This window comes from Hemicordylus capensis, chromosome 3 (assembly GCF_027244095.1).
Source record: "Hemicordylus capensis ecotype Gifberg chromosome 3, rHemCap1.1.pri, whole genome shotgun sequence".
In the NCBI taxonomy this organism is placed as follows: domain Eukaryota; kingdom Metazoa; phylum Chordata; class Lepidosauria; order Squamata; family Cordylidae; genus Hemicordylus; species Hemicordylus capensis.
In genome coordinates this window covers 351145178-351262931 of record NC_069659.1, presented here as the reverse complement: position 1 = coordinate 351262931, position 117754 = coordinate 351145178, and the positions used below count along the sequence as shown (strand labels likewise).

The 117754-nt window shown below is 45.9% G+C and overlaps 2 protein-coding genes across 6 annotated transcripts; both read left to right on the top strand.

The window, feature by feature from the left end:
- The first annotated feature begins 1995 nt into the window (after positions 1-1995).
- Positions 1996-67706, top strand: DVL3 (dishevelled segment polarity protein 3). Of its 5 annotated transcripts, none has more exons than XM_053310296.1 (16): positions 1997-2622; positions 43217-43286; positions 46480-46601; positions 47610-47716; positions 48207-48342; positions 52035-52128; positions 52339-52408; positions 54161-54300; positions 56166-56242; positions 56926-56993; positions 57611-57661; positions 57776-57853; positions 59330-59461; positions 60975-61142; positions 61561-61773; positions 63241-67706. In XM_053310296.1, exons 1-16 carry the CDS (start codon positions 2456-2458, stop codon positions 63657-63659), a joined length of 2112 nt encoding a protein of 703 aa, XP_053166271.1. In that variant the 5' UTR covers positions 1997-2455; the 3' UTR covers positions 63660-67706. The 5 variants fall into 5 exon arrangements, with proteins under 5 accessions (XP_053166272.1, XP_053166271.1, XP_053166270.1 ...); XM_053310294.1 differs by having other exon boundaries at positions 2000-2622; positions 57776-57925; XM_053310297.1 differs by lacking the exon at positions 57611-57661 and having other exon boundaries at positions 1996-2622.
- A 2555-nt stretch (positions 67707-70261) lies between these two features.
- On the top strand, positions 70262-114770 carry AP2M1 (adaptor related protein complex 2 subunit mu 1). The gene is made up of 11 exons (XM_053308179.1): positions 70262-70414; positions 91478-91594; positions 99240-99505; positions 102130-102212; positions 107107-107242; positions 107366-107507; positions 109697-109816; positions 111258-111393; positions 112474-112571; positions 112717-112828; positions 113639-114770. The coding sequence occupies exons 2-11, from the start codon at positions 91521-91523 to the stop codon at positions 113771-113773; spliced, it is 1302 nt and encodes a 433-aa protein (XP_053164154.1). The 5' UTR covers positions 70262-70414; positions 91478-91520; the 3' UTR covers positions 113774-114770.
- The last annotated feature ends 2984 nt before the right edge of the window (positions 114771-117754 follow it).

Genomic DNA, 117754 nt, shown 5'->3' with positions numbered 1-117754 from the left:
GCCAAATAAGATTTTCTCTGGTAGAGATAGTCTTGTGTATCTTCTTGATCCTCTCCATGAGGATCATTTCATCATTATTTATGAAAAGGTGACTAACAGTTCAATCCTATGCATGTTTACCATTGAGTAAGTCCTACTGAATGCAGTGGGACTTACTTCCAAGTAAACTATATAAGAAAAGCCTTTCTGGGATCCTGTTTCCCTGAGGGATCAAGGAGATGCCTCCGGGAAGCTCTTGCAGGCATTGTAAATGATGTTATACAACCAAGTCTGGAGGGTTGGGGGAGAGGAGCTGGGAGAAGAGGGATATTATTTGGATACCTGTGGTTTTAAGACTAAACATTATGAATGAGGGGGAGCAGGCACTGGGCCCATCCTTATCAACCTTTTTTGAGGTGGTGTGCGATTTGTTTGTGTGCGCAGTTTAGGGAATTTTAGGGGCAACTTCTATATGTGTATATTTTGTATCACGGAAGCCCAATGAATGCAGGAATGTGGGTTAATTTTGAGGAGGACAAATGCCTTTGGGACAGAAGAAGCGAATGACAAAGTATTCCTTACAAGTGGGGGCTCTAATGATCGCTCGGAATTGGGGATACAGCTATGAAAGAGGCGGCAATACAGAGAAAATACAGCGGAATTGGGAATACAGCTATAAGAGGCAGCAATCAGGGGCGTAACTACTATTAGGCAAAGGGAGGCGGCTGCCTGGGGGGCCCCCACACCTCGAGGGGCCCCCCATGCCTCGAGGGGCCCCCCAGAGGCAAGTCACATGCCTATATATTGTGAAGTGTGTGTGTATCAGCGAGGGGCCCATTTTAAAATTTTGTCTCTGGGCCCACGCCAGCCTTGTTACACCCCTGGCGGCAATACAACATCGGGGCGAGTGGCCTCCCCTCCCCGAAAGGTGGCTAGCCCCGCACTGCCCCACTTTCTGCTTGAGAAATCTAACACGTGCAACACACAGCTCGTCCCCCCCTGCTGTGACTCCCACCCCATTTTTGTCTAGGGCTGCCACGGCTTATGGACTGAGTGCGCACCTAGGAGGAATCAGTAGGGACCAAAAGGAAGAGCCCCCTCGGGTCAGGTCCAGCAATCTGGATCGAATGCCCACCTCCAGCCAGAGGTTGGATCCGGACTGGGTGGGATGTGGTGGGGACACCCGCCCCGCCCGAAAAGGGCTCGAAGGCAACGCCCCTCCCCTGCTCGTATCCCCGGCAGCTGATCCTCGCAGGTAGTCTGCTACTGTACATGGAGGTTCCACCACTGAGGGCCCTCTTCAGCCTAGGCTCTGCCACACACACACACACTCTCTCTCTCTCTCTTTCACTCACACACACACACACACACACACACACAGCCGTGGCAACGAGGGAAGGTGGGCGTGAGGAGAGCCTGTTACCTGGGAGACCCCAGTTACCACAAACCAGACAGACAAGGATGATTGAAGGAAGCAATAGTCACCATTTATTGAACCAAAACCAGCGCTGGTGGCTCTTTCCTGTGCCTCGCGGCCTACCAGGAAAAACGCGCCAAATACCCAGTGCCTTGGGGTTTTATACCTTGGCATTGTTACACAGCTGGGCGTCCCCCATTCAGCCCGAGAGACCAATTAATTCATTACATTTACACATGTGTTTGCCTTGAGGCTGGACTTTGCCCTAAGTTTCGGTTCTTCAGCAGACAGATAAGCAAATGAAGAGAAGACACATCCACATTCCAAGAAACAGAACAGTTACAGTTGGGAATAAGCCGATCATTCGACCCCTATGCTAATGAAGTTTGCAACACCCGGACCCTCTTCCCCCACCCTGCCTGTCCTTGGCAGATAAGTAACTCAGCAAGGAATTTTCCATTCCACACTTGCAAACTCTATTAACAACTTCTTGACCAGTGCAAACCTGAGTTCTGTCTCACTCTTTTTGCAAAGACACTTTCCCATTCCATGAGAACAAAGTAATCACAAAGCAGCTTTCAGAAAAGGCATTTCCCCCTCATTCCACAAGCCCGGCCCCCTCACTCACCCCCTCTTGGGGGGGGGGGCTGTGGGGAGGAAACCCAGCGAGGGAGAAGGTGCTGAAGTGCCGGTGACCCACCGGCAGAGCAAGCGGGAGCAAGGCAGCCCTTCGCCGCCGAGGGGAGGAGCTGCAGGAGCGGCGGCAGGAGGCGCGGCGGCGGCGGCCAGAGCGTGCGTCTGAGGCGGCGCTGGGACCCGGCCGGAGAACAAGGCGCGTGAGGCCTGCCCGGCCCTCCCGAGTCGCCCCGCTCCGACAGGCCGCCAGCGAAGGGAGGCCGGGCCGGGGGCGGCGGCCACAGGGGGGCCGCTCGCTCTTCCTTTTTCTCCTCCTGCGGGCTGGGCGCCGCCGAGGCCTGGGCTCGGCCAGCTGCTGCCGGCTTCGCTCGGGGGCTCCCGGCGGTGCGGTGCGGGGCGGCGGCAGCACCAGCAGCCAGAGCCATGGCGGCGGCGGAGACCAAGATCATCTACCACCTCGACGACCAGGAGACGCCGTACCTGGTGAAGCTGCCCATCCCGGCCGAGCGGGTCACGCTGGGCGACTTCAAGGCCCTCCTCAACCGGCCCAACTACAAGTTCTACTTCAAGTCGATGGACGACGATTTCGGGTAAGGAGGAGGGTCGCTGCTTCGGGCGGCGGCGGCGGCGGCTCCCCCAGCCCCAGCCCTCTCTGCCACGCCGCCCGCAGACAATGAATGATGGCCCGCAGCGGCCCTGTTCCCCGGGGGCGCCCGTTTTCCCCTTCGCCCACCTCCCCAAACACTTTCCCCTTCCCATTGCCAGGCGCCGCCGCCGCTTCTCCCGCTGGAGCCTCGGCAGGCAACCCCTTTCCTCTCCTCTCCTCTCCCTTCGCCAGGAAAGCATCCAAGCGTCGCTCGCTTTCCTCAGAGTGTGTGTTGTGTGGTGTGTCGTGTCTGAGATGCGAAATGGACCCCCGCGCGAATCCCCTTCCCGGCGAGAAAGATCCGAGTCCGCTCCATAACCCACCGACTCTCCTTCCCCGTCTCCAACCGGCCTTGTAAGCTGCCAGGCTGCCCCCCCCCCGCCCCCCAGCAGCCGCTTCCCTTCTGCAAAGATCCTGAAGGAGATGCCTTTAAAAAAAAAAAAGTCCCCACTGTTCTCCGGAGAAAACCCACCAGAGGGACTTAAAGGGCATTTTAGGGGCAGCCAGTCAACCAGTGAGTGGGGGATCTTCGCCCCCAGGATCCCTTGCAGTGGCCCAGCAAGGGACTCAAAGTAAACACCCCACCCCAGCATCTCCCTGTCTACTCTTCTCAAATTTTGTGGTGCATTGCAAGGCCTGTTGTAAACGGTGCCCACGTTGACACCACATTCCTCTCCTCAGAAAAGAGCCGCCCCCACCCCACCCCGCAACTCTTTCAGGCCTGTGGGGCCGATGGTTTACTGAGTGTGTTGGGTTACCAACATCCTAGGGGATATAAACCGTAATTTTGTCGTGTCTATTGCTTTTAAAATTCTTCTTCCAGAGCAATTTGCTGTCTCTGAATAACGTCTAAGAAGAGACATTTCTATGTGGTGGTGGTGGTGGTGTTTTGAGAAGAGAGCTGGTCTTGTGGAAGCAAGCATGACTTGACCTCTTAGCTAAGCAGGGTCTGCCTTGGTTGCATTTGAATAGGATATCATATATGAGCACTGCACTGCAAGATATTCCCCTCAGGGGATGGAGCCGCTCTGGGAAGAGCAGAAGGTTCGAAGTTCCCTCCCTGGCAGCATCTCCAAGATAGGAGAAGATTTTTTTTTTTTTAATAGGACAAGATTTTTTTAATTGAACCAACAAACTACCAAAGCATACAGTATGTTGCCAAGATAGGGCTGAGAGAGACTCCTGCCTGCATCCTGGAAGAAGTCACTGCCAGTCTGTGAAGACAGTACTGAGCTAGATAGACCAGTGGTCTGACTCAGTATATGGCAGCTTCCTATGTTCCTAAGAGGGCTTTCTTTTTTCTTGCTCTAATTCAATTTGACTATTCCTAGGGGTCCAGCAGGAAATGACATGACTAGCAAGCCAGAGGTTGCCAGTTCGAAACCCTGCTGGTATGTTTCTATGGGAAACACCTATTTCAGGCAGCAGCAATATAGGAAGATGCTGAAAGGCATTATCTCATACTGTGCTGAAGGAGACAATGGTAAACCCCTCTTGTATTCTACCAAAGACAACCACAGGGTTCTGTGGTCGCCAGGAGTCGACACCGACTCGACGGCACACTTTACCTTTAGGGGTCTTTAGCCTTTTCTCTGGGTCTTCTCTGACATAGGTTAGTATGCTCCATCCACAATTCTCCCTTATTCTAGTTGCCTTGCGATTTTCCAGAGGAGTAACAGTGGTAATCTGTTGCAGGAAAGTCAACAGTCCTGTGGCACTTTAAAGACGAACAGATTTGTTGTAGCATAAGTTTTTGTGCAGCGGGGAAATGACTTGACTCAGCAAGCTAGAGGTTGCCAGTTCGAATCCCCGCTGATATGTTTCCCAGACTGGTATGTTTCCCAGACTGGGAAACATCTATACTGGGCAGCAGCGATCTAGGAAGATGCTGAAAGGCACCATCTCATATTGCATGGGAGGAGGCAATGGTAAACTCCTCCTGTATTCTACCAAAGATAACCACAGGGCTCTGTGGGTGCCAGGAGTCGACATTGACTTGACAGCACAACGTACCTATAGCATCCTTCATCAGATGCATAACTGATTATTCTCAGTTGGCAAGGGTGCGTGTGTGTATAAACCTATAGACACACACTGACAAGTTTCAATATCCTAAGACAAAGAGAGATTCCTAATTACGGAATTGGCTATGTATGACTTTTTGGTTGTTTTCCCCCTCCCCCCCCCATGATACCTCTTTTTGTTTCCAAGGATTTAGACAAACTCTAGTATAAAGTAATTGAACAAGTTGATCAGACTTATTATTATTACATTTTATTCTGTCCAATCCAAATGATTCAGGCTGTTGATCATACAATGATCAACATTTAAAAAATATAACAAGCTCATTAAAAACCTGTAGACACTGTTGAAGTGTTTCAGTCTAACAGAGGCATTCTTCTTGTGTCCACATGTCACCGGTCCTAGACTGTATCTTCCTTGAAACTCTTGCTATAAGAGTGGAGCTACAACTTAAACAATTCTGTGGCCAGCCCTATTGAAATTATATTGCTTTGTGTAAGTGCTTTCCCACGTTTAAAAACAAAACCAAACACCTCTACCTTTTCAAGGGTCAGAAACGTTTGATGTGTGCAGTATATCCCGTTCTGTGATTTCTCTCCTCTGCATTTTGAAGTGCTGTGGGCACTGTACAATGTGACAATGTGTGTGTTCTGAGTTTGTAGATAGGTCCAAAATAATACAAGACTTGTAGAAAGTGCAGTGAGTAAATCTGTGAGTGGTAATTTCTGTATTATCCCCGCATAATTGATATATCCTTGTGGAATGGTTTTGCTGGTATATGAAAACCTTTGCCAAGTTGGTTTCTGTATATTTTCTCTTCCTCCCTTACCTCTAGTATTTCAGCTGAGGCTTTGCTGGATGTTGCTAAACAGCTGTTGCCTTCTGGGTAGAGGGGCTGTCTTTTCCTTGGTGGAGGAAATGCTGTGGATCGATTGTTTATAAACCAGCCCATTAGGAACTTTGAAATCTTACACTGGAAATCAGTTGGTGTGGCTCCATTGCTCTGCCACGTGAACTAAAAATGCATAGCTATAAACAGAAGTATAATGTAGATGTTAATCTGTGAGTGTGGAATACAAACACAAAAAGGAGCCAAGATGGAGTAGTGTGGCTAAAGTGCCAGATTGGGTAAGGGGCACATGGATTCAATTCCCTGTTTGGCTTTGAAGACACTGTATTTTGGCCCAACTCACCTCACAGGGTTGTTGTAAGGATAAAATGAGAAGAAAAACAACAACACTAACCCCTTTGAGTTCCTTAGAACGAGGACAAAAATGCAGATGTGACACACAATTAAATTTGGGGTCAAAACCTCAACCTTATAGTAAATCAGTTCAAGGACTCTGGTCTGTTCAGCAGATTAGAAATTTAATAAACAAACTTGCACATGAAGGAGGACCTGACCATATAAATCAGGGCTACACCACTTTAGTCGTCCCGCAGATGTTGGACCGAAACCTCACATCATCCTTGACTATTGGCCACTGTCGCTGGGGACAAAGAAGAAAAGGCCTTGTTGAAGGAGATCTAGCATGGCTTATGTAAGGGAAAGTCTTGCCTCACTAACCTTTTGGAGTTCTTTGAGAGTGTCAAAGGGAATGTGCATAAAGGTGATCCGGTTGATATGGTATACTTGGACTTGTAAAAAGCTTTTGATAAAGTTCCCCACCAAAGGCTCTTGAGTAAACTTAGCAGTCGTGGAATAAGGGGACAGGTTCATGTGTGGATCAGTAACTGGTTGAAGGACAGGAAATGGAGGAGAAATAAAAGGACAGTTTTCACAATGGAGGGAGGTAGGAAGTGAGTCCCCCAGGCATTGGTAATGAGACCAGTACTCTTTAACTTGTTCGTAATGATCTGGAAGTTGGGGTGACGAGTGAAGTGGCCAGATTTGCAGACAACACTAAACTATTTAGGGTAGTGAAATCCACAGTGGATTGTGAGGGACTCCAAAAAAATCTCTCCAAACTGGGTGAGTGGGTGACAAAATGGCAAATGCGGTTCAGTGTAAGCAATTGTAAAGTGATGCACATTGGGTCAAAAAACCCCAACTTCACATATACGCTGATGGGATCTGAGTTGTCGGTGACTGATCAGGAGAGAGATCTTGGGGTCGTGGTGGACAGCTCAGTGCATGGCAGCTGTGAAAAAGGCTAATTCCATGCTAGGAATAATTAGGAAGGGGATTGAAAATAAAAATGCTAATATTATCATGCCCTTATACAAAATTATGGTGTGGCCACATCTGGAGTACTGCGCACAGGTTTGATCACCATATCTTAAGAAGGATATTGTAGAACTGGAAAAGGTGCAGAAGAGGGCAACAACCAGAATGATCAGGGGCCTGGAGCACCTTCCTTATGAGGCTAGGCTACAGCATCTGGGGCTCTTTACTTTGGAAAAGAGACGACTAAGGGGAGACATGATCAAAGTGTATAAAATTATGCATAGAGTGGAGAGGGTGGACAGAGAATTTTTTCTCCCTCTCTCACAACACTAGAACCAGGGGTCATCTCATAAAACTGAAGGTTGGGAAATTTAGGACCAACAAGAGGAAGTACTTTTTCACACAGCGCACAATTAATCTATGGAATTCCTTGCCATGGGATGTGGTGATGGCCACCAACTTGGATGGCTTTAAAAGGGGTTTAGACAGATTCATGGAAGACAGGTCTATCAATGGCTACTAGTCTGGTGACTGTGGGCCATCTCCAGCCTCAGAGGCACGATGCCTCTTAATACCAGTTGCAGGGGAGCAACAGCAGGAGAGAGGGCATGCACATACCTCTTGCCTGTGAACTCCCCAGAGGCATCTGGTGGGCCATTGTGTGAAACAGGATGCTGGATTAGATGGGCCTTGTGCCTGATCCAGCAGAGCTGTTCTTATGTTCTTATGACAAATTATAGTTCAACATCTGCAGGAGGACTAAGCTGTACAGCCCTGATAATAAAGACAGCTGTACACTTGCTCTATTTGTGCACAATACTTGGTTGTAAATAAGAGTGTTGATTTTTTTGCAAAATGCTGATGCTTCAAAAATATTTATTAAAGGAATAAGGTTGTTAGCAGTAAAAGAGTCAGTGTGTTCAGTCGGACCTGAGATCCAGATTCATGCCATATCTTTTCTAGGACGTGTTGTGTTGAACAAGTTTCCATCTCTGGATCTCTTTCCTATCTGTAAAATGGGAATAATGGCAGTGTAACTCACTGTGTTGTGAGCACAGAGCAAAAGATTCTAAACCATGATGTGGCATTTGAAACACTAGATGAAAAATAACACTGATGACTCAGTTTTCAAGGCCTGACAGAGCTTGCAAATTCATCTTAATAATGGCTACGGCTCCTTTTAATCATAGTGAATGGCTCAATAAGCATGCTATTTTAGGCAGTTTTGCTTAATGTTTAATAGGAAAAATGATTTTATAGAATGTGTAACTGCTTCTATAATGAAACAGTGTAATAGGGTTTTCAGAAAAAGAGCAAATAAATCTCCCTGTTTCTAATTCTTACAAATTTAAGAGTTTCTTTTTAATTTATACTGTAACAAAGAAACTAGCCCAGTTTGGGGCTCTAGTAGTGAAGCAAGAAGGATTTTAGCGAAATATTCAGTGTTCTTTGATAGGAAGTGAGGGGAGGGGTATGTTTAAGAGTAAATGAACTTGACTGTGTAATAGAGAATAAGGACATATATAGTAATGAAGCAAAAATTCCTTAAAAAGAAAATTAGTTTAAGGTGTGTTGTAAATGGAACATAGTGCCAAAAATCTTTTTTAAAAGTGAGTTTTATTTAATGGCGAACTTTGGGAATCTCTGATGTGAATGATTTCCACATGGTATGCTTGTTCTGAAATGTTGGGACTGGGGAAATAGCACTAGAGAAATGTAATAACTGTAATAAATAAGAATTAACTTTTGACCCACTTGAAAGATGTTGCTGAAAGGACTCTTATAGAAGTGGTTACAATGTTATTGGTAACCGCCAGAAAAAGAGTAGCGTATAAATGGTGATCCACTCTGGAAAACATTGGGGTTAATATGATTAACGACCAGTGCAATCCTGTGCATATCTCATTAGAAATAGTGAGTTTAATAGAACGTACTCTCAGGTAAATGTGTGTGGTCGTGGTGTAGTGGTTAGAGTACTGGACTAGGACCAGAGGAGACCCCAGTTCAAATCCCCATTCAGCCATGAGACTTGCTGGGTGACTCTGGGCCAGTCACTTCTCTCTCAGCCTAACCTACTTCACAGGGTTGTTGTGAAAGAGAAACTTAAGTATGTAGTACACTGCTCTGGGCTCCTTGGAAGAAGAGTGGGATATAAATGTAAATAATAATAATAATAATAATAATAACTATTTATTTAGATTATTATTATTATTATTATCTATGTAGTTGCTAAGAGTCGACACTGACTTGACGGTACTTAATCAATCAATCAATCAATCAATCAATCAATCAATCAAGTGTGTGTAGTATTGCTGCCATAGTTGGCTAGAATGAGAGAAGACGACTGAATCACTTTAATAGCACTTAATTTGTAAAGTGCTTAAAGAGAAACAAACATCTTTCTCTTGCAACAGTTCTGTGAGGTATCCATGTGGTTTTCTTGGTAAAATACAGGAGTGGTTTATCATTGCCTTCTCCCTTACAGTATGAAATTATGCCTTTGTCGTTGTCACTGAAGTGATCGTCCACCTCCAGCACCTTCCTATATTGCTGCTGCCCAATATAGGTGTCTGCTTGCTTTAGCTGGGCAGTTGGGATGACCTTCACGTTTTTGGGTGACCCTACTGGGAGTATACCTCCTGGATATTTTGCTCATCTCTCCCAATAACACCGCCCCCACCACCACCACGATAAGGCAGCATAGCAGGATTTGGGGGTTATACATTACCTTTATTCTCATTTTCCAAATAGGAGACTATAGCTCAGGCAGTAATTGGTTCAAAGTTATAGAAGGAGTGGGAGTAAGAGATGGTGTTTGAACTTGGGCTCCTCAGAGACAAGGTCAACTTTCTTAAGAATAAAGTCATATTGCAGATGTTCTCTTTTAAACTTTTGGTATATTCAGTTTCATCAGAAGAGGATTAGGTTGTTTTTGCCAATGTATGTATACCTCATGATAAGAATAATATAAAGTGCGATGAATGTAAAAGCTGCTATGTAAATAATTGGCAGTAAATTGTGGAAAGGGATCTGTGTTAGGGGAGTCTTTTGTAAATGATTTCACAGAGGAAGGTGGGTTCATCTTGCAGGTCAGAAATGGGAGAACTTGCTGATTCCAGTGAGGACAGAGAGAACTAATGCAGAGCGCTGAGGAATGGACAGTAAACCAGGCAGTCCTTTGGGGCACAAAGCAGTTAAATACAGCTGTGGAAAAAGATCACTGCACTCGCTAATCCTCTTGAGAAGGGGAATGTTTGCTGAGCAAATCAAATTTTGCAAGATGTCAATTTAATAATGGCCAGTGTATGAGTAATAATGGGCAGTTATGTAATGTGGCCCAGGCAGCCTGTGCTTAGGCCCCAAGTCCCATTCAGAGAGGAATCTGTCTCTTTGCATGACAATAGGAGCACCAGGCCTGGAATCTTGTTGTGCTCAGCCCGGGTCTCCTCTGCAGAAGAGGAGTGAAGAGATTAACAAAGAAAACAGATTTGCAAATGTGTTAATCTAGATTTTCCTCCAGGCAGAGCGTTTTCCTTCTCTCATGTATACTTCCAGCAGGTCCTTGAAGTGAGTCACCACTATTGTTGCTTTCTACATGTGGTACTGAGTCTCTGTGAAAATGTTTGCTCAGGCCTGACCTGGGATTTGCACACAGGTGGTCTACACACCAGGGACTGAAAGACTCGCCATAGTTTAGGATGAGAGTCCAGTCTTTATGTCTGGCCTTGATGTGTGGCCAGACTCAAGAGTTGTTTATGTGTAGTCCAGAATTACTGTGGGGCGGGGGCGGGGGGAGTGAAATGTGGCTTAGATGAGAGCCCATGTGGTGTGGAGGCTAGCGTGTTGAATTTGGGGAGATCTGAGTTCAGCTCACCACTCGACCATGACTTCATTGGGTGGCTCTCACAGTGTGGTGGTGAGGATAAAATGGGGTCAGCCTGCATGCCACTCAGAGATTCTTGGAGGAAAGTTAGGATATGTGACGAATGAATAGATACTGTGGACGCTCTTTGATAACAGACTGTTGTGTCAGAGGTCCTAGGGGAAGAGAGAGGTGGTTGGAATTGCATGTTAGAACACCAGGCAGTGGCCAAGAGAGAACTTTTTTTGTATTGGGTCCCAGACTTCTTGTCAGAGTTTTCCATCTGCTGCACTGGAGTCAGCCAGTTTGCTCTAGGGTCTTGTGTGCAAATATTCAATTTGTCATGCGTTGAAGCAAAATAGTGTGTGGTGTACAACTACAGTGTCCCACTTTTTTCTTGGGTATCTGCCTTTTGCTTCATGCTGTGTGGTCCTTCGTCTAAGAACAATGTGCCAGCATTAGTAGTGTGAGGAAACTTTTTTTAAAAAACCACACACAAGCACACCTCAGAAACCCCCTCCCTGTTCATTTTCTCTTTCTCTGAGATATGAATGGTGCGTTGGGATCTGGGTGTGATGAACCATTTACCTAGTACTTTAACTGTGTGATTCTGCCATGCTTTTTGGGGTACTATTGACAGGAGCTCTGGTAATCTGTGTGGTAGTAATAGTTTCAAAGTGTAGACTATGCCTTTTAACACCTCAATGCTGATGATTTCAATTTTCATGGCAGGGTGGGGCAGGAAAAGTACTAAGCAAGAGTTGCTAATCTGATATTTTCAGATAAATACAATATTTTAATTAACTCAATGACAGCATTTGGTTTTAGTATTTGCTGGGTTTTTAAAAAAGTGTAGATGTCATTACACTCTCCACTTATTTGATTATTTTTTAAAAAATTCCCCTTTCCCCAATGTAGCAGGTCTTCCACCATGTTTATGGTCAAGACAGCCTTTTAGCTTCTGGGGCAACACTGATCTTTCTATTGTGGCCATCAATCAAGATGAAAAGGGTGATTTACCAACAGGGTATGGTCCCACTGCAATACTTGTTGGCACTTGTAGTTTAAAATGTATTAAGTTGCTACTTCAATGCCAGGCATGTAGCACTTTCAGCATGGAGACAGAGGCGTAACTATAGGGGGGGCAGGGGGGGCATGTGCCCCGGGCGCCATCTTTTTTGGTCACATGGGGGGCGCCGCCATGACAAAAATAATTTTTTTAAATTTTTTTAAAAAAATTTTGTTAATACAAATGTTTCCTGCTCAGTGCAGCAGTGCTGCAGCAGTCAAGGGAGCGCGTCGGCGCCCCCTCCCCCATGAGCAGTCCCTTCCGCGCCGCCCGTGCCCCCCCCATTGCTTTGCTGGCGCCTGGCGGCTAGTCAGTGGCCTGGCTTGGCGGCGGCGGTGGGCGCTTGTGAGGAAAAACCTAAGTATAATGTAGTATGTTGGGGGCGCGGGGGGCGCCATTTCAATGCTTGCCCCGGGCGCCGTTTTCCCTAGTTACGCCTCTGCATGGAGATGTGAGACTAGTTCTTCTGTCTTCACCCATAGAGAATTGCAACAGCTCTCAATTTTTATAGCAGAAGGCTGAGTTAGTAACTTATCTCTAGGGTGATTATCAGATGGTGATGGGCTCTTGCCTGAGACTAAACTGTGGGTGTGTAGGGGGAAAAAATCTAAGCTTGTTTTTTTTTAATCTGGGAGAGATAAAAGTCTGTTTGTCTTTCTATCTGGGAAAGGTAAAACTGTCACAAATATGGTAGCTGTTTGCTGTAGCAGCAGTGAAATTGTGTCAAGAATTTGTGGGAAATGTGTCTACGGTATTGAGAGTGATGCTTCTTGACAGTGAACCTGAGCTTTTTATATTGAATGTGCACTCGAGGTGGTCATCTCTTTAGGGTTTTTTTAAAAATAGTAATAAATGTCTTGCAAAAAATAAAGAAAAATGGACAATGTTGAGTATTTATTTACATTGTATAACATTAGGTAGGGGTTGCTGGATATGTTTACACCTTCCATATTCAGTCATAGCCTCACCATACTAGGTTTGGGGGAGAGATCATCACCATTGATTGCATAAGGGCTTCCTAGGTCAAAATCTTACAACCTGTGTGTGTTGTGCCATCGAGTTGGTGTCGACTCCTGGCGACCACAGAGACCTGTGGTTTTCTTTGGTAGAATACAGGAGGGGTTGACCATTGCTTCCTCCCGTGCAGTGTGAGATGATGCCTTTCAGCATCTTCCTATATCGCTGCTGCCCGATGTAGGTGTTTCCCATAGTCTGGGAAACATACCAGCAGGGATTTGAACCGGCAACCTCTTGCTCCTTAGGCAAGTTACTTCCCCGCTGTGCCAAGTAGGTGGCTACAACCCATAAAGACTGAGAGTGCTTGGCAAGCGATGCAAGTCCTGAGTGACTATGTTGGGCTAGATTGGGTTGACAGTAGCCTGTTTGACCACTAAGAGCATGGTACCTGTCCTTTCCCTGCTATGCAGAACATATGCAGAAGAGGCTTCCTGCCCTTTTTAACTGTTTTGAGCTGGTACACAGGGAAAATATTCTGTTTACAGGATAAAGAGAGGCATCCTGCATCCAGTTTTGGAACAAAAGAGGCCTGGAACTGCTCCTCACATGAAGGGGTGAAAAGCTCAAACTCAGGTCTGTGTGGCTCGTGACCCACCAAGCTGGACAGAGCCCACCAGTTGGATATTGTGGCCTGCCAGCTGTCTGACATCCCAGGCAGGCAGCAAAGCAGGAGGTTTATCCTGACAGGCTGGAATAGATGGTGTTTAGTTTCTTGGGTCACAGGATATGCAGGCCTGCTCAAGAATAATAACTGGGTAAATTGGAGCAGAGGGCATGTTTAATAGTGAAGTTGTGACACTCTTATCCCCACCCCCGCCCAAAGGGCTCAGTGCAGGGGAACGTATTTATTATCCAGACAGCTGGTGGATGGTGCAGGGTCATGACAGCCGCAGGTTTGTGCTCAGCTGCTGCTAAGCTGGGATTCTCGCCAGCTTTTCTGCCCTGTGGAAACAAGAAGTTTTTCTGGTGTTGGGCCTCTTCCTGAAAGTCATTAAATTCCTGAACTGCCATTTTTGTAATAAGTTGCTCTGGTGATGCATCTTTGTTGTTACACCCAGAATTTTGTTATTTTAATCAGAATAATGAGCCTGGGTTGCTTTTCGTCTTAGAGAAAAATGGGGGGTCTGGGGCATACAGTGGGAAGGTGGGCAAATATTTGTGAGTGGGGAACTACAAAGACAAGGGGCATGGGCTGAGGTCAATTGGGGTGATAGTGGCTAGGGGAGGATTATTTGGGGTCAATGCAGATGGGGTGCCAAGCAGGTCAAGAGGAGTGGGGTTTCTTTTCTGTTCTTCCTTCTAGCTACAGAAAAATGGTTCTTGCTGATTCAGAGTTATGCTGGTGCAGAAGTAGGGAGGGAGGTTTGAGAGGGGTGAAATGTGGCAGGACCTTCCTCTGTTCATATCTATCTATATCTGTCTGTCTATAAACCACTTTGGAAACTTTTGTTGAAAAACAGTATATAAATATTTTTTGTTGTTGTTCCTTCATGAGTAGGGTTGCAGGTTAGTTTGCAAACTCAGGACTTGATATATGGTGAAATAAGACATCTGAAATCTCAGTGTTTTAGAAAAAACTTGACTCTAGTACCATACCTTTTAAAAAGGGGGTGGGGGACAGGCCCACTAGGACAGATATGGAATATCCCAGGAAACCAAGTATTGCTCTGCTGGCTCAGGCCAGAGGTCCGTCTAATCCAGCATTATTTTTCAGTGGTAGCCAGTCTAATTCTTCTGGGAAACTTGCGTGAATGTGATGTCGTGCCCCAGTTTGTCCACAACATCTGGTTTTCAGAGGCCTGAAATGGAACTTGCCTTTAGCTGTCCTGCCTAAGAGCTGTTGTGTTAGGTTTACTGCAGATCACATTTGGGTGACCCTGAATTCTGAGATTAGGAGAGGAAGTTAAATTTGTCTCACCACATTGTCTGTAATTTTACAAACCACCTTCAGCATCACCTTTTCAAAGCTAAACACCCAAAATAGCTTTACTTTTCCTGGTAGGGAAGGTGCTCCTGTGCTCACTCCCTGGTGATAATTCCAGTTGTCGTTTTCTAGCTCCATGTAATGCCCTTTTTAAAATGGGTGATCCAGACTTTGAAATGTGGCTACACTGTAAATTCATATAATGGTATTGCAGTCCTGGTATTTTTAATGACAATTTTTATCCTCATAATTCCTAACACTAAATTTGCCTTGTGTGTGGCCATGATGTGATGAGTTGATTAGTTGAGTTGGCTTCCACCTTGACTGCAAGGTCAGTTTTTCTCATTCTTTTACTGCATAAACCACTGTGCGAAGCTTTTGTTGAAAAGCAATATATACACCAATAATAAATACTAGCTGAACCCGCACTGATCATCGGTGCGCTAGGACTTGTTGCTCTCCTTGCCCCCCGCCACAGCCCCTGGCTGCTTTATTGCTCAGTGTCAGCCACCCAGTCTTGCCTGCCCCCTCCCCGCTGCTCACTTGCCCCCTACCTGCTCCTCTTCCCTATCTGCATATGGAATCCCCACTGCCCAATCGCCACAGTGCTTCCGTTCTCTTACATCTGACTGGTAAAGCACTGTGTAGGCGGGACTTGCCACATACAACCTTAGTGTATTATCTATATAGATTATTCCTGGGTAGTCATTCAGGCCGTATCAACATGTATGCAAAATTGGAATGTTTTGTTTTTTTACACAGTATATAGGCTGCTCTACAGTAATATGGTCAAAGTGGCATATAGTCTTTCTTCGTATCATGTGTCCCTTTACACTTGCTGTGTTGCCTGTTTATCCAGTTTAGAGAGATTGGTATTTTATTTTATTTATTTATTTTATTAATCATATTTCTATACCTCCTGATCTGTACATCTGTAGGCGATGTACAAAATTTAAAATATTTAAAAGTTACAAATTGAAATACATGACAATAAAAATAGAATAAAATAGATATTAAAACAAGGTTTTAAAATTATTAAAATTAATTCTAATTAAAAGCCTGCAAAAACAGGAGAGACTTAAGGTTCTTCCTGAAAACAAACAGAGAAAGAGATGCTCTTATTTCCATAGGGAGCATATTCCAAAGCCCTGGGGCAGCCAGAGAAAAGCCCGGTCATGGGTTGCCATCAAACAAGCTGGTGGCAACCGTAACCGGACCTGTCCAGAAGATCAGGCAGCAGGGTTTATAACAAAGAAGGCGCTCTCTTAAATAGCCTGGACCTAAGCCATTAAGTGCTTTATAGGTAAGAACCAGCACTCTGTATTTCACCTGGAAACATATCAGCAGCCAGTGCAGTTCTTTCAAAACTGGTGTTATGTGGTCCCCTTGTGTTGTCCCAGAGACCAATCTAGCAGAATAGAGGGGGGATAAAACCCAATCGTGACTAATGTGAACATGTATACAAATTATATGTAGCAAACAAACAATAAAGATATGTATTAATATACAATAGGCCACTAGGGCCGGACAATACTGAGAGGCTCTATTTAGCCTGAGGAATGAGGTATCGGTATTAATGATGTTATGGAGGATGGTGAAGCTATCTCTGCGAAATGGTTTATATCCGGAAGAGCCGTTCGACATGTGAAGCCTGCATTCTTCCACAAGGGCATGAGTGGGCTTAGTTTGTGATTGATGACACCTATATTTTATTGAGCTTGATTGTTTTTTTGTTTGTTTTTTTGCAATCTGGAACTTTCACTCCTGCACAGATGATATTAAGCCTTGCCCACTTAATCCAGCAGCCCCAATTTGCCCTGCTCAGTTATATCTCAACATGTTAAGCTTGCATTCTCCCACAAGGGCATGAATGGGCTTAGTCTGTGATTGATGACTTCCACACTCCATTGAGGCTACGCTTGCTTTGGTTTTTTGGTAATCTGGAACCTTCACTCCTGCATGGACGACATTGAGCCTTGCCTACTTTATCCAGCAAGCCCTATTTTTGCCCTGCTCAAATCTCCTCTGGAAGTCTTTGATCATCATTGTACATGTTATTATTCATGTTTCATTTTGAATGTCTTTGATTATCATTGTACATGTTATTATTCATGTTCCATTTGGAATTATGTTTGGTTTAATTATAATTGTTTATCAGTGCTAGAAATCAGAGATAACCTTACTAGTGGCCTATTGTATATTAATACATATCTTTATTGTTTGTTTGCTACATATAATTTTCATACACGTTCGCCTTAGTCACAGTTGGGTTTTATCCCCCTCTGTTTTGCTTGGTTGTATTTCCATGATCGCCCTTGCTTTTGTTTTGGCCAGAGACCAATCTGGCTACCACATTCTGTGCCAATTGTAGTTTCCGGACTATGTACAAAGGCAGCCCCGTGTAGAGTGCATTACAGTAGTCAAGCCTGGAGGTTACCAGCATATGTACCACTGTTTTAAGGTCATTCGCCTCTAGAAATGGACGTAGCTGGTGTATCAGCCGAAGCTGATAAAAAAGCACTCCTGGCCACCACCTCAGCCTGAGAAACCAGGGAGAGCTTTGGGTCCAGGAGCACTCCCAAGCTACATAACTGATCTTTCAGGGGGAGTGTAACCCATCCAGAACAGGCAGATCTAAACCATCTCTCGGGTCCTGTCCCCTCACTGTCAGTACCTCTGTCTTATTTGGATTCAACTTAAGTTTGTTATCCCTCATCCAGCCCATTACTGCCTCCAGGCAGGCATTTAAGGAAGATATGCCATTTCCTAAAGAGAGCGGCATGGGGAAGTAGATCTGGGATTGGTGTCATCATCATATTGATAACACTCAGCACCAAACTTCCTGATGATCTCTCCTAGCAGTTTCATGTAGATGTTAAAGAGCATTGGAGACAGTATGGAGCCTTGTGGAACTCCACACTTCATTTCTCGCTTAGCGGAACAAATCTCCAAGCAACACCATTTGGAATCGGCCAGAGAGGTAGGAGTGGAACCACTGTAAAACAGTGCCACCCAATTCCACCTCCCTCAGCCAATCCAGAAGGATACCATGGTCGATGGTATCAAAAGCTGCCGAGAGATCCAAAAGGATCAGCACAGTGGAGCACTGTGCGAAACAGGATGTTGGACCAAATGGGCCTTGGGCCTGATCCAGCAGGGCTGTTCTTATGTCACGCTCCCTCTGTCGATAGCCAGTTGGAGATCATCCATCAGGCCGACCAAGGCAGTCTCAACGCCATAGCCCAAATGAAAGCCAGTTTGAAATTGGTCTAATCTGCATCATCCAAAACTGCCTGGAGCTGAGAGGCCACAACCTGCTCAGTCACCTTGCCCAACCATGGAAGATTATTCCAGCGCTTCAGATAGTGGTATGTTGCAAGTGTGGCCCTCACTGGTGAGCACGTTGTCTGTGGATGCCAGAGTAGCAGTTCTCAAAGTGGTCTTCATTTGTAGTCACAAATACCGTGAGAACATGTGTCATTACAGAGGGAGGCACCCATGGCTACCACCTATCTTTCCTCTTTCTCCATTCAAGTAAAGGGAGTGCATTGGGTCCCATTTATTAATAAAGGGAAAGAGTCTGCAACTGTAGGCATCCAGGATCAGAAGAAACCAAGCGTCTCTCCCTTCACCCCATATTTGGTTGTTGCCAGAGTCTGCTCAATTGTGCTCTGCTGGGATCCTCCTCCATCTTTTTTGCCCATATTTTTGTTCTGCTCCTCTCTGTTCAGCTCGAGTCTGATGGTTGCATCAAACATCTCAAGGACTCTTGAACTTGGAAGAGGACCTCAAGATTTGAGTCTGGGACATACAGTAAATTAATGAGCCTCCTAGGACTATGGGTGCTCAGGAAGGGATATGTGCGAACTGCGGTTCCAGCACATTTTCAGAGTGGGACCCATGAGCTTTAAGAAAGGAGAACAGGTCTGTACCTGCTCTTCGACACCCCACACAGCTTCCTGCTGGGGTAGCATGCATCCCTAGAAGCCCCACGCCGCATCAGCATGCACATGGCGTCCGCTCCTTGACATTCTATCCAAGTGTCCATTGTCCGGCTCCTAAAACCAATTAAAATTTGACAAGGCCTGCTTAAGCCAATCACTGTTGGTTGGCCTAGCCTACCTCACAGGGTTATAAGACTGAAGTAACTGGTGGAAAGAAACCATGCCTGTCTTCTTGAGGTTCTTGGAGGAGAGTGGGGTAAAACATAGAATAAACAGTGGCCCATGTAACTGGCAGGCAAGATGGTAGCTAGGCCTGGCATAAACACCAGGGCCCTGGCTTTCTGCTCTTGCTTGTTCAGCAAAGCAAAACACCCTGTCTGCTGCAGTGTTCCCTCTAACAGGGATTCCCAGATGTTGTTGACTATAACTCCCAACATCCCTAGCAGCAATGGCCATTGGCTAGGGATTCTGGGAGTTGTAGTCAACAACATCTGGGAATCCCTGTTAGAGGGAACATCTGCTGCACTTTGGGCTGTGGCTTCATGTCAGGCCCCCAGTTTAACAGTGGACAGCAGAAACCTTTTGTTTGAACCACCCTCTCCCGGCATGGCTGCAGCCTAATCCTGATGAAAAGATCCCATTTGCCATATTTGAGAATTTGTGGCTGAGTGCTGAAGTTTGTTCCTCCTGCAAAGAAAATACTGTCTACAGGGCTCCAGCCCCTCCTCAAGTAAAAAGCCAAACAGTCCTCCCATTAGTGTGATACAAGCATGGCTGGGTCTCCTGATTCTTGCTTCTTCTCTTTGCAGCTGGTGTTTCCAGTTTTAAGTTCGGAGCAATTCTCTGGTCTCAGCTGGCGAGGGAATATTAGTATCCCAAGTAATTGCCAGTCTGATGAGTAATCCAGGGCTGCTTAATTATCACCCAGCTTTCACAGGATGGTTTCAAGGCTGAGCTTTGCAGGACTTGACAGAGATGGGAACAAAGAGAATGTGGCTGGAATTCCCAGTGTATTGGCCAGACGCTGCTGGTATCTGGCAGCCACCCCTTGCACATATGTGCATGGGGGAAATGTGTTGACGTATGCAGAACAGTCGGTTTGATTTATTTTTATTGTTTGTCCTGTTTGAAAGCGGTGCCAAAAGCCTCGTCCTCCTAGTGGAGACATTTTCCAAATGCAGCGTGGATCCTCCTGATTAATCAACTGTGCCACTCCTTAAACGTTACTGAGCGGCTGGCTCCCTGCCTTCCACTTTCCCTTGCCAGTTGTTTGCATCCCAAGTTAACATTTCTTTATCCTGGTGGCTGTTGACGAGAGCCTCTTGGCTCCGCCATGACCCTGGCAGATGATGGATGTTGGCGCTGGGGAGTAGCTGTTGTAGAGGGCTGGGAGATAATGTGACGACAGTGTTTGCAGACGCTGGATGTGCTGTAGGGCTTGTTTGCTTTACTAATTTCCCTTGTTGCTGGTCTGATTAAGTGGCAGGGCTGTCTTGCTTCTGAGCTCCAGGCGCTCACTTGCTGGCTCCACCCAGCTTTTGTCGTCTGACTCCCTGAAAGAGCTGGGAATGTTCTGTCCTTGAATTACTTTGCTGCTGCTTGTGCCTGCTCAGGTGCACTTGGCCTGATTTTTGTGTGATGCCACCTCTTTCTCTAGCTTTTGAAATCGTTCCCCAAATATTACTTTTTCGGTGAAGCCTTTGGATTGTTCCTTGAGTCCTCTCTCCAGTTGAAGCAAAGGTTAAGGATGTGTGACTTGCTCATACATATCCATTGTTACCTTTGCATCTCCCTTCTCTCTCTTTCTCCCCACAGTCGATATGGAATCTTGTTGGAGCAAGGGCTGCTGTTTTGCTTATGAAACGTAAAGCAACCTCTACCCTGATGGTGCCGTATTTATGTAGTGTCTCTGGAATTCTGTATAAGAGAGTTCTAATCACCATTTTTAGGGCTCCTTGGCAAACATGCTAACATCTGCTTAAACATAGGCTAACCTTGTACAGGAAATGTATATTTTAGCACTCAAGCTCTCTTCTCTAACAAAGCAAAATGGCCGCTTCCCACTTTTGTCCAGAAATCAGTTTCTGAATAACAGACATTCTGATTTAACTTGGGGAGCGCTGTGTGTTACTGTATTTTACTGACATTTTCCAGTTCTGAAAAGAATGGCATTGAATTCTGTACAGCTCAGTGGTTTTTGAGGAGACCCTCTAGACCAAAGCTGCCTAGCTGGCAGCTTCTAACCTGCAAAGGATTGCCAATAGACCCAGTGCCAGGTCAAGCGTCCTTAAACCAATGAGTCATCTTCCCCCTCTGGCTGCTCAGTGGAGAAGACTAGCATGGTTTTCTGGTTTAGCCTGAACTCGCCTGCTCTGCTTAAGCTAATGATGAAGCTATCACAACAATTGTTTGATCTGATGATGCATCTCTTAAGATTCATTTCTGATTACTTTGTTCAGATCTGGGCTGATTGCCATTTGGAACTTAAGCACCTGCTGCAAACAGAGAATATAAATGTCAACAGTATGCTTCCTGGCAGGATGCGTTGAGGCAGTTCAAACACCCCTTTCAGGGCCTCTGTTGCCCACTGCTGAGGGGACAAAGTTGCTTCATACAGCCACATTCTATCCAAGAGTTCATTTGAAGTGTAAGAGAAAAGACTCCACTCTGGGTTTGCTCATCCTGAGATTCATTCCAGATATCACACTACACCATGGCTAAGAAAGCTTAACTGCAGTTGGGTGCAGTATCTGAATGGAAAAGCCATGGTCCATGTCATCAAAGCATGTTGAAAAGCATGGTTTGAAGAGAGCTTGCAAACTGGTTTATACTGCTCTGGCTTAAGATGATAGCTGAATTGACAAACCACAATTGCAGCCATTGCTTTGCCTCCAGAGACCACTCTGCCCATAGGGTGGAGTGCTGAGCAGATGTGAAACAAAAGCTGCTCTAAACCATGGTTTGTCTATCTGCTTAGAAGGTTGAACCATGACTTGAATTATTAACAGTGGTTAATGTAGACTATGGTTTGGTGATGTGTCTGAATTAAGCTTGAGCTTTATGTAATCTGCTCCTGCTTCTTTATTCTGTCTTGGAAATATTTGGAGTCTTGAGGAATTGAAATGTGTCCAGGTCTAAATGAGTATTAAGCCAGCACTAGTTAGCTATGTTAGCTAGTTCCCTAGTTGTGACCCTTCAGCTAGTTGGGACCAATCAATTTGAGTCTCCTGGGCAGAAATTCACTAACGTGGACTGGTTTATACATGTAATGTGAGGTGATAAAACTGTTCCTGGACTATACTACTTCAGACGTGCGGCTGGGTGGGATCATTTTTGCTCATTGGAAAGCAAAAATCCTCTCTCCACGTCAGGAACTAGAAAGTCAAGGACAAAGAATCCCACCTAGCTATTCTCGCTTACATGTTGTTTATGTGGATATAGAAAACATGTGCACATTACTTATTATAAACTTATTATGAAGTCACAATGCTTATATACCTTATCTTCTAAATTAGAGTTAGAAAAGAAAACTTCTGTAAATATTGTATGTACCACTTGTGATCTTAAGTGGCAGACTTCAGGAACTGTTTTACCAGCCTCATCTGCTAAATAAATGTAGAGTCACATTGTAGACTAAGCTTGAGTTGTCCCTTTTGACTCCCTATCCTCACTTTCCAGTGGTTTCTAGACTTTATGGGATGGCTTCCCAGTATTCAGTGCTGTTAGTCACTATACGTAAAATAGAAATTCACACATGAAGACCAGGGCACAACTCATGCTGAAAAAACTTTTGTGCAAGCAGCTCCTTAGTTCCACGTTAGTGCTAGGATAGGTTCAGGGCTACTTAACAGTGCCAGCTCCAGGATTTGGAGGTGGAGTATGGGCAAGGCACTCTTAGTGGACCCTCTTAACCTGAAAGAGGCAGGCTGTTTCATGCTACTTTTGGACAACTTGAGTAGTCATTGCGAAGTGAGAGTGCTAGTTTTGGGGCCCTGGCAAATTCCTATTCTTGGTGCGTTCTGGAGGCTTTTTAGTCCAACATTCAGATGGTAACTTAGGGTCACTTTCCTCCCTGTTGTGGCTGGGGCCATGCTTTGAGCCTTTTCCTCTCTTCCCCTCTGCTGCAGTTTGGTAGCTGGCATTAAGAAGTCAAGATAAGCACAAGCACAGCTAGCTGGGTTTTGTGTTGTTTAGACTTACAGACTGTCCCCTATCTGCATTTAAAAAGCAAAAGACCAAATCCTTGGAAGGGTTCACCCCCTTCAGCAAAGCTGGTTTTCTCTGGTCTGTCTCATCTGGCTAGCTCAGCCTTGCTCTCCCAGGAATACTCCTGAATCTTGATATTCCTGTGGTCTGTCTTAGGCAAACTGCTTTGCTGACCCTATCATTGAGTTATGAAGACAAGCATTGGATTTGAAATACTGGCTCAGAAGTGTTGAAGAAGAGCCAACTTGTATTGTTCCATCATTTCAAGGAAGAATTCTGTAGAGAAATTTCTTACACTTTTCATGCAGTGCTCTTGTTGTTCCTTTGTCAGAGCTGTTGTGAGGATTTAGGTAGGATTGCTTTACTAGCTAGCAGAAATCCAGATCTTCCACAGTTCTGAATCTGTAATGGGATTCCAGGGCTGGAGGCACTGGTGGAACTAGCATTGTTGTTCAAGAGATTGAGCAATGGCTGGGGAGTTCCCTGGTTCAAAAGTTGCCTCTGCTATGAGCCACTGTCCCTCAACTCCATCCCCTTGATAATTCTGACCTACCTGAAGGGGCTCTTGAAAAGATTGCTGAGATAATCTATGTAGAGTGTGCCTGAACACTCAGAAAGTTGATACGAGTTGATAATATTATCCCCTTTTTAGGGACTAGGATGGCATTAGGTCCTTTTAAACATTAACTAAGTCAAATATTAGAGGAGAGGAGAGCTGGTCTTGTGGTAGCAAGCATGACTTGTCCCCATAGCTAAGCAGGGTCCACCCTGGTTGCATATGAATGGGAGACTTGATGTGTGAGCACTGCAAGATATTTCCCTCAGGGGATGAAGCTGCTCTGAGAAGAGCAGAAGGTTTCAAGTTCCCTCCTTGGCTTCTCCAAGATAGGACAAGATTGTATTTTATTTTTTAATTTATAGGACAAGATTTTTTTTATTGAACCAACAAACTACCAAAGCATACAGTACATTGCCAAAGCACAATTATATACAAAGTGGTTGTTTGTACATCATATATCTACAAAGATTTACACACAAGGATTTGGAAAACAACAGGGTTATAAAGTATATGCAGGCAGTACTGTAACTCGGGGATGGGGGATTACAAGGCACATCAGGTAATGGGGGGGGGGCGGTTTACGCCCAACGTCCATTTCCATAATTTGTCCCATTGCTGTTTAGAAGAGATACACTTGTCTTTTTGCACATAACCATACAAACTTTTCCAGAAGAGATTTACTGTCTCATCCGCGTGAACCTCTTGGTCACGTCTTCCCTCCCTGTTCCTATGTAGGAGCATTGCATAAATGACATACAGGTTTACAAGATAGGGCAGAGAGAGATGCCTGCCTGCAACCTTGGAGAAGCCGCTGCCAGTCTGTGAAGACAATACTGAACTAGATAGACCAATGGTCTGACTCAGTATATGGCAGTTTCCTATGTTCCTAAATATTAAAGTTTCCTGGTTGGAATAAAGCTCATGGGTCATTCTTGCTTTACCGAGAGTAAACTTGTCTCAGAGGATGCAATTGATTGTATACTTTTAATTTTCTATCAGTTGGGAAGTATTTTCTACATTACTGTTTTATCTCCTCCTATATTCAAAGTCTGTCACCTTCAGTTGACATCCTGCATGTTAATGGATCCTCTTGCACTATGGCTGGGCTATGTGACTTGGCTGCCAACTGATTAAAGGACTTTTACTTGGCTGTCTGGTTTTAAATTTGATTAATCAATTATAAGTCAATTGCATTTGCATAAGCAAGCACCTTACCAGAACTATTAACATTGTGCTATAAAAGCAATAATTTTATAAAGTGAAAACTTGTGGCTCTGATTTAGCTCTAGTCATGTTTTTCTGCATGTGATGACTGATCTGAATGGGGACATGCATCTCCATTTGCGTCCTTTAAATCTATCAAATTCAGTGGGAACTTGATGTACATAGCAGTGTGGGTTTGCACGTCCTTATGGGCTGCGCACTGAGGTCTCTTTGCTGGATTGGGGGCCTTGCTGTGTTGTCAGGCTGAGTTTCATATATGTGAACCTATTTTTCTGTTCTCTCAACCAGCTCGCATTCTGCAACCCAGATTTCCAGCACATAGTCTAAGAAGGATTGTGCCAGTGTATATGTGCGTTCAGCAGGGCAACAGATCCAGGCCATCAGAGTCCGAATCCCAGAAACTTTACTAAGGAACAATTTCAATTTTCAATTAAAACTGGGCCTGATTGATAGATTCAAGCCTGCAATGCCAACTGCAATGTTCTTGGTCTTTGAAATATTCAGTCTGTAGATGGTTGGCTTCTACCTGCTGATGTTACTTTTATTTATTTATTCAGCATATTTATATACATCCCCAAACTTGCATCTCAGTTTAAAATAAAATATCATGAATTGAAAATAACATAAATTGAAAATATAAATTGAAACAAATCATTTAAAAAATTAAAACAAGAACAGATGCTATAAATCTAATTAAAAGTCTGAGTCAATAAACGTGTCTTCACTGCCCTTTTAAAATTGGTTGGAGATGGGGTGGCTCTTACTGCTGCAGGGAGTGCATTCCAAAACCTTGGGACAGCAATAGAGAAGGCCTGCTACTGAGTAACCACCCGATGAGCTGGTGGCAACTGCAGATGGACCTCCCTGGATGATCTCAGTTACAATATAGGGTATGTATGATTTTGTGTTTAAAAAGGTAAATAATGGGTCACATAGTGACTAGTGTTACACACATGGAAGAATTGTTCATTTGCGCATAGAAGTGAGGAGCAGTTTTTGCAGATTTTTCCTTTCCTCTGCTACTCCTGAAAATTTGTCCCTTAGGGTTGGGAAACTTTCAAGTGAATTATTATTAAAGGAAAAAATGCCCTTCCCTTTCATGCACAAGTGAAACATCCTTTGCTCATGACCATACTGTGACCCATTATTAATACTTTCAATTAATGTTAGCTCCCTTGGGCATTCTCAGAGTAGAAAGATGGAATATACATTTATTAGTTTTGCATATGCAAACGCTCCTCTTATTTTTTCAAATCAGCTTCTGTATGGATTTATCTCTCTTTCTCCTCCCCCACCCCACAATAGCCTACATATCTTGCATTTTTCTTTACACCCATGCTCATTCTCCTGCTTTCTTTCAAAATGTTCCCAGTTTCTTGGAAACTCCTGGCCAAAACAAGTCCACTGGTGATGATGCTGCAGCTGGCAGAGCCTAACTGTTTTTTTTTAACTGTTTGCTTTCCTTCTGAATGGTAGGCATCCCTTGTGCTGTCTGCACAATGGACCCACTGACATAATGATGTCAGTGTCATCGACTCTTTAGGGAACAGTGACCACAGTGTGATCAAATTCAGCGTGCATGCAAGGAGAGAATCACCAAGGAAGTCTAACACTTGGGATTTCAGAATAGGACATGTCTCTAAAATGAGGAGTTTGGTGAAAAGAAAACTGAAGGGAAGATCAAGACAGTCGCATTGCTCCAGAATGTATGGACTTTATTTAAAACCACAATAATAGAAGCCCAGTTAGAATGTATACCAAAAAGAAGGAAAGGTACCACCAAGTCCAGAAGAATACCAGCATAGCTAACAAGGTCAAGGAAACTATAAAGGGAAGAAAAAAATCGTTGAGAAATTAGAAGGCCTGACCAAATGAAGAAAACAGAAAGGAACACAAATGTTCCTTTCTGGCAAAAAAGGGGAAAAAATTCTGGCAAAAAGAAATGCAAGGAGACAATAAGGAAGGCGAAAAGAGAGTTTGAGGAACATTTAGAGGAATAACAAAACATCAAGAAGAATAACAAAAACATCTTTAAATACATCAGAAGCAGGAAACCTGTCAGGGAGGCAGTTGGTCCATTAGAAGATGAGGGAATGAAAAGGATTATTAAGGAGGATATGGATATTGCAGAGAAGTTAAATGAGTTGTTTGTATCTGTTCATGGCAGAGGATACTAAATGGTATAGCTGTGCCTGGAGGATGAAGAATTGGGCCAATTTGAGGTGATGAGAGATAACGTTCTAAACCGGTGGTTTCTCAGCCACCGGTCCGTGAACCGGTGCCAGTCTGCGAGGCATTGGGTACTGGTCCGTGAGGCATCACTAATAAAAATCACACACACCCCAAATTTTTGGGGCTCGTGGGGGCCACCAGGAGCTCTCCAGGGCTCATTTCCAGGCAGCCCTCACTGCTAAATAACATTCATTTCACTTCCTTGAAATGAACATTATCCAGTGGAGAGGGCTGCTTGGAAATGAGCTCCGGAGAACTGCCCGAAATTTTTGGGAGGTGCCTGGGAGTGGGGGTGAGGGGGTGACCCCTTTACTAACTGCTGGTCCAGGAAACTGTGCATGAATTATGTGCCGGTCCTTGACTCCAAAAATGTTGAGAAAACACTGTTCTAAACTATCTGGAGAAATTAAAAATTAACAAATCACCAGGGCTAGATGGCATCCACCCAAGAGTCCTTAAAGAATTCAAAATGTGAAATTGCCGATCTCCTTGCAAAGACATGTAACTTTATCCCTACATCTGGCTCTGTACCAAAGGACTGGAAAGTAGCCAACGTAACACCAGTTTTCAAGGGGGGATCTGGGAAATGACAGGTTGGTTAGCTTAACCTCTGTGCTGGGCAAATTGATGGAAAAGATTCTCAGAGATAAAATTGTTAAGCATTTAAAACAGGCCTGCTCAACTTAGGCCTCCCCCCCAGCTGTTTTTGAACTACAGCTCCCATAATCCGCTGAGCAGCCCTGATATGAAAGAATAGGCCCTGCTGAAGGAAAACCATCATGCCCCCCCCCCCAGGTAAATCTTGCCTCACCAACCTTTTGGAGTTTTTGAGAGTGTCAACAGGTGTGTGGATAAAGGTAATCCAGTTGACATTGTATAGTTGGACTTTCAAAAAGCTTTCAACAAAGTTCCTCATCAAAGACTCTTGATAAAACTTGGCAGTCATGGGATTGATAAGGGGGACAGGTTCATGTATGGGGATTGGTAACTGGTTGAAGGACAGGAAACGGAGGGTAGGTATAAATGGACAGTTCTCCAAATGGTGGAAATAAGAAGTGTGCCCCCCCCCCCGGTATCTGTACTGGGACCAATGCTTTTTAATTTATTCATAAATGATCTAGAAGTTGGGGGTAAGCAGCGAAGTGACAACATTTGCAGATGACACCAAGCTATGTAGGGTAGTGAAATCCAAAACAGATTGTGAGGATCCAAAAGGTTCTTTCCAACCTGGGTGAGTTGGTGACAAAATGGCAGATGTAATTTAGTGTTAGCAAGTGTAAAGTGATGCATATTGGGACACCCCCCCAAAAAAAACTTCACATATATGCTGATGGGGTCTGAGCTGTCAGTAACTGACCAGGAGAGAGATTCCGGAGTCATGTTTGACAGCTTGTTGAAAGTGTCCACACAATGTGTGACAGCTGTGAAAAAGCCCAATTTCATGCTTGGAATCATTAGGAAGAGGATTGAAAATAAAACTGCTAATAACATAATGCCCTCTTACAAATCTGTGGTGTGTCCAAATTTGGAGTACTGTGTACAGTTCTGGTCACCATACCTCAGAAAGGACATTATAGAACTGGAGAAGGTTCTATGTTAGAAGAAGGCAACCAACATGACCAGGAGTCTAGAGTACCTTTGTTATGAGGCAAGGGTACAACTCCTGGGGCTTTAGAAAAAAGATGACTGAGGGGATACATGATATAAAAATATGCATGTCCTCTGTGTTTGAAATTTAGAAGATCTGTTATTGTATAGGGGTTATAGAATGACCTGGAATGTCATGCTGCCCAAGGACAATTTTGTCAAGGCCTGATTTCTGCACAGACAACTGTCTACCATCTATTTCCTGTCTCTGTCTTGAGATATTTTCTTTCATGGAAGCCTCAGGTGCTGCTACTCTAGGCGATGCCATTTGTTCATCTCCAAAGCTCTGTATGGTGCATGGGGTCATTTTAAGGAGTGTGTGGGGCAGGGCATTTCTTCCTCATTGGATCATGGCCAACTGTTCATTTCAGATGTTTTCTCTGAAACTTAGCCAGCCACTTCCCTCTGTACCCAGTATATATAGTACCCATTATATAGTTGGAGGAAGCGTTTTTCCACCATACCTGAAGCAAGTGAACAGAAACTGAGCCATGAATACCAGCAGCCAGGCAAAAGGGAGATCTAGCAGGAGCCCTATTGCTGCTACAGCAACAACAGGCAAGAATGGGGCTCCCCTTGTAGTGAATGTATCAGTTGTTAGGAAAAAGTAGGTGGCATGATGGTTAAATGAAGGAAATGAAACGGCTGCTGAGAGAGGGAAAGGGATGAGAGAGACATTTTAAGCTGCCCACATCCTTAATGGAATTTTGCAGAGGCATAATTCATATCTAGGCTAAGATGCATCTGGGAGGTGAGATGTGTGTGCCAGTTCTGTGAAAATGGTCTTACTCCTATATTTTAAGTTCCAATAGTGAAACAAAATGTTGTCTTGGTGTTAAGCCATAAGCTATTGCTAAATTGAGTCCAGATGTATGATGGAGTTATAGTAACCGTTATAAAATCCCATTTGCTATTGATGAGTAGCAACTAGGTTTGGCAACTGCAAGATCTTGGCTTAAGGCCTTAAGCCTACGTGCCAATTGCCCTGATCCCTATAAACTCTGCATCGGTGTCTGTGTAAGGGTAGTTTCTGTCATGGAATCCCAGCCCCTGCTGCAGTGGGTCACGGTTGTGTAGTGTGAATATGGCTTTAGGCAGCTCCACCCCCTTGTAAAACTTCTGTGTAGCCCCAATGGCCATTGCCCACTTTGTTTGCCTGCCCCATCTATGTTGTTCTCTGCAATGAAATCTGAGCGCCGTGTGCGTGTGGGGCCTTTGTTTGGAGTGGCAAAGCCCCAAGTGAAGTAACAGGCCAGGGCATACACGTTTGGCAAAAGAGTTCTCTCTCATAACTTGCCAGTGCAAGTGGCAGTTACTATTTTGAGGCTTCTGCAAATTCATTTCACATTGTTGATCTGGCACTCTACTGCCCTCTGAGCTAGGGAACTTCCCAAAGAGCTGCTGCTTATTGATTTTGGAGAAACATTCACTCTTTGAAAGCTGAAATGCAGCCAGTCCCTGAGAGACAGTGTCGAAGCTGAGCGCTCTTTTGTTCCCTGCAGCTTGGGATCTTAAAATGCAGAATTAGGCTTGGTTCCAGTTCCTGGCTTTTCTCAGTGTTTTGGAGCAGAGGAGGGGAACACCCTACTTATTTGTTTTGTTTCAAATGCACCTAAAAACCAAGGCAGTGTTCAAATCTGTTTCTGAAGGAAGATGTCGGGGACCCAGTGCTTTAATTAAGAATCTCGTGGTGTGAGCTTGTGAGAGATGTTGTTCAGAAGGGAAGAAAGGTGAGCGGTATCAGTCCCTGTGACTGATAGGCAATTGACTTGGCCAAAAATATTCACCAATGTATTAATTATAATTGAAGAGAATATTTTGGAGAATTATTCTTTCCATTCTATTAAATACATTGGCCAGTATTCCTTTCAGATTCTAAAATGAAGCCTTTGGTTTGGCTGGACCTAGCATCAATAAAGAGGAGTCTGAACATCTGCCCTAGCCTGGTCAACAGAGCAAGACCACCTGTGCAACAGCCTCCATTGAATCCCTCTGCAAGGCATACTTTGGGTGAAGTAGTAGCCCCTAGCCTGGTCCTAACAAGGGGCTTCTCCTTAAGAAAATACAGCATATTCAATATACTTACTTGGGAATTTTCCCAACAAACAGTAGACAGTATCTGTTGTCTTAAAGTAAAAGGTAAAGTGTGCCGTCAAGTCAATTTTGACTCCTGGTGCCCACAGAGCCCTGTGGTTGTCTTTGGTAGAATCCAGGAGGGGTTTCTAGGGGCGTATCTAGGGTAGGGCAGGCAGGGCATGTGCCCCGGGTGCCACTTGAACATGTTCGGCAGCCATTTTGTTTTTGATGGCCATTTAAAAAAATATATATATTTAAAAATGGCCACCACACATACTCAAATAGTCCCTGCGAGGCCCTAGGCCTTGCCAGGCCTCACAGAGGCCACTTGAGCATGCGTGGCAGCCTCCAAAATGGCCACCACACCGATCTTTGCAGGCCTAAACAGGCCCGAAAATCAGCTTGGGACGGGCTGCGGCGGTGAATTAAGAGGCCTGCGGGGAGAGAGGGAACCTTTGCAGACCCCCCCCCCAGCCTTTAGGAAGTCCCCCGAAGGAGCTACAGGTAAACATTTTTTTATGGTAGTTATCTGAAAGATAGGTGTCAGATGTTTGGACAGGGGGTGCAATTTCAGTGCTTGCCCTAGGCGCTGTTTTCCCTAGATTCACCTCTGGGGGTTTCCCATTGCCTCCTCCCGCGCAGTTGGAGATGATGCCTTTCAATATCTTCCTATATCGCTGCTGCCCGATATAGTGCCAGCTGGAATTCGAACTGGCAACCTTTTGCTTGTTAGTCAAGCATTTCCCTGCTGTGCCACTTAAGGTGTTGTCTTAGGACCTCTGTATTCCCTACAGGCTTTAGGAGGAGCTCTGTGGGTCACGGTGCCAGTGCAGGAGAAGTCTATTGCAGAGAGAGAAACGGCCAGAAAGCCCAGGGCAGTTCAGCGGGGGATTTGTCTCCTCAGTATTGTTCAGCTTTGCTGCTTGGAGCAGCTTACCCTGGGCTTTCAGTGGAGGCTGAGACTTAGGTGCCATTAGCAGTAACCATTTGGGGCTATAGCTTGACCTCTTTGGATCATACTTGCCACCTATTGTTGTTTCTTGCTAGTTGGCTCAGGAAATTCCCTGGGTTCTTTTTGTCCAGTGGTTTACAGTAAGCATATATAATTGGTTATCTATTCCATTCTTGCTGTGACTCCCAAGTTTTTACTCTACAGCTCTTTATTAAGAGGGAAATAACTCCTAAATTGTCAGATCACTTTATCTCCCTGCAGTTAGGATCTGCAGACATTAAATAGGCTCGAGTAAAGGAGTGGTAGTAAGAAGAATGAAAAGTACACTTGGCAGGGGGCAAAGTCTCATGGTGGGTTTTGGGCACTGGCATGTATCTACCATTGATATGCAGCTCCCTGGAAGTTTTTTAGTAGATGCCAAACAGCATAAGGCTGGGGAGCCTCATGCAAAGTGTTGACTTCAGTTGATGGAATCCCTTGCCTATAAACTGCACCACCTTCAAATGGTGTCCTGCAACTGATGACGTTGCTTGCCAGTGAAAACCTTACAGTAAGCATGCAGTTACTGAAATACCTCCACTTAGCTGCCAACTAGATTTAAGAGTCTTTATTCAACTAGCTGGCTTTAAACATGATTAATTCTTAACCAATTCTATTTGCATAAGTTAGCATATTACTCAAAGCATTACAATTCCTTTAGATAGATATAATACTGTAAATGCAGAATTGCAGCTCTGTTCTTATTTTGTGTGTGATTGTTGGCCTGGAAGGAGATTTACATTATGTCAGGCCCATAACCAGCGTAAAGGTTTAGAGTGGGCCGTTTATCTGGTCTCCATCCATCCTAAGTGCAAACAGTATTGAGTTATCTTAAAAGTATGTATGGGGGAGGGATTGGTGGAGGGAGAGAAGAATCTAGGGGCAGGCTTCCCCTAGCTCCCCACCCCTCTTACAGGTTTGCCATTTGTGTCAAGACAAATTCAACAAGTTAATTCATGTTGCGTTGTGTCTCCAGATGCCTGCATGGGTTGTACATAGAGGTCTTCCTTCCTGGGTTGAGGCACTTGTCAGTATCTGAGTTGCATATATATAGGTCTGTGATTCTGTTCTGTTGTGCCACTGTAATCAAGATGTCCAACAGATAGCTTTGGGTTGGTAGTGACCTGGCCCTGAGACAGGGATGTCTTGATCACTAGGTTTCAAAAGGGTTGTGAATTGCAGAACACGGTGCAAGGATTGTGTCATGTGGAACCCATGCTAGCGATTCTCTGAGGAGAGCACCCAACAAGAGAAGAATCTGAGGATATCATTGTGGTATGCAGTATCTATCGATTTAAAAACAAGTGTGTTGATGAAGTGGTAAAACAATCCGTTGCACTGGTCAGAGATGATGTAAACCTATAGACTTGTTCAAAGAGATCTAGCTTGAAAAGAACTAGAGTGTAAGTTTTGTGCTGGGCCTCAGAATTGTGAACCTCTGTTTCCTTCATGTTGCTTCACCAAAAAAGTACCAAGCTACAAGAATGTGGCTTTGAAGCTTGTTGCTACTAATGCTCAGTGGAGGCCTTTTTCTTTCATGTGACTCTTGGCTTTCTGGTGGTAGTAGAGGGAATGTGGAGCATCATAGGCCTACCACCCTGACCTAGCTGTTGTGTTTGGCATTCTGGATTCTGAGCAGAACTTGCTTTGCTGCGTGCGCACATACGTTCTATTTATTTGGTGAGACCTTTCTAACTACTAAATTGGCGTGTTTTATTCAGAACCAGATACTTCTGGTGGTTTTTCTCTTCCAGAATTTGCAATATTTTGGGTATTATGGGGCTGGTGGTTAGGCAACTGACGTCGTAATTTTCTTTTTCTCCTAGGTGTGGCGCTGAAGCAGCCCAATCTGTTGCTTTCTCCCTCCTCCTGGTCTTTCTTTGCTCTCTTGCTGAGCTGAGGCTTTTCCAGGAATGAGCTGTTCTGCTAGGAAAGCACATTCCACAGCTTCGGATCTTTTTGGCAGGAGCATTTGCCTGCTGTTAAATTGGAGCCAGGACTGACTTGACAACCCTCTTGCAAGAGCTGGGGTTAGAAGGGTTTGGAGTTGTGGTGTGCAGTTTCTCACTGGGCAGTTGGTTGCTTGATCCCTGGGAAGGCCTCAGTCTCTGGGGTACACGTAGCCTATCCTTTCCCAGTGCTGTATCAGAAAGCATGATACTTCATAACATATCTAAGCAGGTACAGTATTTTATTTATTTATTTTATTTTTATTTAACATATTTTCATACCGCCCAAAACACAAGTTCTCTGGACAGTTTACAAAACAATAAAAACAACCAATAAAAAGATTGACACATTTCAACAATTAAAATTTAAAAAGTTAAAACTATTAAAACACAAAACAATATCTGATTAAACGCCTGGGTGAACAAATGCGTCCAAACCTTGTACTTTGCCCGGAAATTTACCGGCAACCAGTGTAGATCTTTTAAGATGGGAGTGATATGGTCTCTATGAGATGACCCAGAGACCAACCTGGCTGCCGCATCCTGGACTAACTGCAGTTTCCGGACTACATAAAAAGGCAGCCCCACATAGAGCGCATTGCAGTAGTCAAGTCTGGAGGCGACCAGCAGATGTACTACTGTTCTGAGGTCATTTATCTCAAGAAATGGATGCAGCTGGCTATCAGCCAAAGCTGATAAAAGGCACCTCTGGCCACTGCCTCAACCTTGGACACCAGGGAGAGTTTTGTGTCCAGAAGCACCCCCAGACTGCGTACCTGTTCCTGGGGAAGTGTGACTCCATCCAGAACGGGCAGATCAAAATCATCTCCCGAGTTCCAACTCTGCACAATAAGTACCTCCATCTTATCTGGATTCAGTCTCAGTTTGTCACCTCTCATCCAGACCATCACTGCCTCCAGGCAGGCATTTAGGGAGGTTATGCCTTCTCCTGATGATGTTGACATGGAGAAATAGATTTGGGTGTCATCAGCATACTGATAACACCCTGCACCAAATCTCCTGATCATCTCTCCCAGCGGTTTCATGTAGATGTTAAACAACATTGAAGACAATAGGGAGCCCTGAGGGACAACAAACAAAAGTTCAGTTTTTGAAGAACAGTAGTCCCTGAGGGACACCATCTGGAATCTGCCCGGGAGGTAAGAGTGGAACCACTGCAAAGCAGTGCCTCCCACCCCCAACCCCCTCAGATGCTCCAGAAGGGGTCTAAATCTAAGTTGGCCTGAATACGAGAGATTTTATCCACAAAGAAATCATTAAACACGTCACAGCGGGTAATAGATGGTTCCAAATTCTGATTCAAGGGAGGAGGGGCACATACTAGCCCTCTCACAACCCTGGACAACTCCACTGGACGTAAATTTGCAGATGCAATATGGGCCAAAAAGAATTGCTTCTTTACTGCCCATATTGCCAAGAACATAGATCTTCAAATGTGCTCTATGTTGTAATCTGTTGGATTCGAGTTGAGTCTTCCTCCACTTGCGCTCCAGTCATCTACCTCGCTGCTTCAGCCCCCGTAGTTATTCCGTATACCAAGGGGCCAATTTTGAAGTGGGTTGGAGAGGACGCTTAGGTGAGATTGTGTTTACTGCCCTGGTGAGTTTTGTGTTCCAGTTCTCCACTAGGGCATCAACAGGATCACCAGCAGAGCCAACACTAAATCCCTCCAAGGATTCTTGGAACCCTGTTGGATCCAGTAACCTTCTTGGGCGGACCATTCTAATGGGCACCTCACCCCTGCGAAGGTAGGGTGTGACTGTGAGTCCAACCTTAACCAGATGGTGGTCCATCCATGACAGTGGGGAAATCACAGGAGTCCCCACCCACGGACCACCCTGATCAGAGTGAAAGACCAGATCAAGCATGTGACCTGCAATGTGCGTTGGTCCTGAGACCCTTTGTCAGAGCATTGTCCCCTCTAATCTTTTTCATCTCTGTGCGGAATGAGTTTTGTTCTGGGCGCCAGTATCAAGGCACTGTGTGCACACATGCATTCAGAATGGGGCCTTCCTGATTCAACCTGAGCGGGATCTAAAATGAACTGAGCAGACATCCAAAAACTATGCGTGCACATGTGCACACCTTAGAGGGAACAGTGTGTCAGAGGGCTTCTTGCAGCTGCAATATAATCTGTGTCTAGTCACAGCATTTAAACGATCTTAGTTGCTGCATACAGAGTTAGAAAACAAGCCACTAAGCTGCATAATTGTCACTGTAGCCTTCTATTATCCTACCAGCAGTTTCAGTTTTTAGAGAGGATGGGTGGGTGAGAGGACATAGCCACTTGTCTGCTTGCCTGTGGCACTTAAGAATCACCTCCAAGCTTCTGAGCTTTAAATAGGTGGTGGTTCAGATAACTAGAAAAAGTAGGTGTGTGTGAAGGCAGGCAAGGAAATAGGTTTGTCGGTTACTGAGTTTTATGGACTGATTGCAAGGTTGGGACTGTGGCAAACAAAACAGATTTTTCTAACTGGCAACACAACACTGAGGCAGTTTGTGTTGATAGCAGTGTAGATTTTTAAATGGAATCTGTCCTCTCATTGCATCCAAGGCTGGGGAGTGTTCAGTGAACTCAAGAGTCAGTTTGGCTTCATGTGTATCTGAACTGGGCCAGAGATACACTGGACTTTCAAGTGCCTGAAATGCTGTCTTGAACCATGGACTATGTTGACATTTGGTCACAGCAATGGTTCAATGTGATGGCACTAAAATGCAATGGTTGGTGATCTTTTGGCAAAGTCTCTTGTGTCCATGTTAGTCTCTAGCTCTCAGTGGTTGTACAGGTGGTCTGTTAACATATTTTTGGTTGTGCTTCTCACACAGTCATGTGATAATTATATTCCTGCATCATATTCTTACATGTAAATCAATGGCTACTTAATGCCACCTATAAATACCAGTTGCAGGGAAGCGGGCATGCCCTCATCTCCTGTCTGTGGGCTTCTCAGAGGCATCTGTTGGGCCACTGTGGGAAACAGGATGCTGTACTGGATGGGCCTTGAGCCTGATCAGCAGGGGCTGTTCTTAGGAAGTACGTTCTCACATGCAAATACTCTAGTTGAGCCTCAGTGATATATGTTCAACAGATTCTGAGCGTCTATAATATGATTTGAATTCATGAGGACTAGATACTTGCATTTATAAATAAGAGTAGGGGTTATTGGACTGCCAGCTTCTTCAACAAGTATTTATTTATTTATTTATTTATTTATTTGAAACATTTGCTATACCGCCCACTCCAAAGACTCTGGGTGTTGTACAAAAACATGCAAAACAAGACAGCATTAAAATTACATTCTAAATAAAACTAAAGTAACTAACAAAAAGAAAAAGGGGGGGGAAGCAAATAGATAAACTACAGGGTAAAAGCCTGGTAAAAAAGAAAAGTCTTCAATAAAGATTTAAAAATCAACAAGGAAGGAGCTAAACGAATCTGCAGGGGAAGGGAATTCAGAGAAGTGGGGCAGCAACCGAGAAGGCCCTTTCACGGGTCCTAGCACCCCAAATCTCTCGGAAATCAGGGACCGACAAAAGGGCCATCTGACCAGATGTGACCTGAGCAATACTGTCCTGACTGTGTCAATACAACACTTGCTGCTGAAAATATACTGAACAGTTTTTCTTGAAAAAACAAAACAACAACAACAAAAAAAACCCCTCCTAAAAGTAATTATAGAAGAGATTCAGTGAAACTGTTCCGTACACGCATGTGTAAGAGTAGCGTTTTATGACTGGGGAGGATAATTTGCATAGCTCCAAGTGGACTGTCTGGGCATAATATTCTTGAAGAGTTGCCTACTGATTTAGCCCTTTAACATCATGCCTTCAGGAGCTCTCAAGACCACTCCTGCCTACATCTCAGTAAGACGCTGTTGCTTGATTGGAACAGAGAGTCTGGGGAATTAAGGCACAGCAAAATGCTTCATTCAGGTTTCATGAGTGCATTTGAGCCTTCGGAGACTTGCAGGACAGCTTCCTTTGATATACCTGAACATCAGTGTAAGGACCAGGGTAGATTTGATTTAAATCAAATTGATTTAAATCACTAGTCAGTAAGACTAGATTTAAATAATAGTTTTTTACATAAAGATTCATTGTTGCTGGTATAATCTTAATATTTACAAACAGATGAAGGTTTCATTTTTAGTCGTCTTCTAGATAGAAAAATTGCCCAAAATAATCTTACAGAAACCTCTGGAAGAGCATGACGTTGTGAATGGATTAATGGAATACATTTGCCAAAAAATTGCTTACATACAGCTTCATGGTACATAATTAAAAACTAATCCTTATTTCATGATGAATAACCTTTGGGCTATAATGTATCTTAAATAGAAAACTACCTTTAGATAGATTTTTTCCTCAAAAATCATTTTATTTTTTAGAAATCCGCTTTAAATAAAATCTGATTTTTAATTTTTTTAAAAAAATCATTTATTTTTATCCACTCTGGTAAGGACAGAAGGTGCCACTGGCAGAATTAATTAGTATGGAAAACCCTATTTGTCTTTCAGAGATTTTGGAATGTGTTTTCCGCCACTGTTAAATTGGACAGGTAGAAAAATCCTGCCTCTAGTTCCACAACTAGAGGGAACAGCAGGAGTTCCTGGCTCACTCTGGGTCTCGGTCTCCATTTGGCTTGTAACCCTCCTTTCCCTACCTTTCATTTTATTAACTCTTCTATCTAAACAGGCCTTTAAAGGTTGGTTTGTGAACCAAGAGGGTTGGGTATGAAGGAGTTTACTGTTCAGGTGGACAGTATTTTTGATGCACACTGTACTTTTGTCTTGGCTTGTCTTCGAACAACTCAATTCCCTGGGTGGCTGGAATCAACCATGACTTGGTTTGTTGGGGGGTGTGTGTGTGTGTGTGTGTGTGTGAGGTCAATTTTCAGTGCATTAATTATTACATTAAAATTAATTAAAATATTGATTGAAGTGAAGGGTTAGAGGGTTGGAGTTGGGGAAAGATGAGGGGGAAATGGGATGGTGTTGGTGAGCTCTGTGTCTTGCAAAGTCTGTTCAGTCTAGGATCACAGGAACGTGCCTTTCACTCTAGGAGCATGCCTTCTGCTGTCAGGCCCTTGGTTATCTAGCTCAGTATTGCCTACACGGATGGCAGTAACTCTCCAGGGCTTCAGGCAGGGGTCTTTCCCAGTCCTACCTGGAGATGCTGCCAGGGGTTGAACCGGAAACCTTCTGCAAGCAAAGTAGGTGCTCTTCTACTGAGCGATGGCTCTCAAGCGGTCAAGTGCATTGAGCTGCTGCTGCTCATCAGCAGGAAAGACAAAGAGCTCTTCATGGCTCCTGCTGTTGCTGCTAGATATTCCTACCTGCAGGCTGGGTCTGGCTCCCAGGCCTTACATTGTGCAGGCATCTGTCCCCTGCCCTCTTGTTTCGGAACTCAAGGCCATGCAGTCAGTTTGGGTAGTTGTGTGTGTGCGTGCACATGCTGTGATTATGCAGCACAAAACCCCTACATAGGCTGTAATGCTATTCACATGCATCATAGAACAATTCTCAAAGCAGTTTGTGTAGCACAAGAAATGGCAACTGAAACCAAAACCACCGTTCCATGTCCCAGAATGGCTCATGAGGCACACAAAGGAGCCACCAGCAGCCGCTGCCACAGGAGAGGCGCTGTGCTGGGTTGAATAGGGAGAGTGACTCTCTCTGCTAAATGGGAGAACCACCGCTCAAGCTGCCTCTGTGCCCAGTTAGCAAGGGATGCATTTACTCTCACGTAACTTCCTTGCATGTAAGTGGGACTTGCTTCTGAACAATATGCTTAGAAGTGTACCATTGTGATGTTTTGCAAGGAGTTTAGTTTTCTGGGAATATCTCCTTTGGCAGTTTTTTTTTTTTTTTAAACCCAGTTTCTGGCCCTTATGGCAATGATTATGCATAACAGTGCATGAGTAGCATCTGGTAAATCCTCTAAAAGGCCAGTGTGTGTGTGTGTGTGTGTGCTGAATGAGCATCCAGTGGTTGGGGGTAAGGCTTCAGTGTTTTACTCCATGTCTCTTCCTATGACTTGCAGAAGCTAAGTCAATTATATCTTTTTTAAAAACTTCTTAAACTCCACACAGAATAAATTATGCACAGTAAAGGATGGAAATGAAAGTTAAGTGACTTCCCAGGTTTCCCAGTCCAGTCCAGAATTCTCTCCACAGGATTTCTCTGTGTTTTTAGTGTTGTTACTGTTAGATTGTTGGTGGATTGAGAGAGGATGTGCCTGATGATGGTACATGTAGGGAAGGGAAACCAAGGGTTGTCAGGCATGAGGGGAAGGGGAGAGAGCTTTGGACTGCCAACGGGTGCAGTTACTACCCTGACCCATGGAAGCCACACTCTTGCCTGCTAAAGTTTCTCTGCCTTTATTCAGTGTTCTCCATATACTTTAATAGTATTCTACACAGCAATGAGAGCTATAAACCTGTGTACCAATACTTGCCATGTTGAGTTCCTCTGGATTTTGATTAAGTGAATATATCAACTTCTGCAAAAAGTTGATTCACAGTTGTAGCCGTGCAACGTCTCAGGTCACATTTTCCCCAAAGAGCTCATGTTCCTTAAATATGTAACGGTGACTTTTGGGCATTTGAGCACCACACCCTTAAATAACACAATGTCTGAGCAAAGCCTCTTGGGCAAATCTATTGCCTTTTTAAACCCCAGCTCCCAGCCCCTCTTCCAGGCATTGACCCAAATGATTGTACTTCTTTCTTGCACGATTCCATCTGCTGAAGAGACATCAAAGCCTGTCTCTTTCTGGCCATAGCATATGGCCTTCCAGAAGAGAGGAGGATTTTGCAGTGGCGATATCCCAGCCACTTTCCAGCATGCATGCACGCACCATTGTTTTCTTTCACATAGCTCTGACTCTCCATAAATCAAGAAAGAGGCAGTTTGAGCATCCTGCAGTACTAGACGGGACACAAACGCAGTGCTTCTGTTCTTTGGATTAGATTAATGGATTAAATTAAATAAGAGTGATCTGAAGATTTTCCATCTGGACTTTCCATCTGGATGGACTTCTCCATCCACAGTGTTGAGATCAGTTGTTGGTGCTGAAGGCAGTGGAGCTAAGCCGTAGTGCAAGGGCTTGAACAAGAGCTGGAGGGCATTAGGCTCCAAAAGGTTGGCCACCTGAATTTGTACCAAGCCTGGCCAATCCAGACGCTTCATCTACCTGCCAGTCTCGGGCTGATGTTGCATACCCTTATTTCCTTTTCTCTTTCTGAAAACCCATGAAGCCTTTGGTTTGAATTCTTAGTTCTGATCCCCAGTTGAAACAAAGCCTGAAAATGTATGTCTCCATTGCCCCAGCATCTCTATCACTCCCACAGTTGAAATTTAGACTGTAAGCTCCTTGGGTTGGGATCCCCATTCAGCCATTAAAACTAGCTGGGTAACTCTGGGCCAGTCACTTCTCTCTCAGCCGAACCTGCTTCACAGGGTTGTTGTGAAAGAGAAACTCAAGTATGTAGTACACCGCTCTGGGCTCCTTGGCGGAAGAGTGGGATATAAATGTAAAAATAATAATAAAATAATAATAACTTATCTGTTTTTGCTCTTGCAAAACTCTGCAAAATGCCATGTACATTGATAGTATTATTAGTTGCACCATTAACTTGCTCCTCTGTGTCCATGGTCTCTTGTTTCTTTTAAATTATTGCACAAGTTTTTTTTTAAAAAGCCAATAGAGGAGCAGGCCAGTAAAAGCCAATAGTTTTAGTTAAAAAGCAAACTTTTTCAGTCTGTTCAGTTTTCTCTTGTTTCCTGATGTGAAAGATTAGCTGTGCTAACAGATTAGTGCAAGGCTATAGAACTTCAGCCCTCCTGCAGATGTTTGCTATTTAAAAATTCTGAGCCTAATATTTTCATTTCTGCGTGCTATGGTAGGAGGAGATCTGCTTCTGAATTGTGTTAGAAATCCATAAGAGAACACAACAAAAGTCATGAGGGAGAGACGCTATTGTGAATATAGCTGCTTGCAATATTGAGGATATTAGCTGCTAGTATTCCGCGTTTTAAACACTAATCCAGAGCAGCTCAATTTTGGCCCTCCAGCTGGTGTTGGACTACAACTCCCATCATTCCTGACTGGCCACTGTGACAAGTATTGAATTTGGTATTGGGTGTAAAATTCAGTATCCTCAATCAGTTTTTATTTGTAAAGGGGGAAAAAAAACCCCAACAAAAGTAAGGCTGGAAAGAGTTCTGAAAATGTGTGGGCAGTGCATGTGCAAATCTTGTATAATTCATTCAGGTTGCAGATGTTAAAGGGGTGCTCGTGCAAAATTGGGATTTCATCCCCAAAAGAGCAGAATATATGCAGCTCTGTCTGTAGTCTTCTGGTTGGTAATCGTTTTAACATAGTGCAGCTTAGGAAGGAGGGGAAATGGGTCTTGCACTTGCTTAGTCAGGCATTCAGCAATAGAAAAGAGCTTGATTACTCCACCTGAACAAGGCTTCTCTATGTAAATTAAGGGTCTCATATGACTGATTATTAAAGTGAAAGATTTCTCTCTCTCTCTCTCTCTCTCTTTAAGAAAAGGATACCTGATCAGATTCTTGCTTAGTCATGTACGTTCTCTGGGCGGCCTGGGCAAGTCTCTGCATCTCAGTCTCGCTTAACTTCACAGGGCTTTCTTGAGGAGAAGTGGACTGAAACCTCCCCATTCCCCTGCATATATAGAAATTGCAGAGGGCTTATGTGGGGGAGGGCTTCTGTACTTGGCACAGTCTGACTCTGACAGATCCACAAGTTGATGTGAGAATAAGATACAGCAAATAAGGAAGTTGTCTGCAGATGTATCTGGTTTGATTCTTTGATAGTGTGTGTTTTGAGGCTGCAGAATGTGGTGAGAGGAAAAGGTTCTTGTGCTGAATGTGGGACTACCCAGGGCAGGGAGTGGCCTCTACCAGTTTGCAGAACAAATTACCTGGAAACTGCCATATTGCATGCATGCATAAATAAATAAATAAATAAAGTGTATATCACAAATATATACAACTAGCTGGCAACTGTGTATGCCCCCCCCCCAAAAAAACCCACCAACAAACAAAACAAAAGAAAATCACTCCTGGGAAGAGGAATTCTCAGACTACTCTTCCTTTTGCAGAACAGCAGTCCCCAGAGTTCCTTGGCTGGGAACCATGCCAGTTTAAAGCAGTTTGAAACTGGTTTTGAGTTTGGTATGTGAACATACCAGGCTCTTGCCGTCATGTGGGTGCAACATACTATAATGAGAATGTTCAGATTCACCTGACACAAGCCCCTTATTTATCCCATCTCCTTTCCCCGTTTCTCTGCCTCTGTGTGCCTCATGTTCTCCCTAATGCTTTGCCAAAAACAAAAAAAAACACAAAAAGATCCAGCAACTAAGTTAACAGTTAAAATGCAAGCAAACTTGTATCATTTATTCCAGTTGCAGATTATTAAGAATGATTAAGAAGGATATTAAGAAATATCTTAAAAGGCAAAGAGGTTTATTTGAGTGTGGGTGAGGGTGGGAATAAACCATGTTCTTCTATTTTTGCCCTAGAACCTGGCCCAGTTCTGTTGGCTTTTCCTCATGGGTTGACCTGGACTCTGACACATCCTTTCTTCTTTTTTACAGGGTTGTGAAGGAAGAAATCTCTGATGACAATGCAAAACTTCCCTGTTTCAATGGCCGTGTGGTGTCTTGGGTAAGCAGGCGTCATGACTGGGTTTGTCTGCCTCTCTTTCTCTGCCTTCACAAATCTTGACAGTCACTGTGAAAGTTGACTCCTTTCTTCCTTAATAACGCCATTCCCTGTAAAGTGTTAGAGCCACCACTGTGAACTCATAGACCGAGATGTAGACCTTGTTTTGTTCTTCAAAATGGAATGCTGGACTTGCTGGTGGCTTGATCTGATCTAGTAGGGTTCTTTCTATGTAGGTTGGCATTAAGGTCAGGATTCTGAATACTTGCTATCTGTTTTTTCCTCTTATGACTGAGGAATCACATCAAGACCGTATCCTTCTGGTTTTAGGGAAGGCCTGTGCTACTTGTGACCAACCAAGTTGCCCACAGCCCATGAGAGGTTTTTGGTGCCTGCTGAGGAACTGGGGGGCTGTTGTGCCTCTAGCTAGCCACAGGACATGGCTTTCGGGCCATGTCAGTTTAGTGGGTCACAAGTTGTGCAGCAGGCCTAATTTAGGGAGTGGCAGCTTGCATGCCTGGCTTTCCTGGGGAAGTTTCCATCTACTTATTTTCTCTTTCTTAGGCCAATCGCAAAGTGGCTATTGCCTTGCTTCAGATAATCACTTTTCAGTTTTCCAGTGTAAACAGATGAAAGGAATAGTCCAGGAGGTGATAGCCAGCCAGTTACGTAGTCATCAGCATAGAAATGTCTCTTGAGATAAGGGAGCTGAGCCAGTTTGGAGAGGTCTGTTTCTCCCGGACCTGAACCTCAGTGACATATTTCCTGAATGGGGAATAGTCCCATCAATGGTCTAACTGATTGAATCTGGCCCCCTCCACCTCACTTTTACATCAGTAACTCATGCAATAATAATGATGTTCCTCAGAGCATAGAAAACACTGGCCACACCTTAAATATCCCACCTGTTTGTCTCTTTCTCTCCTTCTCTTCTTGCTCACCTTGCCAGTTCAGTAATGTGCTTCTTGATTGCCCTGGGCTTCCACTGTAGTGGGCCCTCCTCCCCTGGACTTGCACACTCTGGAAGCCCACAGTAAGAAGGATCCAGGTGGGGGGAAATGCATTCTACTTGGTGTACCAAGACTTGATCTAATAGGTTGGGGTTTTTTAAAATTAAAATTGACAGAGCTCCTAGCCCATGTGGTTGTGAATGGGGGTAAGGAATTGCCCTAAAAATGGCTATGTCCCTTTCCCAAGCTATTAGAGCCAGTTGGATTCTTGATAAAGATTTGAGTGGCTAGATGCAAGATTTGCACACTGTTCTCTCTGTTTTTAGACAAGTACTCCAGCATACATACACCCAGCTCTGATTTCCCTTTTGTGTATCAGAGGCCCGATCCATCCTTCCCTTCCATGGCTTTATCAAAAGAGATTCCATATTCTGTGAAGTGAAGTGTGTGTGCCCTTTCTCTCTCTTTCCAGTTAGAATGAAGGATTCCGATATATTCGGATTTCCTAACTAGCATGGTTTGTTCTAGCTGCAGAATGTTTCTAGGCATAGCCTTTTGGCCTTTTAAGTACAGAATCCTAGACGGCCCTGCCTGAGGCCATTTGTTTGCTAGCAGGACAGCTGGACCCTCCAAGTTAGGAGTGGTCTCTTCTTGTATGCATTGTGCCTGTTGCCTCCCTATCCCTTGTGACTTTGGGAATTGTGTGTTTTTCTGGGGCCAGACAGTGAGGAGCTATTTCAGGAGCCTGGCTCTAATTTTAGGAGAGGGAGGAGGGGCAGGTTGAATCATCGTCTGTCCAGATGGCTCAAGGGCCAGGGGATTAACAGGGCTGTTACTGAGATCTTCCCTCAGAGAGAAGAATCCTGGCTTTGGGCATGTTGGTGGAAAGTGGGTAGATTCCCCAGGAAGTTCCTCCAGCCTGTTGCTAATGGGAAAACTGGCCCATCTACAAATACACACCTGGCTGTCCCTGGGTTATCTTGACACTCATTTTGGCTCCCATATTGGCTCCCTTGTAGTGAGGCTGGGGCTAATGTAGTCGTATTTGGCTAATGCCATCTTTGGCTGCATTAACAGAGACATAGTGTCCAGATCACAAGAAATAATAGTTCTACTCTATTATGCATGTGTCAGACCTCACTTGGAATACTGTGTCCAGTTCTCCCCGCCCCATTTGCTAAGCAGGGTCTGCCCTGGTTTGCATTTGAATGGGAGACTACATGTGTGAGCAGCACTGTAAGATATCCCCCTTAGGGGATGGGCTCTTCTGGAAAGAGCATTTGCCTGCTTGCATGCAGAAGGTTTCAAGTTCTCTCCCTGGCAGCATCTCCAAGATAGGGCTGAGAGAGACTCCTACCTGCAACCTTAGAGAAGCCACTGCCAGCCTGTGTAGGCAATACTGAGCGAGATGGTCTAACTCAGTATAAGTTAGTTTCCTATGTTCCTGTGTTCACTTTGAGGACATTGATAAATTGGAATGGGTTCAGAGGAGGATAAACAAGATGGTGAGGGCTCTGGGAACCAAGTCCTGCAAAGAACAGTTACAGTAGCTGGATATATTTAGAAGAGAAGATGAAGGGGAGATATTATAGTCATCTTCATGCATCTGAAGAGCTGTCACACAGAAGGAGGATCGGATTGGTCCTCTGCTGCTCCTGAGGGCAGGACTAGAACCAATGCTTTGAATGTGCAAGGAAGCAAATTTAAGCTAGATACAGGAAGAACGTCCTAAATGTAATTGCTGTTCGATAGCAGAACTGTCTGCCTCTCCCCATGGTGGGCTCTCCTTCTCTGGAACTTTCCAAGCAGAGGCTGGACAAACAACTGTCAGAACTGGCTATACCAAGTTCCTGCACTGAGCAAGAAGTTGGACTAGAAGGCCTCCAAGGTTCCTTCCAGCTCTGACATTTCATGATTCTATTTTTAGCACCCAAACCAGATTTTTGGCCTAACTTCTCTGAAGACAGAACTAGTAGTTGAGTGCTGTGGATTAATTTAGTGCCAGTTGAGGCTGGCCCTTGTTGAGGTGTCACACTCTGCTGTCAAAAATGGGATTTTAGGGAACTATATTGGTTCCCAGTGATGTCCTTGTTCGTTTTGGTGTCACTAAAAAGATTCATTGGTCTAACTAGTCCTGAAATGTTTTTGCAAGCTTTTAACCCTGATCTCTTCTTTCACACTTCAAAAATGGAAAATGTTCTTGTATATCCAGGCTGGTTTACCTTGTGCATCCCTTCTCTCTCCAGCTGGTGTCTGCTGAGGGGTCTCATTCGGACGCTGGGTCAGTCTGTGCTGACAATCAGCCAGAGCTGCCACCCTCCATTGAGCGTACTGGAGGTATCGGGGACTCCAGGCCTCCGTCTTTTCAGTAAGTTAAGGGGCGGGGGGAGCAGGGAGGTGCTGAGCAGAGGAAAAGTTGATCAGGTGCTTCGAAGGCAGTAGTCTCAATATTCGAATGTTCTCCAAGTTGAGAGGAGCCAGGACTTGAGTTGATGTATAAGTGGCGAGGATGGAAGTCCACACCAGAGCGTCCTGTTGAGTGGTTAGACTAATGGTTAGGCGGCCTAACCAGAGAGCTCCCATCATTGGATCAGCAAAAGAAACTGCAAGCAGCTGTCAGACCCGTCAGCCTGTTTTCTTCTTCAGTTTCCAAGTCTGACACCAGGAGGCCTTAGAAACACTGGGCTCCAGCTGCTACCCAACTGCCATCTACACCATTTCTGGAAGGGCCTTTAGCTTAGTGGTAGAGTGCATGCTTTGCATGCAGGAAACCCCAAATTCCCTTAGAATGAGCCATGGCATCCTTGGTTAAAAATGATCTTGGTTAACAGGTCTGGGAAAGATCCTTGCCTGAAACGTTGGAGGTAGGCCTGACACTCCTGGTAGCTTCATAAGATGTGTGTGGGTGCACCTGGATGACCTCTCCCAGCATTTTGGCAGAGTTCTAAGTAACTACTGGCTTCAAGCCTGGTCACCTTAAATGTGCAAAAAGAGCGTGTTTTATAGCCGTCTTTCTGCACTGTACCGTTTTGGAGGACAGGTTTTCGTATGTAAATGCATTCCCAAATTAAAAGATCTCCCTGTAGATGGAAAGGTAGCAGGCAGAAGGACCTTGGCTTTCTCCCTTAAATGTTAGGTTTTCATGTACTGAAGGGGAAGCTATGGGTTTTTAAAGTGGGAAAGTATACAAATATGCAGTCTCCATCCTAGAGTCTGAAGTAGGGCATTTTAGGACGGTGTGCATTTGGTGTGTTTGAAGTAGCCCCTAGTCCTTCGCCTAAACCTCAGGCTGTTTTGAGCAAATTTGGATGAAAGTTGGGCATGCACATATTGTATGTGCACACAGTTTTCTCTTATGTGAGTTTTTACTTTGCAGCCCCAACACTGGTGGAAGTCGGGAGAACCTGGACAATGAGACAGAGACTGACTCAGTGGTCTCAATACAGAGAGAACGGCCACGCAGGAAGGATGGGCCTGAGCATGGTAAGTTGCCCTACCCCCACCCTCCCGAGCTGAGCTGAACGTGGTGGAACCCTTCCCCTCTGACCCCTTGCCCTATAGCCTGTGCACTGGACTCTGCTAGGACCTGATTGGTTGGCTTAGAGAAGATCCTGTCAGTCAATCCCTGGCACCTTGATTCTTGACTCCCTTTCTTATCAGGCGTGACTAGGTAATTTCTGCTCGTATACAGGGTTACTTGATTAATCTATGGCTCATTCTAAGGGATTCTCCTAAAGATTACACAAACTGCTATAAAAGGCTAAGTCAACAATAACATGGTTCTCTACTGTGCACGCAGTCTAAACCTCTGATGCCCTTGTGGCAACAGAGTGTTGATTAATCTTTTGCAGCATTGCATAGGATAGTCCAGTCTGAGTGATGTATATGAAGGTCAGATAAGTTCTATCTCTGCTGGACTCCTGGAAAGTCATTCCTGTTGGTGCCCCCTTTGACGACTGTTCTTTTATTCTAGCGCCCAGGGTGAATGGGACAGCCAAGGGGGAACGGCGGCGAGACCTAGGTGGCTATGAGAGCTCCTCTACCCTCATGAGTAGTGAACTGGAGACGACCAGCTTCTTTGATTCCGATGAGGATGATTCCACCAGCAGGTAAGGGAGGGCACGTGGCTGGGAGAAAGTGGCTCTGTGTGCATGCACACTGGCCACTTCCGGTCCGACACTGGCCAGGGCGGCAAGGAGGTATGCTGCCATCCCATGCCAGCAGTTTTGATCATTCTCCCCACACCTCAGGTAAACACACAGACACCCGCCGAACTGGCCAATCGCCGGTTTGTGCACATCCCCCTACTGGAAGTTGCTCGTATTCTCAGGCATGTATCACACCTTGGCTGTGTGTGTGTGCTGATCATCGCTAGCTCACCACAAACTCGGGCACATGCTCATCTGCTCAGTTCAGGTCCTTGATGAGATGCCTGTCTGCTGCTGCCACAAGGGCTGGCCTGGCAACAGACCAGGGGACCACATGGGTGAGCAGTACCATCTTGGGGGCTGCAGTATGCCGTAATTTGCTGCTATTGTGGTTCTAGCAGTGGGACCATTTGTGTGGGCCTGGGAGTTGGTCAGTCACTCACAGGCCCTGGTCCCTCTCCATGGCTTTTGCTTGTTGGCTGGAGGGGGACATGGGAGGCAGGTGAAAGTGTCGCATCACCTCCCTGTGAGCAAAAGGAAAAGGACAAGAAGACCAGCTAAGCGGTTGTGCTAGCAGAGTTCCTGCTTTGTGTGCAGAGGGACCCAGCTCATTCAGACCCCACTGAGCCTTTCTCATTCAGAATTTTCCAGATCCCCAAGGAAGGGTTATTTCAGTTTCCTGGCTGGGGGTTGAGAGGATGGGGCTGAGGTTGCTGGGCATTTCTGCTAAGGTGATGAACACTCTTCTTGTTGACCAGGAGGACATCTACTGACAGGGTGCTTCAGAGAACCTGGGTGTGGTTCACTTGCTTGATGCCAAACCAGGCCCCTTCCTCTCTGAGGTTCCTGTTCTGTCCTTCCAGAAATTCCTCCAGGATGTTCTGGACCCCAATCAATGTTCCCTCTAATTGTTTTCATCTACATGCAGAATAGGTTTTGTTCCAGGCTGCAGTATCAAGGCAGTGTGTGCACACGTGCATTCAGAGTGGCGCCTTCCTGAATCAACCTGAGCAGGGCCTCAGATTCACTGAATGGACATTGAAAAACACAGCCTTGTGTGTGCATGTACATATGCATGCCTTAGAGGGAACACTGGCCATAAGCCCAACAGACTAGTTGTTGCAGATGCCCCATTAGGTGCCAAATCAAATCAAATCTTTATTGTTACGGTCATTCGACCAGTAAAACACAAAGTACAAAAGCTTTACATAAAAGCGAACTTGGTCAAATAAAGTAATAAACTGTTAAAACATAAAACAGAACCAAAACACCCGAGTTCATCCATTACATAAAACTGAGGGCTCCATGCATTATAATAATCTTAAATTTAATTCAATCCAACCCCATATCTTGCTTCTCAACATTTCTTATCCTAGTCTTATTAGCCAGAAAACAATACTTCGCCACGTTATAAGATACTACATCCCAATGGTCTGTCAAAAGTAATTTCAGATAGAACTACTCAGAATAACTGGGGTATGCTGTTAAAAAAGGACTTGTATATCTCTCCCGCAAAGTTCAATAAAACTGACAATTCAAGATAACATGGGCTGTTGACTCCACTTCCCCAGAACCACAAGGGCAGACACGCTCTTTATAGAGGATCTTACCGTACCTCCCCTCCCGGACCATTAGGTGCCAACCCCCTTGTCAGTTGTTTTCTTAGAATAGCCCCCTACTTATTCCCTCCTCTTGCCCATTGCTTCTCCATGTGGCAAATAAATGTAATGTTATGAACACGACTGGGACCCTGCTCTTTGAGTTCCTCAGGATGTGTCTGTTGTCTTCCTCTCTCTCAAGACACTCTATCTGTTGGCCGTCACCTCTGCCTGCAGGGTTTCTGAATTGGCAGCACTTTCAGACAGTCTGGCACTTTGTATCTTCCTCTTGAAAATCTTTATTTCAAGAAGACTCAGTCTTTTAGGAAATCCTCATATTTGTTTTTTACTTATGGGCTCAGAGGCAGGGTGCAAGCTGCCTCCAAAGCTTTCCTCTCCAGATATCTCAAGGTATGTGTTTCAGAGGTCTACGGAGCTTCTTGTAAGCCTCCACCTGGAATTATTCTTCCTCACTCCATTAGGGGAGCTTCTATCTCCTTGGCTATTTGCTCCAAAGCTTCTGCTGAAGAGATGTACAGAGCCATGACACGATGAGACAAACAGACTTTCACACAGCCTTTTTTAAAAAAAAGCCTGTTCCTCCTCTGAAGCAGCCTTTGGTGGAAGGATACTTCAGTACTTAATTAAGCCTTATGAAATGGACAGCCCTTCTCATTCAGAGCTTAGAGGTCAATGTTGGGAAACACTCCAGAGTCAAGGACCAGTGGGGAGTGTTAAATAGGGAGAATGCTCTTACCTGTTCTCCCAACAGTGTCCCAACACCCTCCCCTAGTTAGCTGTCTGGCAGTTTCCTGATCCTTTTACTCTCTCCTATAGTGGAAGACTGCCTGGGGTTAGGAGATTGTGTCAACAGAGACTGGCCTTCATTAGGAAGTGGGAGGTGTCTCCCAGCCCACATCTGGTCAAGTCTTTCTTTGAAGAACCTGCCTCCTGGTGGCCAGACCAGAGAGCACCCAGAGTCCTCCTACACCACTGTCAGATGAACCAGTAGGAGGATAAGTCACAGATAAGGCAATTTTCAAATGTGTGGATCTGCCATCTGCTACATTTTTGGAGAAAGACTGTGTGGTCCCTTTGGAGAAAGACAGTGGTTCTTTCCCTGACCCTCTTCATCCGGTTGCATGCAAGAAGCAATAAATACAATTTGTGTAATTTTTGTAGCTGGACTTCTAATTCACAAGCAAGCCTGTGTGAATATGGCAGGTGCAGGAAACAAAGGTTCATGGAATATGTGTATTGCCCAAGTTCTCAAATCAAATTTCAGGTGCACATGAATTCATCTAAGTAACCAGTCAAGGCATCCCATGGCCTGTTCAGTTTGACCTTGTCCCTAGAGGAATGCTAGGTGAATATTTAAGCTGTCAAACACAAGATGGTACTTCCTGCAAAATTCTTAAAATAAGGTTGTAAGGAGCCTAGTTAGTGGCACCTAAACATGGTGCCAGGAGAGACCTTGAAACTGACATGTGTTCTCTACCAAACATTCCCTGTCTTTGAAATGCAAATTTCTTGTCAGTGTGCTAGCTGCAATTACTTTCAGGGCTGAAACCGGATTTTCTGCATTAGACATACTGAGTTGCAATGAACCCGATTGAGCTACCAGAATCTCTTGCTCTTAGCCTCCACAATTCCTGCAGGTTTGACTGATCACAGTGCTTAGGGAAGGAATTTCTTCATAGGGTCACACTGCCACCACAGTGTGGAGTTCCTTCTCCTGCAGCATGTGGCTTGACTTGCTCCAGATTAGCTAAACCAGTATGTTTTGCTCTGGAAGTTTTATTTTGTAATGCCTCTGTTTCTCTGCCGATAGCTCCTGTGCTCTGCACAGTAGAGCTGATCTGGGTTTGGGGAAGCTGATGGACAGGACGGGCCTGTCTTTTTTCTTCAGAGGACTAGATGAGATGGCAGCTGGTTTCTTCCACCTCTGTTCCTAGTGTCCACAGTTAACATCATTTACCGATTCCTTCTTTTTTGGCTTTCTGTGCCCTTTCTGCTAGTAAGCTTGTGAATCTCACACTTGCACCCACCTCGTAGGTTCAGCAGCTCAACCGAGCAGAGCAGCGCTTCCCGCCTGATGAGAAGGCACAAGCGGCGTCGGCGGAAACAAAAGACACCACGGATTGAGAGGGTGAGACACCCAAGGAGGGATCTTGAGGCAAGGAAGATAGTCCAAGTCTCTTTGCAAATCTTAGGGCTGGGTTAAAATAGGCTGGGGTGGTGGTCGGGGGAAGCTTTTGTAGCCATTGCTGCCCCTGCCCTCTATCCCGTGGCTGGATCCAGAGTTGTGGGTAGTATGAAGATTGCATCTTGGGTCTCATTCTATCTCTTTGTGTTGCAGTCTTCGTCCTTCAGCAGCATCACAGATTCCACCATGTCATTGAACATAATCACCGTCACTCTCAACATGGGTGAGTACAGGTAGACGTTTGAAGCATCTTGGCCATTGACTGAGGTCCCTCATGGTCAGTATGGCACCTGGATGGAAGTGAGCAAGCAAGCGTTTTGCATGGGGCCAGAAAGAGCTGACTGTGCAGATGGGTTTGGGAAAAGGACCCAAGGAAAAGGATCATCATCCTCATTTACTGCTTAAAAGAAATGTTGTTCTTGCTTGCCAATAAGCAAGATAGCACAGAATTATTATCCCAAATATTTGCAGTATCCCAAATTTATTTTGTCTGGAAATTCCATAGTAGCAATCTGAAAAATGTGGATGATGAAGCGAAACATCTGAGGGCTCTTAAGTGTTGGAGAGGGGATGGGGCCATAGCTCAGTGCCAGAGCATGTACTTTGCATGTAGGAGGCCCCAGATTCAATCCCTGGCAGAAGGTCCAGGCAGGGCCGGAAAGACTCCTGCCTGGCACTTTGGAGTAGCCACTGCCAGTCAGTGTAGACAATACTGAGCTCGATGGACGAAGGGTCTGACTCAGTATGAGGCAGGTTCCTTTAGCTTTGTGGCAGAGCAACTTGCCTGCAGAAGGTCCCTCATCCAGTCTCCCCAATTTTCATTTTAAGCATCTTGAGGGGTAGGACTAGAAAAGACCCTGCTGAATCCTTGGAGAGACACTGCCTGTTAGAATAGCTGGTATTTGATGGAGCAATAGTCTGGTGGGATAAGGCAGTTTCACAGGAGAACAAGGGCAGGGAGTGGCCCAGTGGTGGTCTGGTGGTGGACAAGGTTCTCTGGAAGTGAGCAGGGCTGTTGCTGACTCTCTACTTCCGGCAGAATTTCTAGCCCCCATTCAGCTTGATAGCCTTGCATCTCAACATGGGCAGGGGCAAATGTTTGAAGTTTGATTATGAGCTCTATTCCTCACATCTGAGACAATGAAAACATGTTGTAGAGGACAGGCTTCAGTGTGGGCTCTCTAAAATCTCACATGAGCTTAAATGGTTTCAATATCCAAGAGTACCAACCACATACTCCTTCATCCTCGGAACCCAAACAGGTGGAGAAACATTATTTGTGTTTGACAGATCCCCCAAGGGGTTTGGTTTTTTTTAAAGGCGATTTGGTCCACTTTCTCTCCCTCTACTTAGAACTCCCAGCTCCAATATTTTGTCTGTTGAACCATATATCATGCTTGGGGACACTTACTCTGTGTAAGTAAGAACACCAGTGTTGTAACCCAAACTATGTAGATGTGGCACAGGTGTTTTGAGCTAATTGCACAGAATAAGAGTGCTTTGAAGAATATAGTTATGGATTTATTCCTCCTTCACCCCACCATTTCCTGTAAGGAGCTGGACTGGGTGAAGAATGCTGGAATTCCTGCCGTGATGGAGGAGGAGAATATGGGTGCAGAATAGCAGGAACTGGGATGGGACAGAGAGTGGGGGTAAGTGCAGTCATTCAATCCTCTTGTGCACTGAATGCTCAGCCAGTCCTACTTAGTTGCCTAAGGCTGGTTATGTGCTTCAGATCTAGCTTGGCAGCTGTGAGAAATTTATGGTGAGATTCACGGGGTTTTGCAGGAGCTGCCAGTCCCAGCTGTGAAGATTCCAAACTTAAGCTGTTATTAAGCAGGGACCAGTTTCTTAACTCTGGACCCCATTTTTTAAAACGGTTGCTATTCTTTTTTGCTAATGAATGAGCTGACTAAATGACTGATGCCATTAGCTGGGTGTTGGTCTAACTGCACGCACCCCTTCTTTTCTGCAGAGAAGTACAACTTCCTTGGCATCTCCATTGTTGGGCAGAGCAACGAGCGTGGTGATGGTGGCATCTACATTGGCTCCATCATGAAGGGTGGTGCTGTGGCCGCTGATGGAAGAATTGAACCAGGAGACATGTTGCTGCAGGTAATCTTCGTTTATTCTCAGAGCTGTGACAACAAGAGAGCCAGGTATACCTGTGGCCTTGCTTTCAATGGGAAAAGCCAAGCTCTGCTCGGGGTCTGTCTACTGAGTCAGCTATCCAGGGATGACCACTGGTGCTGCCACATGTGGAATACTGTGTCTAGTCTTGGTCACCCCATCTCAAAAAGGATATTGGAGAGCTGGGGAAAATACAGAAAAGCAAACAAAATATTCTAGGGATGGGGGCAACTTCCCAGTGAAGAGAGGCTGAGTGCCTGGTGCTTTTGTGGGGGTTCGTTCTAGCCTACAACTGCGGATAATGAAACCTTATGTAAATGGGAATTGGGGGATTAGGTTCTGGGGCCTGAACCTTAAAAAAACCCAAAAAACACCAAAAATACAGGGTAAAAGCAGAAATAAAGATAGAGCACAGCACTGTACCTTAGCCACCTCTGCTCTCTTGCTCTCCAGCTTCTCCAATACTGCGTAATCATGACATTTCTTCACCCCACTGTTGAAGTCCCCCACTGTTGAAGTATATATTGCCTGACTGCAGAAATGTGAAACTGCAAAGTGCTGAAATTGTGACTCAAACCTCCCTGTAGAGGTTTATAACATCTCTGTGCTGTGAAGAAATTGGAGAGAAATTGGAGAAAATCATTTAGTGAAATTGAGCAGCAGTAGATTCAGGACAGGACAAAATAAAGTACTTCTTCACACGACACACACCTTAATTAGCTGCCAAATGATGTGCTGATGGATTGAGCTTAGATGGCGTTTAAAGGAGATTCGTGGAGGAGATGTCCGTGGATGGCTGTTGGTGATGTGGAACCTCCATCTTCATCAGCAGTGTGCCACTAAATGCCAGTTGCTGGGGAGCAGCAGCAGGAGAGGGCAGTTGCCTTCCTTGTGGGGACTCCCAAAAAGCATCTGGCAGGCCACAGTGGAAAGGGGGATGCTAGGTCAGATGGGACTTTGATGTGATGTAGCAGGTCTTCTTCTTATGTTCTCCTAATCAGCCACTGTGCTCCTATTCAAGGGATACACTGAATTGAGTTGAAAGTGTGTTGACTGCCCCTAGTGAGACAGGTATTTCACTTTTGCTGGGAATCTGGGATGAGAGAGGAGATTGATAACTTTGAGAGGTGGAGTTCACAGTCCCCTAGAGGAGCACAGTGGCCCATGCGTTGCCAAAGAGAGGCAGGATGGTTGAAAAACCTGGGAGTGTCATTTATGTAAATAGTTATCCCAAGAATACAAGAGAATAAGAACCTCTGAATTTTGATGGTTTAGACTAGGCCTTAAAGACTGGGACCTTGTTTGCTGATAAGCCAGGACCAAACAGTGCTGATCTGTAGAACTGCTAAGCTACCTAGGTACTATAGCTCAGTGGCAGAGTGCTTGTTCTGCACACAGAAGGTCTCCGTTTCAATTCCAGGCATTGCCTTTTAAAAAGGATCTTGGGAGCAAGGCTATGATGATAAATGTTTACCTACCGCTCTTCAACCCAAGTTCTCCAAGTGCTTTACATAGAAAAATAAACAATACAGAAATAAGGATGGCTCCCTGTCCCCAAAGGGCTCACAATCTAAAAAGAAACATAAGGCAGAGACCAGCAACAGCCACTGGAGGGATGCTGTGCTGGGGCTGGAGAGGGCCAGTTGCTCTCCCCCTGCTAAGTATAAGAGAATCACCACTTTGTCTCTCTGCTCAGTTAGCAGGGGTAATACCTCCCTCTACTGGGAAGCCACTGCTATTCGGCACAGTGAACGCTGTGCTGCATGGGCCAGTGATCTGACAGGGTTTTAGGCAGCTTCATGTGTGATCTGTGCACACTTGTGGGGCTCATGCACTTACTGTCCTTGCAGGTGAATGATATCAACTTTGAGAACATGAGCAATGATGATGCTGTGCGAGTACTGAGGGAGATTGTGCACAAACCAGGGTAGGTGGCCCTACTTTCCTTCCTTCCTTTTCCCCTGCACCCTCGTGCCCAGTTCCATAGTTTTTCTCTGGTACTGAACACTCCCTAAATCCCCTCGCCTCTTGGTGTGCAGACTTGACTGTGGCCTTGCTTGGTGGCATCTGGGATTGCAAGCAAGCACTTGACTTGTATGCAGCACCCTCTGCACCGAGGTCCATCATGATATGCTCAGTGTGCAAACCAAGCCCAGCACAGAGTTCCTGGAGGGTAGCTGACTGTTGCAGGTCAGGAACGCACCTCTGCAAGGAGAGAGAGCCCAAGGATCCATGTCTGCTATATCAGCAAAGGGCAGAGTCACCATCCATTCCAGCCACACCACTTGGGTTTTGTGGTTTGGGGAAGTTGCTGATGCAGAATAATAGGCCCTCTGATCCTGATTCTTTGTTTCCCCTTCCTGTGGTATTAACATGCATGTGTTTAAAATGGCCCAAAGCAAATAACATCTTCTGATTAGTTTCCCTTGTTTTGTTCTGTGAGGATATCCCATTCATGAGCTTTAGGGAGGTCTGAGTCACACGCTGCCATTTTGTGGGGAGAGGGTTGTTTGGGGGTTTCTTCTTTTTGCTCTGTGAAGTCTGGAAATGCCACTCGATGAGCCAGGCTTGCGGGACTGCTTAGTAACCACCATTTTGTTTCTGCTGCAGGCCCATCACGCTGACTGTTGCCAAGTGTTGGGATCCCAGCCCCAGGGGCTGCTTCTCGCTACCCAGGAGTAAGTGGATTATGCAGTGGCTTGGCTCTCTTCTGCTTGTATGTTTGCATAGTGGCGGGTTGTGAGGGCCAGTCTATACAGTAGCAAATGGTAGTCTTTTCCTAGGTTGTATTATTCCAGGCTGCAGGCGTGGGCTTGCATGTTTGAATGCTGCCTTTTGGTGATGGAGGTGCACCCTCCTTGTAGCGAGGAAAGTGTCATGGCACTGAGGAGATCAGGCTGAACTCTCCTCCCTGCTAATTTTCTACATGTAGGAAGATTTTGGACACGATCTCTCACTTGCAGTCTGGAGTGATGTACTACTCCTGGAGAAACTTTACTACATCATTCAGAGGAATGTGTGAAATGGCTCTGAGTGACTGAGAAGAGCTGCGTCCTGAACCCTACTCTCTGTGACTCTCTAGGCTGCTGTCTCTTTCTGCCTCTCCTCTGTCTCCTGGTGCCTGATTCATCCTTTCCTTCCTCCTCACACCTGCGATGAGCCACCCAGTCAGCAGGCCAATTCCCCGCATGGAAACACGGCACTCTCCCTCTTCAGCCCAGCCCTATCTCCCACCCACAGGGAGCTCTCCCTCTGCACCCCCTCTTGCTGACCCTTCCTCTGTTTTCTCCCCCAGTTGCTCCCCAGCGGATCTGGGCTGGGCCAGACTCTCCATGCTCCGATCCGGGTGAGTCCCGGCTGACACTGGGGGAGGACAGGGCTGCCCAGAGGTGGTGGGTTGGGTGAGGGGGATGGCTTTTGAGGAGGGGGCTTCCTCATGTGTCATGTGTGTTCCCTTTAGGTGAGCCCATCCGACCCATTGACCCAGCAGCCTGGGTTTCCCACACTGCGGCGATGACCGGCACCTACCCAGCGTACGGTATGAGCCCATCCATGAGCACAATCACTTCCACCAGCTCCTCCATCACCAGCTCCATCCCAGAAACCGAACGTAAGTCCTTGTGCCTGTGTCTCCCCACTCCTGCTTGGCTTCCAGTCACCTGCACGCTGCACCTGATACGAGCAATACACGCACAGGGACTCAACTCCAGGGTGAGGGAGAGGAGGATGATCTGACCTTCCAAAAGGAGCACTCCCCCCGCCCCCCCCCCACCGCCATCAGTAGCGTGCTGCTTGGGTAGCGGTGTTTCTGTTGCCTTTTGCAAAGTATTTGGAATGCTTTAGGAGCTGGATAAAGGGAGACTAGAGGAGGGTGAGTTGGATGGAGGCAGCAGCCAGGGAGAAGGACCTTCTTGAAAGAGAGATTCAGCTGATCCTGGGTTAATGAGCTGTTCTGGCTTGTTTACCTGGAGAATGGGTGAATTGGGAGAGTTTCAACAAAGGAAGAGAACACTCTAAAAACTTATTTTTATATATCATATTTATATCCCACCCTTTCTCCAAGGAGCCTGGAGCAGTGTACATGGTTATGTCTATCCTCACAACAACCCTGTGAGGTAGGTTAGACTGAGAGATAGACTCACCTAGTGAGTTTTATGGCCAAGTAGGAATTTGATCTCCCTGGTAAGGTCTTGAGTTAGTGTCCTTGGACAGGTCATCACATAAAGTCACATCCGGGTGATATTTTGATATTCCAAGTTGGTTGGAGTGCTTCCTAGCAAGATAGCATGAGTTGTGAGTGGTTTGAGATAACGAACTGCATGTGGGGCTGAAAGGCCCAGGAATCCCTTGTTAACCAAGTTGCTGGTTGAAGTTGATAAACCCCAAGTCACAGCCCCTGAGCAATTTCAAGTAGCTTGCATTGTTCAAACAGATGCAGTGCTAGCTTTCTGCTCTGCAAGCGGAGGAGGAAGTTGCTAGATGTGGTGTTGGGGAAGGTAGAAATTCTTTTTGATCTGGAATAGAGCTCAAGATCTTGTTGAGGGCATACTGCGAGCCGGAAGTGATGTCAGGGAGAGCTGCCAGGCTGTGCTGGCCTCGGACTGGATTTTGGCCAGAGGCGGTATATGTTTGGTCTGGTGAGAAATCTGGAAGCCTTTGATGCTGCAGCATTATTGCAGTTAAGTGGGTCTATACATCATCAGTGACTGGACAGGAGATGACCGGAAGTCCCTCGTAAGGGAGTGTTTGACATGAGAATAAATTGTATGGTGACTAAGGCCGTGACAGGACTACAGTTGACTATTCTCAGGAATCAGGCATGCAGTAGCCTGAACATTGGAACCTAGAAGAGGCATCTGGGAGCTTTCAGTTGCTTAATTTCAAGGCTCATAGGGTGTGCCTGTGATGTATTGTTCCCTGACCCCCATCCCCTCTCTGTGTGGCACCTCCATGTGTTCCTCTGCCTTTCCGTCCCCTCTCATCTCTGCCTCCCTTCCCTCCGTCCAACCCGCAGGCCTCGATGACTTTCACCTGTCCATCCACAGCGACATGGCCACTATAGTCAAAGCCATGGCCTCCCCAGAGTCGGGCCTGGAGGTGCGTGACCGCATGTGGCTGAAGATCACCATCCCCAACGCTTTCATTGGTAAGATTCCCACTGGGGGGACGCAAGGAGCTGATGAAGGGAGCGTCACTTGTTTCGGATGTCTGTCAAGAAGATACCCTCTTAGCCCGTAGTTTAGATAAATGATACCTGTCCTCCCCACAAAGTTAAGCAGCCAAGGGTAGTATCTGAAAAAAATGCTAACCCTCCTGATTAGGGAGGGAAATAAGAATAAATGATTGTACTTGGCATTTATGAAGTGTTTATTGTGCATTATTTTGGTAAACAGTCGAGTAAATTAGGCCAGATGATTATGCCCATACTATGGGTGGGACTGGGAGGTTTAGACTGAGAAAATAGTAACTAGTCTGGAGTAAGTTTAGGACTTCCTGGTTCACTCTTAGCCACTGTACTACCCTGGTTTGATAAATGAGATGTTGTTGAACGAGGCAGGGGTGGCACTTGAGTGTTGCCTGTATAAGTTGCCACTCATTCATTATTTTGGGACATCTCCCCTCACTCCAGCAGTGTATCCTTACTGTCATTTCACACCCGCCGCCCCTTTAATGTCACAGAGCTCTGATTCTGCGGATTATCAAAGATCATGTGGGTTTAGAACCAGCATGAATCATGCAAGTTGCATACGTTTAGCCCAAATAGGGCTGAGGGCGAAAGTAAGAGCTTTGCTTTGCCGTGTCCAAAGCCAAATAATGCATTCCATCCCTCTGGTGCAATGCAGAGACAGCCACTTCCACTGCCGGTCTCTGTGTAGTGCTGTGCACTTCTGGGGTGTGTGGTTGGGTGGTGGGGCTCTCTTACGGGAAGCAGAGTCCTGGGCATGGTGGGAGGTGTGCACGGAAAGCACTGGAAAGGGTAATCCTTTCCCCATATGGTGTTTAAAAGGACGATGTTTCCCAGTACTCTCTGCACACATCTTCCTGTAAATAAGCCCCACTCCACTGGAAGCATGCAATATTGCATGGAGATGCCTGCATTGAGAGCAGTTGCTCATTTCCAGTGCACATTATTTAACTGAAATGCCTGTGAAATGCCTTTCGCTTCCTATTTACAAGTTGTAAAAATGACCAGGCCATTTGGTGCAAAACGTGGTAAGGCATGGAACTGAGGGTGATATCATACAGACAGCCATGACTGTGGTTCTCCTGGTAGCTGATGGTCTCCGGCTTTCCACCCATAATGCTCTGTGAATTACATTACATCATCATGATCTGAGAGGAATTGTGGGTTTAAAAAAAAGTTGGCCACCAGTAGTGCCACAATTTTTTTTTAACCGACAGTTTGCCTCAGCAATGCAATGTGCTGAAGTGATGTCATTCAAGGCACATTGTGGGGATGGAAATAGGGCGGGGCACAGCTGCTGTGACAATAGGAGAAAAAGATGGGCGAAATGACCCAAGAGGTCGTCTTGGGCTAGCCCAGCTCCCAAGACCTCCTCTACCTCTGAGTTATCCTTCCCTCTTAGCAGAATCACCTTCTGTCTCGTCTCACCCCTGCCAATTCTCAATTTCTCCCTGTTGCTGCTGTCTCTTGACAGGATCAGATGTAGTGGATTGGCTTTACCATCATGTGGAAGGCTTCACGGACCGCCGAGAATCCCGCAAGTACGCCAGCAATCTACTGAAGGCCGGTTACATCCGACACACCGTCAACAAGATCACCTTCTCGGAGCAGTGCTACTATATTTTTGGCGACCTCTGTGGCAGTAAGGCCCCTTGGTTGTTGCTTGCTGGGGAGGGCAGGGCGGATGATGAGTAGAAAGAAAGGTCTGCAGGCCCCCTTGGTATGCAGTGGTGGTGGTGCTTGCAGGCTTTCATGTGACAGTCTGTTGTCCTGGTTGGGTAGAAGTAGGAGGACATTGCCAAGATGACTAAGGTGGTTTGCTGAACCTTGAGACTCCCTTCTGCATTGGCCTGTGGCAACCTAGCAAAGCATTTCTTCTCTGTGGAGAACTGTAATTTCCAACTCTTCTTGGCGGAGGTGGGTGGGTGGGCATCTCTTCCACCACCCTACTTTCTAGTCCCCCATTTGATTGGTAAGGGATGAGGATAAGGCAGCATTGTTTCACCTGCATATAACTATCCTTGGTCTAATCCTTTGCCCCTTCTCTCTCCCTTTTGCAGACATGGCCAACTTGTCTTTGCACGACCACGACGGGTCCAGTGGTGCCTCTGATCAGGACACGTTAGCTCCGTTACCCCACCCAGGAGCTGCCCCGTGGCCCATGGCCTTTCCGTACCAGTACCCTCCACCTCACCCATACAACCCCCATCCAGGATTTCCTGATCCAGGCTACAGCTACGGAGGGGGTAGTGCTGGCAGCCAGCACAGCGAAGGTAAATGTGTACTTGGTCGGCCGTGGACAGAACTTCTCTTGCGCTGTACAATAAACAGATTTGGCAGTCGGTTTGGCCTGTTGCATTTGAACAGTTGTGTCTTCTCCAAGGAGCACTTTTGCTTCTGCCCAATGAACTTGAGACTTTATTGTGGAGGATTTGACTTCTGAAGAGTCAGATACAAACCATAGTTAGGGTCAAAACCTAGTATGCTCGAATCCATGCTTGCTTGGTTGTGATCCTCTTCCAGCCCCTCATGATCAAGGCCTTCATTAAAGGTGAAGGTCCCTTTAATGACCCACCCCAAGATTGTGAGAACTGCTTAGAACAGGGGTTCTCAACCTTAGGTCTCCAGATGATGTTGGACTACAACTCCCATCATACTCTGCTCCGATGGCTTTTGTCAGTTGGGGCTGGGGGTGATGGGAGTTGTAGTCAAACAACATCTGGAGACCAAAGGATGAGAACCCCTGGCTTTAACCATCCCTTTGAAGGAGTATAGGACAGATAGACCTGCTGGTTGAATGGTGTAAGAATGGACTTGCTGGGTCACATCAAGACCTTCTAAATCCCATGTTCTGTTTCCTCAGTGGCCAGCCAGATGCTTCTGAGAAGTCCACAGACAGGGACTCTTCCCTATTGTTTGTCCCCAGCAACTGATAGAATACCTTGGAACATGGAGGTTCTGTTTTGCTCCCCTGCCCAGTAGCCCTGCTTATGCACAGAAGAATGTGCCTGCTCTCTTGTTTTGTTTTTGACACTCATGAACATGTGCACCTGCCTTCTGTTACCTCCAGTCTTGCATGACCTTTCCACACTCTGCTAGTGGAAGGGCCAACATATCATTCTAAGGCAGCTTTGGTCCTCTGCAGATGTTGGAGTACAGCTGCCATAATCCCTGATGGTTGGCCAGTGTGGCTGGGGAAGATGAGGATTGTAGTCCAAAAGCAGGTGAAGGGCCCAAGTTGTGCAACCCTGCTGTAGGAGAGCCCAGGATGTTCTGGCTCCCTCTGTTGTTTTCTAAACCCTTTGATCCAAGCAGCAGCCTTGGCTGCCCGGCCTGTGTACACATGCCTGTGACCTTATGTAAGGCAAATAGAAGTTAGTGGGAACTTTCCAGGGGCTGGATGAGAATGGGAAGGGCTTGATCTACACCCAGGATTTTTTTTAAAGAACAGGCAGACCCTGTCCGGTGGGTTTCTCCATGACTTTTGCCAAATGGAACCTTTGTGGGTTTGGGGGAGATGGGGGCTGTTGCCATCTTGTGTGCTTCTGGAGACGTCTGGTTGGCCACTGTTGGAAATGGAATGCCAGACAAGATGGGCTCTGACCTGATCCAGGAATGTAGTTCTTAACATTTGAGAGTCTTCATACATTCTCTAGTAGTGAGCCTAGTCCTCCCCCCCCCCCCAGGAGCTGCCCCGGAATATCCCCTAACCCTCTTCTCCATTTCTGCTCCCCGTGCAGGAAGTCGGAGCAGTGGCTCAAACCGCAGCGGCAGCGAGAGGAGGAAGGAGCGGGAGCCCAAGGCTGGGGAGTCCAAGTCGGGCGGCAGTGGCAGCGAGTCGGACCACACCAGCCGCAGCAGCATGCGGCGGGAGCGCGCCGCCAGCGAGCGTTCGGTGCCGGCCAGCCAACGCAGCCACCACTCGCTGGCCCACAGCATCCGCAGCCACCACAGCCAGCAGTCGTATGGGCCGCCAGGCCTCCCGCCTCTCTACAGCCCTCCCATGCTCCTGATGCCTCCGCCACCTTCCGCCATGGGACCCCCGGGGGCCCCCCCTGGCCGAGACCTGGCCTCTGTGCCACCTGAACTGACGGCCAGTAGACAGTCATTCCGAATGGCCATGGGCAACCCCAGTGAGTTCTTTGTGGATGTAATGTGAACCGCCGTCCCTCCCTCCGCCCTTGCCTGTCTGCTGCCCTCCGTCGGTTTGCCTCCTAGGAACGGTCCAGCCTTATTCTGTGCGGGATTTTTTTTTTTTTTTGCCTTGATAACTACGAAAAGGGAAAACCAATAAACGGAACTTAACCTTTTGATTCTAATCCCTGCCTGCGAGTGGGCCCGGCAGCCTCTCCCCACCACCCCTGGACATGACTGCAGAGGCAAGTCTCCCTGCTTGTGCCAACCCCCTAACCCTCTCTCTAACCGATTAATCTGCATCTGCCTGGGGCCTCTGCTGCTCGCCTGTGTTTTCCGTGTCCGCTCACGTCTCCTGCCCTAAACACGTGCCCTCTTTCTTCTCGCCCCTTTTTGTGTTCCTTTCTGTCGAGCAGCCAAGAATTACGGGGTGTTTGACTTCCTTTGAGCGGGCCGCCCACGGCGGGGAGAGCAGCAGCAGCGCGCTGTGGTGGTGGTCTGGCTCTCCCTGGCAGAGGAAGACGCAGAGCCCTACGGGCAGCCTCTTGGGCCCGTGTGGGGGCTGAAGATGGCTTCTTTCCCTACAGGTGGAAGATGCCCCACCTTTATCCATAACCCCCGGAGGGGAGCAGGGCTACGGTCCAGCTGTGTCCGTCTTCAGGCTGATACATGTAGCAATTCGCTGGCCACTGGTATGAGGCTGTGAGGTGAAGATGAGCCCCCACCTTTACTCTCTAGTGCAGTGCCTCTCGAACTGTGACGAGGTACAGAAAGCTGCCGGGGAGGCTCACGCTCCTCTTTGATTCTTGGCCACCCCAGATCTGGACTGGGGCCAAAAGTGAGTGCGCCAGCCCTTGTTTCTGTTGGCAGGAGGGCAGTGAGCATATGGTGCCACTTCCTGAAGGTAGCAAAGGTACAGTGGCTGTCCCCTCCTCATCCTCCTGCTCCTGGAAAGGGCTTCCTAATAATAATCTGTATTGCCCCAGGGTAAATACAAAGGATCTCCCGCTCTCCAAGGCAGAGTTTTTCTACACCACTGCTGGTAATTAATTGCCAACTTGCTGTCCCTCTTCTTTTCACATCTATGTATGTCAAAGTTTATAAACTTCTGCCTCTTTAGTTCCAGACTATAAAACCCAAGCACTATATGCATGGGTGCTTCCTCATCCCCTTCATCTTCTCGTCATAACTTTTAACTCTGAGTGAGTGAGTGAGTGAGTGAGTGAAGAACAATTATGCCCGAATTACCTAATAATGTCTGTGGCATATAGATGTTGGTGCAGTGCCTTCTTCCAGGTGGTTGAGTACCTTTTGGAAGAGTACACTGTGTTCCTTGCGTTCTGGGTTGATTCAAGGAACCTTGGAAGAGCTGCAAAGTCAGTTTCTAGGCCTCCATGGCTGTGGAGATAAGCTGGAAAGATGATTGCTTAGTGGTGGAGCCCTGCTTTCTGTGCAGAAGGTCCCAGGTGGGATGCCTGGCTTTTGCACGTAGACTGGGAAAGACTCCTGCCTGAAACTTTGGGGAGCTGTTGACAAGTCATTGCAGACAACAGTGATCTAGATGACCCAAGAACCCGAGGCAGTAGAAGGCAGCTTCAGAAGTTTCTGTGACATTAGCCCTATCCACATGTGATGTTCAGCACAGGTACAATGAGTGTACAGAGGTACAGGTCTATACACAGGTACAGTTACTCACATGTTTTGTTGAAACCAGGTACAGCAGTGCACTTCCTTTCTGTACTATGCATTTGAGCGGCCTGTGCCGGGGTTCACTTCTAAAAGAAACACAGGTACAGTAATTCACACAAAAACATGTGCAAATGTACAGGCATCTGTACACTCATACAATATGATGTCTGAATAGGGCTAGAATATAAGGACACTCAACAAAGTGTCCTTATATTATAAAGGAAGACTTTCCTGCCTTGGTTTTCATGAGGTCAGAGAGACCTCCAAAATATTCCCTACACCATGAGTAGGAGCAACAGAATAAATGAAGCAAGATAAGGGAAATCATCCAAATGGTTGGCTTAATGTACGTCCTTTGTAAGGTTGCGGAATTAACCCTCTTGCAGCACCAAGCTCCAGTGATGCCTGTTCGTTTACACAGTCCTGCTCACTACCAAGCTTGCACACAGTCAAGAGGTGTACTCCATTCCTTGTCATGCAAAATTGCCAGTTCTGTAACTTGTCGGATGTTCATTTAATGGAGGAATGGCCATCTGTTTCCTTCCCTCTCCCTCTCTCCTCCGATATCTTCTAAAGCAAGCTGTGACTCATGCAATCTTTCCCTCTTTCCTTTTGATTTGGTTGCCTGTCAGCTGAGGACAAATGGGGGAATGGCCAGGGTGGTCCTCCAGTAACTACTTCCAGGGAGCCCTGTTAAGATCAGGTTTATCCAGAAGATGTTCACATTAGGCTGGAGCCAAACTCCAGGTCAGACCAGCACACAGCATAGCAGCCATCCTGTCAAATGGCTGCTGGGTGGGTGTTCCTTAACTATGTCTTTTATGATTTGGGTTCTCACTCCTGCTGTCCCCAAACTCTTAATGAACCCCAATGTACCAAAGGGAAAGGGTGAGCAGAGTGTGTAGAGAAATTTCTGCTCAGATGCACGTGTGTGGGTTCTCGTTCTCTCTCATTCCCTCTCTCCTCTTCTGCTCTTCTCATCTGTTACTTTATTCTGGCTCCCCACATCCCCACCTTGTTTTTCTCTGTGAATGAAAGAGCAGCCAGAGTTTGGACTCTGAGATCAGCAGCTCTGGGGCAGTACTGCTCTGCTGAAAGTACTTGTTTCCATGGGGACATTGTACTTGCCTAGAATGGAGGTGGTTCTCTGGAAATCTGCATTGCTGTAATCATGCCACGGTGTGTAGACTGGCATCAAACATGAAGCCTTGTAATTTATCAGACTGCTGAGAATGTTTAGTTCTCCAAACATTTCCAGCCATTAGGCTTGCAGGGTGGGGGTGGGGATTGGCCATGCTTGCGAAGTCATTGAAAACACTTGAGGGAGGTTTCCCTGCGGGCCAGGACCATCTTCCCTCTCTCTCTCCCTCTCCCAGCCTGTGCCCTCTTTAGTCGCTCATACACATAGATAGGAAATGGTGCAATTATGCAGTATTGCAAAGCACGTATACATGCACACACGTATGATCTTGCCATCTGTGACCACATGCAGCATTACATTTCCCATACAGAAGTGACTTCATATAGGAATATCGGCTTGCGTGAGGCAGTCCCTGTTGTTGCAGCATTGGGGGGCTGTTCAGCGATGAATTTCCCACCTCTTGACTGTAGCACCCTGACCCAGTCCCAGCATGAACAACATTTGCCACATTCTTTCTCGGAATAGTTAAACATCCCAGGTTTTTGCACTCCCTGGCAAGGAGTTGGTCAGGGCCAATGGCCTCTCCCAGCTGAACAAGGGCTGTGCAGGAGATATTAGACGGTACTCTCCCTCCTGCCTTTGATCAGACTCTGTCCTGCTGCCCTGGCGTGGGCACTCTGCCATGCTGCAGTTGCTCTCTGTACCAGTGTCAGCTGCCATGTTTGGAGGCTCTTGTGCTTGTGGGTTTTGTTCTGAAGAGACTGAAGTGTATCTTCCTTCCCACTTCCAGCCCAGCATCCCACTTGCTTTCCCTGTTTGCCAGTCCTCTTATCCCAGTGGTGCTATCACTTCTCATACTCCTAAATTGCTACCCTGCCATGGTCTGCTGCCTTGTCTGCTCTCTTGAACTGTCACATCTGCCAGCTGGCCCTGCTCCTTTCTGGCATTAGCCTTTCTTTCAGGCTGCTCCTCAGAAGCTCAGTATCTCATTGTCAGTCCCTTCCACGGCCTCCTGGTGCTATTTCACCATCTTGCCTCCTCTCCTATTCTCGTGTGTCCCTTTCCTGTCCTTCCAGTGTGATGGTGGCATCTTGTTTTTCTTCCTGTTCTCCTTCCACTTTGGTGCTATCTTCTCTTATCATACATATTCTCCTCTCCCTCTCCCCACACCCTTTGAGGTTTTTATATACATTGAAACCATCCTACTTGTTTTTATTTATAAAATAGTTTTATTAGACTCCATGTTGTCTGTGTGTGCCTTATTTTCTTCATTTTCCAAAAGGTTTGATGCATCTGATTTGGGAAACTGAGTGTGAAACTGAGGGAAGAGAGCTGGTCTTGTAGCAAGCATGACTTGTTCCCTTAACTAACCAGGGTCCACCCCGGTTGCATATGAAAGGGAGACCACATGTAGCACTGCAAGGTAGAGACCACATCTAGCACTGCAAGATGCACTGGGAAGAGCATCTAGGTTCCAAGTTCCCTCCCTGGCATCTCCAAGATAGAGCTGAGAGAGAATTCTGCCTGCAACCTTGGAGAAGCTGCTGCCAGTCTGTGTAGACAATACTGAGCGAGATAGACCAGTGGTCTGACTCAGTATGGGGCCATGAGCGGGGCATGAGATGAATGGAGGGCCCTGGCGGGTTCATATGGGCAAATGCGATCTGATAGGTACCACGGCTCCAAGCCATGTAGAGACCAGCACCTTGAATCTAGCCCAGAAGTGGACCGGTAACCAAAGAAGCTGCTGCAGAATGGGTGTGACGTGCCCATGAGCATCCTTGCAGTAGCATTTTGGACCAGCTGAAGCTTTTGAACTGTCTTCAAGGACAGCCCCCTGTAGAGCACATTGCAGGAGTCTAATCAAGATGTTACCAAAGCATGAGTGACTGAGGTCAGGTCTGACTTCTCCAAGCAGGGTCACAGCTAGCGTACCAGATAAATGGCAACTCTGCACACCACCGCCACCTGTGCCTCCAAGGACAGCATTAGGTTCAGAAACACCTCCAAGCTGCAGACTTTGTCTTTCAGATGGAGTATGACCCATCCAAGACCAGATTTACCTCACTGTTTGGATGATCTTTTTTACCAACTCAGAGCACTTCTGTCCCATCTGGATTAAGTTTCAGCTTGTTTGCCCCCATCTAGTCCAGAACAGCCCCCAAGCATCAATTGCTTCCCTTGTGTCTGCCTCCCTGGTGTTCAGAGCATCCACTGCTTCTCTGATGTCTGCTGACTTAAAAGATAGATTGAGCTGGGTGTCATCAGCATATTGATGGTACCACACCCACGGATGACCTCTTCCAGAGGTTTCATGTAGATGTAAAACTGTGGGGAACAGAATAGATCCTTGTGGTACCCCAAAGGCTAAGGAGTAGAGCAGGCATTCCCTAGCACCACCTTTTGAGTCCGATCCTCCAGGTAGCTAACTGTGCCCTCAAGTCCCCACCTAGAGAGACAGCCCAGAAGGATACCATGGTTGATGATACTGAAAGCCACTGAGAGGTCCTGGAGAATCAACAGTTGCTTTCTCTCTTTCTCTTGCCATAGGTCATCCAGCAGGGCAACCAAGGCAGTTTTCACCCTGTATCCAGGTTGGAAACCAGACTGGAAAGTATCTAAATAATCACCCAGGGCTGCGTGGAGCTGCCTCCTGCACCCCCCCCCCGCACCAACACCTTGCCCAAGGAGGGGAGGTTAGATTAATAGAAACTTTAGAGCGGAAGACCATGACCCTGAGCAGGGATAGGTGGTGAATTTCACGAGTGTGCCTTGGTTAATCCTGAGCCACAGATCCAGGGGTGTGACTATAATACAGCAAGGGGAATCAGTTGTCTGCCCCCCCCCCCGCCTTGGGCCCCCCCCAGAGGCAAGTCACATGACTGACTCCCCCAGCCACCCAGGCTTCCTTCAGTTGTATTCATCCTCTGAAATTGATGTGAGTGATAAGACCTGGAACTACCAGAACAGCATGTCTTTCTCTAGTACCATTCAATGACTTGCATCGTCCACAATTTACAAAACCTTTAAAAAAATAATTTAGGATGATGTTCTATTGTGGCACACAGGTGTGTGATTTAAAAAAATATATATATACACACACACACTCTATACACTCTCTCTCTCTCTCTCAAATATACTATTGTGTGTGTGTGTATATATACACACACACACACTCTATGCTTTTTGTTACCACTATTCAGCCTCATTTAAGATTTCTTTACTTCATGAGCGGAGCTTCGGTGGGGGGCGGCATTTTACAATCTTGTTTCTGGGTCCACTCCAACTTTGCTACTCCCTGCACGGATCCACACCTGTATATGGAAATAATTCAGAGCAGCTAGCGGAAGCTTGAGCCTATGTTGGTCTACTTGGAAGTACGTTCCGTGGACACTACTCCCAGCTGCCTAGGATTGCACCGCACCAGCGTTTCCCCCCGATTACCCTAAAGATTAATAGGTAACGCTAATTTATTCCTCCTCCACGCATGCCTCAAGGTACACCCCTTGCGTGAAGCCTTTGACTTATTCCTTCCACTCCCGTATATTTCCGGGGGTAGTATTAGTTCAATCGTGGCGAACTACATGCCCCAGAATGCAACACCCCATGACTGCTCAGCCTGAGCCCGTTTCAGCCGGAGAACAACAACTACTACTACTACACGTCCCAGGGTGCATTGCTCGTCATCGCGCCTGAAGGGATGCCCCAGCTTCCGCGGTGCATTCTGGGTCCGTCCCGAACCGCAATCCCAAACTCTTGCCCATCTGTTCTCTCCATCTCGCCTATGCTGGGAAACGCATGCGTAAAGCGGGCCGGGGCGCGCCCGGCGCACGCGCTGTGACAGCGCTGCTGCAGTGATAGGGGAGGGGCGCCTTGAGGAGGGGGAGCGGCCGCCATCTTGGGAGTTGGTTCCAGAGACGGCGCTGGGAGGCGGCTGGTGGCGGGGAGAGGTGAGTGAGGGCGGTTGGCAATTCCCCACCAGGAGGCTTCCCTAGGTTTCCGCCTCCCCCCCTTGGGTGTTCTTTAAATTCTTCTCCGTCTTCGGAGGTGGGGGCCCTGCTGAGGCGGGCGGGCGGGCTTATTGTTTCCAGAGTGTGATCTCTGCTCCTCTCCCCCTCCCCGTGCTTCATTGGAGGAATTGGGGAGGGGGCTTCGCCTGAGCGCGGACGGGGCTTTTCGTCTCTGCTAGGGATGCATGAGGACCGTTCTTCGTGGAGCAGGGAGCGTCCGTCCCCCCCGCTCATCTTCCTGCTTATTAAGAATACGCTGCTAGTCCAGGCACCTCTTCAGGATCTCTGTAAGCAAGAGAAGAAGAAGTCTCTGCCCCTGGAGAGCCTACAGAGTGAAACGGGCCAGTGGGAAAGAGGAGGCCGAGCAGACGGAGCCCTGGTGTCCTCTCAACGTGGCTGTAACGGGGCGGGGGGGGGGTGTTGAGGAGCACCGGCGTGAGCCTGAGGGAGCCTCTGAGTTGGCGAGCTGGAAACCTGGCTGGGGGCGGGGGGGGGGGAGAGAAATTGGGAATTCAGCGGGTTCTGCTATTATTAATATCCTTCAGTATCTTTTTTTTAAAAATGAAGACACCTTTTTTTTAAAGAGAAGCTTTTTAATGTTTTGTTTGCTGCTTATATCTGGTAGGTTTCTTAGTTTTGGCTTTGATAATAGCTAATTGCCCTGAATGTACTGGCGGGGTGGGGTATAATTATTTTAAATAAAGCTTTGGAAATCATAACTCCTGCTAACTGGGCAAAGAGGCACCTTTTAAACATGGTGATTCTCTTTATTTAGTGGGGGAAGTAACTGGCTCTATCTTTCCCCAGCACAGTACCTCCAAGATTGTGAGTCCTTTGAAGACAGGGATCCATCTTATTTGTTTACTATTTCTCTATGTAAACTGCTTTGGAAACCTTTGTTGAAAAGCAGTATATAAATATTTGTTGATGAGGAGGAGGAGGAGATGCTGTATAAGGAGGAGTGGTTGTCTTGTGCCTCTCAAGGCAGAGCTGGGAAGAAACCCTGGAGAAATACTACCGTTTGGTCTATACTAGGTAAAAGTAAAGTGTGCTGTCAAGTTGATTTCTATTCTTGGCACCCACAGAGCCCTGTGATTTTCTTTGGTAGAATACAGGAGGGGTTTACCATTGCCTCCTCCCATGCAGTATGAGATGATGCCTTTCAGCATCTTCCTATATCACTGCTGCCTGATATGGTATCAGTGGTGAGTCAAACCAGCAACCTTCTGCTTGTTAGTCGAGCATTTCCCTGCTGTGCCAGGTATAACTCGGTATTGGTCTATACTCAATCTGAGGTTCTGTAGCTGTTGTTGGGCTATAATGCTCATAACCCCAACTTGCAATAAACTGTAGCTGGAGATCATGGGAATTCTAGTCCAGAAACAGCTGGAGAGCTTCTGGATGGCTTTGCCTGATGTAGACCACTCCTGAGCTTGAGGTAGAAATGTGTGTGAATCTAGGTCTCTTTATTTAAATAGGAAGCTTAGTTGCTCTCTGCTTCCTGGGCATCGTTTAGGCCCCAGAGTGTTAGATTATACAAATGCTTGTAATGTAAACCTCTACATGGGACATGGACGATGCAACATCTCTGAGAACGTTGGACTAAAACCACTGAGATTTGGGGTTATGTGGTAAGCTGGCTACTTCATAGGATTCTTCATTGGGTGCTGTCAGTCTGGTCAAGCTAAGATGGTGTTGCAGTGATTCTTAAGAGCATAAGAACAGCCCTGCTGGATCAGGCCCAAGGCCCATCTAGTCCAGTATTCTGTTTCGCACAGTGGCCCACCAGATGCTGCTGGAAGCCACAGGGAGGAGTTGAGGGCATGCCCTTTCTCCTGCTTCTTTGATTGCTAAGCGGGGGAACAGACTCTGAGTGCTTTTTAGCAGCTCAGAAGAGGTGGTGTGTATTACAATATTGGCTAACTTGTTCTGCTGTGCTGTGGCCTTTTTGCCTGCTTTTCCTTCCTCCCCTGTGTGTGGTGTGTCATATCCTGTCTGTGAGGATTTTGAATTAACTGTCAGTCAGGGTAGGCGTGCATTGAGTGCAAGGAAAAGAAAAACTTTTTGATTCCAAAGCGTATTCCGTTTCATTGGCTGGATGCCAGGAATAACGGGCTTCAACCAGGTGTACTGTTGACCAAGGCTACAAAAGGAAGTGCTTTTTCTAGCTTGGAGTGTGTGGAAGCATGGACTGCTGTCAGTCCTGTGTCCATAATAAGCCTTGAGCAAGTCAGTGCCAAAGGCAATCTTAGTCAATGCCCAACAGAGGGGTGTGTGTCGGGGAGGGTGACTCTTTGGTGATTAGACTGCTTGAGGTGACAAAGGTCCAGTTTAAATTCTTTAAGGTGGAAATATGCATGTTTAGCAATATATTTTGTCTTGCTGTTGTGCAGGATTGCTGGGTAGCTGCTCGACAAGAAGCTATAAAAGACTATGGATCTCAGTGATGCATAGTTATCTTCTGTGTGCATATTTCTCTTGGACACAGTTTGTGCTTTTGTTAACGCAACAAATTATTACTTCAGTTTGTGCTTTAGTATGGTTTTTGTTATCTGCTGCTGAAAGGAGACACTGCCTCAAGCATGCTTTTTGCCAACAAGGTGGAGGCTTTTTCTGCCATGTATTATGTTATCTGCCTGAAACACCTGTCATAGTAACTATGGTTGTGCATGGGTTTTATGGCTGAACAATTGCTCATTGAAATGTGCAGTAATTTAAGCAGATCTTTACAAAGCATTCACACGGTGGCCCCCTTACACCCCTGCCCCAAGAGAGGGAGCCACAATTGGAAACGGCTACTACAAACAAATATTTATATATAACTTACCAAAGTTCATGTAGGACAAGTACACCTAATGTGGAACCTACCTGCAAAGTTGGTAACCAGCTTGTCTGTGACCAGTGTTCTCTCCTATTTTTTTCATCTGTGTGCAGAATGAATTTTGTTCTGGGTAGCAGTATCAAGGCAGTGTGTTCACATGCATTCAGAGTGGGGCCTGAGCAAGATCTAAAATTAACTGAGCAGACATTTAAAAACGTGTAAGCGTGTGCACACTCAGAACTGTTCATAGCTAAGCCACTTGCTCAGCTCCTCTGTGGTGCTCAGTTGGGTCCCTTTCCTAACATTGCAACTTTAGAACGTGTACAATCTAAATTCCTGATGGCAGCACTCCGTGTGCTACAATGTGTCTAATGCCACACTGCGCCTAGAGACAGGCCTGATCAAGATTGAGGCTAGGGTGTGGGTGACCACTCTCTGTTACTGGCTCCGATTATCCTCTCGCCCAACTCGACTTGCTCCTCTAACCCTACACGATGATTATCAATCTAGTTGGATTCAGACAAGTGAGGCTAAAATGGCTATCCTGGGCCTCTCCCCCAAGTCCTTGCTCAACATGGGTTATGATCAGGCAAAAGCAACCATCAAGCAGCACATCACAGACATTGAGCATCAAACTGATCTCAGCAGTGTTCCAAAACTTTATATCAGTGGCGGGCTCAGATATTCTGCTTTTCCTGCAGCATATCTCAATCAACTGGAGGCCCCAAACCACAGAAGTCCCTTTAGTACCAATATGTATATGATATTTTATGCTGGTCTCTGACCGTAATAAAGCTTTTCCTTACCTTCCATCTCTCTATATCTCTAATGATCGAATTACCCACTACAAGGAGGCCCCCACCCCCGGAGGAGTGTCCCTTGTGCGAGAGGATATGGGCTCATCTTCCACAGGAGGGGTCCCTTCTAAAGGAGCATTTCCCTCTTCCTCAAACGAATGTCTTACTTGCCTGAGACCTTCTCCCTGAGAGCAGAGGAGCTATCAGCCCTGGGGTGCGATGTCTCAGCCATGTCCCTGAAGGTCTCGTCCGCATGCCTCTCTGTCTCTGAGCTTCTCCAGATCCGCCACCTTGGTCTCAACACTTCAGAAAATCCCTAGAACGTAAACTGAGTAGTACCCCACTGCCTTGTGGGTGTGAGGAGGGTGTAGTTGGCACATGGCAGTTGACAATTGGCACTGTCCAAAGACAGTAAAAATGAATAGAAGAAATGAAGATGTGTAACGAATACTCCTAGGGATTCATTGAGGAAAAGTTATTATACTTCAAAGAATCAAAACACTTGAAAAATAATAGTAACAACACACTTTGCTCCATAACTCCACTTCTACAAGGGCTAGAGCGTAGCTTTTTAAAAAAATGAAAGCTGGGAATCTGGGGAAATTAATAGGAGGAATCTGAATCTTGAATCGATTTGAATTGAATCTGGCACGATTCAGTTTGGACCCAAACTTAGCCAGTGGACCACAGGGGTGATTTGTTCTGTCCAAATCACCCAAATTTCTAGGTTTGTGTACAAATTGATTTGTACTTGAAAGAATTGATTTGCACATTCCTAATGGGTTTTGACCTGTAATATGTTTTCCTCTGTTGTGCCCCGAGTTTTGGAATACTGTCCCCTGGGAGGTTTGCTGATCCTTCTCTTGTTTTGATACCAGGTGAAGGCCTCTATAGGCCTTCAGGTTTCTTTAAAAGGTTAGATTTTAGTTTTAAAGGTTTATCTCCTATTGTGTTCGTGTATTTTTTCTTTTAAATCCCCTTTGAGGGTTTAAAAAAAGCCTATTGGTATTGAGCAAGCAGCTCAAACAGTGACTCCTACGTGAGCCCAAACCACCCACTCACAGGGGAAACTGCTACTAGCTGTGTCTGCATGAGGAGTAATTCTAGGATTCCTGACAAGAGATGGATTCTTGCACTAAAGCCTCTTACTGGTTTAAGTTTCTGCAACTTTTGATTTGGGCAAGTGTGCCTCAGATGTTAGAATTTGGGAAAACACCAATCATGACTCAGTTCTTGCTGCATAGATCTGGCAGTGACCTGAGCTGATTTCTGTGAACTTGAATACTTAGAATATTGACTTAGAAGAAATGCTGATACTAGCATTAACTTAATCTTAAATGCCATTGTAGTGTGGCTGTTAACTGGCCATACTAATAGGCTTTTTCAGCAAACATCTTTGCTTTTGATTGAGCTCTCTACTCAGAGCTACTTCTAGTATGATGGTTAGTAGTAGTTATCTCTCACTTTACTCTCTGCTAATGTTACCTTGGTTATGAAATGGTTCTGTATTTCAGTGAAGGACATTTGTTTGGCTATCTCAAGCAGTTGAAGTTTCTGATGGCTTATGTTGGACAGATCCACTTGCAGGAGTGGTGCTTGTTTCTTTTGGGTTAAATAGCAGTTGAGGCATCATATGAAGTGGTGGCTAAATGGAACTTGCTGTGGTCTGCCAGATAATTGGTGGTATTGCCCTGCTCCAAAACTCCATGTTCTGAATTTAAGGTTCTGTCTTTCTAACTTGCATACCACTGACCTTGGAGTCCTTGAACCACAGAACCGGGGTATTTGGATTGTGGCAGCTAAGGAAGCAGCTGCTTCATTTTCTCGGTAGAAAGGTGTCTACTACTTCACAAGTAAAAATGCTCTGAATAGATGGCAGTGGCTTCCACTGTAGTAAGCAGTTTGAGAATCAAGGGGCTGAACCATAAATAGCTGTGTGTGAGAGCAGTGAAAGAGGCTACTTTTCTGCATTACTGGTTAATGCAAAAAGTATCTAATGGTGTCTTTTCCAGTGCTTAAAACTAGGCCAATAGACATGACTCACTAGGTGCCTATACTACATCAGTATTGTAGTGATTAAATTTAAACCAGCCTCTGCAGCATTTTATAAGTGGTGTTTATCCAGTTGTTTCTGTAATTTAGCATGCAGTCTTAGGACCACAAATAACAGTCATGCTGAATTTTAAATGTCCTATCAAGATGTCTTTTAATTCATTGTTGCCAATCATTGTTTGGAACAGCGAAGTGTGTGATTCATTAAGTATTCTGAACTTGGGCTGCTCAGGCATAGTCTAGGAAAACAAGTTTAAAGGCTCTTCATTAGAATTGGGTAAAAAGGCTTAATAGGTATGGTATGCATACATGTCAATATTCATACAAGAGAAAGATGTTTGCTAACTTCCAGTTGCATTACACAAATTATGCTTGCAGTGCTTAACAGTCTTGACCGAGGAAAGCAGTCTACTGCTTGTTCTGTACTCCTAAATTCTGACCATATTTGTCACAGCATGAGGATAAGGTTATCTGTAGAGGTTGAACTTCAGAACATCCTGTAAATCAGATATTCCAAAGTAGTCTTGCAACAGGATATGTCAAGGGAAATCCTGCCATCTGTTCTCTGCTGTGATTTTTGCCTTGCTTAAATACGAATTTTGTTTGCTCTTTGTAGACAGATTCATGGTATCCACACGTTCTGTTCAAGTGACTAATATGATGGCAATGTGGCTTCATGTATCATGTGCATAATATACAACATGGCTTTTTAAATGTAGATCTGGATGAGGAGCTAGCTTCTCAGTTGTGACAAGCTCCAGGTTCTAATCAGAAAATTGGCTTACTAAGGTGACAGTTTGCAGAAGTCGGGGCTAATCTGCTGCCTCCCAACTACTTGCACATGTGGTGAACCTTGAATAGCACCTGGCACTGGCTTTCCCTCCTGAACGTGTATACTTCTAGTGAGGATTATGTTTTATGGTTTAGCATAAAAGACCTGTTAAAATAACAGCAGTGGCTGTAGGAAGTTGGTAACTGCAAATCGAAGCATTTTTCTGATTGGTGGATAAATAACATTTATGTAAGTCTGACCTTGACAAATTTTGTTTGGATGTAGGAGCTAGATAGTGGACACTGTGGTGTGAAAGGGCAAATGGGATTCTTTCTATCTCCTTTACAAGTAATATAGTTAGAACAGAAACAGAGCTGCCTGGGACAAATAATTTTCTTAAATAACTCTTGAATATTCTAGTCCAGGCAACATGGTTAAGTTGCTAGGTGCTGTGGCTCGCTCGTAACTGGGATTTGCCAACTCCTACAATATGCCTCGGTATTTTAAGTGGCACAGTGGGGAAATGCTTGACTAACAAGCAGAAGGTTGCCAGTTTGAATCCTCGCTGCTACTATATCGGGCAGCAGTGATATAGGAAGATGCTGAAAGGCTTCATCTCATACTGCATGGGAGGAGGCAATGGTAAACCCCTCTTGTATTCTACCAAAGAGAACCACAGGGTTCTGTGGGCGGCAGGAGTCGAAATCAACTTGATGGCACACTTTACTTTACAATATCCCTCAATTTGTAGATCTAGAACACTATTGTATGTTGGCTTTCATACCGCTTCCAGTGTGTGCTTTCTTACTTTGAAACAGAAGCATTCAAGACACAAAGACCTTGTTATCTAAAGGAACAGCATCATTTTGCAGAAAAGGTATTGGCTCTTGAAGAACTGCACTACAGGGGAGAATAATATAAGACTGGAGTTTTAGCTCAGAAGATGACACTCTCATCTTAGTTCATAGGTGCAGATAGTTTACCAACAGGTAACTTCTGTGGTACTTTACCTGCTTGCTTTGTCTATGGGAGGTCTGCATGATGGGCTTGGGCTTTGGGCTTGTTTGCTCCCTCTAATGGCGGCCACATCTTTCCTGTTTCCAAACTCAGGCCCATGCTGAGGGGAAGTGGAAAGATGGTGGCTACTCTTAAAGGCCTTAGCCTTAATACAGGCCCTGCCTTGTTTCTCAGTACTGGGATCCTTGGAGTGTGACCCAGTCAAAGTCTCTCCCACCTGGAATAGGTCGATGAAGGGGAAAGCCAATCAAATTAATATTAATTAAATCATACCCTACTCTTTTTAGAAGAAGGAATGCCCACCAATGAAGCCTGAAGAGAATTAGAAGCAGAGGATTTATCCTGAATAGCAATGGGGCAGGCGCCCCAGCAGATGTGTCCTGCAAGACAGGAAGGGACTGGGGGTCCAGCTCCCAGAGCTTGCTGAGCTAGACTTCCTATTACCTGAGATTCTCCTGTCTACTGGGAGCGAGTGGTGGAAATCAACCCTTTGTGGACGATGACCTTCTCCTCTGAGGGAGAAATGAGTTGCTGCAGTACAGCAAGCAACTTATGAGCCAACTGTTAAGTTACCTTGCAAAGGCAGCAGACCGCAACTGCAAAAATACTGTGTGTAGAATGCCATGTCTGACCTGTCCCCATGGCTTAGGACTGTTCAAGAAATAAAAATGTCATTGTAAAGGTGGTGATCAAAATCTGTTCTAATCTGGTTAATACGGAGTTGGGCAGAAGTTCAAAAACAGCTCTGTACATGAGCTTGTCAACTGAGGCCTAGAACACCACCTCATAAGCTTGATTCCCAACTTTGAAATGGCTCATGGTATGAGTATGTATGCATAAATGCCATTGACTCAGTTATTGCAGGTGCACAGCCTTGCACTTTCCATGCATCTAAGAGTTCAATGCAGGGCTAATTTGTACTGCGTAATCTTGTTCCAATATGTGATCTAGTTGACTATAGTGATGGGATGTATTATATAAAGGAGCGGGTGAGTGTGTATGATTACCCTAGTGACCAGGCACAGAAAGTTCAGAGGGGGAGGGATTTGAAATAAAGGTGGATGGGACAGAGAGAAGGTGAAGAGTTGGAGTTAATTGCCTGAGGGTAGGTGGTGTTTTGGGCTGAGGGTTGAAAGATGGGTTGGGGTGTTTGTGGGGGGCGGGGGGTTGTGTGAAACCTGAATAGTGAATATGTAGAGGCTGGGGAACCAGCAGTGTTCTGGGCAGCTCCTAGTAACAGACAAGAAGGTCTAGAAGAACTCACTAAGTTTACAAACCCAGTTTTAATTACCTCTGTCCCAGTTCTCACCCCCCTATATGTTACATTTTATCCAGATGAAAAGTTACACTCCAAATTGAACAGGGATGTACTTAGTAACTTGGTAGAGAAGCTTTGCAGAGACCTTTATACTGATGGGTAAATAATAAACTTATTCTTGTGTATGTTTTTATACCTCAAGTTTATATCCTCATTTATATCCTGAACATACACCTATCCTGCGCTTGCAAGGCTACGTAGCCAAAGGTGTTGAGTACCGAGAGCAGGGTAACAAGAACTTATATGGTGGCAGCAAGGGAACGTTTTAAAAACACACACAACCAAACCCTGAACAAATTCCCAGAAGACTAAATTGTCATAGAACAATATTAAAAAACAAACAAATCACCTCCCTGGAATTGAGAGGGGTGTCAGGGAAGGAACCTGACACAAGGCATGATAATTTCTTGTAAAACTCATGGACTTTCCACTGCCTTTGACACCATCACTGCTCAAATATTTGCCATATTTATATACCACCCAAAACCCGCATCTCTGGGCAGTTTACAATAAAACACGATGTGTATATCTTTTCCAACAATTTCTCAGAGTGGTTTATATAGAAACATAAATAAGACGGTTCCCTGTCCCCAGTCCCCAAAAGGCTAACGACATGACCTAAAAAGAAACTTAAGGTAAATTCATCATCATCACCTCCATCACCACTGGAGGAATGCTTGCATTGGATAGGGAGCAACATCATTGAGCCCTTTGGGAGGAATCCTTCCCCAGCCTTCTATAGGCACTTTGAAAAATGTGATCATGAGCTTTGGGCCAGGGTAAGTGTGCTACAAGCAGGGTGGTAGATTGTTTGTTAAAACATATCTTTAAAGGTCTCTTTTTAAAATGCTGTCTAAATTTCATACAAGTATATTAATGGAAAGCCTGCATTTATCTCTTAGAAATGAATACATGAACTAGTATTGCGCTCATTGTTATATTAAATAAAGCACTTATTTTTTGAAGGCAAGCATTTATAGATGCACACAATACTACCATAAAGCCCATTTTATAGGCTGAATACTAGAATGAACTGGCAAGTAGTTGCAAACCTTGGGATCTAACCCCTACTTCCAGAAGATGGAGCTAGGAACCCTCACTTCATGGCCTCTGAACTACTTGAGCACTGTAGATTTTTCAGTTCTCAGATTATGCATATTTAGAACTATGAACCAAATTCACATTCAACTCATGAGAAAAACTTGTAACCCCATAAGTACCAGCACCTACTTCTTGAACATGTGTACACTTTGTTTACAAGTAACTTAAATCACAAGCATAACTTGTTGCCTTATGTCAAGCTGCACACAGGATAGTAGCTATTAAAGAATGTATTGTGCTGTTCTCTAAAACTAGAAAATAAGTATAAAAAGTAGCCCTCTTTGCTGGTACAAAGACTACTGAATTGTGAGCCACATGCTTAAAACTTACAGGACCATGGGAAACTTTATTTTTAAATTGGTGATAATTGTTTGACTTGGTAGTGTAAATGACTTACATTGCCACCATAACTAAAAGGATCCTCTTACTGTATATGTTGAATATAGAGCTGGGTTTTGCCCTACTCTTAATTTGCCCATGTGAAAGCATGAATTGTTCTTTACACATGCATGAATATGTTCCATACATAACTTCCTAAGAACTAACTCCTGTTCAAAGTAGTAACTTAGCTGCATTCCTACTGGCTGCAGGGTTCCAAACTTCTGTTGTGAAACTAATTGCTGCTCTCTCTGCTTTGGTTAGCTTCATTTTTGCTGAGCAGCCTGAAGCCAACAGAGCTGTTCATACGCAGCTGTGGAAGGCAGATCCTTAAGTCTGCTACAGTTGCGATTCCTAGTCTGCCTCCTTTCTGGTTCTGTTGCTAGCGCTAATGGTTTTAGATTCATGAAGAGGATGGGAGGGGAGCCACACCCATGCTCCGGGTACAGAGTTGCTGATTCTTGTGGCTGCAGCTCACAAGGAGCCAGCAGTTGCACAATTCTAATTCCTGTAGACATAATCTGTTTTAAGACACAATTCCATCAGATGCCGATTTATTTAGTGAAAGACCACAGTATTGCACTGTGAAAGAGCAAGCTGATTTAAAAGCCAAAGATTGTCATGGAAAAAGTTGAGTGTAGGCCTTGCATTTCCTTGGCACAAACCCCTGAGTTCAATGATCTAGTTGCATACTGTCTGAACCAGAGCCGGCGTGATGTAGTGGTTAGAGTGCTGGACTAGGACCGGGGAGACCAGAGTTCAAATCCCCATTCAGCCATAAAACTAGCTGGGTGACTCTGGGCCAGTCACTTCTCTCTCAGCCTAACCTACTTCACAGGGTTGTTGTGAGGAGAAACCTAAGTATGTAGTACACCACTCTGGGCTCCTTGGAGGAAGAGCCGGATGTAAAATGAAATAAATAAATAAATAAACCAAAGAGTTGAAAAACACTGAACCTGAATGGAACCTCATTTTTGTTTTGCTTTATGGTAGTGATACACTGTTACAAGCTTCTCAAAACAAGCTAAAAATAACAAAATTTATCTCGGGCTTAATCTAGATTATTTTTAAGGCTAGTTATATCTTTCTAGGAACTTTTCTGGGTCACTGTTCTGAACATATGCCACAAGGAGGAGTGTTTTTACATGATCTTATCGGATTGTATCAGTTGCTTGAAATTGCTCTGTATAGCAGTGAATCTGAACTGTTAAAGCTGCAGAAGAAGATGATACAGAAGAACTTTGTATCTTCAGCATCCATTATTCAACCCACATGGGAACAGCTACAGAAAAGAGGCATAGTACTCCAGGTCTGTGTGAAGTGTTGGAAGACCCCACAATTCACCCAGGTCTCCTTTCCCAGCATGAGAGGCAGTTAACCACTGCTCATTTATAGCAATTATCTTCTGTTTAGCAGTGGGAGAGCAGCTATCTTATCCAACCCAGCACAGCATCCCACCAGTGGCTGTTGCTGATATTTAATTTATGTTTATTTTTTAGATTGTGAACCCAGTGGGGACAGGGAACCATCTTATTTTTCTGTGTAAATGGTTTTGAGCACATCTCCAAATATTTATATACCAATTTTCAATAGTAGTCTGCCCCCCACCCCACCATTGCTACAAGAGTCTGGCTTCTGGTAAGTAATCAGGATGGATCTTTTAAGAAAAGGCTAGTATGCAAACTGCAACCCTACTTGAAGAAACTTATGTGACTTCAGTCATCTGTACAATGGTTACAGCCAGATTAGGTTACTGTAATGTGTGCTTCTGAAGACTATTCAGAAGAGAGGAGAGCTGGTCTAGAAAGGAGAGCTGGCCTTGTGGTAGCAAGCATAACATCCCCTTAGCTAAGCAGGGTCTGTCCTGGTTGTGTATGAATGAGATACTTGATGTGTGAGCAGTGCAAGATATTCCCCTTAGGGGATGGAGTCGCTCTGGGAAGAGCAGAAAGTTCCTTCCCTGGCTTCTCCAAGATAAGGCTGAGAGAGATTCCTGTCTGCAACCTTGGAGAAGCCACTGCTAGTCTGTGTAGACAGTACTGAACTAGATGGACCTATGGTCTTACTCAGTATCTGGCAACTTCCAATGTCCCTAAGCTCCAGTCAGTGCAGAATGCTGCTACGAGGATGCTTGTAGGAGCTATTTGCTACATGGTTGTTGCACCTATCCTGTAGCAGCTTCATTACTTGCCAATCTGATTCCAAAATGCTCACTTTGACCTTCAAAGACCTCTTTGACTTGGGGTTGGGGTATATAAATCTGCTAGTTAGCATCACATGTCCTGCTCTGTCTACTGACAGATTTGGTTGACAGGGCCTGGCCTTTTCAGTTGTGGCCCCTGTCTCTGGAATGCCCTCCCTTGGGTGTTATGTCAGGTCTTTCTTCCTTGATTATTTTAGAAAAGATTTGAGATTTTCAAGAGCATTTAAAAACAGGTTTGAGTTTTCAGTCCACCACACAAGCAACAAGATAGTCTGCAGTGCACTGGAGGGATGGAACAAGAATAGTTTTTAAAAAGACTCTTCCCATGCCTTAACCATTTCTGGGAAATGTAGTCATTCGATGGGCTTTTAGAAAGCCCAGGGTAGGTCTACATTTCTCAGAAGTGGTTAAGGAATGGGAAGAGTCTTACTTTAAGGACCCCACCAGTGTTCCCTGTAAGAGGGGTTCCCAGATGTTATTGATGACAATTCCCAGAGTCCCTAGGTGCAATGGCCTTTAGCTGGAGATTATGGGAGTTGTAGTCAATATCTGGGAATCCCTCTTACAGAGAACACTGGACCCCACAAGAGTTACTTGTCAGAATGTCTGCTGACACCAAGGAATGCCTCCCCCATTCTCACAGCACTGCTATCACTATTTCCTTTATGTATTAAGTCTTCAACAGTGCTTGTGGCTGGCTTTGCCTAGAGGGTGCTGAACCAGGAATCACTGTTGAATTTTCATTTGCTACTTTTGTGTAGCTCCTACTTACGCTTTTGATAAGGGTTCTATGAGCAAACTGCAGCAGCAACTAGCAAGCAACCATCTTTCCTCTGGGTAGGTGGTAGAGTAGATTGATGTAAACTGGCAACTGTAAATTCTCAAGAGAGAAACCAATTTATTAGCCTACTTTCCAGCAGGCTTATGAGATCACCTGGCATTCCTTGTGCATGTCCATCACTATCAACTTGGCAATGCCTGGACCAATATTAACCAAATTGGGTACACTTGTAGGGACACCTCAGTGGCATAGTCTATGATGTCGTCCATTCCAATTCAAGATGGTGGACATGTAAACTTTTGAGGCACAAATGGGATAACGTGTGGACCGTCTAACCAGTTTCAACCAGATTTAGTCCAGTTGTAGGGATAATGAAAGGAAAGGAAGATTAGTTCTTACTAGAACAACTTGTTTAACTCTCTAAATACTTAAAGTGCCTGCTAGTTGATTACTGTAACCACTGCTTTATTGTCAGCCAAGCTTTGCACCCCTTGGCTATTCACATTGTCCAAACTTTCCTCTTTACCCAGTGAAGGGGTTTCTTTAAAACTTGCCCAAATCAGGTACTTTCTACAACCTGCAGCCATCATAAGTCTCCCCCGCCCCCTAGAATGGGAGCATGATCCTCAAACATATGTCTGAATGCTTAACTAAGACCAAAATGGCTTACCACCTGTAACTGAAGTGGAAACGTAAGGGAAGTGATATGTATGGCTGTAGTGTATGGCATAAGTGCTTGTGCAATCTAGAATTAGTCAAATGCTTAAAAATACAATTTTGTATAATACCGTATATACTATACTTCCCTGTACAGTAGCATATAAGTCCATTCAAAATGATTTTAGAAATTTTAGACTAGGACAACTTTCAGCATTCTTACTGAAGTGCAGAACCACTACATGTCTATCTGAAGAGAGCTGTGAAGGAACAAGAGTACTCAGGCTGGATCATCATTGCTTTTAGGTTATTTTCAATAAAATGCTTCTTATGTGGCTTTGGATAATTAGTCAAGAATATGTATTTGCCTTGAGGTCAGGACAAATCTTTAAATCTGATGTTGGAATTTTTATCGCTATGAGTAGAATTTCATGGTGGTGGTGCCGTGTAATTTGGAAGTGATGCAAGATAAAAGGAGAAGATCAGAATTACTGTTCCCTCGAAGATGTGCACAAGCTCACAAGTTTTTGGATGTCCACTCAGTTCATTTTCGGTCCCGCTCAGGTTGAATCAGGAAGGCCCCACTCTGAATGCAGGTGCGCACGCACTGCCTGGATACTGCCACCCAGAACAAAACTCATTCCGCACAGAGATGAAAAAAATTAGAGGGACCACTGATCAGAAGCATTCAGCTGTTCAGAAGGAGTACCTTGGGTAGGGCAAAAGATCTGCTCGAGAGCAGAATGCTCTGTGGGGTGGATATCAGTTCGTCTTTGGTACAGTCTGCTGTATTTGGATAAGGCACAAGACGGCTTTACCTATAAGCATTTTGTTATGAAATGCAGTATCTAAATGGGCAAATGGTGTAAATGAGATTATGGCAACATGCAAGGGTAACATCTATGACCAGCAGCATTGTTTCAAAGGCTAAAATAAAACTCGTTAGAATGGATATGCTGCTGGCTTGGATGAGTAATGAAAGTTAATCCTGAGCATAGACCAAGCTGCTTTAAAGGAAGTGTGTGTGTGCAAGAGACAAGCTGATGCCTTGGAACTCTTGAGTGCCATAAACTTCTCAAAGCTAAAGAGTAATGTCGGGCAGCTTATTGCATTTGGAGGAATTTGGTATAAGGAACTAAGTGATTTCCCTGAATCCTACCCATTTGAGTCAGTGCATGATAGGGATGTGCACGAAAGGTTGTTCGGCACGGCGGGGGTAGGGCTTTAAGGGCGGGGGAGAGTGTACTCACCCCCCCCGCCGCATTTCCCCCGCCGGCGCTCTCGGAATTAGAAGCCCCTCGGGACGGCAGCGTTCCTCCCTGCCGTCCCGTCGCCCCCGTCGGCCGGAAGTGGCCGGAAGTCCCGTTTGCGCGTGCGCCCGTCATGCGCGCGTGCGTACGGCCGCGCGCGCGCATGACGGGCGCACGCGCAAACGGGACTTCCGGCCACTTCCGGCCGACGGGGGCGACGGGACGGCAGGGAGGAACGCTGCCGTCCCGAGGGGCTTCTAATTCCGAGAGCGCCGGCGGGGGAAATGCGGCGGGGGGGGTGAGTACACTCTCCCCCGCCCTTAAAGCCCTACCCCCGCCGGCGCCGAAACGCCGAATCGCCCCCACCACCCGAAACGTTTCGGCGGCCTTTTCAATGGCCGCCGAAATGTTTCGGGCTCAAGCCTAGTGCATGACACTGAAATAAGACTTATTTATTTATTTATTTAACATATTTTTGACTGCCCAAAACTTACGTCTCTGGGCAGTTTACAACAAAATAAAAACAGAAAAAGTAAAAAATTAGTTAAAACAAAAACAAAGCTTAAAACATAACAATTTAAAATTTTTAAAACAATATTTTAAAACCGCATTAAGACCATTAGAACAATATTAATTAAAAGCCTGGATGAACAGATGCATCTTTAAAGACTGTTAAAAAGCTGTCGGATGGGGAGGCTCACTAGGGAGCGCATTCCAAAGCCTCGGGGCAGCAGTGGAGAAGGCCTGTCCCTGAGTAGCCACCAGATGAGCCAGTGGCAATTGCAGCACCCTGCACCAAATCTCCTGATCTCTCCCAGCGTTTTCATGTAGATGTTAAACAACATCGGAGATAATAGGGGCAATCGATACACCAACAGAAGTCCCAGTCTATCCCTGGTCCCCAAACTTAAGTACACACATTCGATATGATCTGACATTTTAACATGGATCCTGATAAGGGGAAGGTTATTCTTATAGACCACAGCCACTCCACCTCCCTACTCATGGTCCCACTCCTCAACAGAGTACCCTGGAGGGAGAAGCTGGGACCACACTGGGCCTCCCCCAGCCAGGTCCTCTAATACATACCAGATCAGCGCCTTCATCCAGAATCAAATCATTGATAGTTTCTGATTTGTTCTGGACCGACCTGGCATTACAAAGGAGCAAGGCGAGGTTCCAAGGGTGGTCAGCACTGCTCCTCAAGGTCAAAGAGCTGGCAGGACAGCCGGAAGGGGGAAGCAGCTATTAGATTTCCAAGTCCCCTTCCCCTGTAATGGCCTGCTGACCTGCCAACGTTACTTCTTCTGTTCCCCCCCCCACCACCACCACTGGAATTGCTGCCCCATGATCAGTGGATATGCTCTCTCTCGCCATCTCCAGATAAGCCCAGACACATTTATAAACAGAATTAAAACAAAACCACCCAGGACTAATTAAAATAGAAGCCACATCTAAATGCCCACCCACATGTGAATTCTTGGGTCAGGAAACCTGGCCTCCTCCCTCACTGTTGCACCCGCTGGTGATGACCACTCTGGTGAGATGGAAAGCAGGGACTGCTGAGTCACTCCTGGGCCCCGATCCTGCGGAGCAGCCACTGCCAGAGGCCACAGTCCCACAGGTTAGGCAGGGGGCTGGCAGATGGTCTCACCCTCTCCCTCTCTTTTAGGCAGGTATTCAACAGCAGGAACAGACAGCCAACACCAGTCTCTCACCCTAGGGGTTGTCTGGGAGGCAGGCAATCTCCCTCTGCTGCAGGACTTCTGAAGTAATAGTTTTAATAATATAAACTAGCCCATGATCATTGGCTAATTCCCTTGCTATTGAGTTCTAAATGAAAACTGAAGACCACCTTGTTTCAGCAGGCCTTTCCTGAAATTTTATAATTCTGCTGCCGCCTTAGAATACTTTTAATCAGTGGTTTTCATGGCTGTACCTACTGTGACTTTATTGCTGCTTTGCATGTGTTGTGAGCTGTCACAAGTTCACACTGTGAAAACTGATGGCATATATTTCTTTGGTTCTTACTAATGTTCTGGCAAATCTACCTGATCTTGAGCTGTGCAATTGTTAGCGTAGTGAGTGGTGGGCTAGAGACTGGTGGTTTTGGCTTGTCGTTTGCTTCTTACTACAGCCAGAAAAGTCTACATTATACAATCACCAGTGTCCAAGCAGCTGAGTGGAGCCTGTAATGTTGTTAACACCAAATACTTAGAGCTAATGTATAAGATCTAGATCAGGTTTACTTGTCATTTGAAGTTATAGCTAAAGAGGCACCCAGGCAAATACTGCTTTTCGCTTCAGAGTAGTCTGCTCTGTTGGATTAAAGACCACAGATATAGAGTTAAAGCCAGCAGGTAAAAGGTAAAGTATGCCGTCAAGTCAATTTCGACTCCTGGTGCCCATAGAGTCCTGTGGCTTTCTTTTTGGTAGAACACAGGAGGGTTTTTACCATTGCCGCCTTCTCTGCAGTATGAGACTATGCCTTTCAGCATATTATTATCAAATCCAGGGGGTTGCTGTGGTCAGCCTGGTTGCTCCCAGTATTGCAAATTTGTATATGGCCCAATTAGAAACCAATGTTGCTTTGAATGTCAATTCCCTTACATCATTGGCATCAGTTATATATTTATTAAATGGCCTTTGTGGGGATCCGTTTTGTTTGCTTTTGTCTGTATCCTACAGGATGAGTTTAAAGGTAAAGTGTGTCATTGAGTTGGTGTTGACCCCTGGCGCCCACAGAGCTCTGTGGTTGTCTTTGGTAGAATACAGGAGGGGTTTACCATTGCCTCCTCCCGCGCAGTATGAGATGATGCCTTTCAGCATCTTCTTGTATCACTATTGTGTGATATTCCCAGACTGCCCATAGTCTGGGAAACATACCAGTGGGGATTTGAACCAGCAATCTTCTGCTTGTTAGTCAAGCATTTCCCTGCTGTGCCACTTAAGGTGACTTAAAGCCAGCAGGTAGTTGGCCCTCAACTACCCTGGATTTCAAGCTCTAGGGCTCTTGTGAACATCTGCAGCATGCTGCTGCAGACTTCTGAACAGTGTAGATTAGGGCATGTTTTCATGAAGCGTTACCTGTTTGCAGAAAGTGCAATTTTAGGAGGGGATGTGAGAACCAGCGTGGTGTAGTGGTTAGAGTGCTGGACTAGGACCGGGGAGACCCGAGTTCAAATCCCCATTCAGCCATGATACTAGTCACTTCTTCAGTCACTTCTCTCTCAGCCTAACCTACTTCACAGGGTTGTTGTGAGGAGAAACTCAAGTATGTAGCACACCGCTCTGGTCTCCTTGGAGGGAGAGTGGGATATAAATGTGGTTGTTGTTTTTTTGAAAAAAATTCATTCTACCTCCCACTCGGTTCAGGTTTACAGTACAAAAATTGTACAAGTTCCCTGATCTGGGGAGGGGGACAAAAAAGTAAACTTGTTTCCACATTGGGATGTGCATTCAGCTACATACCCACTTGAAAAATGCAGCAGCATCTGTATGTTGATGCACATCTCTGTGTAAGAACTTGCCTGGCTGCCTCCAGCAACGGGAACAAGTTTCCTTTTCTTGTTTTCATATGCTTTTGCAAAAGGGTCCCAGAAATTGATGAAAAGGGAGCTTGCATAGATGAGGTCTAGAGATATTTTGCAATTGGTAAGGAAGTGCTCAAACGTGCTTGCTAACTTGAGCATATTCTTCTAGCTTCCTCTAAATGTCTGTCCTTCCAAAGAATTGCTCTCTCTGACCTCTTACTCAGGAATTGTGCTTAACTCTTGAATAAGAACAAAAAAGATGACTGCCTCATCCTCTCTTCTGCACTCATGGTAGTTCACTTTCTCAAATCATATTTACCTTCCTCTACTAGGAATTAAACTAGTCTTGTTTCCCATAATCTGCACATTAGTGTGTAGACCTTTGCAAGCCCTGGATATTATGCTCTACTATATCTCTTCAAGTCTTATATTTGAAGAATCAGTCTTATCCTCTTTAAAGATCCCAACATCAATCCCAACATCATTATTAAATCTGCTGATAAAAGAGGAGCTATTGTTTTGTTGGATAAGGTAGATTATATCAGCAACATAATATCTTCAATTTTCTATATACTTATTTCTTTAAGACGGGCCACGCGTAGATGAATGGGGATGTGTCACGGAAATCTCGCAAGAGCTGCAGAACTCTCGCAAGGAACTCTCATGGAGAGGCGGGGGGAGAAGCAAACTGGCCCAGAGGTTGTGGGGCAGGTGGCAAAGGGGCGGTGGCAAGTGAGATGGAGGCAGGGGGAGAAGCAAGCGAGAGGTGAAGGGAGACTAGATGGAGAGCAAACTGGCCCAGAAGGTTGCCGGGTGGATGGCGAGGGGGCGGTGGCAGGTGGCAGAGCTGGGCCGTGCCCGGCGGGGAAGGAAGCTGGGCTGGTGGGGAAGAAGGAAAGCTGAGAGCAGGTGGGCGGCAGAGCCGTGCCGCTGAGAGGAGCCTGGCTGGGCAGGCGGGGAAGGAAAGCACGGTGACAAACTAGTGGCGCAGGTGTTACGCGCCGGGTCTGCTAGTAAATTCTTACAAGCCTTTTGGATTTAATTTAAAAAAAATTGAATTTATCATTAAAACTCTGGTGCATTAGGCTGTTGCTTTAGGTTATGTTTCTGAGACCATTGGTAACTTTTTGTGTAAGGAATATGCTAGAAACCTGTTTTTTCTATCTTGCTGACGATTCACAAACTTGGTTTTCCTCCTCCAGACAGACCAATACTATGGGTTCTGGCTCAATTTTGGAACCATTGGCTCAGTTCTTGGACTCATTTTTACAACCTATGGTATATGAGTGTTCATCCTGCATCAAAGACACCAAGAATTATATCAATATTATAGAACACTTGTCTATTAATTCTCTTTTTGTTTGGATGTTCAGTCTTTGTATATAGCAATGCCACATGAAGGTGCCAGAATAGTTTTAGCATCATACCTTGATTCTAGGCCCAAGTTAGATCCTCTTAAACATTTTTGTTGGATCTTAAAAAAAATTGTTTTGAAGATAAATATTATTTTCAAATCCAGGAGGTTGCTATGGGCAGCCTGGTTGCTCCCAGTATTGCAAATTTGTATATGGCCCAATTAGAAACCAATGTTGCTTTGAATGTCAATTCCCTTACATCATTGGCATCAGTTATATATTTATTAAATGGCCTTTGTGGGGATCCGTTTTGTTCGCTTTTGTCTGTATCCTACAGGATGAGTTTAAAGGTAAAGTGTGTCATTGAGTTGGTGTTGACCCCTGGCGCCCACAGAGCTCTGTGGTTGTCTTTGGTAGAATACAGGAGGGGTTTACCATTGCCTCCTCCCGCGCAGTATGAGATGATGCGTTTCAGCATCTTCCTGTATCACTATTGCCTGATATAGGTGTTTCCCATAGTCTGGGAAACATACCAGCGGGGATTTGAACTGGCAGCATCTGTCTTGCTAGTCAAGTCATTTCCCCTCTGTGTCATTAGGTGGTACAGGATGAGTTTACTACTCTCTTAATCAGGTTTGTCAGGCTTGTGCCAAATACATTTTCCCAGTCCTTGTGAGGTACAGTCCATTTCCTGCCAGTAGTCTCATTAAGTGAGCATAGATCACTAATCTGTCTCTTGAATGTTGAGGGAAGAACCATGTGAGCATTAAGTTACTAGCAGGCATGTGTGTATGCACAAATTCTAAGATCTGTAGCAGAAGCATTAAGGTCATATGTCTTCTGTGGGGGGCAGGTAGAATACAGTGCCCAAGGACATCTTTGATTTGTTGAAATGAACAGTTCTCTTTAAATGCAGCCTTTTGAACTATATTCTACATGCTAGGTCTAATAACTTCTCTCTCTTGTAGGTTTAATCTAAGCACCATGGAAAAAGAAGAGTAAGATTCCATCATGATTGGAGGCCTGTTTATTTATAACCATAAGGGAGAGGTCTTGATCTCTCGAGTTTACAGAGATGACATTGGGTAAGTATTTTGATACCTTTGCTTTCATTCTGCACCCCAGTTCTTGTTAGTCTGAAGCTGCTGCTTTAGCTGTGTGTGCATGTAGAGACTGTGCTTTGTGTTGCATCCTGGCTGTGTCCATCCTGCTACATCTGAGTATGTATGATCTTGTAGCATTCTCAGGCAGTGTCCGTGAGGGCAACATTGGTGGGAAGAGCTTTCTTTGGCTGCTGTCTTGATAAATGAGGGTTCTGCTTTGAAACTGTTCAAAAGCTGATTGGTGTCGCCTTGATTCCAAAAAGTGGTCTCTGTGGAAGGCTGGACTTAAAGGTGACTTCTTGCCATTCTTTGGACATCTAAGAGCTCCTTTCCTGCTTCTTCATGCTTGGATACAGTGCATTAATTGACTTTTAATGGTAACTTTGGAAAGAGAACATGCATGCTTGGCCTGGGGAAAAGATGCATATATAAGGCAAACTTCCAGAAGTTCCATGCACAGTTAATACACAAAAGCAGATTTGACTTAAGACTGCTTACATGAGTGTGCTCTCTGATAGAAAGAGGGAGCTGTGGACAATTACTGCATTAGTTGAATAGGCAGTATGTAAATGCAACTTGGAAGAATGAATCGTGGAAAATAGTCCTACTCGATCCAGGGAATTACCTGCAGATTTGATGCTCTAGAAATCTGTCTGGCGATCACAGGTCTGTGAAGATCATTCTTAATACAGCATTTTCTTCTCTTTGATTCCTAAGAAACTTGCCTGTGGTAGGTGGAATGGGTGGAGAGCCACATTTAGTTTTCTAAGAAGCATAGGTTGTTTCTTGATCAAGGCTTGGAAACAATTTCTGTTGGCCTAGGATGCCATGTTTATTCTCCTGTCTTGGGATAATCTGACCCTGTGCAACATAGGTGAACAAATGTGTTGTCTAACCAGCCCAAGGCCATACTTCCAGACCTCCTGTCATGTTTGGGTAGTAGCCTACTTACTCTTGGTTCAGGTTCTCCCCTGTAGCTGTGGCATTAATTACTGTTCCCCGTTGGATCTGGGGCCTTCTGTGAAGTTGTAGGTATCGTTTCTCTGCTGCAGTCCTGTATTAAACAGGACAGCATTATAGCAGCTATGTACATTAATTCTTTGGCAGTAACAAGGATCCATGTGGCCTTTGTGAGAAGAGTACCCACACCAGATAAACAGAAAAACCATGAGGCTGCCCTAAAAGATTCCTAACAGTTTAGCTTCCTACCTCTTCCATCTAATGTTCTTACTTCCTATTGCCTTTTCACTAACAAATCTAGACACTTCAACTACTGGAACTTTTCAGTGGAATAATAATGGAATCTTGCCTTTTTCCACCGTAATTGGAGACCATCCTGTAGTAAGGGTATTCCCTTCATGCCATCAGGAAACAACAGGTCTTCAATTACGGTGAAAAAGGACCCTTCACAGGTAAGACCCAATGTCCCTTTTTATTTGTGGAACTGGTTGGGTTTAGAACAGCTTCTCATGTCCCTGCTACATATAATTGGCTCACGAAAAGTAGTCTTTTCATAGTATATGCCTGACTCCTTCCATGTTAGTGGATTGATAATAATGGGGAGCTGTCCATTTTAAGTGTAAGGATTCAAAGGTCTTGGTTCCTTGCTGATCTAATCCCATAAACATTCTGACAAACTGTAGTTCTTAACCCTAAAACTGATGTGCTTATGTTAAGCATGGTTACTCCTGATAAGAACTTAAGGCTTAAAACAATGCAGAAATGGTACTCACAATGGTGTACCTTCACACAATTAGTTCAGAGACTGTGGTTAGGTAATGCAAGGTCCTATGGGCTGCATGGTCTCAACTGAAATGTTGCTTTACCCCATTTCTTTTGGAAGATGGGGAGAAGGGCTCTGTATGCACTTGGTTGGGATAGAGTGCTTTACTGGAGCTGTGTGCTGCCCATAGGCCATATGTTGCCTGTCCCTGTTGGAGAAAGTGGTGTCAAGTGGTTTTGTTTGCTAAACATGCAGGACTTGCAGTCAAGCTTCATCTCTGGTGGCATTGAGATCTCTTTGCTGTCGAGTGGAAATCCTGCAGTGGGTGGTAACAAGAATGGGCAACACTCTATGCAGTTGTGGGGTTGGAAAGTGCGCTTTTGGTTTTTTTGCACATGTAACGGTAGAATTTCAGTGTTGGTTTCCCTGCAAATAGGGCTAGAGTGACAAATGAACCGAAACCTGTATTTAGGGTTGCTGGAGAGCTCGTTTGTGAAGAATATCCAGCTGCTGCTACTATTGTACTTGTCTGCAAAATATCCTTAAGTGTAGTTCATGCTACTGACTTGCCTTCTGACCTTGCAGACTGAACTTGGCAAGTAGGGGCGGGGTGGAGGAAGTATGGCTCTGCTTTGGTCTTTATCAAATGACACTGACACTGTGGACCTATAGAAAATAACTTGAAATGGCATACCTTGATTTGCACTAGCAATGACTTATGGCTGTGAAATCATTTCAACTAGTAGTTCCTGGAGAGAGGAAGAAAAAGCTAGTCTTCCAGGCAGTAGCATGCATACCTGCTTGTGTGGTCCTGGAATTTCAAAAATGTTTTTAGTTATATGATGCCATTTCTTACCACATGAATTAAGACACAGATTTGAAAGCTCCTTGTAAATAATCTCTAGAACAGAATATTGAAGCTTCTCTTGCTAGCCTTGAGACATTCTGAGTAAAGAAAATAGTTGACTTTGTCAAATTGCTCTGGAAAAAACAGGTTGACTAGAGAAATTATAGCATTCTGCCCCTTTGTATGGGGGAGGAGGGAGCTCATAGTTGCTGTGTTCCATTAGAATGGGAATAAGTTAAGTCATTAACTACTTTGGGCATGTCATCCCTCCTAACTGCTTTTGTAGAAGCATTGATTGCAAGGATTAAGGTAGAATTGAAATGTACCACATGTTTCTTCTAGGATGGCAGCTGTCTACCGAAAATGAATGTAGGTTTTGAATGTTCAACTCTGAACCTTACATGTTTTGAATTGCTTGAACCTCCTAAACTAGCTACTCATGGTAAACATTAGTGAAACTGTGAAAGTCACCCAGACACCAGAGTTCAGGATTATCTAAAAGCTGAGAGCATTATTCTTTATAGTTAACTTGCAAAAGTGACATGTTTGCAGTTCTTCTTACTTTGGTTGTGCATTAGATTGTAGTTGTCATTTGAACCTGTTCAGAAAAGTGGCGAGGGTGTAGATTCCGTGGTATGGTTGTACATAAACTATGGAAATGCAGCATGGCATACATACTCTGCCATTTTGAGAGGCCATCTGGTAGCTGAATATTAAGCACCCTGGTTGTCAAAATGAGGAAACAAGGTCGCTGGCTAAGCCTTGAATCTAGGTAAGGAACGTAGATGATGCTGTTAGTGAAATCTTAGTTCTGATGTATGTTCTGTTTATATGTAAGCAGCTAAATCAAATAGTTTTACACTTCATCCTCTTGGAGGAGTTCTTCAGCAAGTTGGTTGCCTCACTAGAGTGCTCTCTGGGAATCCTTCCTCTAAATTGAAAGATTGACTTAGAGCAGTGGTTCCCAACCTGGGGGCCTCCAGATGTAGGTGAACTACAACTCCAGTCAGCTCCAGCTACAGTTTATTGTGGCTGGGGGTGATGGGAGTTGTAGTTCAGCAACATCTGTTGGCCCCAAGGTTGGGAACCAGTGACTTGGAGGATTCCCAGGTAGCACTCTAGAGGCTACTATAGTAAAGCAGACAATGCTGTATCTGATATATTAGGGTAGACTTGACCCAGTAGGGGAGGTTCGTTTCTGGGCAGATGGAGTCAATAATCAGCCCAGATGAGAGGACTTTAAGACCAAAGGTTTATTCTGCCTTAAGTACAGAGGTGCTGCCTTGGCTAATGCCAATGTGCAGGACAAGAAATATTTCAAACAGCAATACCTTTATACAAGAAAAACGCCAAAGTCATCTACACAGGAAAACAGCATGTTGATGCCAAGATGCCTGACCAAGGCCAAGAAACAAATTATAAACACGTATGCAGGCAGACAGTCAGCCTCCCCTTCATTATCTTTCAGCACTAGCAGGTTACTTTGACTCTAAGGGAAAGGAAAAGTACCAGTACACAGTAATAAGAACTACTGACAAAGCTCTTCTTGCTGTGTTTGAGACTTAGCTAATGGCGTTGCTTATGTCAATCTGTGCACTTCTATATCTAATTTACCATACATCATATCCAACAGTCATGACACAGGCAATATAAGTCGGTGGACACTGGTGCTATATGGCCTTTTGTAAACAGAAGTTGGGTTGTAGAATACAGCACTGCTTATATCAGGATTCTTAAGCAAGAATTCCTCTTTGCTAGCCATTAGGCGTGTGCACGGTTTTGGTCCGGCACAATAGAAAAGACCGCCGGACCGGCGGTTTCTTTAAGCGGGGGGTGGTAGTACTTACACACACCCCCGCCGCTCTTCCCCCTCCGGCGCTTGTCCTTTGTAAAATCCTCTTGGGGCGGCAGAGTTCTTTCCTGCTGCCCCTGCTCCCGTCGTCGTTAGTTAAGGCTTTAACGAGACGAGCGCTAGCGGTGCGCATGCGTCCTCCTTGGCGCGCACGCTCGTGTCTGACGCTGCCCCCCGTGCGCGCCGTGATGTATGCGGCGCACGGCAGCGTCAGAGACGAGCGCGCATGCTGAGGACGACGCATGCGTGCCACTAGCGCTCGTCTCGTTAGAGCCTTAACTAACAATGACGGGGGCAGGGGCGGCAGGGAAGAACTCTGCCGCCCCAAGAAGATTTTACAAAGGACGAGCGCCGGAGGGGGGAAGAGCGGCGGGGGGGGAGGGGTGTAAGTACTACCACCCCCCCCGCTTAAAGTAACAGTCCCCCCCCCCGTGCCGGACCGGGGGCCCACCAGACCATGCACACCCCTACTAGCCATGCCAGTCTTGGGTTCTGTACAGGTCGCAAAACTTCTGTAGCCCATGACGTGTGGGCCTAAAAGCCATGTTCTAGGGGGAAACCGATTACTGAAGACACATAGTTCTAGAATATGGGCCTCTTATAATTGTGAAGGGCAGACAATAGTGTATTGAATTAAGGACTTCTCTGAGGGTTGTGGTTCAGTGAATGGCTTGACATGTATGCACAGAATACATCAAAAGTGCAGAGATGATCAGCTGTATGTTGGCTTGGAGAAAAGGCATAGTACAATGTACTATATTTGGCTACTGTGAAGATGGTGTATACTGATGACACACTTTGGTCTTGTGGTTGGCTACTGAATAACTCAATTCTTGCCATTTTGAAGAACTGCCATATTGATAGCTTTCTGGTGTTAAAGTCTAGTCAATGAGATCTAAACATCTCAGCAATGGTAGAATGTGGAGTGTTTTCAGAGTGTGTAGAGTTCTTCTGTAGTAGTGGTTGTGGTTAATCTGAGACACAACCTTGGCTTTAAATTGCAAAGCTCAGTAGCAGAAATGTGTTCACATAAGTGTCTATATGTCAAACTAGTTCAGAGTACGTTGCTTCAAACTATAAGAAAGTTGGTGGAGTCTACACATCTTCAAAATACAGATTAGTGTGGGTCTGCACAACTTTGGCCCTCCAGCTGGTTTTGGACTAAAATTTCCATCCTCTCCAACAGTTACGTATTCCGGGAACTGTAGTCCCACATCTGTAGGAGGGCTGAAGTCCTGCATTAGTGTAAACTTTAGTACTGTGTGCTTCAAGGAATGTTGCAAATAAAACTTTCAAATATAAATTGCTTGCTTCCTGAAGGAAGAGCACCTAGCATTTCTGCAAATAGCATTTCTTCCTCTAAAAAAAACAAACAAAAACCCTTTCCTTCTAGGGCAAATAGTTATAGCCTAGTTAGCTTAGCCTACTGGCCAAGATGTTTCCATATGTCTGGAGCAGAGGTGGTCTCCAAAGTCATAAGGTAAATTTGCACTAATAATGTGCACCTTGAAAAAACTTATCTGTTGGCCTTTCCTTCTCAGCACCTTCAGGCATGACTTATACATCAAGGTTTGTAACTGAGGGCTAGAAATAGATAAAGCAGAGATTAGCAGGTGCACTGCATTTAAAGTACAGTATGCCCAAAAGCTGCTCTAAACTGTGGCTTTCATGGTGTTTGACAAAATTAGTAAGAGATGTGACATGACTTGTCATTTGACAGCACAGGCATGCCTGGCTGCTCCATTTATGCTATTAAAACCTATACATTTGTCTCTTCTATATAAGCGCTTCTGCTGCCACTATCTAGGGATTCAAGTACCACTTCAGGCGTTTGAGTGGGAGGAGGGTGTTGTCTGTCTCCTCCGTTTTTTTTATTCATTGTGCTTTGTGTGTATGTGTGTGTTCTAACCTTTCTCTTGTTGCTGTCACTCCTCCTTTTCTTCGCTGGCGCCATTTCTGTTCATCCCATCTCATTGGCTGCTCTAGCAATAGGTAAGAGACAAATGGCAGGACATAATGGGCCTTGCAACATTGGGGGAACTGGTAGATCAAGTCGAGCATAAGTGGCCAGTCACAACTATTAAATGAAATGCATATATTGACAAAAAAGTAAGTGTCTCACAATAAATCATTTATCACCCTTGCAGTTTAAGATTGAAATCTACAAAAACTTAGTTATTCTCTCATTCTTGGTATTGGCTTGGGTAGATTTAGGAATGAAGATACCATGCAGCGTCAATTCTCTAGCAAAGAACACCCCAGGTAATGCTCTTTCCACAGGAGTGTTGGGGCTATCAAAGATGTTTCCATTGTCTGCAGAACTGCTTTTGAGTTCTAAACTGAGGAACTTGACGGTTTTCTCTACCCAAAGTCTTGTTTTCAGTGTAGAGAAATGCCTTCTGGCTTCAGCTATGTTCCATTCTCTAGTTTTTCTCAGGAAGGTACATCTGGGAAGTCATAGAAAAGATGAATAGGTAATGCTCTCCCTTTGTCTTGAAGGGATAGAACTTGATGCAACACTTATATTTGTTTGGCTCTTGGCCCTTCTGCACCAGGTATCCAACATAGTCCAGTGATGGATGCATGAAGAGATGGCATCACTTGGCACCCAGGAGTATTAAATGGGGAGTGGGAAGAGGATGCTAGGACAACAAGGCTGATTTCAGATTCTGGGGCACGGACTTGAAGTTGGTGGTCATACCTGAATGGGGTCCATAGTCATAGACCAGTCCCCCTGTATTTTAACACTGCCTGTCTGTCAATCTCTTGCTTAAAGACCTTCCCAAGAAAGTCCCACTCTCCCAGGCAACTTGTTTAACGGCTGAATTTCCTCTTACATTATGAAGAAGATGATTAGTGTTCACTTTTGTCTACCTATTTAAGAGTTCAGCTCCGAGTGCTTAAGTGCCGGAATGGTCCAACTTCAAACATTTACTACTCAGCTTTAGATAGATAGATGTATTTAGCATATTTATATACCACCCCAAACTTGCATCTCTGCGTGGTTTACAATAAAAATATACCATATTGGTTGTATGATTATACAGACGAAATCCTGAAGCATGGTTTCTGAACATGCCCAGCAGCTAGTCCTCTGGTTTCTTTGGACAAATCTACAGTTAGACAGCTTGGTGGTTGGTGGTGTAATCTGCCAAACTGGTGCCTCTAGCATCTCACAATGTCTTAACATGTTCCAATTCTCTAGGAGGAATGCAGTGGATGCATTCCGTGTCAATGTCATCCATGCGCGGCAGCAAGTGCGTTCACCTGTCACAAACATCGCCCGCACCAGTTTCTTCCATGTCAAGCGTTCCAACATCTGGCTGGCTGCAGTCACCAAGCAAAATGTCAATGCTGCCATGGTCTTTGAGTTCCTCTACAAGATGTGTGATGTGATGACTGCCTACTTCGGGAAGATCAGTGAAGAGAACATCAAGAACAACTTTGTTCTTATCTACGAGCTTCTGGATGGTGAGGTTGAGCCATTCTGACTAAATTCTGGGGACCCATTAACTACATGAGACCTCAGAACTAGGGTTGCAGACTTTGGGGTGGGAGAGCTGCCTGTAATGAGCAGGTTTCACTCTAGCCCAATAGTCATTGTAGAGAGAAACATTCCAATCCCCTAATGCTGAGGTGTGCAGTTGCTATCCATCTAATAAGTCACTGCAGGTGGTAAAATGTAGTCCAGTGTGATCAGTGCATGTTGTGCATGTACTGTGGAGTACTGCATACAGTTTATAAGAGAGAGGTTTCTAGAATTCAGGTGAATATAATCCCATAGTCAGAGCCTCGGCCCATGTGGATTTGGTGCCAAGCTCATCCATTCCCACAGCACATTATCCACCAACTTGCCTCCCTCCCAACCACATACCCTTTCTCCCTCCAGCTGCAGTATGCAGAGGTACCCTATTCAGCGCAGTGGAGAGAACTGCCACAGTGGGCATCCTTTTTTATTGCCACACATGACTTCAGAGGAAATACAAAGCTACCTCTTCAATGCCCTTTTCCTTCCATAACTTTTCTTTAAGTGGCTCAGATGCAAGCAGGGAGGGGAGAGCAAGCCAGGCTCCATATAGGAGTGAGTGAGATTAGATGAAATGGGGAATGATTTCGGAGAAAACCTAAAACAAGCCCCCCCCCTGCCAATTCTCAAAAATAGTTGATCTTGCAGAATAGTTGCACGAATTAGCAGGCAAGGTGAGTCTTCAATTGGATTGGCTTCTGCTGTAGATGTTTAAATTTCCGTACTACTGTCCTTCCTGATCACCTTCCTTGCCCGCCCCCCCAATCTGGTGGAAGCAGCTGCTGCCCTTTAATCTCCTCCTCCTCCCTACCATTTTGACGATGGGGCGGGCGGGCTACAGAATAGGATGGAAGTATGTGGAGGATCCCACACTCCTGCTTTTCTCTCCCACCCCTTGCTTCTGCAGGGAATGTATGCACGCAGAGTGGCAGCAGAGGCACTACCACCATTGAGTAGGGCAGCCACCCATCTGCTGATGGAGTGATGCAGGGCTGGAGGCAGCAGGGCCAGCAGGGCACAATCCTCTCTAGTGTAGGAACATGAGTCAACCTAATATTTAACTTTATATGAGGAATTGAGTTGCAGATTAAAAGTTGCACCTTTGCTTCATGCACCGTCTGCTTGGCACGCCATTCCTTGTTTGGGACGTGGAACTCGAAACGAAGCATCTAAGCTTGCTCTAGGCCAGTAATTGTCAAAGCTGTGGGTATGTGCCAGGAGAAACGTGGAAACACTTTCAATGCAAGTCTCCTGAGCTCACCATACCACCCCTCTCCTGCACAAAGGAGGCTGCCCAATGCATCTTTGACTTTCTAGGCTTGTCTCCTTCCAACTGGTCTCTGGGGGAAAGTGTGCTGCTTCTTAGCCAGATGTGATTGGGCTCTTTCAAACGTCCCAGAGAAGAGACATGGCAGGTTTACCAGCTCTGAGGAGGCACACCTAGAACAGTTGCTTGTGCAAGAGAACAAATGGCACTCCACCCTCTATCTTGTGTGCTCTGAAAGTGAACCACCTTGGGTTGGTGGGTGCCTCACTTTTCCTTTTGGGTCAAAGCAAGATTTCCCCCTTCAAAGCAGAAGTTACATAAGAACAGTCCTGCTGGATCAGGACCATGGCCCACCTTGTCCAGCATCCTGTTCCACACAGCGACCCACCAGATGCCCTGGAAGCCTACAGGCAGAAGTTGAGGGCATGCCCTCTCTCCTGCTGTTACTCTCCTGCAACTGGGACTCAGAGGCATCCTACTTCTGAGGCTGGAGGTGGGCTATAGTCCTCCAAATAGTAGCTGTTGATAGACCTCTCCTCCATGAAGTTATCCAAGCCCCTCTTAAAGCCATCAAGGTTGTTAGCTGTCACCACATCTTGTGGCAGAGAATTCCACAAGTGGATGATGCGTTGTGTGAAAAAGTACCTCCGTTTGGTTCTAAATTTCCTGGCAATAGATGGTGGAACTGCGGGCTGATCGTTGGTGTTGGGATTCACAAGCTTGAAGGCTTACGCTTCTTGCCAACCCTTCTGGTAGGTAGAGTGGGTAGATCATAGATCTGCAAGTGGCTGCAGGCTAGAGAGAAACTGATCCACAAGCGCAGCGTCACCTTGTATTAGTGTTGCAGGTCCGTTCCCTCCTGGAGGGGTTGGGAACGAATGGCAGTTTACATTCTCCTAAGCTGGGCTGCTCTGCTTGCCCTGCAACACCTACTACTCTGCTGTTATTTTTTTAGGTTTTGACTTTTATGGCATGTTCATGCGAAAATCAAAACCTAAAGAAAATGCTGCAAAGTTAGATTATGCAACTGCTGCTGGACAATCCTGCTTCAGAGCAGGTTCCCTTGGATGTTTGGATTCCATTCTCCTAAGTATTCTCTCTCCTATATCTACTGCTGCTGACTTTAGGACAGCCCCACGATAGTTCCTGATGGGGGTTAGACTCGAACATGACAGCATTTGGTGTTGGGGTACCTTTCTTTAAACAAATGTCTGCCTTGACCTGCATGAGCAAGCAGATATGCAGTTGGTGCACCAAACTGTCTAGGTGTCATATTTATCTTAACTCTTTATCATTTTGTAGAGATCCTGGACTTTGGATATCCTCAGAACTCTGAGACAGGGGCCCTGAAAACATTCATCACTCAGCAAGGAATCAAAAGTCAGGTAATACAGGAATTGAGGATATGGGTTACAAAGTGTCTTGGGAGACATATTGGAGTGGTGCAGGGCCATAAGGGGGAAGTTCAATGTATAAGGGGAAATGGCCATAATACCGTGTCCTATTACACCTCCATAATGCAGAAGAGTGTGTTGTCACGGTAGTTGAAGGTCTGTGTTAAAAACTGCATTGTGATCTTTCAAACTGTGTCTTCTACTGTTGGGATACCCTGATGCCATTTGAGGTTCTTCTCATTCATCAGGGATTAGAAAACACATTTATATTCTTGGCTCTTCATGTGAACTTCCTAGAGCTATTTGGGTTAGCAGCATAAAAAATTAATGGTAATAAACAATCCTAGAAGTATAGTGTAGCTTGTCCAGTGATACTGAATTAACTGTCAGTTCTAGATATTGGCAATTGTAGCAAAATGATGGCATTGTAGCCTTTAGTTAGCCTCCTTATGGTGTGCATGTGATGAGAACCTTTTTGATGTCTGCGTAGCACAAGAAATGGGAAGACTTGAGCAGGGGGACAGATAAATATTGGAAGTGCCTTGAAAAGGCAGGCTGGAGGAAAGCTATAGGTCCTCAGTTCAAATGAGACTATCAAAGATACGGGTGGCTTTGACTGGGGATAGTTAGTCATCTGGTGCAGATTGGACATGGGGAGTAGAAGTGGGAAGGAGAGGCTTGTGAGCCTGCCTAATAACTTGTAGTACTTGGAGGTCCGTTGCCTATTATGGGGCCTATCCTTGTTCTGCATTGTATGTTTGCAGCAACTCGGACTATCCTGGCCCACAGTCGATGCTTGAGATTCCAGTAGGTGCCTAAATTCTATAGAAAGGAAACCTAGGAGGAGCAGATAACGTGTACAATCCAACTTGTATTTGCCAGGGTCTGCATGTCTCTTTAGTAGCTGGAGAAGGAAAATAAATGACAGGCAAAACAAGCCCTGGTTGCTCATGCCTGAAAAGGCTTGTGCTTTGCTAAATTCTGCTGTGCTGAAATCTGCACATTACAGTTGCTCCTGGGCAAAGGAGGAGCTTGCACATCTCTCTGGTGTGTGTTGGCACCCTACTGGTGTATTAAAGATGGTGGGGTGATCCACTAGGGTGGCAGGATACCTACAGCGGTGTGAAAGGTTCTAAGTATATTATTTATTTATTTGAATTTCTATACTGACAGATACAGAAATCTCCAGGTGGTATACAAGTTAAGACATAATATAAGAACAATATAAAACAGTTAAAATTCATAAAACAGATAAGAATCTCAAATAGCATGTTAAAATTTCAATTGAAAGCCTGGGAAAACAGGTATGTCTTCCGGGTCCTCCTAAAAACAAACAAAGAAGGAGATGCTCTTATTTCAGTAGGGAGTGCATTCCAAAGCCCCCAGGGCAGCCACAGAGAAGGCCCGGTTCCGAGTTGCCACCAAATGAGTCGGTGGCAACTGTAACTGGACTTGTCCAGATCTTAATAGGTGACAGGGTGCACGACAGATAAGGCACTCTCAAGTATCCTGGACCCAAGTATAGAATCCTGTGAAGAATAGAGGCTTTCTTCCCCTCTGCCCTCAGCCAAGATCTAGCTCTGACACAGGGTCCTCACAGATCCACACTGGATTGTGGGTGTATGTGTATTCCCAGTCCTCACCTCATCATCCAACTTGATCTGGAAATGGATCTTGGAGGATTGCTGCTCATTTTTAACGGAGTTGGGGTGGTTGTTGTTAGACAAGACAAGTTTTGTTCCTCTATGTATAAGTCCTGTGTGAAGGACTTTAGTTGCTTAAGCTCTCCTAAGCAGGAGTTTTAATAGGCCATGGATCACACAGATTGATCTATAGACAGCTGTTTCTGGCTAGTCCTGATGTTTCCAACTTCACTTCCTGGTGGAAGTCGAGTTTGCAATTTGAGGAAGTGTGTTGGGCCAGATGTGAAGGCTTCAGAACTCTCTGGACAGGAAAGTGTTGTAAGACAACCAATTAAAGTAGCTTCAGAGAAATGGCCCAAGCATTTCTGTTTAGGCTGCCTCTTGCTCAATTGGTTCTGTGTATGAAGATACCACATTGTTACTTCTGTGTAATGTTTGAGAACAGCAGGGCCTGTTTCAGAGGGATATCTTGCCCATTGTGTCCTTGGTTTGCCTGACTCCAGTTCCTTGTCCCACCCCTGCCTGGATCCTTGAACTACTTGCTTGACATTTAATTCCTCTGTGCCATGCAGTGGTAGGGATTAATCACTAGTTCTGTATTTTTAGTGAACTAGCAGTATCAGTGTGCCTGGTATCTGGATAAAGGCTGGGCAAAGACCCTACCTTAGAATGGTAGGGTTGGAGACCTATGAACAGTATGAAGCTGCAGGGGTATTGACTGAAGATCCAGATTTTTGCTTAACAGGTGGCCTTGGGTCAGTCCCTACTTGCATTTGTAGGATTACATTGGATTGTCTTCTCAACCACCATATTTTCATTGCTCTGTTTCTTGAAGGAAGCATGAGAGATTCAGGCCCACACCTGTACCTTGTTCTGCCCTGAAGCAACCAGTGCTGCTCATGCTTTAGTGGTCCACTTTTGGCTGTATAGTTACAGGGTGGTTCAGTCTTGCTCACTTATCCCTTAAGTCAAAAGGATATTGGGCACTAGTGATTCCTAGGGCACCATGTTCCTTGGCTGTTTAGTTCAGTGTGTGACACTGCCTTGAGCTGTAGCTCTTCAGGATGGTTCAGGCCTGGCACATTTGAAAACGGGTATCCCTGGTGTGATTTGCTCCAAGTTAGTCCCCACCATGTAAGATGATGATCCAAAACTCTAACAATTGGTGGGTGTTCCTTCTCTGCTATTTAAAGATGCTTTGGAACTGCATGTGAGCACTGACTTAAAAGAATAAAAGCTTTTCAGAACACGAGCAAAGGAAGATCTGGTGGTTCTGGGTCTACACCTTCATGTGGAACAGAAGAAGCTGGGGTTCCATGGCTATCTTACACACTGACTGGAAATGTTTACTTGGAATGGTTGCCTCCCTGTTTTGTGCAAAATGAGCTGGAATAGGTTCTAGAAAATGTGAGCTGCTGCTTGATAGTTCCCTGCAAAACCATCCCTAAAAGACTTCAGAAGAAAAGAGCTGCTTGTGGAGGACAGGAATTTTGTTGTACCTTTGAACTTAACTTAGGCACATGTGTGAGAGCATTGTAAAAAGAGGATACTGCTAGTTTAAAATCGCCTTCAGTTTTGGCTTGCAATTCTCAATCCAGTTGGCTCTACTCTAAGATAGGAGAGCCGCCTCTAGAGGGTTAGTACAAGTGCTGTGCATTAAGGTGCCTCATGTTAGTCATGCTAGTAACAAACCCCAGGCAGGGCTAACCGACTTGGAGGATTGACTCTTCCTCGGTGTAGTTTAGCTCTCTCCAGCTCTTCTGCATGATTGCTCCAGGACACAGGATGAAGGTTCGTCCTGCAGAGTTGAGAGGAGACTCTTGTAATCGGAAGCTGGCAAATAGGCAGTCCCCCATCTCTCAAAGCCCACAGTATGGTCTGATAACTGGTATGGCCGTGGAGCTTGGCAATAGTAGCGGGTGGGGATGTGTGTGCTGCGTTGCAAACCCATACACTGGTCTGGTTGGAGCTGGCGTACTGCCCCCTGTGCTGTAATTTCTGGTCACATGCAGATTAACCATTTGGGTCTTGGAACATGTGGCTGCACTATAAAATCAAGATTGGTTCATCCTGCGTTTGCAATGCCTCTGTCAACAGACAGAAGCCTCTCTTAGTAAAGCATTTTGCATCCCTCAGTTTGCGCAAGTTGCAGAGGCCAGAGGGTCTCCTTTTAGTAGAGCCTCTCTTCTTTTCCCACTCGTGTAGCAGACCAGAGTTTAGACCTCCTGTCATGCTTCGCCAAACACATGGGAAGCTTGACCATCTGTTGCAGCGTGCTAGAGATGGTCCCAAGCCTAATGGTCTTCTCTCTTCCTGCTTGCCTCCTAACCCTGTGTGTGCTGCGCTTGCTGCTATGCATCTGTTTTCTCGCTCTCTGCGTGTGACTGGACCTGCGTATAGCACCAGGTAGGAGGACTTGCCGTTCCCTCACCATCAGTCCCTGGTGGCCTAGCTGTTCCCCAAGGGCATCACTTAGACCCACAAGACTGCTGGCACCCAGCTGGACTTATTTCATAGTACACTGACCTTGTGGCGCATGAATGGCGTTGTCTTGTGGCAGAGAATTAACTGGCTGGGTGCGGGGGCCAGTGACGCTCGTCCTGGCAGAACTCTCTCCAGGGGTCCCTAAATGCTCGCTTGGCTTCCTAGCCTAGCCTCTTGGTCTTTACTAATACTAGCCTCCTCTTCTTCCCCCATGGGAGGAGATGCCTTTTCTCGCCCTGCTAGCTCTCTAAATACAGAGGGCTTGGGAGAGAAGCAGGGCTTTCTCTTGATACAGTCTGGAGAATGCTAAACGGGCAGATTCTTGCTATGTTCGGTTCTCCAGATGGGAGCTGTTGCTGAGATGGCGGGTGGGGGGCTAAAGTGGAGCTAATTTGTCAGTCATCGAGACCTGGCATTCCGTGGTGTTCCCTGGTCATGCCACCTGTAAATGGCTGTTTCATAGAATCTAAAAGGGCAAAATCTACCTGTACTTGGAAAATATCACAGTGTAGGCTTCATTATCCAACCTTCAGCTCTGGATAACTTGTATGAGGGATACATCTTTGCCCACGTTCAAATGACTTTTACATACCCCTCACTAACCCATGAACATACCATGGAGTTCATAGTGGAAATGGATGATAGTTGTAGCTACAGGAGCAAGTTGTATGTGGCACTGGGCAGTCCCTCTGTTGCTGCTAGTGAAGTTGCAGGTGTTCTGAGGATGTGTGTTCTCCCCCTTCTCCTCCGTCCTTCAGACAAAGGAAGAACAGTCTCAGATAACAAGTCAGGTGACTGGTCAGATTGGCTGGCGGCGTGAAGGGATCAAATACCGTCGTAATGAACTCTTCCTGGATGTGCTGGAGAGTGTGAACTTGCTGATGTCTCCTCAAGGTAAGTGGAGCAAGTGGTTCCTTCAGAGGACTGGGGTGTGGCTACTTTCAGTGCCTCACTTTTTCTCTCCTCCTTCTGCCCCCAATTTTCCCCTGTCACGCTGCTGCACTTCTTCCTTTCCAGGTCAGGTTTTGAGTGCCCATGTCTCAGGCAGGGTGGTGATGAAGAGCTACCTAAGTGGAATGCCAGAGTGCAAGTTTGGCATGAATGACAAGATTGTGATTGAGAAGCAGGGCAAAGGGACTGCGGATGAAACAGGGAAAAGGTAAGAGCTGTGTAGACCACTGCCCTGCAGGGGGCACTGCTGAGCTGGTTGTCAGTAACTTTGTGCCTTTCTCTCTCTTCTCCCATTTTGAAAAACAGAATATAGTTTGGCTTGGGGGTTATGGGGCTCCTGCCAATGTGAAAACAGAAGCTTTTTCATCCCGTGATGTAGGTGACCTTGAGTTCTGCTGCTACGAGTTCACAAGATGGCAAGATCAGACTTTGGATGTGGGGAAGAGCTGCAGCGTGGACCGCAGCAAATAACCAGCTGGGTTCTAAGCAGAGCTGCTCTAGTTCCACTCAACATTTCCTCATGTTTGACCAGGCTTTCTGTCTAGCACTCTGCTGTGAGCAAAAGCAATGGGGTAGCGTCTGATCCCTTCCCTCTGCCCACTCCAAACCCCGCTCATGAAACGGAAGCTGCCTAAAGAGGGTTGGGTTGATGGGCTGCCGTAGCATCCCTCTGTGCGGTGGGGATGGGCAGACGTACTGAGCCAGTTCGGTCTGCCACTCTTTCCACATGCCAGGTTCACTAGGGCTCTCGTAGCGTGTGTCTTACCGGACTCCTTGCTTTGAAGAAGACAGCCTGGGCTGGTGCTCAGCCGCCTTTCTCCCTGTTAACCACTTTTGTGTTACTGAATTCTTTTTTTTTTCCTTTTGTGTTCTGCTGACCCCAGTGAAACAGGAAGGTAGATAACCTGCTTACTGCTGTGTGCACGCACTCCTCACCCCTTCCCCATCTTCTTGCTTTGTGTGACTTGTGCATGTGCCACCATCTTCCGACACTTCCACACAGGTCACGCCTGTGGTTGAAGGCTGAGCTGCCACTCGCTTGTTCTCGGGGGAACAAAGCTCACTGAAGTGTTGTGGTCCTATTCAGCCGGCACAGGGACATGCTGGAGTGAGCTGGGCAAGGCTCCTAGGACTTGAAGTAGGGGTTGCTACTCTCACCAAAGGCTGTAGTTGGCTTTTTGCATTAGCAGAGTGGCAGGATGGCACGACAGTTTCCTCCCCCAGTCAAGGGACAGGCACAAGAGCGGGGGACTCATGGGAAGGTGAATCCTAAATGATGGTGGCTGCAAGCAGAGTAGCCCCGTAGGCTGTGGAATGGAGGCTTCTCCTCAAAATTGCCTTCTCCAACCCAAGGTGTTGGAGGCCTTGTGTCAAGGCTACCGGTTGTAGGTGCTTGCTCATTGCCAAAGACTTTCCTTGTCTGGCCCCTTGTGAGGTAAGATATTGGGCTTGCTCACTGGAACACCAGCTTCCATACATATGTGGGGGATAGCTTGGGGTTAAGAAACTCTTCCATTAAAGCCGAAGTGCTTCCTGCTGGAAGAGAAATACAAGACCAATCGCAAAAACTTAGTGCAGAAGTGGCTGGACTGTTGAACCAGATCTCTTTAACTTCAGCACCTCTCAGAACAGAGCCCAAACCATGTCCATGTGAAGCGAGCAGCTTTCTGCATCTTGGGCATGCACATCTGTAGGCCAGCCAGCCTTCTGTGCTTGAGCCCATTCTCTTTGGGTGGCTTCTGTGTGAGTGTCACTTACTCCCATCCAACACTTGCTTTAGCCAAGAGTTGCAGGGAGACTCTGCTGGATTGTTTTCTGGAGTTGTCCCTTTGTCCAAAGCTGCTGGGGAACATCCTGGCTGCTTTAGCAAAGACGCTGAAGGGAGTGACCCAGCTAGGTGCTGGAAGGGCCTGCAAAGCCTCGTGGCAGAATAGTGCTGGCCTCTTAAGCTCCTGAGGTATTGGTCTTCCAACCCTGTAATGCAGTAGCTGGAGTTGGAAGGTGGAGAATTCCTCCTGGGTTGTGTGCTTAAAGGTCTGCGCTGGTAGCCGTTCACCCCAAGGTGTGCTGTGGGGGGAGTTCTGCTTGGCTGGCAGGGCTGACTGGACTCCCGGCTGCCCAATGAAGTGCTTTGGGCAGAGCAGGAGTGAGTCTTTGCATGGGGACCACTCTAGGGATGGTGGTACTGCTGAAAAGGATTCTTTCCAGGTGGTCAGACCTCCCCACTGGCTGTGAGGGAATCGGTTGGTGCCAGTAGTGCCAAGGCTCTGGCTTGCTCTCCGCCCTGCCTCTTACTTTGTGGTAGTCTTGCTGCAACTGGTAGCCCGGACAGGGCTGCCCAAACGCTCCCTGGCGACTGCTGCAGATTGTGACTCTCCGCATGCTTTTGTGCTGCAGTGGGAAGCAATCGATTGCCATTGATGACTGCACCTTCCACCAGTGCGTGAGGCTCAGCAAGTTTGATTCGGAGAGGAGCATCAGCTTCATACCCCCAGACGGAGAGTTTGAGCTCATGAGGTACGGCCAGTAGAAAGAGATCACTACCTGGGCTGGTCTTGGCTGGGGGGCGGGGGGGGGGGTGGACCCTCCTGATGTGGGTGGGCTTCGTGTGTATGCAGTAGACTGTGGAAGGATGGCTGCTTTGATGACGACACTCTTGTGGGCTCAAAGTCCCTTGAGGTGGCTGGAAGGCACACTGGGGACAATGCCTGTCATGCACAGGGGATGGCTCTTGTAGCTGAGTTTGGCTTTCCTCGTGAGATGGGGACAGCCGACATTCTGGTGTTAATGTCGTGAGCAATCGAACCTCTGCTCCCCCGACAAGGCCTGCCCGTCTCTTTCTGGAAGTGACTTTTCTAGTCCAGAGCTGCATAACTTCGGCCCTCCCAACTGTGTTTGGACTAAAGTTCCAAACTACCTCCCTCTTAGTCAGGCTTTTTGGCCAATGTGCTCTCCCTTGCCCTTCTCAGTTTTTAGCTGCACTTGTTCTGTGCTTGGCTTTATTGTGGTGTTAACCACCTTGGGGTCCTAGGATGAAGGGCAGAAAATAAATACAGTGGTCCCTCTACTTACGAAATTAATCCGTTCCGAATGCACATTTGTAAGTCGAAAAATTCGTAAGTCGAAAAGCGGTTTCCCATAGGAATGCATTGGGAACGGATTAATGCGTTCCGGAGCCTAGAAAAAAGACCCAGACCCCCAGTAAGGCTTGCAAACTGCACAGGAACATTTCTTTTCAAGAATAAACAGGCAGTAAACAGGCAGGCAAGTCAAGGAAACCGCATGTAAAATTCGTAAGTCGAGGAAACCCCATCTAAAAATTCGTAAGTCGAGGAAACCCCATCTAAAAATTTGTAAGTCGAAAAAACCGCATCTAAAACCGGATCTAAAACTGCCGTTTGTAACTCGAAAAATACTTATGTCGAGTAGTTTGTAAGTCGAGGGACCACTGTACTTTAAAATAAAATCCCTAGCCACAGTCCCCAATAGTCAGGGATGATGGGAGCTGTAGTCCAACATCTGCAGGAGGGCCAAAGTTGTGTAGCCCTGCTTCCAGTGAATAATGCTGGATTAGTGGTCTCCTCGCCTTCAAAAAACACAGTCCATGGTCCCACCCTGCTAAAGCTGAAGGTGGAACCTCAGGGTGAATCTTGCTACCTCCAGATCAGTCTTTCCCTTGAGGAAAGAGCCCTGTCCCTTTCAGTGGTTCCCGTATGTACGCAGGCTTCCATGCACTGCCCTCGGAATCACTGTGGCTAAGCCCATTCCCCACTTAGCTCCTTGGTTCATGGCTTCTCCCTTCCACAAGCAGATGGTGATGCTTGGTGAACATCAAGCTGCCCCCTCAAATTGCTAGGCTCCCGCTTCTTTCCTCAAGGAGAAGATTTGCAAGACCTAGCACCATTTCTGTCCTGTGAACGAAAGACTGTTCATTCTTGCTCCATTCTCCTCCCCACAGGTACCGGACCACTAAGGACATTATTTTGCCCTTCCGCGTAATACCCCTGGTGCGGGAGGTGGGCCGCACCAAGCTGGAGGTGAAGGTGGTGATCAAATCAAACTTCAAGCCTTCCCTCCTGGCTCAGAAGATAGAGGTAAGAGCAGCAAGGGAGTGTGCCGCATGTTCAGGATGTGGCATTCTGCTGCATACAGGAGCCAGCCTCTGCCCTGGGCACTGCCACCCGCATAGAGGGCAGTGCATAAAAACAGCCTTGCTGGATCAGGCCCAGGAATGCCCATCTAGTCCAGCATCCTGTTTCGCACAGTGGCCCACCAGATGCCAGTGGAAGCCACAGGCAGGAGTTGAAAGGGGCATGCCCTCTCTCCTGCTGTTACTCCCCTACAACTGGGACTCAGAGGCACCCTGTCTTTGAGGCTGGAGGTGGCCTATAGCCCTCCGACTAATTGCCATTGATAGACCTCTCCTCCATGAAGTCATCCAAACCCTTCTTAAAGCCATCCAGGTTGTTGGCTGTCACCACATCTCGTGGCAAAGAATTCCACAAGTGGATTATGCGTTGTGTGAAAAAGTACTTCCGTTTGCTGGTCCTAGATTGCCTGGCAATCAATTTCATGGGATGACCCCTGGTTCTAGTGTTATGGGAGAGGGAGAAGAATTTCTCCCACTATCCATTTTCTCCACACCATGCATTATTTTATAGAGTTCTATAAAACACTGCGGGAATTCATGATAGAGATTTTATAGACCTCTCTCATGACTCCCTGCAGTCGTCTTTTTTTCTTCCTGCGCCTTGTGTGACCCTTGGTGTCAAGTAATAGTTCCTGCCATATCGGTTGTAAAGCTCTTTCCCTCCACCATGTAGCACACATTAGGGCTGCTTTACTCTTTGGGTGTGATCCAGGCTTTGACTGAAAGTACCAATGTTTGTGATGTGCATTCACCATTTGAACACCAAGCCAGCTGCCATCTCTGCATGTTAGGCTGTTGGTGACCCGCAGAACTCTTACTGTTGAAAGAGACTCAGGCTCTCCCTTGTTCTTGGCAGTCTTGTCTAATGCCTTGCAGTGCCTGGCCCAAGCAGCACTCACTCTGGTCTTGGGCAGGTACCTGAACACCCTGCTGCTCATAAACAAATGCTTACAGGTCTGCAGCTGGCTCTTCTGTGAAATTGACACCAGCAGCCAAATGGAATTCAAACATTTTTGTCTTCCAGGTGCGAATCCCAACCCCCCTAAACACTAGTGGCGTCCAAGTCATCTGCATGAAAGGGAAGGCAAAATACAAGGCCAGTGAGAATGCCATTGTCTGGAAGTAAGTGAGCCTTGGCACATGCTTAGCTTGTTTAAACTGCAGCTCAGTTGGGAGCCTGTGGCGGGGCCTGTCTGAGCTGTGCTCTTTCCCCCCAGGCTGAACCCAGTCTGGGCTCTTGAGAGCAATGGCCTTCTTGCTCCCTTAGGATTAAGCGGATGGCTGGCATGAAGGAGTCCCAGATCAGTGCGGAGATAGAACTGCTTCCAACCAATGACAAGAAGAAGTGGGCTCGGCCACCCATCTCTATGAACTTTGAGGTAAGATGTGCAAGTCAAGCATAGGTGCCTTGATGTGTGGTGGCTGGTACAGTTCTCATTCCAGTTCCCTAGAGGATGGTAGAAATGAGGGGCAGTGGGCAGAGCGTGCCTCTTAGAGGGGCCTGAGCTGTCAAGGCAGAGTCTTCCTCCTTCCGGTGTTGCTCACGGTCACCCTTGGCGGGGTTCTCCCACCCGATTCACAGAGGCGTCTGCTTCTTGCCATGTGCCTGTTCAGTCTCACTGTGGGTGCAAAGCTCTTGAGTTCGCTCAGCGCTCAGAAGTGCCATCTCTTCCTGTGAGTGGGAAAGTTGAAGTGAGGGGAGCACTCACTTCTGAAAGTGGGGATAACTGTACACTTCAAAATGGCGTTGCTTAGGAGGACATTTCTGGGCGACTCTGGGCCTTGCACAGAAACAGTGGGGCGGAGGAGGATGCACCGCGTTACAGTAGTAGAAGCAGGATCTGCACATTCTCATGAGAAGCCTGTGTGCGCACACAGGCTACAGCCAATGATCTCCCTGTGGGAGAGGCCAGCAGGGTCCTGCTTCAGACCACACACCAGGAGGGCAACTACCTTCCGTCCCTCCTCATGCACCTCTAGCAGCTAGAGCTGCCTTGCTGAGTTTCTTAAGGGCAGCCACTTAACATGGCTGACATGTCACGTGGTGAGGTTTGGAGAGGAATCTCTTTGGGAGCCGCCAGAGGACTAGTTAACAAGAGGCTGCCACAGTCCTCGGTTTCTTCAGTACCATACAGTCTAAGCACTTGCTCAGTTCCCCTCTCCTCACCCTTGTTCTTTGCTCTGTTCAGGTCCCATTTGCACCCTCTGGGCTGAAGGTGCGCTACCTGAAAGTCTTCGAGCCAAAGCTGAACTACAGTGACCACGACGTGATCAAATGGGTGAGGTACATTGGCAGGAGCGGGATCTACGAGACAAGATGTTAGCCCTGTGCAGCCAGCTGGCTCCCTCTTCCCCAGCCTCCCTTGGTCTCAAAGTACAATACGATGAAGAGCATCTCTCTGGCCCCTCCTCTATACAGAGGCTGGAAGCTAGACTCCTGTGGCTTCTCTCTGGAAAAAGGACACTGGTGCCTGCTCCGGTTTCAGTTGCTATTGGTCACAGCTGAAGTCAGGCGGCAAAAGAGCCCAGCTGGCGTCTTGCTTCTGTCCCAGGGTATGAAAGGGCCAGTCTAACCACCACCACCACCCAGTGGTCATTCTAGGGAACATCCACCATGTGATAAAAACCTTCTTCTGCTGGTGTCACTACTTGCATCATACTCTAGTATTTTTGGAAGTTCTTGTGCATATGTACTCGTAGAATAGGCCTGAAAACCATAGACTGGACAAACCTTGAGTTGATTCTGGCTCCTGTACTTGCTGTTGATGTTGTGATTGTTGCTGTGCAGCCGGACTGGGGCTTGTGGTTCCCCTTAACTGCTCTTCATCCCCCCTCTTCATTTTCTCTGCGGTGTCCTTGGTATGGAGCCCTGCTATGGGAAAAATTGTGACCAAAAAGGTTGAGGTTGGCATCTCCCTGCTGGAGGGTGGGATTTAGCACAGCATTTCAGCCCTTGGAGCACTGAGAAAAAGCAGACTAAGCCAGCACCTCCTGTCTCATTAAACCAACTCCCCCCACCAAGAAAAAAAAAGAAACACACACCTAGCAGGCACATGTGGACAGACTGGCTTTGTCAAATGGTAAGATAGAGGAGCTATCCTCTGTAACCCCAGAATTGGCCAGTAAGTCATTCCATTCTCCCTCCTACTGCCCGCGCTCTCTCTCTCTTTTTTTGCCCAATTAGCTTTTTCCTACCAAATGCTTTTGGGTCACTAGAAATGCTGCTGCAACCCACAATCCCCTGCTTCCAATAGTGTGGTCTCCCATTTTGTACACTTGTGATTTGTCCAGTTCTAAACCTAATAAAGTATGTAGAACCAACTGCTTTGTGACCTTATATGCTTGACGGAAGGGTTTGGGTTGGTCAAGGCTTCACCCAGCTGCTGTCCTTGACCTTGGGGTCAGCTGAAGATGGAGGAGATCAAAGCAACACAACAGTTACCTCTATATGTGAGAACTAGTCAAACCATATTGCTCGGCCTTGGCCTCTTGAACAGTGACCTACAACTGGGTGGCCAAGCCACTGGCAACATTGCATTCATCTCCAGTTGCTTAGGCCACGAGGTGGTCCTTGGATGGTAGGATCTTCTCTCTGCTGAGGAATTCCTGCGTGACCACCATGGAATTCTTGTATGTTGCAGGGCATACTAGGGATTGTACTAGAGTGCACACCTGTTCGATCTTACCTTTGTTCTGCATGAGTGAAGTTGACCTTCAGGCACAACCTGCACCCTCTGTTGTGTGTTACAGAGTAACTGGTGGTGGGCAAGTGGTCATCTAGTAATGGTACAGACATTTCTGATACATTGAAGCAACAGGCTCCCTGGAATACAACTCAAAGTAAAGTTAAAACATGCTGACCTCTGGAAAGCAAACAAATGGACGCTTGCTGTAGTTGATTTTGGCCAAGAAGCTATGGGCCTATCAAGTCTTGACCTTTCACGCAGTGAAGTAACTGGCTTGCCTATACAGCATACACTGTACTGAATCTCTGATGTTGGCTGCTAATGAAGGTGTGGAAAAGCATAGTTCATGATTTTCCATAGCTAGAAGGCAGAATTCATTTTATTCCTGTTATATATATATATATCGAATTATTATTATTTATTAAATAATCAAATTATTATTATTTATTATACACACACACACACATAAGCTTTGGGATGGCCCAAAGCTTATTTTGGGGGTGCAGGTCTTCCAGTGCTTGTTCTTTAAAAAGCATCGTCTGGATAAGGAATATGCTTCCAGCAAGTCCCTCAGTCAGCTACATGTGTAGCCTCTCCTGACCAAGAGAAATGACTGAGGTGTCTTGGAATAAGGTAGTAAAGAATGTTATCAAGTCGATTTCGACTCCTGGTGCCCACAGAGCCCTGTAGGTTTTTTTGGTAGAATTTAGGAGGGGTTTACCATTGTCTCCTCCCATTCAGTATGAGATGATGCCTTTCAGCATCTACCTAGATCACTGCTGCTCGATATAGTATCAGCGGGAATTTGAACTGGCAACCTTTTGCTTGTTAGTCATTTCCCCGCTGTGCCACTTAAGGTAGTCCCATCTATTTCGCTTTGTATGTATAGACCCCTGCTTACAGCACACTGGTGAACCCCAGGCTAAGCAATCGTGCTCAGTTGTTGAGGATTCCTGCACCAAATGGCAAGCTTGTAGCATAATGCTGTTATAGACTTCTTTGGGGGGAAGTTTCTGTTCAACCATGTTCCCGAGCAACTTCACTCTTAAAATGAATGGGCTTCTTGCTGCTTCCTGCAAGGTAGTCATAAGAGGGCCAGCTGTGGGCTCTGGGGGAAAACCACTATAGAGCAAATTAGGTACAGGCTGTGTGTTTGCAACCAACCTATTTTACTGCATTGTGTGGAGGGGAGTTGCTGTGGTGGAACTACTTCCCAACAAAAGGAGGGAGGAAATAGCTGGCTGACATGAGATCCTTGTCAAGTCTATGCATCACCTGCTCAGAGAGCCTTCAAAAAGGGTGGGCGCACCCTGATGCTTTTTCGTTCCTTGCTATTGAGTCAGTAAGCTGGAGTTGGAGATTAGCTTTAGAACATCTTGCATGTCTTCCAAAGCAAGTACCTGTACTTCCAACGCACCTCAGCCTTTCAAACAAATATATTCCTAACCACTTCTTGTATGAGCTATGCTTTTTCCTAGAGGCTGATGGACCACTAACTTAAAATAACCAAGTGAGCTGTTAGCATATATTTAGCTGCACTGAGTGTTGGGGTCTGTAGGAGGAAAACATCTTCCCAATCTGATCTCATGGGATGTGGAGATCTTTAAGAGATAGGTGAACTCTAGCATACTACAATGGTATATTCTGCTAAGAGAAACCTCTCTCTCTCTCTCTCTCTCACTCTAAACAAATGCTTGCTGCAGTGGCCTTAGTGCCAAGGGCTTATCAGATTTACGACGATGACTATTTATAGACTGCTTTTCAACAAAGGTTCCCAAAGTTCCCTGTCCCCAAAGGGCTCACAATCTAAAAAGGAAACATAAGATAAATGCCAGCCACTGGAGGATGGCATTAGCTAACAGTTGGGGTTCCCCTGCTTTTCTCAGTTGCGATACACCAACAGCTGTGTCCAGTGGAAAATGCTGGCTGTTGAGGAATGAGCAGGCAAGAAAACTAGGGAAAAGGAGCAAAGTGTAGGAAGATACAAGGTGTTGGCTTCAGCAACTGAAATGAAAGGATATACCCAGGGCAAGAGTGGAGGGTGGATCTTTCTTTAAGCTGGGAAGTTTCACAACTCTGTATTAGCAGAGGATAGCCCTGCCTTAGGACCACTCCCCAATTTTCTGCCCAATCTAGCATGTGAATAGCCAGAAGAGGCTTGGCCCTCTGCTGGTATAGGTCTTTGACCCCTAGAATTGAGTTGAGTCGTAAGAGGAATGAATAGAACTCACACAGGCAAACTAGGTAAGAGTTGCTACTGCAGAGCATTTTGGTGTTACTTGCACTGTCTCCTCCCAGGCAGGAGGAGCCCAGACGAGTTTGCTCTTTTTAGGTATATACAGCTGTATACCACCTTTTTAATAAAGCCATATACAAATCCTATACCACTAAGTGGAATATTGAGCTGCCCACTTAAAATTCAATCAAGAAACCAGAGTAGAGTAGTTTAGGCAAGTACATCTGCCAGCACACCAGGGGGAGGAGTTCATTTGAGGCCACAGGCCTGGCAAAACAGGTCTTGACACAAGCTGCTCAAAAGTGGGAATAGATGGGGCCAGGCAGGCTTCCCATGAGAGGGAGTTCTGCAAGCTTAGTTGGGCATAGCAGCTGGGAAGGCCC

What these genes read in the sequence shown, in the direction of transcription:
- DVL3 (XM_053310294.1), top strand. Translation starts at nt 2,456, where the DNA reads ATGGCGGCGGCGGAGACCAAGATCATCTACCACCTCGACGACCAGGAG. An exon ending in AGACACCACGGATTGAGAGG is followed by an intron (nt 52,129 to 52,338) that starts GTGAGACACCCA and finishes TTTGTGTTGCAG; the next exon opens with TCTTCGTCCTTCAGCAGCAT. An exon ending in TTTTGGCGACCTCTGTGGCA is followed by an intron (nt 61,143 to 61,560) that starts GTAAGGCCCCTT and finishes TCCCTTTTGCAG; the next exon opens with ACATGGCCAACTTGTCTTTG.
- AP2M1 (XM_053308179.1), top strand. Translation starts at nt 91,521, where the DNA reads ATGATTGGAGGCCTGTTTATTTATAACCATAAGGGAGAGGTCTTGATC. An exon ending in AGCAAGGAATCAAAAGTCAG is followed by an intron (nt 102,213 to 107,106) that starts GTAATACAGGAA and finishes TCCGTCCTTCAG; the next exon opens with ACAAAGGAAGAACAGTCTCA. An exon ending in TCCTGGCTCAGAAGATAGAG is followed by an intron (nt 111,394 to 112,473) that starts GTAAGAGCAGCA and finishes TTTGTCTTCCAG; the next exon opens with GTGCGAATCCCAACCCCCCT.